This window comes from Pongo pygmaeus, chromosome X (genome assembly GCF_028885625.2).
Source record: "Pongo pygmaeus isolate AG05252 chromosome X, NHGRI_mPonPyg2-v2.0_pri, whole genome shotgun sequence".
NCBI lineage: Eukaryota > Metazoa > Chordata > Mammalia > Primates > Hominidae > Pongo > Pongo pygmaeus.
This window is the reverse complement of record NC_072396.2, coordinates 50,173,160-50,316,202: the sequence shown is the minus strand read 5'-3', so window position 1 is coordinate 50,316,202 and position 143,043 is coordinate 50,173,160. Positions and strand designations below refer to the sequence as shown.

The window sequence follows — 143,043 nt, the reverse complement described above, 5'->3', positions numbered from 1 at the left end:
ATTAGAAACTGGGCAAAAGGCATGAACATATATTTCACCAAAGAGAAGATGTGAATGGCAAATGAGCACATGAAAGGATGTTCAACATCAGTAGCCATTAGATAAATGTAAAATAAGAGCACGGGGAGATGTCATTATGCACCTATTAGAACAGTTAAAAAGTGATAATACCAAATGTTGATGAGGATGCACAGAAGGATGCATTGCTGATAGGAATGAAAAATGGTGTGGCGACTCTAGAAAAGAGTGGGGGAATGAATAAAAAGAGATAACATGAAGGGATTCTTGTGTGGTGATGAGCCAGTTCTATATCTTGATTGTGATAGTGGCACAGAACTACACCCACACACACACACACACACGAATGCAGTTTTCTTAAAATGGTAGAAATAGAACAGAATAGAGAACCCAGAAATAAATCCACACATCTTCGGTGAACTCATTTTCAACAAAGGTACCAAGAATATACATTGGGGAAAAGACAGTCTCTTCAACAAATAGTGCTGGGAAAACTGGATATCCATGTGCAAAGAATGAAACTAGGCCCCTATCTCTTGCCATTACAAAAATCAACTCAAGATGGATTAAAGACTTAAATCTAAGACCTCAAACTATGAAACTACTACTAGAAAACATTGGGAAAACTCTCCAGAACATTGGTGTGGACAAAGATTGCTTCAGTAATACTTCAAATGCACAAGCATCCAAATCAAGAAATGGATAAGTAGGATCACATCAAGTTCAAAAGCTTCTGCACAGCAAAGGAAACAATCAACAAAGTGAAGAGACAACCCACAGAATGGGAGAAAACATTTGCAAACTACCCATCTGACAAGTTGTTAATAACCAGAATATATAAGTAGCTCAAACAACTCAACAGGAAAAAGTCTAATAATCTGACCTTAAAATGGGCAAAAGATCTCAATAGACATTTCTGAAAAGACCTACAAATGACATACAGGTATATGAAAAGGTGCTCAACATCATTGATCATCAGAGAAATGCAAATCAAAACTAAAATGAGATATCATCTCTCCCCAGTTAAAATGGCTTTTATCCAAAAGACAGGCAATAATGAATGCTGGCAGGGATGTACAGAAAAGGCAACCCTCGTACACTGTTGATGGCAACGTGAATAAGTACAACCACTATGGAGAAAGGTTTGGGAGTTCCTCAAAAAATTAACAATAGAGCTACCATATGATCCAGCAATCCCACTGCTAGATATATACCCAAAAGAAAGGAAATCAGTATATCAAAGAGATATCTGCATTCTCATGTTTATTGCAGCACTATTCACAATAGCCAGGATTTGAAATCAACCTAAGTGTCCAGATGAATGGATAAAGAAAATATGGTAAATATACATAATGGAATATTATTCAATCATAAAAAAGAACGAAATCTTGTCATTTGCAATAGCATGGATAGAACTGAAGGTCATTATGTTAAGCACCATAAGCCAGGCACTGAAAGACAAATGTCACATGTTCTCACTCATACGTGGGAACTAAAAGCTAAAACAATTGAACTCAAGGAGATAGTAAAATGATTGTTGCCAGAGGCTGGGAAGGGTAGCAAGGATAGGGGAGCAAGTGGAGGGGGGATAACATGGGGATGAGGGTATAAGAATATAGTTAGAATGAATAAGATCTAGCATTTAATAGCACAACAGGGTGACTATAGTCAACAATAATTTATTTTATATTTTAAAATCGCTAAAAGAGTTGGATTAGAATGTTCCTAACACAAAGAGATGATAAATGCTTGAAGTGATGGATACTCCAATTACCTTGATGTGATTATTATACATAGTATGCCTTTATCAAAACATCACATGTACCCCATAAGTATATATACCTATTATGTGTGCATAAAAATTAAAAATTAGAAAAAAAATGTTTTAAAGGCTCATGAGGGTCCCCGCCCCATTCTTTCCTGTACTCAAGAAGCACATGCTAATGAAGCCTTCTGTACATGCCTGAATGGTGGCAATGTGAATCTCCCCACTCTGGGTCTCAGGCATATGACTGATGAAAGCAGACAGTGTTGACCCAGGCCCACTACCCTCTGACTTTTCAGAGCTGCCTTATGTGAGCGGAATTTGATGCCAAAGTACTGAGACTCAGGTATCTCGGCTGCTCCAAAGAGGCAAATCATGGTGGGACCCACTAGATTTTGTGCCCTGCTTATGAGGTAGCAGACCAGCAGGACTTGTTTTCTGGTCACAACCCTGCTGACCAAAACAGGATCTGGTCCAGATGGGATAAAGTGAAGAAACGAGCAGGAACCAGCAGAAGGCAAAAGTGATCTTTAGTTGCTCTCATTGCTCATTGGCGTAAGACACTCCCACTAGCACCATGGCAGTTTACAAATGCCACAGCAATGACCCAGAAGTCACTACCTCTTTCCGTAACAATGGCTTGGAAGTTACCACCCTTTTCTTAGAAAGGTCTGAATAACCTGCCCCTCAATTTGCATTGACTGACCCCTTAATTTGCATGTGATTGAAAGTGGATTTATGTGAGTATTAATGCAGTTGCCAAGAGCCCCTAAGTTGCTGACTCTGGACCACACTGCCTGTGAGTTAGCCCTGCTAGGCAAGGAGCAGTACCATTCAATAGAAGATTGCCATGTAACACCACCACTTGGCCCTTGAATTCCTTCCTGGGCAAATCCAAGAGCCCCCAGGGGCTAAGCCCCAATTTTAGCAGGGGGCTTCCCTGTCCTGCAACACTTAATGCAGGCACAAGGATGAAAAGAAAAATCATCACTATTAAATGAAATAAAGTCTGTGTCTACAACCCTTAACAGCATCTAGCTCCTTAGAGGAAAATAGCCTCACATTTGAGGCTATATTTTATTTAGATTATTTTTGCTATTAGAGATGGATAACATAGTAAAAATAACCATTAGAGGATGCCAAGCTTATGGGGCAAGAAGGATCAGACCATAAGAAAAAGGAAGCTTACAATGTTGAAATGTGGTATTGGCTTGATTAATGTGGGAAATCCACCAACACTTTGCCTGCTTCCTCTATCCCATACTGGCCTCTCTCACTTGCAAAAAAAAACAACCAAACCCAAACAATCAAAGCATCAGACCCAAATAGATAAAGCTCTGGCATTAGAGAAACCAACCAGATACCTAACCCAACATTATTTTCTCCTACATCTACTCAAGGCTGTTGGTAATCACATGTTCTTTCTCTGTATAATCAGCAGGAAATTTGTACAGCTCTGAGATATGGTTTCTATGATGTTTCAGCTTGTGTTCAAGATTTGCACAGCTTTCAGAAACCACATAATGGAGATGTATGGGTTTCGCTTTTTCCTGTCCTTGATAAATGACAATATATAGTGCAGCCTTTAAAATTGTGTTTTTATCCAATTTTGTAATGAGAGATAAATACAAAACACCAAAGCAACAGAAATTAACTTCTCTCCCTCCCATGTAATAAAACTGAATAATCTCTCCTTAGCTTTACTGTTGCTTGGGCTTCTTTTAAAAACAACAATAACAAACCTATAGTCAATATTTATAAAGTTGAGTTCAACTATTTTTCAGTTAGCATTACAGAAGTCCTCAAAAAATGTCATTTGTTTCAACATTATTTTATTATTACCTTGATCAGGGAAAAAATCCATTCCCAGCAGGTCTATTGTCTGTGTGGAGTTTGCAGGTTCTACCCATGTCTGTATGGGTTTTCTCCAGTTACTCCAGTTTTCTCCCATATCCCAAAGCTATGCACATTAGGTGAATGGGTGTGTCTACATGGTACCGGTCTAAGTGAGTGTGAGTGTCTGTGTAAGTGTGCCCTGCGATGGGATGGCATCTTGGCCAGGGTGGGTTCCTACCTTGCCCCTTGAGCTGCCAGGATAGGCTCTGGCCACCTGCCACCCTGAACTGGAATAAGCAGGTTGGAAAGCGAATGAATTCAAATTATTGTAAAATAAAATATTTTTAAGTAGACTATAAGCCTGCAGATGCATGACAATAAATGATGTAGTGCAAAAGCACTCAGCAAGCCCACAAAAAAAAATGACACATTCTGACACACTTGGTTTTCATAGCGTTAAAAAGCATAGCATTAAAAAGTATCCAAATTGCAAGCTGGGATGATTGGAGCAGTTTGGGATTTCTGAGAGATGTAGGGACTGAGATTTTGACAGAAAAGCAACTGAACTGGATATGGATGTCTCTAAATTCTTCAGCACTCAACAGGCTCCTTCTGCCAGTCTGGATTTTTGCTCCAAAGACACATAGCTTTAGGAGTCACCGAGAAACAGGTCCTGTGCCAAACAGAAGCACACAGCAAACATCACCCCATTTTTCTTGGGGGGTACATCTGAAATGCCCAACATCAAGGCAGGAGAAACCCCATTTGGAGACAGAGACTACTGTTACAACTGAATGCCAGGGGTCAGGGATGTCAGTCTAATTGCTGACACACCCAGTTACCTCATCTACTGGGGTCAAAAACCAAGCCACACAGAATTTGGGGAGGGGACAAGAGTTTGTCTATGAAGATCAACGATGTTGGGCTGATGAAAGGGAAACAGGAGCGTCATCATGAGTAGGAAGGATGTTCTGGTGAGCAATGTTTCTTACACTCAAGTTGCTCTTGAGTTTTATAGAACCTGGTCATGAGGAGATCCTATGCAGGAAACAAGACAAGAGTGCTTGTGAAATAAGGCAAAAAGCTCTGAAACAAAAGATATCAATGGTAGCCTGGACGGACGTACTTGCTTACAAGTGGATGGATGCTTAGGAGTGCTGGCCCCTTCCTTCAACACTAACAGCAAAGTCATTGGTCTTAAGAAAAGGACACAAGAGAGGCAATTATGGCAAACATAATATTCAAGGAGTAGAAAGGATACCATCAGTGTAAAACCCTGAAGTAACCATAGCCATAGTTCAGTGGAGCTAAGGACAGGTTGGCTCTTAGAAACTAGTGGAGATGAGGCTGCTGGTGGGAAAAGAAGAGAGCATTCAGTTTCTGGTTATGCAAGACTTATCTCCCAGAAACAGCTCAAATTTCCTGCCATGATTGAATTTAAGCCACAATACACAAACGTTTTAATGATAGTCCTTTCTAATGATACTACTGACTTGTAATGTATTTGTGTTGGTTTAGGGTTTAATTTCTGCCCTTAGATTGGCACATGGACGGTGCTTTTAGATAAAATGGCATCTCTTGTCAAAATGTGATTGTGAATTCTATTTGAATGTGTATGTGTCACTGTCCTTGGAGTGTGTCTATAGGGCGAAGGAGAGAAAGCCATCTTATCTGAAGAGAAAGAAGACTTCTGAGGAAGGAGCTGTGAACAGCTCCTGGGGTGAAAAGGTGCTCAGGGGAGAGGAAGGGAAGGGGAGGGGAAGGGAGAGGGGGGAGGGGAAGGGAGAGGAGGGGAGAGGAGGGGAGAGGAGGGGAGAGGAGGGGAGGGGAGGGGAGGGGAGGGGAGGGGAGGGGAGGGGAGGGGAGGGGAGGGGAGGGGAGGGATGGGAAAGGAGCCTCATCTTGAGCTCCAAGCTGCTCAAGATGAATGCCAGAACCTAGGGTCCATTTACATGCAGATATGCAAATCCTCAGGCTGGCTCTTGGCCCAGGACCATGCTATAGGATAGGCCAGGGATATCCACTGGTTCTTGGTACCCCTCTTTGTGCCTTTCTTTGTGCTTTTTTTTAGGACCCTCCCATTTTAGGCTTCCGGACTTGTTCTCCAAAGTGTTCTATGGCCTGGGTCAGTGGGAATAGAACATTTTGAACAAACCCTTTCACACTGAGTTAAGACTCAGCATGATTCCTTAGCCCCACTCCCGCCTTATATTTTAACAAGGGATACTGAAGTGAGCAATGGATAACCCAAAGTGAGGTCTAGGCAAATATGCAGTACAGCCCCTTTATCCCCCTGACCCTTAAAATAGACATCTGACTGTTTCCATCTCAGCATCTATTTGCTCTTCTCTGGTAAGAGAACCCCTTTATCCTGCAGAGAACCCAATATTCTTGTAGTTTGTTTAGAATGAAACTATTTGCCCCTCCTGACCATTGGGCTGGGCCTCCTGTGATTTAGGCTAGCCAAGCAGCATCGACCATCCTCTTAAGCAGAGTGTTTGGATGAAAGGAGGGCACATTACACAAATCAACCAATCAGAGTCCTCCCTGGGACCTTTTTTGCATACCAGGGAAGGCACCATGGGGGAGCACTGATGAAGCTATTTGAGCCCCTGGATCCAGCTGTACCCCCAAAGCATAGAACCCTTTTGTGTAAGCCAATAAATTCTTTTAAATTCATATTATACACCTTGGTGTATAATAGGAAGGATCCAAAAGAAGTAATCATAATTACTAACTATATTTTCTTCCTCATTGCTGTGTCCTTCTCTCCAAGTCGCTCTGAGTCTTTGAAAACAAGTAGAAATTGAGGCCCACCCATTGGAGAGATTGGATGGAAATAATGATGACACACATCATCATGTGGGAGACATATTTGGGAGCAGATACTTTCTGTGAATCCCTGGAATTACACCATAAAGGAATCTATCCACCCAGTGCAGATATATGGTCCCTCTATCAATGAAATTCATTTCTGCCTAGGACAAATGCAACATGCATTTAATACAAGAAGGCAGGTGAACTCTTCAAAAAGCAGCAGGGCTTCCTGGCCCATGCTTGATTCAGGAATAGAGATGCTGGAAAGATCATTTTGTCCAGTCTCCTTTGATTTATTGTCACGGAAAATCAGGCCCTGAGAGGTAAAGTAACCAGAAGAAATCATGAAGGGAGTTGCCTCTGGTTAAAACCTTTTTACCGAATCATCTTCTAACAGTGGGCCAGGGTGCGGAACTACAATATCAGAGAAACTCCAGGTTGGATAGAATCAGTCATTCCTTCAAACACTTCACTTGTTTTCCATTGTCCACTACATAAACTTCAATCCCTTCGGCAGGCTTTCAAAGCCTTCCATTCTCATTGGTCTATGTAACCATACTACTTTGTCTCATTACTCACCTGCTTTAATTATTTGACTCATAATTGCCAGAATATCATCTGTGTTTTCCTATTTCCATGACCTTGCTTATGCCACCCTTTCCACCAGATGCCCTAATACCACCTCTATGTAAAGAATTCCTGCCAGTTCTTCAGTGCCATCCCATTTACAAAGTCATCCCCAATCTCACATGAAGACGTCTCTAGCTATTTTTGTGCTTGTACCGTTCAAACGGCTGTTAGCATATACCATCTTCTAAGATGGGCATTCTATAACTGTCTTATCTGTCTGAATGAAAGACAGGAATTCCTCCCTGTATATCTGGAACTCCTGCACTTCCCAGCATAGTAAATCTCGGTTATCTTAAATATCTGATGAATGAATGAAGAAACTAAGTGAATCTGAATTTATGTTGACAGAAAGGAAGAGAACAAATCATAGCAATGCAGTTCTGAAGTTTAGCATGGCTGGGGCAGGCTGCATAGGCCAGAGAAAAAGAGATAAGAAGGAGACTGCAGGGGAACCCATGATAAACTGCACAGTTGTCATGGAGTGAGGAGATAAAAGTAAGATCCGCGCCAGGCATGGTGGCTCACGCCTATGATCCCAGCACTTCCGGAGGCTGAGGCGGGCGGACCACCTGAGGTCGGGAGTTCGAGACCAGACTGACCAACATGGAGAAACCCCGTCTCTACTAAAAATACAAAATTAGCTCAGAATCGCTGCCGCCATGGCTAGTCAGTCGCAGGGGATTCAGCAGCTGCTGCAGGCCGAGAAACGGGCAGCCGAGAAGGTGTCGGAGGCCCGCAAAAGAAAGAACCGGAGGCTGAAGCAGGCCAAAGAAGCAGCTCAGGCTGAAATTGAACATTACCGCCTCCAGAGGGAGAAAGAATTCAAGGCCAAGGAAGCTGCGGCACTGGGATCCCGTGGCAGTTGAGCACTGAAGTGGAGAAGGAGACCCAGAAGAAGATGACCATCCTCCAGACGTACTTCCGGCAGAACAGGGATGAAGTCTTGGATAACCTCTTGGCTTTTGTCTGTGACATTCGGCCAGAAATCCATGAAAACTACCGCATAAATGGATAGAAGAGAGAAGCACCTGTTCTGTGAAGTGGGATCTTAGATGTCCTCACGAATATGAAGCTTAGCACAGCTCTAGTTACATTCTTATGAAATGGCATTAAATTATTTCCATATATTATATAATAGGTCCTTCCACTTTTTGGAGAGTAGCAAATCTAGCTTTTTTGTACAGACTTAGAAATTATCTAAAGATTTCATCTTTTTACCTCATATTTCTTAGGAATTTAATGGTTATATGTTGTCTTTTTTTCCTATGCCTTTTGGCTCAAGCAACATGTATATCAGTGTTGACTTTTTCTTTCTTATATCTAGTTTAAAAAAAAAATACCACATAACAATTCTTTGAAGAAAGGAAGGGATTAAATAATTTTTTTCCCTAACACTTTCTTGAAGGTCAGGGGCTGTATCTATGAAAAAGTAGTAAATAGTTCTTTGTAACCTGTGTGAAGCAGCAGCCAGCCTTAAAGCAGTCCATTCTTGCTAATGGTTAGAACAGTGAATACTAGTGGAGTTGTTTGGGCTGCTTTTAGTTTCTCTTAATCAAAATTACTAGATGATAGAATTCAAGAACTTGTTACATGTATTACTTGGTGTATTGATAATCATTTAAAAGTAAAGACTCTGTTATGCAAAAATAAAAATAAAAAATAAAAAATAAAAATAAAAATAAAAATACAAAATTAGCCCGTCGTGGTGGCGCATGCCTGTAATCCCAGCTACTCGGGAGGCTGAGGCAGGAGAATCGCTTGAACCCGGGAGGCAGAGGTTGTAGTGAGCTGAGATCGCACCATTGCATTCCAGCCTGGGCAACAAGAGTGAAACTCGGTCTCAAAAAAAAAAAAAAAAAAAGGAAGATCCGGCCAGGCGCGGTGGCTCACGCCTGTAATCCCAGAACTTTCGGAGGCTGAGGTGAGTGGATCACGAGGTCAGGAGATTGAGACCATCCTGGCTAACATGGTGAAACCCTGTCTCTACTAAAAATACAAAAATTAGTTGGGCATGATGGCACATGTCTGTAGTCCCAGCTACTTGGGAGGCTGAGGCAGGAGAATCGCTTGAACCGGGGAGGTGGAGGTTGCAGTGAGCCAAGATAGCACCACTGCACTCCAGCCTGTGCAACAGAGTGAGACTTGGGAAAAAAAAAAAAAAGTAAGATCCAGACACTACTGTCCAGGAAGGGAAAGAGAAAACTGAAAAGGCATGTGAAGCCAAGATGTGAGACCTGAAGGAAATGAAGGATGAGATTTCAATGTTCGAGATTTAATACGGAGGTGTCCTAGACACAAAGAAGCAGACAGCAATTGCCAAACTGTTTTGTGTTTGTATCCTTTTTGATTAAAGTTCTGAGCTTTGTTGATAATCGTTCATTAAAAAGAAAAAATATTGTTTGGACCAGGCAAAGTGGCTCACACCTGTAATACCAGCACTTTGGGAGGCTGAGGCAGACCGAGTACTTGAGCCCAGGAGTTTGAGACCAGCCTGGGCAACATGGCAAAACCATCTCTACAAAAAAGTACAAAAATTAGCCGGGAATGGTGGCATGCACCTGTAGTCCCTGCTACTTGGGAGGCTGAGGTGGGAGGATCGCTTGAGCCTGGGAGGCGGAGGTTGCAGTGATCCGAGATCATGCCTCTGCACTCCAGCCTGGGTGACAGATCCAGATCCTGTCTCAAAAAAATTTTTTTTTGTTGGAAGGTGTTCTGTGGAGACATCTCAAGGCCACCAGGGCTGTCAAATGGCAGCCCAGGCAGGGCTCTGGAGCTCCAGCTAACCTCACTTCAAACACTCCACTGTGATGTATCTTGTATTTGGAGGTTTGCCATAAGACATATCTTGAAAAAAAGAACTTGCTGTTTAAAGTGTTTTATATGCCCCAGAAACGCCATTCCTTTCATTCAAGAGAAATGAAAATATGTCTGCACAAAAACTTGTATTTGAATGTTCATAGCAGTGTTACTCGTAATAGCCAAAAGATGGATACAACCCACATGTTCACCAACTGATGAATGGATAGACAAAACGTGGTTTATCCATGCAGTGGAATATTATTCAGTCATAAAAAGGAATAAAGTACTCATATGTGCTAAAAGTGAGTGAACCTTGAAAGCATTATGCTATGTGAGAGAAGCCAGTCACAAAAGACAACATATTGTATTATTTCATTTATATGAAATATCAAGAATAGACAAATCCACAGAGATAGAAGATAAATTAGTGGTTGCAGGAGTTGGGGGGATGAGGAGGGACTGTTAATGGGCACAGGATTTGTTTTAGGGAGGGCAAAAACATCCTAAAATTAGACTGTGGCAGTGGTTGCTCAACCATGTAAATACATTAGAAACCACTGAATTGCACACTTTAAAAGGGTGAATTGAATGGCATGTAAATTATATCTCAAGAAAGCTGGGGTTTTTTTGTAATACATGTATATCAGAATATTTTACTCTAAGGCAATGGTTCTCAAAGGGGAGCAGGGAAGAAATTTTGTCCCCCAGGGGAATTCAGCAATGTCTAGAGACTTTTCTTTTTTTTTTTATAGAGACAAAGTCTCACTATGTTGCCCAAGGTGGCCTCGAACTCCTGGGCTCAGGCAATCCTCCCTGGGCTCTAGCAATCCAAAGTGCTAGGTTTACAGGTGTGAGCCACTGCACCCGGCCATCTAGAGACTTTTTTTTTTTTTTTTTTTTGAGGCAGAGTTTTGCTCTTGTTGCCCAGGCTGGAGTGCAGTGGCATGATCTCAGCTCACTGCAACCTCCACCTCCTGGATTCAAGCAATTCTCCTGCCTCAGCCTCCCAAGTAGCTGGGAATACAGGGGTATGCCACCACGCCTGGCTAATTTTTATATTTTTACTAGAGTCAGGGTTTCTCCATGTTGGTCAGGCTGGTCTCGAACCCCTTGACTTCAAGTGATCCGCCCACCTCAGCCTCCCAAAGTGCTGGGATTGCAGGTGTGAGCCACCATGCCCAGCGTAGAGACATTTTTGGTTGTTACAACTGGGGAAAGGATTACTGGCTGTGGTAGGTAGAGGTCACGGATGCTGCTAAAACATCCTACAATACACAGGCAGTCCCCACAACAAAGGATCATCTGGCCCAAATGTCAATAGAGCTGAGGTTGAGAAACCCTGTTCCAGAGTATAACGCTTTAAAATAACGATGATTGTTCCCAATTTTTTCTTTTTACTTTATTTGTTCATTTTTAAGACAGGGTCTTTCTGTCATCCAGGCTGCAGTTCAGTGGCATGATCACAGTTTGCTGCATATTCGACCACCCAGGCTCAATCAATCCTTCCACCTTAACCTCCCAAGTAGCTGGGACCACAGGCGCACGCCACCATACCTTACACATTTTTTCTATTTTTTGTAGAGAAAGAGTCTCACTTTACCAGGCTGGTCTCAAACTCCTGGGCTCAAGCGATCCTTCTGCCTTGGCCTCCCAAAGTGCTGGGTTAACAGGCTTGAGCCACCACACCCAGCCTGTTCCTGATATTTTTATCAGGGTGGTTGTTGTTGCTCTTTTATGGCATTTGCTACCCACCCTCATCCCCTATACACCTGTAGAACTCTGGAGTTGTTTCATATCTTTCATAATTGGCTTCTCAAGGCTAAAGTGGCCACTAGGACGTGTGAATCCTGGTGTCCATGTGTTTGTAGCAGCAGTCAGCTCCTCCTCTCTCGCAGTCATTAGAAATCACTTCAGGATTACAGTCAGAGCTCTTAAAAATATGCAACAAACAATTAATTTTTCAAGGTACTTAATGGTTCTACATAACAGGCAGGGGCTATCTTAACATTCTAAATAAAGTGTCTTCTTTTAGAAAGTAGAGAAACATTTATCTTTTATATTCTATAATATTTAAATCTGTGCTTTAAAAAGAGACCTTACATGCAATGCATACACAAACCAGCAAGTCAACATATATTTACATAAAAGGTACATCATAAAGTTAGGGGATCCTTGAGTCCAGGCAAGTATTTACAGCCCAGATCCAAAGGAAGCTAAATGTTTATGAAGAGATTTTTGCGACAGGCAAGTTGAAGTTCACGGAGAAAAGCCCTGTAGAGGGCCAGCTCTCTACAACATTGGAAGTTCTGAAACATTTGTTTTCAGGAGTTAGAACCTCCCTTGGCTGCTTTATTGGTTTCTCTCAAGGACACCTGTCAGATGCTAGAAGCATTATTCTTTCTAACTTAGCCCTACCAGACTTCTAACAAAACCTATTCTCAGAAAAACAATTCTGACAAGATCTTCACCAGAAAGTGTACATGTCTGATCATGTCTACATTTTACCTTTCTCGAGAGGGCATGTATTATAAAAGCTATCAGAGACTTTAGCCAAAAGAATGAGAGTATAAAATTGGAAACTTCAGACTTACTAGATGGGGCTATAAAGTTAGCACATTAAAGAAACCTTGAAACTAGCCCAAGTTTCCCATAAAACTGAAGCTTTAGAAACTTACATTTGTCTTGTCTGAGTTCCTTTCTCAGGAGACTGACCAATAGGCCCCTAGATGGTGTCAGTGGGGCTGGGGCTTTAGAAATCAACACATCCAGACAGTATGATACACCTGCTGCCTATTGACCAACTCCTCTTCCTTAACCCTCTCTAATTCCTGTTTTCCTTTCCTGCTATATAAACCCCTAACTTTAGTCAGCTGAAGGGACAGATTTCAGACTTGTCTCCCATCTCTTGGTTGACATCACCTGCAATAAAGCCTTTTTTCCTGGACAACACTTGTCTCAGTAATTGGCTTTCTGTGTGATAAGCAACTGGACCTAGGCCGAACCTCTGGTGTTTGGCAACAACATCATGAATGAATCTCAAAATAATTACGCTGCATGAATGAAGCCAGATGAAAAAGAGTATATACTGTATGGTTCCATTTTTATAAAATTCTAGGCCATACAAACAGAAAGCAGTCAGTGGTTGCACGGGGATGGGAAGGTAGGAGGAAGGGATGGGATGGAGGGATGACAAAGGGACATGAGGAGACTTTTGGAGGTGATGCATATGTTCACTATCTTGATTCTTGTGATGGTTTCTTGGGTGCATGCATATGCCAAAACTCATCATATTGTCTACACTTTAAATATGTGTAGTCTACTGAATAACAACTATAACTCAATGAAGTCATAGAAAAAAATTAAGCTGACAAGATTAAATAAAAACTACTATGCAGGCCAGGCACAGTGGCTCACGCCTATAATCTCAGCACTTTGGGAGGCCAAGGCAGGTGGATCACTTGAGGTCAGGAGTTCAAGACCAGCCTGGCCAGCATGGTGAAGCCTCCTCTCTACTAAAAATGCAAAAATTAGCAGGGCGTGGTGGTAGGCGCCTGTAGTCCTAACTACTGGGGAGGCCAAGGCATGAGATTCGCTTGAGCCTGTGGAGACAGGGAAAAGGGTCAGTCGAGTCTCCCCACTAAGAGCAAGGACACCCACATCTGTGGCCAGTGCTGTGCCAAGTTCTTTGAATTATCACATCTTCTGCTCCACAAGAACTGTACTAAAAATCAATTAGTTTTATTCGTAAATGAAAATCCAGCCTCCCCACCCAAAACCTTCTACCCCAGGCTCCCTCCCAATAATCCTGATGAACAAATGAATGAAACAGTTAACAAAACAGATCAAGTGGACTGCAGCGACCTTTCAGAACACAACAGACTTGACAGGGAAGAGTCCATGGAGGTGGAGGCCCCGGTAGCTAACAAAAGTGGCAGCAGCACTTCCAGCCGCAGCCACAGCAGTATTGCCCCAAGTGGCAGCAGCAGCAGCTCCCTCACAGGTACCTCAGTGATCACAACCTCTCTACCTCAACTCAGGGACCTGACAACACTGGGTAACTTCTCCGTGATCAACAGCAACATCAACATCGAGAACCTCCAGAGCACCAAGGTTGTGGTGTCCCAGTTCTCCCAGGAAGTGAGGTGCAGCGGGGCTTCCCGGGGCAAGCTGGCCATCCCAGCCCTCATGGAACAGCTCCTAGGTATGCAGCAGCAGGTCCACTAGCTGCAACTGATCAAATAGATTTGTCACCAAATATTGCTTTTGGCTTCTCAGAATGCAGACTTGCCAACATCTTCTCATCCTTCTCAAGGTACTTTACAAACATCTGCCAACCCCTTGTCCATGCTAAATTCCCATTTATCTCAGCAGCTGGCAGCAGCAGCTGGATTGGCACAGAGCCTCGCCAGCCAATCTGCTAGCATTAGTGGCGTGAAACAGCTACCCCAATCCAGCTACTTCAAAGTAGTTCTGGCAACACCATCATTCCGTCCAACAGTGGCTTTTCTCCCAATATGAACATATTGGTGGTGTCAGTTACCACCCCGTCCTTGGAAAAAGTGGCTTCAAGTGCTGCGGCCTCCCATGTCAGCAACCCAGCTGTCTCATCATCATCCTCATCAGCTTTTGCAATAAGCAGTTTATTAAGTCCTGCATCTGATCCACTTCTACATCAGTTGGCGCCCGCTAACTCAGTTTTCCCCAGCCCTTTGCCCAACATCGGAACAACTACAGAGGATTTAGCCTCCTTGTCTGCCTTGGCCCAGCAAAGAAAAAGCAAGCCACTAAATGTCACTGCCTTTGAAGTGAAAAGTACTTCCAATGAGGCATTCTTCAAACACAAGTGCAGGTTCTGTACAAAGGTCTTTGAGAGTGACAGTGACTTGCAGATCCACTTGCATTCCCATACTGGAAAGAGGCCATTCAAGTACAACATCTGTGGGAACGGGTTCTCCACCAAGAAGAATCTGAAACTCCACTTTCAGTGCCACAAAGAGAAATACACCCATACCCAGATGAACCCTTATCCTGTTCCTGAGCATTTGGACAATATCCCCATGAGTACCGGCATCCCATACAGCATGTCCGTCACTCCAGAGAAGCCAGTCACCAGCTGGTTAGACACCAAACCAGTCCTGGCTACTCTGACCACTGCAGTCAGTCTGCCATTGCCCCCAACCCTCCCAAGCCTCATACTCTTCATCAAGACGGAAGAGCCAGCCCCCTTCCCCGTTAGCCATTCTGCCACCAGTCCCACAGGTTTAGTCAAAAGTGACTCCAGGACCGCCGAGCTGGCCACAAGAAACCTAGGTGGGCTCCCAGAGGAAGCTGAAGGGTCCACTCTGCCACCCTCCAGTGGCAAAAGCAAAGAGAGTGGTGTGGTCACCAACTCTGTCCTGACGGCGAGCAGTAGTGCCCTGAGCTCCCCAGCAGCAGACTGGGGCCCCCTGGGGAAGCACTACCACCTTCACCAACCCTTTGTTGCCTCTCATGTCCAAGCAGTTCAAGGCCAAGTTTCCTTTTGGGGGGCTCTTGGACTCAGCCCAGGCATCAGAGACATCCAAGCTTCAGCAACTGGTAGAAAACATTGACAAAAGGCCACTGGCCCCAGTGAGTGCATCATCTGCCACCCAGTCCTCAGCTGTCAGAGTGCCTTGTAAATGCACCATTGGACACACATTAGGGAGAGGCCTTTTAAGTGTAAGATCTGTGGCCAGGTTTTCATCACAGAAAGGAATCTTAAAACCCACTACAGTGTCCATCGTGCTGTGCCTCTGCTCAGAGCCCAGCATTCCTGCCCCATCTGCCAGAAGTTGACAGACGAATGCTGTCATCCTGCAGCAGCACACTTGAATGCATATGGGAGGCCAGGTCTCCAACACCCCAGTCCCCAGCAGTTACTCTGAGTCCATGGAGTCTGACACAGGCTCCTTCTATGAGAAAAATTTTGATGACCTAGACAACTTCCCCAATGAAAAAATGGAAGACTGTCCTGAGGGCAGCTTCCCTGATATGCCCAAGTCTGCAGACGACTCCCAAGACAGCTTATCTTCTTCGCCTTTGCCCCTAGAGATGTCGAGCATCACTGCTTTGGAAAATCAGATGAAGATGATGAATGCCGGCCTAGTGGAGCAGCTGCGGGCAAGCCTGAAGTCAGTGGAGAATGGGTCCTTCGAGGATGATGTCCTGATCAACGATTCATCCTCAGTGGGTGATGACATGGAGCGCTAAAGTGCTAGCAGCCCAGCCATCTCAGAGTCTGCGTCTTCCATGCAGGCTCTGTCCCCATCCAACAGCACCCAGGAGTTCCATAAGTCACCCAGAGAAGAGGAGAAACCACAGAGAGTGGTCCCAAGTGAGTTTGCCAACGGTTTATCTTTCATTCCAGTGAATGGCGGGGCTTTGGATCTGACATCTAGTCACATAGAGAAAATCGTTGTAGAAGATTCTTTGGGGACCCTCTTCCCTTTCAGAGACCAGGGTAAATTTAAAAACACTGCTTGCAACATTTGTGGCAAAACATTTGCTTGTCAGAGTGCCTTGGACATTCACTATAGAAATCATACCAAAGAGAGACCATTTATTTGCAGTTTGCAATTGTGGCTTTTCCACAAAGGGTAATTTGAAGCAGCACATGTTGACACATCAGATGCAAGATCTACCATCACAGCTCTTTGAGCCCAGTTCCAATCTTGGCCCCAATCAGAACTCTGTGGTGATTCCCGCCAACTCGTTTTCATCTCTCAGCAAAACGGAGATCAATGGCTTTGTGCATATTTCTCCTCAGGACAGTAAGGACACCCCCACCAGTCACATCCCTTCTGGGCCTCTGTCTTTCTCTGCCACATCCCCAGTTCTGCTCTTGGCTCTGCCCAGAATTCCCAAGCAGCACTACTGCAACACATGTGGCAAAACCTCCTCCTCGTTGAGTGTCTGGCAGAACTCACACTGGAGAGAAACCATTTGCTGCACTATTTGTGGAAGAGCTTTCACGACAAAAGGTACACATGGGCACTCACATGTGGAATAGCACCCCTGTGTGACAGGGTAGGCAGCTCTCTGGGGATGGGCCCATGACATTTCTAGGAGGCAATCCCATCAAGTTCCCAGAAATGTTCCATAAGGATTTGGTGGCAAGATCAGGAAGTGGGGATCCTTCCAGCTTCTGGAACCAGAATGCAACACCGCATTCCAACGGGTTGGCGATGAAGGGCAACAGGATCTCTGTCATTCAGAATGGTGGCATCCATCCAATTCCTGGAAGCCTGGACACTGGGAACAGCTCACCTGTTAGTGGGCTGACAGGAAATCTGGAGAAGCTCCAGAAATCAGAACCCACTGCTTCTCTGGCCGTCCTGGGGAAAATGGCAAGCAATTAGAAGAGAACCAACTTCCGCTTCACCCGCTTCATGTAGGACAGCAAAGAGATCGTCGCAAGTTAAAGCAGCTTGGGCTGGAAACATAGCATACATTCCTGTTCAGAATACGACCTGTGGTGGCCTCCTACCCCTTGCCCCCATACCCCTTCCTTCTGGTTTCCCAGATCTATGAATTACAACATCATGAAGATATTCTTTTGTACCCTGTTCAACTTTGGAGTTCTAAGAAAGCTTATTTATTAGCGATACAACCTCGCTTTGCAAACGGAATGAAAGTATTAACTTTGGTCTTAATGTATTTTGGACTAAATACTAATTAGCTAGAGTGCTGTAAATTTGCTGTGATATGTATGGCAATTGCAAGTTGCCCTGCTAGGCAGTTGTAATCTGGCGTTAACTTATTTTTTATATCCAGTTTAATACGAATCTGGTGTTGATGCAATGCCTCAGTGATGCATTAGATCTCTAATAAAGTCTGTACATAAATGTACACTTTGATTCTGCTGGAAATTTTTGTCATCGAACACATTGTCTAATCTTTCAAAACAGATTTAAGGAAAGGACTGAAAGTACAGACTGAACAATGTGGTTGTTTGACAGTTTTGTTTTTTTATTTTTATTCAAAAAGTCAAACTTTTTTTGTTTTGTAGATTTATCCATTTCCTTTTTGAATTGCTATTTGTATTGTGCTTTTTACATGAGTCATCTTCAATATTAATACATTTCTGTAGAGTAATAAGCATGCAGAATTCTTTAGAGAAAACAAACAAGTGTTGTTTTGGTAGTTGAACTGAGACGTAACATTTTGCTGTATAGGTATATACATGATAGAAAATGTGTGCTGGAATTTCACAAGGCTGCTAAGTATAGCATCTTGAACAACATTCAGTAGAGAAAATGTAAATGCTCTTGTATATAAATAAGAAGTATCACTTTCATTCAAATGTACATATGTTCCTTACAAGAGCAAATGCTTCTTGATCAAGAGAGAAGGAATAGTGTTTATTTTGTATTAGGTATGGAAGAAAAAAAATGGACTGTTACATGCACTTTCATGGAAAGTTGAAAGGAAAGGGGAGGAGCTCAATTTCATTTAATACTTATTAACAACAGAGATACTGTAATTTTACTCAAGTAATAAAATACATTTTTTTGCAACAGAAAAAAAAAAGCCCTGTGCAGTTTCCAAAGGGAAGTTAAACTTGCAGGTTATAGAGATATCAAAGTAAACCACAAAAATAATAAAATAAAATAAAAATAGGCCGGGCCCTGTGGCTCACGCCTGTAATCCCAGCACTTTGGGAGGCTGAGGCGGGTGGATCACCTAAGGTCAGGAGTTCTAGACCAGCCTGGCCAATATGGTGAAACCCAGTCTCTATTAAAAATACAAAAATTAGCTGAGCATGGTGGCGCGAGCCTGTAATCCCAGCTACTTGGGAGGCTGAGGCAGGAGAATCGCTTGAACCCGGGAAGCGGAGGTTGCAGTGAGCCGAGATTGCGCCACTGCACTCCAGCCTGGGCAACAGAGCAAGACTCCATCTCAAAATAAATAAATAAAAATAAAAATAAAAAATAGGGATGTCAAAGCAAAATTACATTCTAAAAATACACTGTTCTAAACTTCACCATAACTGGAAAAAAATGTAATCAGTATTTACACGGCAAGAGTGAAATGTAGTTCCGCATCTAGTAGGATTGGTTCAATAAAACTGAAGTAAACCTCGGGTGGAGGCTTGGGCCTGTTCCTTCCTTTGCTGGTTCACTGGGCTAACATTGGTCTCTTCTGAACCCGAAATCAGTGTGTTCCTTAAGTCTCTTCATTGATTCTCTGCTCTCTCCAAGATTCTTTATGCTCAGGCTGTGATTAGCCCAAGGACAGGACTACGTTTCTCTCCCAAACTCCCATCCTATATCACTACCTGGATGTTCCCATTCAGATGTCCTGAAATGACATTAAATGCAATATGTCCCCAAATCAGTTTCTTCTACAAAATTCCCCGGTTCCCAAGTTCTGCACACTCCAGTCTACTCTGTCCCCTGTTCCCAGGAGGCCATGATGAACTGGATGAAGATGGGGAGCTGTATAGGACAATGCCTATCATTGAGCAACTACAGTGTCCACAGCACACCTGGAAGGCCATCTGTCACTTATGCCACCTAGATGACAGCCCTGCTGTCTTAAAATCTACCTTCATGATTATCCTATAGATTTCATTCAGGAGGGTGGGAAACAGCAGGAAGAGAACACTGGTTTCAGATGGTAACAGTCTTGAGGCCACTGATGTTCTGGTCAATATACAGTTCTCAGCCCTGCTACAAACAGTTTCAAATGAAAGTAGGGAGTTTGGGGGCCTATTCTCATTTATGACCTGTATATTTGTGTGGTGCTTACCCAGGGCTCAGGGTGGGAGTACTGAGGCCTGAGGCACAGGGTCTCTCAGGCACCCCACTAACATGGGATCAGAAGGGATGACTGCTTTCCCTCGGCATCTGGACATGTACCCCTGTAAATCGCATGTTGGTGTGGGGTCCCTCAGTCTGGGGACAGAATTCCCCACACACAAACTTTTCATCAAGTGAAACAGGACCTTCAATGTCTGCAAAGCACCAGTGGGGCTGTACCAGTTCATCACACAGGCTCCTAGAGACATTTCTAACATTTTTTTCACAAGAGCTGGGGCGCTCCTGGCCTTACCAACAAGGAGCCTGGCCTCTGCAGGGCAGTGGCCCAGAACACAGAGTCTACCGCAGCCTGCAGTCCTGCAAGCATAGCCTTGGGGCTTCCAGGAGCTCTGTGAGTGTTAGGCTAATCCCTGAAGGGAGGGAAGAACAGAGGGAGGCCTCTCAGCCCACTGGTGAGGAGATTGGCCGGGGCAGCTGGCTTCATGGTGCATTTGGGTATACCCCAGCTGGGCCCACAGAAGGCACATTAGTTTATTGATGTATATGATGTATGCCCTATATTACCAAAGTAATTTATAGGTTGTAAAGCATACCATTTCATATATCGCTTCATCTTCACAAACACTAGTGAAGTTGGAATCATTACTGTGATTTTTCAAATGAGGAAACAGGCTCAGAGAAGTTCAATGGCTTGTCCCTATCACACAGCCTGATGGAGAGAAGTCACGAAAATACCTTTACCTTCTCACTGGCCGATATGCTGATGCTACATTTGGTTCCCATTTGCGAGTTAATTAAATAAGGATAGCATTTATAATTGCACTATCACAGGCAATGAAGAGAAGCTTTGGGGAGAAAGTTGCCTTTCTAGATCTCTCTTTCTTTCCTTCTCTTTCTCTCTTTGCCCCTCCCTCCTCTACTTCCCACTGAACTACATAGCACAATTCGTTTCCTGCCCCAAAGTGCAGGAAACGAATTGTGCTATGAAGTGTTCTTAAATGCAAAGCAGACCTGAAGAAAAGGTTTGTTGGGTAAGGAAAAGGTTTAGTATGCACACAATGATATAGCTTCATGTCTATAACCACAATGCCTGAATTTCCACCATCAGAAATTAAGGTCTTGGGATAAGAATTTTACACTGGCCCAATAATGTTATCTCCAGATTCAAAAATTGGTCTTAAAGGCCACATGTTTTCAGATATTATCAATCCCACATAGGTATGAAAGGGCTTATCTGTTTGTCAGCCTGAAAGTTAGTTGCAGAGAGAACTGGAAGGCCATGAGAGAAGGCTATAGCTGCCGGGAGGAAAAGAGAGTTCTAGACCTTGAATCCCAGCCCCAGGAGACCAGGCAGAACCACAGCAGTGGCAGGAGGCCATTGGATGCTGGCAGGCTCAGAGAGGAGAGACAGAGGAGGGATATAGGAAGACAGGTCTGTGTGGGGGCCACAGGCCAAGTGTTGTAGAGAACAGAGTCCACAACAGACCACCCTGAATTCAGGCTGAGGCTCAGTCACTTCTGCCTATGACACAGTCCTCCATCTCCACATCTGTTTCCATAAAGCTAAAATGAGGATAGTCAGTTAGATACTTATGAGGGTTATGGTATGGGTGAAATAAGATGCTATGTGTGGAAGTCATTTGAAAATTGTCAGATGGTCTGGGCACATTGGCTCACGCCTGTAATCTCAACACTTTGGGAGGCTGAGGCAGGCGGATCACCTGAGGTCAGGAGTTTGAGACCAGCCTGACCAACATGGTAAAAGCCCATCTGTACTAAAAATACAAAAATTAGCCAGGTGTGGTGGCACGCGCCTGTAATCCCAGCTACTCGGGAGGCTGAGGCAGGAGAATCACTTGAACCCGGGAGGCAGAGGTTGCGGTGAGCCGAGATAGCACCATTCTACTCCAACCTGGGTGACAAGAGCAAGACTCTGTCTCAAAAAAAAAAAAGAAAGAAAAAATGAAAATTTTCAGATGCTCTACAAACACACATAGAAATAGTTGAATGACCGGGGCTTGCCAGAAGCCCCTGATCCCTGGTTGTGCATGCGTGCATGTGTGCGTGCGTGTGTGTGTGTGTGTGTGTGTGTGTGTTAGAGAGAGCGAGAGAGAGAGAGAAAGAAAGAGAGAGAGAGAGAGAAACTTCCACAGGGACCTGCATGCCATTCATTCCACAAGGATATACAGAAGCTGACCCCTGACCTGCTGGCCCAAGATGTCTGATGCTACACAGTTCAGAGTGTAACTTTGCCTTCTGGTGTGAGACCACACAAACAGCACCGGGCCTTGCAGAAAATACCAACAGGCCCTTGGAGTCACAGTCTCAATAGTTTCAAACACTCGTGCAGTGTGTCCTATGTACTCCAGTTTTAAAAATAGAGCCTTAACCTCTAAATTGGCTATACTAGACCCAGATTAAAGTGAGTGTTGTTTAGAATAAATACTTCAATCCTATCAGGATTGATAATATCTAACAATAGCCGAGGTGCTATAGTTGCAGCACTCTGGGCCAAGGTGGGAGGACTGCTTGAGCCCAGGAGTTGGAGGTTACACTGAGCTATGATCTCACCACTGCACTCCAGCCTGGACAACAGAACAAGACCTTGTCTCTAATACACATACATACATATAAACAAGTGGGCCAGAGGCAGTGGCTCAGGTCTTAATCTCAACACTTTGGGAAGCTGAGGCAGGTGGATCACTTGAGGTCAGGATTTCAAGACCAGCCTGGACAACATGGCAAAACCCTGTCTCTACTAAAAATACAAAAATTTTAGCCACAGGAGTGATGGCACGTGCCTGTAATCCCAGCTACTCAGGAGGCTAAGGCCCAAGAATTGCTTAAACCCGGGAGGCAGAGGTTGCGGTAAACCAAGATCATGCCACTGCACTCCAGCCTGGGCGACAGAGCCAGACCCTGTCTCAAAAAAAAAAAAAAAAAAAAATGTGGTGTGTCAGAATGATGTTTAAATTTTGAGATAACATTATTGGAAGAGTGCAATAATGACATTTGCAAACAATTGTGAGATGAAGTAGCAGGTGGAAGAATCCATGTTTGCTCATTTCTGCTTGCCAGCATAATTCCATAAAGCCCCTGACTCTGTGAGGTTGTGCAGCTCGCCAGAAAGATGTTTTGAAGACAAAACAGGTTAGAGTACATGGCCCACCATGTCTCTTCCCTGAGTCACTATATTCCGTAAAAGATAAGTAACCTCAATCCTTGCCTTTCCCCACACATAAGGTAATGTCTGAAGGAGTTAGTGATTATGCTTCTGTAATCTGTAACCAGATGTACACTTACGCCCAAACCTAGAGGTGATTCTGCTTCAATGTAGCTTCTGAGCAAGTTTGATGTACTCATTAATACATAACCTACTGACATTGAAAAGAACACTGATTTGTTTCTAAATCACAAAGTTTTATGGATTGTCTTGTGCATAAAACATTTTAGTGGCCAGGTGCGGTGGCTCACACCTATAATCCTAGCACTTTGGGAAACCGAGGCGGGCGGATCACTTGAGGTCAGGAGTTCAAAAGCAGCCTGGCCAACATGGCGAAACCCTGTCTCTACAAAAAATACAAAACATTAGCAGGGTGTGGTGGCCCACACCTGTAATCCCAGCTACTCTGGGGGCTGAAGCAGGAGAATCGTTTGAACCCTGAAGGCAGAGGTTGCAGTGAACCGAGATCGCGCCACTGCACTCCAGCCTTGGTGACAGAGCGGGTCTCTGTCTCAAAAAATAATAAATTTTTTTAGCTTGTATGTTGTCATCTCTAGCCAATGATTGTAACCGCTGTATTGTAACCTCCAATGAAGAAGGACAACTCTAACTGAGAAATCCCCCTCCTTTCCCCTAAACTTTCTTATCAAAGCCTTCCAACTTGTAACAGACTGTTAACAACAACCTTTTGTTTGTGTGTCTTCCCAGGTCAGTCCTCACATTTGGCTTCCAATAAACCTCTGTGAAATTATTTCTGCCTCAACAGCCTTAATTTTGGTCAACACAATTATTATTAAACTGTCAAACAAAAAGAAGACTCCACTTTGTTACCAAAATCAAAATCAAGAGTTAAATTTGTGAGGGGGATGAGGGGAGGGGGGTAGCAGAGAGATCCAGCCACTCCTCTGAGATGCTGATGATGGTCACTGCTAGAGTCTGTACCTGCTGTACCTTTTGTACCCTCTGTACCAGGCGAAAACCAACCATGATATTCTGATATAATAGGAAATGCATATTTAGACTTCATCTCCAGTTCCTGGCACAGAGCTTCTAAAACCCTTTTAATTTCCTGAGTGATAAGAGTGGTAGAAGCGTCTTTTGCTATAATATTTGATCTTAGTCCCAGGTTCCTAACACAAGACTCTTGGAGTCTCTGGAGTGATGTGTCTTCTGTATGCTAATAATATGACTGGTGGCTGAGAGTGCTAGGTAGCTTCAGGATGGACTGGTCACCGGAAAACTATGGCAGGATTAGAGGGTTGGGACTTTCCTCCCCACCTACAACCTCTAAGGAGGAGAGAGGGGCTAGAGATTGAGTTGATCACCAATGGTCAACGGTTTAATCATAATGAAGCCTCCATAAGAACTCATAAAGCGTCACACTCCGGGGACTGTTGTGGGGTGGGGGGAGCGGGGAGGGATAGCATTAGGAGATATACCTAATGCTAAATGACCAGTTAATGGGTACAGCACACCAACATGGCACATGTATACACATGTAACAAACCTACACATTGTGCACATGTACCCTAAAACTTAAAGTATAATAATGAAATTTTTTTAAAAAAGTGCTGGGATTACAGGCATGAGCCAACATGTTTGCATTTATCTAGTTGAGGCTACAGGGAAGTAGGAGGGCCTAGTTGTCCTTGTTGTTTTGTTAGAGCAATAATTCTTGGATGCAAGGGCTAGACAATGGATTAATGTTATTAAGTATTGTTAAATATTAATAAGTTTATTAATCCATTAAGTATTGTTAAATATCAATAAATTATATTTATTAAATACTGTTAAAAAAAAAAAAAGAACTCATAAAGCACCGAAAGACTTCCAGGGTTTTAATCCGTTTCCCAACTATTTAACTTTGGGCAAGTTGCCTAAACTGTCTGTGCCTCAGTTTCACTCTCTGTAAAATGGGAAATAAAGGTACCTTCCTGACAGTGTTGCTGTGGAGATGAGATGATTTAGCACAGGTAAAGTGTCTGTAACAGAGCCCAGCTGCCCATTAAGAGTTAGCTCTTACTATTCACTAAGGCCCTCGGGACAATGGCTTCTGCCACAGATAGACAGGGTTTGAGCCTTCAATTCATTATCCACTAGTTGAGTGACCTGGAAGCAAGGTCACATATCATCTCTGTGCCCCAGTTTCTTTATCTGTAAAACAGAGGTCATAATGGGCCCAGCACCTCCTCAAAAGATATTGTGATAATTAAGTTAGAAAATTCCTGAAAAGCAGTTAGCACATCCCCAGCACTAAATACCTGAACAACACCAAGACTGTTCATAATTAATTAGCTAAACTGATGCTACCTGGTGAGCCCAGTATCTCTTCTTGGGTAAGTCAATGCTGTTCCACTTGCCTGGTGTCTTAGTGGTTTTGTGTTGCTATAACAGAATACTTGAGACCAGGTAATTTATAAAGAAAGGGAATTTATTTCTTACAGTCCTGGAGGCTAAGTTCAAGGTTGAGGGAGCACATCTGGTTAGGATGGTCTTGCTGGTGGGGACTCTCTGAGAGTCCTCAGGCAGTGCAGATAGGTATCACATGGCAAGGGGGCTAAGTGTGCTAGTTCAGGTTTCTTTTCCTCTTTTTATAGGGCCACCAGTCCCACTCCCATGGTAACCCGTTAATTCATTAACCCATTAATCCATTCATGACGGCAGAGCCTTCATGACCCAATCACCTTTCAAAGGTCTTACCTCTCCACACTACCAAATTGGGAATTAAACTTCAACATAAATTTTGGAGAGGACAAATACTCAAATCATAGCAGTGACCTTGGGGAATTCGCCTGTCCTCTCTGAGTCTCATTCAAATACCCACCTTGGAGGACATCTGTGCATCTTAGCGATGTTTGCAATGTGCCTGGCTCCCAGCCATTCTTCAACAAGAGTTTTCTGAGAATCTGCTATGTGCCTGAGTGCTGTTCTAGGTGCTAGGGATACAACAGAGAACAAAACCAACAAAGTCCCTGACTCACCCCAGAGGCTACAGTAAAACTCTGGGGCCCAGACCAAACGGGTAAAAGGTTAAGAATTCTTCCTGAACTCAGCATCCCAAATTTCCATGTGTAGACTATGGTCAAGACCAGGTGGTAAAAATTTCTCCTCTCCAAGTTTAGATTAACAGGAGAAAACATTTGTGTGAAGTTAGTTCTCTGGGTTTGTGTGACTCTGATCATTTCTTACTGATCCATCTCTCTCTCAAAGGGTAGCCACAATATTCTTTTGTCTCTGTCTTTTGTGTCATTTGTCATAAGAGGAAGAATCATAGGGTAAAATGCAGGCATATGTCCTATAAGCCTGTTGTTCAACCTCACAGATTGGTGAGTTTACAGTTCTCACCGGACCAGTTTCCATTTGAACCAACTTTGCTGTGGGTCACCAATTTTTTAAAAAGATGAGATTTTTCTTCCATCTTATCTTGTGTCTTGAGAGCTTGGCTTGGATCCATTGAGAGCACATTCCCGCCGGTTTTTCTGCTGGGGTTGCAGGTTGTTAGGCTTGCATCTGTAGGTGGTGAGCTATCAGGATGGGGACCCAAGATACTTTGCCTAGCAACTGTGCCAACTCTCAGAGCTGAGTCTGCGTCTTTTCTCTTTGCTGCCTTATATGTGCTAGGGAAATTCCTGTCCCAGTATTGCCTACCTGGTGTCACAGATTAGTGGGTTTGTGATTGAAGGTGTCTCACTTTTGTGGAAGACTGGAGTTTCCTTACCACTTGTGACAATGAATGTCTTCATATTCCATGTCTATCTTTGGGAGTGACCTATTTGGAATCACAGGGGCAACATCATCTGCACCCATTTCAGGGATGTCTCTTTTGGCCATGGTAAAAACTTACTCTCAGCCTGGAAATTTGCCTCTGGGTCTTTCCATCAAAAGGCTTTATGGTTTCTGCCACATTTGGAGTAGGTGTATCCTTCAGAGGTCCTATCCACTGATGGCCAGACACAGATCCTTTGGTTTGACATCTAAAATAATCTTTAGAGAGCTTTCATCCTAAATAAGTATCCTCTTGGTACCTATGGAAAGATCAGATGGAAAGAAGAAAAAAAGAAATGGGAGAGTGCATTTCTGGGAGCAAAAACCCCCTTAACAAGATTAGGAGGCAGAGATCAGACTTAGAATAAAAGTCAAGACTTACAAAAGACACTTGGGCAGGTGTAGGACTTATACAAACACTGATAGCCAGCAACTAGCTTTAACAAAGCCACCCAACCTCTGACCCCCAAAAATACACAGCAAGACTGTTTTACTGCCCCTTACTCTATAACCATCAGCTCCAGGCACTCCCATGCAATTCCCTTTGCGGATGCATTTTGGACCCCCACCACAAAGAAATCTGCACTTTAAAAAAACGTAAATAACAATTGCCCTGGGTTTCCAACAGTAAGCAAATGTGCCTTCTCAGAGAAAATTTACAACCTTTCTCTGTCCCTTGGAGTTGTAAATCTTACCATATTTTAAAAATGTAAACATCCAGGCCTGACGCGGTGGCTCACGTCTGAAATCAGCACTTTGAGAGGCCAAGGCAGATTGATCCCTTGAGCCCAGGAGTTCGAGACCAGCCTGGGCAACATAGCGAAAAGTCCATCTCTACAAAAAAATGCAAAATTAGCCAGGCATGGTGGGGTGCACCTGTGGTCCCAGCTACTTGGGGAGCTAAGGTGGGAGGATTGCTTCAGCCTGGAGCATAGAGGCTGTAGTGAGCCAAGATCGCACCACTGCACTCGAGCCTGGGCGACAGAGTGAGATCTTGTCTCAAAAAAAAAAAAAAAAAAAAAAAAGATAGATAGATAGATAGCATAAAACATCCAAAGAGATCATTCTTGGCTAAAGCCACCATCTGCAACCACCTGAGACTGAAGAGGGAGAAAGAGGCTTTTGAAAACAAATTGCTACCTGGCATTTCCAGAGAGTCCTTTAACCAAAACTTGGTCTATTGTCATCATAAAATTATTTATCATGGGCAAATGAAAGTCCCAAAAGTCTCTTCCACAAATAGTAAAATTAGCCCTCATTAAACAGGTAACCTTAATTTGCCTATCTGCCAAAAACACAACTTGGATCTGACTATTGTAAATAAACTAGTGAGTTTTTTATTACTATGTTTGCCTAATTCATAGCTAAAAATTTTAAATGAAAGCTATAAGATCTCTATTTGCATTTGCCTGTACATTTGTACATTTGTCTATGTATGTATGTATATATTTTATGTATATGTGGTATTTTCTACCTTGCAATAGTACTGTCAAAATTAACTCATAAAGTCCTGTAAAAGAGCTCTGCTTTAATTGGTCTAAAATAAATTAAGCACTTATGTAAATTAAGTATTCCTAGAACTCTTAGAAAACTAGAATCCAATACAATTTTTTTTTTTGAATTCACATGATCTGGGATAATCTTTGGTAAATAAAGTTAAGATTGCTGAGTTAAGATTTTTGGTTAGGCTGGGTGCAGTGGCTCGAACCTGTAATCCCAGTATTTTGGGAGGCTGAGAAGGGAGGATCACTTGAGCCCAGGAGTTTGAGACCAGCCTGGGCAACCTAGTAAAATCCCATCGATACAAAACATACAAAAATTAGCCAGGCGTGGTGGTGGGAGGCTAAGGTGAAAGGATCACCTGAGCCCGGGAAGGTCGAGACTGCAGTGAGCCATAATTGTTACGCTGTACTCCAGCCTGCACGACAGAGTGAGACGCTGCCTCAAAAACAAAACAAAATAAAACAAAACAAAACAAAACAAAAAGATTGTTGGTTAAATAAAAACAGCATGTCTTCAGAGTTGACAGCATTAAATATTATACAGACGTGATTTTATTCTCTTGGGTTTACAAGTTAAATAATGTTACATTATCTGTACTAGGTGTTTAAGATTTTAAAATTAAAAATTTAAGCTAAAAACCAAATGTACAATAAAAACAAATTGCTGGTGGGTGGGGCAGGAGGATCACTTGAGGCTAGAAGTTCAAGGCCAGCCTGGACAACATGGTGAAACCCCCTGTCTACAAAAAATACAAAAATTAGCCAGGCGTGGTGGCATGCACCTGTAGCCCTAGTTACTTGGGAGCCTGAGGTGGAAGGATCACTTGAGCCCGGGAGGTGGAGGTTGCAGTGAGCCATGATGGCACCATTGCACTCCAGCCTGAGCAACAGAGAGAGATCCTGTCTCAAAAATAAATAAATAAATAAATTGCTTGTGTGTATGAAGTACACCAGTAAAAACAAATTTGGGGAGCCATGTGTTTAATTTTTCAGGTGCTTTGTTCTGTAATGTTTGATGCTTGCCTAATACACATGTTTTATAAAATTGTTCAGCAAGAAAAATAACTTAAGATGATGGCTAGCTTTGTTTAATGTCTCATGAAATTTTCATGAACAATTCATGCATAATTGTTAATAACAAGTGAATTAAATGAATGTAAATGGGCTAAAAGTTTATAAATGAACTTTCCAACAATAACTATTACATGTTTTATTTATTTATTTATTTATTTTGAGACAGAGTCTCACTGTCACCCAGGCTGGAGTGCAGTGGCACAATCTCAGATCACTGCAACCTGCACCTCCCGGGTTCAAGCGATTCTCCTGCCTCAACCTCCTGAGTAGCTGGGACTACAGGCACCCGCCACCAAGTCCAGCTGACTTTTTTGTATTTTTAGTAGAGACGGGGTTTCACCATGTTGGCCAAGCTGGTCTTGAACTCCTGACCTCAGGTCATCTGCCTGACCCGGCCTCCCAAAGTCTTGGGATTACAGACATGAGCCACCGCACCCGGCCTATTACATGTTTTATAATATGTTTGCTTGAAAATGGATCCAAAATCTTTTTGGTAACTTGAAGCCCTAAAAGTATACTAAGTAACATTAAATGATAGATAGATAATCATTGAATATCTAGATCATTAACAAATAATATAAAATACTGCAACATCAATTGCTAAACATAAGTTTAAATTCATCTACTTTTGGCTTCTTAATTTTTACAGAGATACTAAAGATATTGGGACCTGTTACTAAAAATATCCTTTGCCACATCAAAAAATTATACTACAAGGAAGCATATATCTCTAGGAATTATGAAAGGGTGTATCCATAAATTTGCTAATCTACTACAAAATGTTGGTATGTGACAGTTTACACTTCCTTGCTTTCTAATTTTAACTGAGAATGAAGATTGCTAAGGCTTAAGAATTCTAATCAATATATTTAACTACTAGGAATAATAAGGACAAAGGAAAAAATTCTATATGCAAAGTGTGCAAGGAAAATAAGATGTGCTTTGGTAAGAAAAGGTCTGAAGTATGAAGGGTGCATTTTTGTTAAGGGAAAAGGAGAGTAATTTTGTTCTAGTTTAGGGGTTATTTAAATTTTGTTTCAAAATGAGAAAGGGGAAAATAAAGGACAAAAACTGAAATGGATATAAAATGTAAAGAAAGAGACAGAGAGACACAGAGAGAGGGAATCTTATCTCCTGTGGTTGAACAGGCCTTAACCTGTCATTTTAGCGACAATTAAATTGTCATCTATTTTAATTGAATGAGTTTATTATAAGAGTTTTTAAAATGAGATTTAATATCAATAATGTACCTATGCAAAACTATAATTTGAATTTCTTTCTCTGTTAAAATGAAAAAATTGGATTATTGTAAGGGGGTTTTCTTTACCTATTGAATAAGTAATAGAAAACAAAGATTCTGTGTCTTTTCAAATAATTTCAAACATACAATTAGATAAAAGGAACAAGTTTTAGTGTTTGAATACACAGTAGGGTGACTATAGTTAACAATTTATTGTATATTTCAAAAGCAGCTAGAAGTGGCCAGGCATGGTGGCTCATGCTTATAATCCCAGCACTTTAGAAGGCTGACGTGGGAGGATCGCTTGAGCCCAGGAGTTCAAGACCAGCCTGGGCAATATAGTGAGACCTCATCTCTACAGATAATTTTAAAAGTTAGCTAGGCATGGTGGCATATGCCTGTGGTCCCAACTACTCAGGAGGCTGAGATGGGAGGATCACTTGAGCCTGGGCAGCCGAAGCTGCAGTGAGCCGTGATGGCACCATTGCACTCCAGACCGGGCAACAGATCAAGACCCTGTGTTAAGAAAAAAAAAAAAGCTAGAAGATTTGAAATATTCCTAACACAAAGAAATGATAAATGTTTGACATGATAAATGTCCTAAGTACCCTGACTTGAACTAAGTATGCATGTATCAAAATATCACCTGTACCCCCTAAATATGTGCACTTATTATGTATCAATAAAAAATTTTAAAAATAATTTTCTGTGCTTCATATTGTCTTTATCAAGCCTTTGATTATTTAATGAAATGGAATTTTCTCAATATTGAAAGAGCTAAGCAATTTTTAATACATACGTTACTTTCTATATTTGCCTTTGAAATCTTTTATTGTCATTTTGGTTTAAATAGATAACTAAGTATTGTCTCATAGTGTTCTTGATGTTATATAATCAGGTGTTCAAACCTTTCAACATTTTTTTTACAAACTTCCCCAAATGAAATTCTAAATGAAATCCTTTTTTGCCTCAAACTGACTGAGATTTCCCAGAGGGCCCCTGTAAAATCTCAAAGGACTTGTTCTCTCTATCACCTTGTAAAAGAGAGATGCTAAACTAATTAGATGTATTTAATATGTTAAATTATATAGGAATCATTGTGACATGTGAACTGATGCTTAACCTTCTTTAGGTTATATTTGTAAATATCTATGTTATTAATATAAGTGTTTCAGGCCGGGCATTGTGGCCTGTAATTCCAACACTTTGGGAGGCCCAGACAAGAGGATCACTTGAGGCCAGGAGTTCGACCAGCCTGGGCAACATAGTAAGACCTACGTCTCTATGAAAAATTAAAACATATATATGTATAAGTGTTTCAGAAATTGTATAATATTCCTAAAAATTTGTCATTGTCTTTACTGTCTATCTGTTCTGGTGTGATATTAGTCATAATTCCAGATATTATGTTAAAATATCCTATGTCACAGAAATAACCAAATTCCATCATCAATTGCATTATAATTAGTTACATCTTTAACCACGGCTATTTTAAGTATTTTGTCATTCACAGACAATTATTATTTTGGTTTTTATCTTACAATAAATCTTACAGGTTTTATACAATCACCTGTAAGCAAAAAACAAAAGTGCTCCATCTTTAAAAGGATTCAAACAAAAGACTCTGACAAGTATTCCAAAGTGCGGGTTTCCAATATCCTTAAGATCATACCACTGAACTTGGCCAGGCACTGTAGCTCACACCTGTTATCCCAGCACTTTGGAAGGCCGAGACGGGCAGATCTCTTGAGGCCAGGAGTTCGAGACCAGGCTGGCCAACATGGTGAAACCCTGTCTCTACTAAAACTACAGAAATTATCCGGGCATGGTGGCGGGTGCCTGTAATCCCAGCTGCTCCGGAGGCTGAGGCAAGAGAATCGCTTGAACCCAGGAGGCGAGGTTGCAGTGAGCCAAGAATGTGCCACTCCACTCTAGCATAGGCGACAGAGCAAGACTCCATTTAAAAAAAAAAAAAAAAAAAAAGATCTGAGTAAAAATTCCCAGAACTCAGGTTTAAAAAAAACAAAATTCTCATGACTTTATAAAGCTGCTAACCCAAGATCAAGTGGGACAAAAATTAATTACATGGCCCTGAATAAACTGATGAAGATGATTATAATTTTTATGACTTTCTTTTTGAAACATTGTTGGTTCTTTAGTGTTTTATTTTCCAGATTTAAGAAAACCCTTTTTCTCTTTTCTCTTAAACTATTTATAACTTACAACAATTTGTTAGATTATACCTTTGTAAATGAAAATAAAATATTTATTTTTCTCCCTGTCTCATCCTTCCAGAATTCAGAAACTCTTATTAAATATTACTTTCATGGTAATATTGTTATTTGCATATCTTCAGTAAGGATCTTTTCTGTAACAGGATACATGGTAATATAGTTATTTGCATAAGTTCAATAAGAATCTGTTCTTAAAACAGGACAAAATTAGAAACGCTGGTTATATTACCAAGGATTTGAATGGAATGTCATATTTAAAAATAAGGAACATAGAATCAGATAAGACCAAACAGATATAAGGAACTAAGGTTGACTTTATGGAGCCAATGCTTACAAAGCCCTCTTGGAACATCGGCTTGGTACCTAACTTACGGGACCCCTCTTCTTACAGATGAATAAGCAAGGCCACTTCCTGACAGGTCCAAGAATCTTAAAATATATTGGAAAACTTGCCAATATATTGGCAAGTATATTGGTGGCTCATGCGTGTAATCCCAGCACTTTGAGAGGCCGAGGGGGGTGGATCACCTGAGGTCAGGTGTTTGAGACCAGCCTGGCCAACATGGTGAAACCCCATCTCTACTAAAAATACAAAATTAACCGGGCATGGTGGCACATGCCTGTAATCCCAGCTACTCGGGAGGCTGAGGCAGGAGGATTGCTTGAACCTGGGAGGCGGAGGTTGCAATGAGGTCAGATCGTGCCATTGCACTCCAACCTAGGCAACAAGAGTGAAAATCTGCCTGCAAATATATATATATATTTGGTGCCACACACCTGTAATCCCAGCACTTTGGGAAGCCAAGGCCGGCAGATTGCTTGAGCTCAAGAATTCAAGACCAGCCTGGGCAACATGACAAAACCCATCTGTACCAAAAATACAAAAATAAGCTGGGCATGGTGGCACGTGCCTGTGGTCCCAGCTACTTTGGAGGCTGAGATGGGAGAATCACTCGAGCCCAGGAGGCGGAGGTTGCAGTGAGCCAAGATTGCACCACTGCACTCCAGCCTGGGTGACGGAGTGAGACCTTTCCTCAATCAATCAATCAATCAATGAAAGACTAATTTGAGATTCCTTATTAAGAGATCCAGCAAAGCAGACTTAAAAGAGTCTATATGGTCAGTCACTATTCTTGCTGCACTTATGCACTTATCAGGCCAAGTTTAATGAGACAAGACTTACTTTGTAAGCAAATTAGTCTTCCTTTGATGATCTTTGATAGAAATGAGAGTGATTTTAGAGAGAAAAATTCTGTTCCTCTGAGAAACTACAGCACACCCTTGTGGGTTGTCAAATTCTAGCCATGTTCACTATCTTTGAACATTTTGTTTTGTTTTGTCTTTTTACCTCTTTGTAAACTGGATCCTGCTGTTCTGTGCTTTTTGTCAGTAATTAACATTTCTAATTATTCTCTCACCCCTTCTGACTTGATGCCACTGAAAACTAAGATCTGACTGCCCGGGTCCTTATTGGGACTATCTAAAAAGCCCTGCAAGCTGAAGCTGGATCCGTTCATGCTCTGCTCTGAGAAAAAACCATGACTGTGACACTGCAAATCAGGAAAATCAGTGGATTGCCACTGCCTACTCCCACTCTATCATCTAAAGATGCTTCCAGTCCAGCACCTAAAAGCCTTGAATGACTGCCCTCTGGACTAAAAATCTGGGTGTAAAGTTTTTCTAACCATTAACTTTTTTCTTTTGTTTCCACAGACATGCCACTTCATAAATGCCTATTTTTAGGCAGTTAGGGGGAAGTAAAGAGCTTTTCCTGTATCTGCTGGTTATCAATGGTCTTTAGCACAAAATAATGTATATACCAGAGGCATACTTTGGAGTGGCATATTCTGGTACCCTTCAAAACTTTAATAACTGTGCAGGGGGAAATCCCACAAGAAAGATTTCTCATGTTCTAGCAGTACTCATCCTCCAGTTTCTCTCCCACTTGTAACAGTATTTTCATTTCAGAGGCCAACTCTATTTGACTTTATTGGGCATTCAGATTAAAATCTGGTGGAAGATGAAGCTGTTTGAGAGAGAACCAGAATCCTTGGATGGCTCAGCCAGAAGCCATGGGGGCTCAGGCCAGAAACTCTGCAAATATCAGGGTACTGAGGCTTCCTGCTTTTGTTGCTGATGTTGGAAGATAAAACAAGGGGACTGAAGGCTGTCAGCTTTAAGATTTCCCTAGTCTAGATATCTCACTCAACAAATGAGGAAACTGAGGCACATATGATGTGTAAAGCTTGCTCAATGTCATATAACCAGTTCTGTGGCCAAACTGAGGTTCCAGAGCTATTTTCTTTCTTTCTTTCTTTCTTTCTTTCTTTCTTTCCTTCTTTCTTCTTTCTTTCTTCTCTCTTTCTTTTTCTTTTTCTTTTTCTTTTTTTTTTTTTTTTTGAGACAGTCTCACTATGTCACCCAGGCCGGAGTGCAGTGGTGCAATATCAGCTCACTGCAACCTCCTTCTCCCAGGCTCAAGCAATTCTCATCCCTCAGCCTTCCAAGTAGCTGGGATTACAGGTACACGCCACTGTGCTAGCTAATTTTTGTATTTTTAGTAGAGATGGGGTTTCACCATGTTGGCCAGGCTGGTCTCAAACTCCTGGCCTCAAGTGATCCGCCCACCTTGGCCTCCCAAAGTGCTGGGATTACAGGCGTGAGCCACCATGCTCAGCTCCAAGAACTATTTTCAAATAACCTTAAGGATTCTTTAAATCCTGTGCTCTTACAGCCCATGTCCCCAAAGAAGATGCAGGTGAGTGCCTGAAAGAAATTTGACATCTTTGAACACAAAGAAGTGATCATGCAGCCTCATATGAAATGTCTTGGGCTGATGGGCAGGAGAAAGAGAAGGAATCCTGGGTCTGGCTCCACTACCCACCACCACAGGGAAGAGAACCCACAAGCCCCTGTAATTTTCTCTGAGGGCAGCTTGCCCTAACTAGGATGTTCTCATGTGATTAAAGGTAATGTCTATAAATATTCATGAATAATTGGATGTGCTCTGAAACAGAAAGCTCAACTTGGACATTAATGGAATCAGGTCAAAAACATAAATGTTTACTATAGGAGGAAAGAACCAACCCTCACTTATACATCATATACCTATTGTGTCCCTAGGTTGGCAGTACACTGCACCAAGAGGGATGTAAGAAAAAGTAGGGACTTCAACACTATTTCCTGCTTTAAGGGAGCCCATACTCCAGCTGGCATAAGAAGATGAAGGAGCCTAGGATTTTAGGAAGCATAAGCAGGACTAGGTGGTTCTATTTACACTCCAGGTGCTAAGACTATCAGAGAGAGCCAGATGAACCAGAGCGACTATGATGGCAGCAGCAACCCATCTGGAGCAGCTGCTGCCAAGATGCTGGCTACAGCCAGGAGGCACAGGGCTGCAAGCTACAGGGAGCTGTGGGAGCCAGGGACAAGCAGGAACCGCACCCCTTCCAAGTTGGTGGGGAGGGAGCTGCTGCAGCTGCCCTGCCATGGCTCCAGACCCAGGCCTCCCTGTGCTCTTGGGAGCTGAGAGCAGGCGGGAGCCCCACCCTCCTGGGCATAGCTGCAACCACCCAAGCCACAGCTGCAGACCTGGGCATCTCTGCACTCTCAGGGTCCCGGGAAGACCCCCGTCCCCTCACAGGCTCAGAGGGGTCTGCTCCTTCTGCCTGGCTTCTCCACACTCCCAGTGCCCACTCCAATCTCAAAGTAAGGTTGGGGCCAAGCCCAGGTGCTATCACAGCCTGACCGTGTGTGCGCACACTCTAGGCAGTGCTGACATGCCAGCCCCCTGCCGCCTCAGCCCCCTCCAGACTTTGGGCACTGACCAGCACAGGAGGGAGGCCTAGGGGGTGCTGAGGGCAGCTCCACACTGGCCTACAGGCACTCCTTGGCACAAACAACTTGGGCACCATAGAAAGCCATAAGAGACAGGCTCTGGGGTAGAAAGCAGTGGGTCCCCAGTGAAGCCCTACCTTCAGGCTGGGGAAGGCCTGAAGCCTGGAAGCCAGGCCTCCAGTCCTGCTGACCGGAGGGGGAACTGGTGATGTTTTTCCTGGGCCCACCCATGGCTGCCCATGGACCAATCAGCACACACTTCCTCCCCTCTGAGGCCCATGAGAACCCTGGACTCAGCCAGACTCTGGGAGACATCACCATAACGTGCCTGCAGAGAAGAGCTACCCACTTCAGGGCTTCCTCTCTGCTGAGAGCTGAACACTCTCATCTGAAGGATGACCTGCCTTCAGAGAGGAGCTACCCACTCCAGGGTTTCCTTTGGGCTATTCGGTCAGTCAGTAAATCTCCTCTTCACCTTGCTCACCATCCACTTGTCCACATACCTCATTCTTCCTGGACACAAGACAAGAACTCGGGAGCTGCCAAACAGCAGAGCTGAAAGAGTTGTAACACAAACAGGGCTGAAACACACCTCTTGCTTGACACGTTGCAGGCAAAGAAGGAAAGAAGAGCTGCAGCCCTTCAGGGAACCCAGATGTGGGTGCTCCCTGAGCCAGGTCTGTGACTTCCTCTTTGGGGTCCTGTGGTTCCTAGAGTCTCCAAGCTTCCAGGCACCACTGTTCCCTAGTGCCAGCCATGGAAGCTGCTTGTGGTGTGCCTGGTCCAGCTGCAGCCTTGCAGTGAGCCAGCATATATGCTGGCACCTGGAGCTGCCTGTCCCACTGCAGCAGCCAACATGCTTGACTGTGTGCAGTGGCTGGACCCCATGCTCACTTGCTCACACACCCCTCACTGTTCCATGCCTGGCTTGCCCTTGGCAGGTGTGGGGTCCAGGGCAATAGCATGAGCCAAGCACAGCCTGCCAGGCTGAGTGGGTGGAACCAGCCCAGCGGGCCTGAGCAAAACTTGGGCAAAGGCGCCACTGGCCGCAGAGGTTTCCAGCCAGAAAAGCAACACCCCAGGAATCCTGTGACAGCTACAGAACTAATCCACTGACAAGTTAACAGAAGTGGTTGTGGAGCCCCTTCTTTGGAGTGATTCAGAGATGAGATGGGTGTTGTTGATGAAAAGAGTCAAACTCTGTAAAGTATTTGAAAATAAATATTCAGAGCCAAATATGTGACCAATTGTCTGACACAGCCCTCAGGAGATCCTGAGAACATGTGCCCACGGTAGTTGGGGTACAGTTTGATTATATACATTTTAGGGAGACATAAGACATCAATCAGCACATGTAAGATGTACATTGGTTCGGTCAGAAAAGACGGGACAACTCCAAGTGTGGGGGTCCTTCCATGTTACAGGTAGATTCAAAGATTTTCTGATTGGCAATTGGTTGAAAGAGTTAAGTTATTGTCTGAAGACCTAGAATCAATACAAGGGAATGTCTGGGTTAAGATAAGGGGTTGTGAACACTGGGGCTTCCATTATGCGGACAGAATCAATAGAAAGGAATGTCTGGGTAAAGGAGGAGTTGTGGAGACCAAGGTTCCCATTATGCCAATGAAGCCCAGGTAGCAGGCTTCAGAGAGAATAGATTGTAAATGTTTCTTACCAGAGTTGGATCTCTCCTGGATCAGGGAAAAGGCCTGGAAAAGGAAGGGGATTCTCTTCAGAGTGTAGATTTTCCCCATAAGAGACAGCTTTGCAGGACTATTTCAAGATATGGCAAATAAACATGATTTCGGGTAAAATATTTTGATTTATTTCAGGGCATGCTATCTGTCGTGTGATGCTATACTAGAGTCAGGCTGGAATTTGATATCTTCTTATTACAAAGACTCTGCTTTGTCAGCCTTAAGGTCTGTTTTAATGTTAATACTGGTCAGCTGTGCCAGAATTCTAAAAGGGAGGAGGGCATAATGGGGCATGCCCTACTCCTCCTTCCCATCATGACCTAAACTAGTTTTTCAGGTTAACTTTGGAATACCCTTAGCTAAGAGAAGGGGTCCATTCAGATGGGTGGGGGGCTTAGAATTTTAGTTTTGGTTTACAGAGTTGACAAAGAATTACCAGATGGAACAGCATAAATGGTCAATATTAGGAATGACAGAGGTAACATCACTACTGATTCTATTAAAAGGATAACTAGGAGTATATTATGATATTAAAATTATATTCAAAGGTGATTCAAGGGAATATTGTAAACTTTACACCAATAAATTTGAAAACAGCCAACACAGCTTTGAAAAAGAGGAAAAAGGTGGGCTAACACTACCTGATTTCAAGACATGATAAAGCATATTAATTTGTATTCGTGCCATAACAAATTACCATAGACCTTTAAAACAACACAAATTTATTAAGTCACAGTTCCTGTAAGTCAGTAGTTCAGTTGGGTAATCCACTTACAGGGTTATTCAGGATGTTGACGGAATTTAGTTCCTCGCAGTTACAGAAATGAGGTTCTTGTTGCCTTGCTGGCTGTCAGCTGGAAGCCACTCTTTGCTCCTAGAGTCCTCTTTGGTCCTTTCTGTGGACTCCTCCATCGCAGAGACAGCAACAGTGTGTGGAATCTTTCTTACTCTTGGGATCTCTCTGATTTCTCGCATCTGTCTGCTGCATCTCTCCTACCTGACTCTATCGCCTTACCTTTCTGACTTCAGCTGCAGAAAGCTATATGCTTTAAGGGTTCATGTGATTATATTAGGCACACCCAAATAATCCAAGATAATTTCCCTATTTTAAAGTCTGTAACTTTATTTACATCTGCAAAGTCCTCCTTGCCAGCAAGGTGCAGTGGCTCAGGCCTGTAATCCCAGCACTTTGGGAAGCTGAAGTGGGAGGATCGCCTGAGCCCAGGAGTTTGAGACCAACCTGGGAAACATAGCAAGACTCCATCTGTACAAAAAAACAAAAAAAGTAGCCAGGGGTGGTGGCACGTGCCTGTAGTCCCAGCTACTCGAGAGGCTGAGATGGGAGGATCACTTCAGCCTAGAAGGTCGAGCCTGCAGTGAGCCAAGATTGTGCCACTGCCCTCCAGCTTGGGCAACAGAATGAGACTCTGTCTCAAAAAATAAATAAATAAAATAAATAAATTTTTTAAAAAGTCATTTTTGCCAATGTAACACAACAAATTCACAGGTTTCAGAGATTACAGCATGGATATCTTTGGGGAGCCATTCCACCCATAACATAAAGTTATAGTAATTAAAAGAGTGTAGTTTTGACATCAAGGTAGACAAATAGACCAACAAAACAGAATACAGTCAAGAAATAAACCTACACATATATAGATCACTGATATTTCACAAAGGTAGAAAAGAAACACAGTAGAGAAAGGATAATCTCAACAAATAAATGGTAATAAAACAATTGGATATCCATATGTGAAAAAGAGAACAAAGAACCTCAAGCCATACTTTCTACCATGTGCAAAATTACCTCAAATGGATCATTGACCTAAACATAAAACCTCAAACTATAAAACTTGTAGAACAAAACCTTTGTGATGTTGGATTAGGCAAAGTTTTCTTAGACATGACAGCAAAAGAACAAGTCGAAAAGAACAAATTAATAAATTTGACTTAATCAAAACTAAAACGTTTCTGCTTTTCGAAAGACAGGAGAATAAACTGACGAGCCGCAGACAAGGAGAAAATATTTGCAAAGCATGTATCTGATAAAGGACTTTTATCTAGAATTTATAAAGAATGCTTAAAACTGAAAAATGAGAAAACAAGCAACCAAAAAAAAATAGGCAAAGAATTTGAACAGACACTTCACCAAAGGAGACACTCAACTGGCAAAGAAGCACATAAAAAGATGCTCAACATTATTAGTCATCAGGGAAACGCAAAATAAAACCACAATGAGGTACCATTCTACAGGCACACACCTATTAGAATGGCTAAAATTTTTTAAAAGCTGACCATACTATGTGCTGATGAGGATGTGAAGAAACTGGAACCCTTATACACCACTGGTAAGAATGTAAGATACAACCACTTTGGAAAATTATTTGGCAGCTTCTTACAAAGTTAAACATATACATATAATCCAGCCATTCCACTCCTAGGTATTTACCCCAAAGAAATGATAGTATAAGTCCACACAAAGACTTGTACACAAATGTTCAGAGCAGCTTCATTTGTAATAGCCCACAGCTGGAAACAACCCAAATGTTCATCAATAGTTAAATAGATAAATTGTGTTATATTTACACAATAAAATACTACTCAGCAATGAAAATAAATGACCTATTGAAACATGCAACAATTTGGATGAATCTTACAGTAATATGAGTAAAAAAAGACAAAAAAGAATGCATACTATATGATTCCATTTATATAAATTATAGAAAATGCAAAATACCTATACTGACAGATAGCAGATCTCTGATTTTCTGAGGAGGTGGTGGCAGGGAGGGCCCAGAAGGAGGGATGACAAAAGGGCATGAGGACACTTTCAGGGGTGATGAATATGTTCACTATATTGATTGTGGTGATGGTTTCATAGTGTAAACATATGTCAAAACTCACCAAATTGTACAGTTTAAATGTGTGCCATGTATTGTATGTCAATAAATGTACCTCAATAAAGCTATAAAAAAAATTGTAAAGGACACAATTACTACCCTCAAAGAGCACACAGTGTCCTTGGGGAAATGTTACTCATGGAGGAGATGAAACTGAAACTTGATGGATGAGGAGCATTTGCACGGATACGGAGAATGGGTGTAGGGGATAAAGTGGTAAGAAAATATTGATAGGAAGAAACATAAAAAACTTAGAAGATGACAAATGCAAAAGGTGTTCAGGCCAGGCGCCGTGGCTCACACCAGTAATCCCAAAATTTCGGGAGGCTGAGGTGGGTAGATCACCTGAGGTCAGGAGTTCAACACCAGCCTGGCCAACATGGTGAAACCCCATCTCTACAAAAAATACAAAAATTAGCCAGACATGGTGGCATGCGCCTGTAATCCCAGCTACTCGGGAGGCTGAGGCACGAGAATTGCTTGAAGCAGGAGGTGGAGGTTGCAGTGAGCCGAGATTGCGCCACTGCACTCCAGCCTGGGTGACAGAGTTAGACTCCGTCTAGTTTGAAAAAAAAAAAAAAAAAAAAAAAAAAAAACAAAAAAACGGAGTTTGGAGAATTAGACGTACCATAAGTAAGGATTCACGAAGGGCTGTTCTATGGGCAAGACTACAGATACGACTTTTGAGAGGATAAAGGACGATAAAGGAGCTATACAAGAAATTTCTTCAGATTTCCAAAAAGATTACTTTCTGACTAAGGAGAAGTAGGGGTCCATCTGAGGGTCTACCTTAGCCACCATTTTTGCCTTGGAAAATAGAAGTTTTCTGATAAAAATAGTAAGTTGCAATCACTAGAAAGGAGGCTTAGCTTCAAGGTGATTGCTAAATTTTAAGAAAAGGAGACAAGGAAACCATGGGCAGCAATTGTATTCAACTCTTCAAAGCTCCTGGAAGTCAGTAACCAGTTCCTGACAAAACGAAGATCCAATTCCAAGGACAAATGTAAAAGGTGAGGGGGAAGAGGCTGGTTGTTCAGCACCAGAGGGGGGACGCTCTGCCTTAGAGATAAGAAAATTTATCCAAAAACTTGGAAATAGAGCAAGTGGAGATCAGTGTGTCTTCTTTATTTATTTATTTAGAGATGGAGTCTCGTGCTGTTGTCCAGGCTGGAGGGCAATTGTATGATCATAGCTCACTATAACCTCAAACTCCTGGGCTCAAGCAACAGCATGTCTTTTTAATGTCATATTGGAGCACTGTTTAACAGGCTCGCCCAGGAACTACTGAATTCTGTAGGTAGAATGTGCCTTTCTTTGATACACTGTCTACTATTGATCAAAAGCCTAGACTCTGTGAAGTTTTCTATTAACTTGCAGATGTTTCTCCAGTAGAGAAACAAATGATTTTTGTTCTGTCAGAAAGATAACTCCAAAGGATATGGTTTCATTGCCCTGTGACACATTAATCAGTTTTGTACCTAACCTAACAGTATTAATCTAATATTCTTTTTTATAAAGGATTATATAAATCCAGGTCCTCAAATGCCCTCGGAACCAGCATTACTATACTGCTGTTTCCTCAATAATAAGTTTAATAAAATATTTGACGCTTTGAGGTAAACATAGAGATGCACCACCTAGACCACCTTTCAAGGAAACACTCACTGTGCAGCTGCAGGGAGTGCAGTGGGCAGGCAGCCTCCAGTTGTCAGCTCCATCAGGGTTCGCTCCAGCTGCAAAAAGCTACCTCTCGAAGGTCGTGCCTTTTCCCCAAAACAGGGGACGCTCTACTGCGCTGTCCCTGCTCCAGAGCTCCCCACTGGGTTGGCCAAGGCTTTGTGTGGCCTGCATCCCACTCAGCTCTCCCTCTGCCTGATGCTGTTTACTCACCCCTTCCTTTCATATCAATTGATCCCCAATCTTGTACCCAAAACTCCATCTTAGCAACTGCCTCAGGAAAACCCATCCTGTGATAGATAATACTGGGAGGAGCCTAAGAAAGTAAGAGATGGCCGGGCACAGTGGCTCACGTCTGTAATCTCAGCAGCTTGGGAGGCCAAGGTGGGCAGATCACGAGGTAAGGAGATCGAGACCATCCTGGCTAACATGGTGAAACCCCGTTTTACTAAAAATACAAAAAATTAGCCAGGTGTGGTGGCACGTGCCTATAGTCCCAGCTACTTGGGAGGCTGAGGCAGGAGAATCGCTTGAACCTGGGAGGTGGAGGTAGCAGTGAGCCGAGATTGCACCACTGCACTCCAGCCTGGGTGACAGAGCGAGACTCCAAACGAGAGAGAGAGAGAGAAAGAGGAAGGAAGGAAGGAAGGAAGGAAGGAAGGAAGGAAGGAAGGAAGGAAGGAAGGAAGGAAGGAAGGAAGAGTAAGAGATAAGATGGGCATTTGGAGCTGGATCATTCACCATCAGCTGGCAATGAGGACCCCATCCTTGACAGCAGATGGAGCACAGACAGCCCCTGGTACAAAATAGGGGTTTGGCTGTTAAAGCTTTCACTGCTTGTGAGTTGGGAGGCTATACAGGTGGGAAAGAATGCATGACTGGACAAGATGTATCAGGCGTTAGAGATATATGGGGGAAACAGTAGATGAAAGGATCTAAGGATAAAAGCATTGGATGGCTATTACAAGTACCACTGATGCTTTACAAAAAGATGTTATTCAGACAACTGGACTGTGACAAATGACTGAAAGCCAGATGTGAACACCAGAGGGCCTCCTTATTGCATTCAGAATCACAGCTCATGACCGGCAGCTCCAGATGCATGATGTCTCAGTGCTCCATGGCCAAGCATTCCATCTCTACCACAGCCCAGTAACACATCAGGGCCTTTATATATATATATATATATATATATATATATATATATATATATACACACACACACACATATGTATACATACATATATATGTGTGTATGTATATATATATATGAAACAATGCTCACCATTTTTATTTGTAAGATTCTGAATCTCTTCTTTGTTACCAACTTAACCATTTCCAAGTGTATGGTCCAGTGGTGTTAACTCGATTCACATTGTTGTGAAACAGATCTCCAGAACCTTTTCATCTTGCATAACTGAAATTCTTTTCTTTTCTTTTCTTTTCTTTTCTTTTTTGAGATGGGATCTCGCTCTGTTGCCCAGGCTGGAGTGCAGTGGTACGATCTCGGCTCACTGCAACCTCCGCCTGCCTCCCAAACTTAAGTGATCCTCCTACCTCAGCCTCCCAAGTAGCTGGGACCACAGGACTGCGCCACCACACCCAGCTATTTTTTTGTATTTTTGATAGAGACAAGGTTTCGACATATTGCCCAGATTGGTCTTGAACTCCCATGCTCAAGCAATCCACTCACTTCGGCCTCCCAAAGTACTGGGATTACAGGCGTGAGCCACTGCACCAGCTGCATAACTGAAATTCTGTACTCATTAAACAACTCCCCATTCCCCACTCCCCTCAGCCCCTGGCATCCCCCATTCGGCTTTGTCTCTGTGGTTTTGACTACTCTAGGTACCTCATTAATATGTGGAATTATATAGTATCTGTTCTTTTGTGACTGGCTTATTTCACTTAGCATAATGTCCTCCACGTTCATCCATGTTGTAGCCTGTGTCAGGATTTGCCTGGGCCTTTTTTAAAAAAAACAATTCACACATTGTCTAGCTATGTTGCCCAGGCTAGAGTGCAGTGGAGTGATCATGGCTCACTGCAACCTCGGCCTCCCAAAGTACTGGTATTACACGCGTGAGCCACCATGCCCTTCCCAGGGCCAATTTTTTAAAAATGTATAATTCTCCACTGTACACGTCATGGGCCTGCTCCAGAACCTCAGAAGTCTGAGCTTGGATATGCCCACTGGGGCTTACTACAAATTCTATACCATCTTTTCCCACCACTGATACTTCCAACACTCTAGTGGTTGCCAGGTCACATGGCCCAAGCAGCAGAGCTGTTTGAACTGCATCCTGAACCTGCTATGAGGCCCTCTCCTGCTCTGGGTTCCATTCAAAGCTGGTAGCCTTCTATGTCATGTGGTATATGGGCCAAAGCAATATTCCCAGGTGTCAAATATGCTGCCTGCAGAATCTGATGAAGCCGACCAGGAATTGTCCCTCCTTCATGGTGGGAGATGCAAGATGCAATCATCTGTCCTTTACTTTGTGGATTTTTTTGTTTTTTTGGTTTTCGTTTTGAGACAGAGTCTCACTCTGTCGTCCAGGCTGGAGTGCAGTGGCGCAATCTCAGCTCACTGCAACCTCCGCTTCCTGAGTTCAAGCAATTCTCCTCCCACAGCCTCTCAAGTAGCTGGGATTACAGGCGTGCACCACCATGCTCGGCTATGGGATTTCACCATGTTGGCCAGTCTGGTCTTGATCTCCTGACCTCAAGCAATCTGTCTCCTTTGGCCTTCCAAACTGCCAGGATTACAGGCATGAGTTACCGTGCCTGGTTTGTCCTTTACTTTGGAGGGAACGTTCTAGGACTGAAATCCAGACCACTGAACTCCTAACATTTGTAGGCACGTGGCAGTTTCCTGAATTTTCAGTGTTCATCTCCCACCCTCTGGAGCCCATGTGTCTTACCAAGTCCTTCATTGTGCTGGCCCCCTCTTACATAATGTAATCGATATCATGACTTGATGTGATGTTCTGTGGGGTATCCAGACTGTCCAGATTCCCTTTTACTAATTATGACAGAAGGCAGGAGAGTTAAAATACCTTTGGGACAAAACTATAAATGAATATTGTCTCCCATTCTGTGTGATTGTAAACTGTTTTTGATCTTATTTTCTGATAGGGATAGAAAAGCATGCATTCGACAAATTGAGGGCCACATACCATGGACCTGAGGCCAGGTTAAGCTTCCCTAGAAATGATACAACATCTGGCTGCCACTGGGGCTGCTGTTATTTGGTTGAACTGTGGCAGTCCGCTGTCAACCTTCAGGATCCAGCCAGTTTCTGAAGGAGCCAGACTGACAAATTAGATGGAGACACGATGAGACTCACCATCCCTGCATCTTCTAGATTCTTAAGGGTGGTGCTAATCTCAGCCATACCCCCAGGATCCAAAATTGCTTTTGATCCTCTGCTGAGTGGTGGGTAGTGTTATGGGTTGAATAGTGTTCCTCCACCCCACTGCAATTCAGATGTTGGAGTCCTAACCCCCACTACTTCAGAAAGTAATCTTATATGGAAATAAAGGCATTACAGATGCAAATTAGTTAAGTTAGGATGAGATCATACTAAAGCAGGTAGGCCCCTAATCCAATATGACTGGTGTTCTTATAAGAAAGGGAAATTTGGACACAGACACACAGACACATAGACACACACACACACACACACACACACACACACACGCCACGTGAAAATGAAGGCAGAAATTGGAGTTATGCTTTTACAAGCCAAGGAAAGCCAAAGATTGGCAGCAAACCACCAGAAGCTAGGGAAGAGGCAAGGAACAGATTCTCCCTCGTAGCCCTCAGAAGGAATCAACCCTGACAACACCTTGATTTTAGACTTCTGACCTCCAGAACTGTAAGATGATGAACTTCTGTTATTTAAGCCACCCAGTTTTTAATACTTTGTTATGGCAGCCCCAGGAAACCAACACAGGCAGTTCCAGAGGCTTCCACTTAGCCTTCCCCACATCCCAGCTTTTACCCCACAGGCCAAGGAACCAATGTAGGAGTTACGCTAACTGCCAATTTGTCAATCCCAATTATGCATTCAAAGACCAGTAAAATGACAACCAGTTGGGGCCTTGGCCCCATTGCCCCACTGTAAGCACCATAAAGTCCCACTATAAGGTGGACTTGGGCCAGGACTCTACTTATTATCTGGCCTTTGTACACGCCACTCTAACAGAGGGGCCACAATGACACTTTGCGTCTCTAGATATCAATGTCAACTCAGACCCTGTGTCCAACAGTCCTTGAAAAGTCTGGATATTTTTCTTTTCCTAGTGCAGTTGTCTAAGACCAGCTCCAATGGCAAGGGTTATGATTCATCCCACTAATTGCCCTCATTAAGTTACCCTGAAAGAACAGCAGCCCACCAGAATTTTAGAGGAACAGCTCCCTGATTATATGTAGAGGAATAGACCATGCAAACATAAACCCATACCACCCAGGCCCCTTCAAGTTCTTTCAGGGCCTGCCTCAGCTTCAGAGAGCTGCCTGGGCTGAGGTCACATGCTTCCTAGGATGGCCCACAAGCAGTGACTCAGTGAGGCCATGGGGGAATAAAGGGCCGGCCATCTTGGCCCAACACAAGACACTCAGGTGAACAGTACTCACTGCAATGGACTGAATGTTTGTTCCCCTACACTCCCCACTCCACTGAAATTCACATGTGGAAACCCTAATCCCAATGTGACAGTGTTAGGAGGTGTGGCCTGTGAGAGGTCATGAGGTCATGAGGACTCTGCTAATGGGACTAGTGCCTGCTAATAGGATTAGAGCCAGAGAACTAGCTAGCATTCTTTCCACCATGCAGGGACACAACATGAAGTAGGCATGTCTGCAACCGGAAGAGGGCCCTCACCAGAACCCAGCCATACTGGCACCCTGATTTTGGACTTCCAGCCTCCAGAACAGGGAGAAATAAACACTTTGTGTTTGAGCCTCCCAGTCTATAGTTAATGTGTTCCAGTAGCCCAAGCTAAGACACTTACTCCAGAACTCCCGTCCAGATTAGCTGGCCAGGGCTTTGTTGGGCTCTCTATTGTAGTTCCGTTTGTTCCTCTGCCCAGTTATAATTCTGTCCCCTCCCTTTTACAGGGCTGATGCTTACTAAAGGTCTTGTCAGGCTCAGTGGCTCACACTTGTAATCCCAGAGCTTTGGGAGGCCAAGGTGGAAGGATCGCCTGAGGCCAGGAGTTCAAGACCAGCTTGGGCAACATAGAGAGACACTCATCTCTGCAAAAAAAAAAAAAAAAAAAATTAATTAGCCATCATGTCATTGCACTCCTGCCTGGATGACAGAGCAAGGCCCTGTCTCAAAAAAGAAAAAAAAAATTAGCCGGCCGTGGTGGTGCACACCTATAGTCCCAGCTACTTGGGGGCTGAGGCGGGGGGACCACTTGAGCCCAGGAGTTGGAGGCTGCAGTAAGCCAAGATTGTGCCACTGCACTCTGACCTGGGCAACATAGTGAGACCCTGTCTCTAAATAAATAAGCAAAGTCTTGCCAACAAACCTCATCTCAGCAACAGTTGCCAGAGAATGTACCTTGTGATACATGTTCACTCCATATTTGTATCACGACCACGCTTGTGACTTTTTGAAAAGTGCACTTCAACAGGTATCACAGGCAGCATAGAAATGTTACAAGGGCCCGCCGTAGCCGCCTCTGAGCCCGCCGCCACCGCCTCTGAGCAGAAGATGGCTGTGCCACCCACGTATGCCGATCTTGGCAAATCTGCCAGGGATGTCTTCACCAAGGACTATGGATTTGGCTTAATAAAGCTTGATTTGAAAACAAAATCTGAGAATGGATTGGAATTTACAAGCTCAGACTCAGCCAACACTGAGACCACCAAAGTGACGGGCAGTCTGGAAAACAAGTACAGATGGACGAGTACGGCCTGACGTTTACGGAGAAATGGAACACCGACAATACACTAGGCACCAAGATTACCGTGGAAGATCAGCTTGCATGTGGACTGAAGCTGACCTTTGATTCATCCTTCTCACCTAACACTGGAGGGGAAAAAATGCTAAAATCAAGACAGGGTACAAGCAAGAGCACATTAACCTGGACTGCGACATAGATTTTGACATTGCTGGGCCTTCCATCCGGGATGCTCTGGTGCTGGGTTACAAGGGCTGGCTGGCCGGCTACCAGATGAATTTTGAGACTGCAAAGTCCGGAGTGACCCAGAGCAACTTTGCGGTTGGCTACGAGACTGATGAATTCTGGCTTCACACTAATGTGAATGACGGGACAGAGTTTGGCGGCCTCATTTACCAGAAAGTGAACAAGAAGTTGGAGACCGCTGTCAATCTTGCCTGGACAGCAGGAAACAGTAACACGCGCTTCGGAATAGTAGCCAAGTATCAGATTGACCCTGATGCCTGCTTCTCGACTAAAGTGAACAACTCCAGCCTGATAGGTTTAGGATACACTCAGACTCTAAAGCCAGGTATCAAACTGACACTGTCAGCTCTTCTGGCTGGCAAGAACGTCAATGATGGTGGCCACAAGCTTGGTCTAGGACTGGAATTTCAAGCATAAATGAATACTGTACAATTGTTTAATTTTAAGCTGTTTTGCAGCATAGCTATCTTCAGAATTTAATGTATCTTTTACTGTTGTATGTCTGGGATGCAAGTATTGCTAAATATATTAGCCCTCCAGGTTAAAGTTGATTCAGCTTTAAGATGTTACCCTTCCGGAGGTACAGAAGAAACCCATTTCCAAAAAAGGTCCTTTCAGTGGTAGATTCGGGGGGAATTTGGTGGCCCCTTTGAGATGCCAGGTTTCTTTTTAATCTAGAAATGGCTGCAAGTGGGAGCTGATAATATGTAGGCACTTTGTAAATTCATATTGAGTAAATGAATGAAATTGTGATTTCCTCAGAATCGAACCTTGGTTTCCTAACCCTAATTGATGAGAGGCTCACTTCTTGATGTTGTGTACAAACTCACCTGAATGGGACTTTTTTAGACAGATCTTCATGACCTGTTCCCACCCCAGTTCATCATCACCTCTTTTACACCAAAAGGTCTGCAGGGTGGGGTCACTGTTTCTTTTGTGCCATTTTGGGGTGGAGAAGGTGGATGTGATGAAGCCAATAATTCAGGACTTATTCCTTCTTGTGTTGTGTTTTTTTTTTTTGTTTTTTTTTTTTTTTTTTTTTTTTTTTTGCCCTTGCACCAGAGTATGAAATAGATTCCAGGAGCTCCATCTATAAGCTTGGAAGTGTCTGTGTGATTGTAATCATATGGTGACAACACTCAGAATCTAAATTGGACTTCCGTTGTATTCTCACCACTCAATTTGTTTTTTAGCAGTTTAATGGGTACATTTTACAGTCTTCTATTTTGTGTGGAATTAGATCCTCCCCTTCAAATGCTGTAATTAACATCACTTAAAAAAAACTTGAATAAAATATTGAAACCTCAAAAAAAAAAGAAATGTTACAAGGGCAAGCGCCTGGATAGGACAGAGAATCAGTTATTTATTAAGAGCTGTGTGACATGGACGCAGGGAGGGGAACATCACACACTGGGGCCTGTCAGAGGGTGGGGGGCAAGGGGAGGGAGAGCATTAGGACAAATACCTAATGCATGCGGGGCTTAAAACCTAGATGACGGGTTGACAGGTGCAGCAAACCATCATGGCACATGTATACATATGTAACAAACCTGCACGTTCTGCACATGTATCCCAGAACTTAAAGTAAATAAAAAAAAAAACAAGACCTGTGTGAGGTTAATTGATATCTTTACTATTATCTCAACAAAACTGCTATGTTCTGGGTACCCTGCCTTGGGAACACGTTGAGGCTCTCTAACAGTGAAAGGGCAGTGCATACACTAAAAGATGTAAAGGAAAGGGAACGTTCTCAGTAACATTGTAAACAGGGTGTGTTTCTTCAGGGTTTTCCCTTTTTCCTTTTGGCATCCCCTTTGCACTCTCTTCCTTCTCCTCTATTATCCATGCCAATTGCACTGCACCCTGTGTCCCCAGAAAATCTCCAGGACCTTTTCCTCCATCCCCTTCCCCTCTCCACCAAAAGGGACCCATGCTTCATTACCCCTCTGGTAATGTCTCATTCCCTTAGACACTTGCTAAGTGACTCATTCATCTGGTCAATCAGGCTGTTAATAGCTGCTAATAGCACTGTGAACAGTCCCATTTCTATGCTTTTTCCAGGAGAGAAGTATAACATGGGGTTTTAGAGCCATATTAGGGCCAATAGGACAGACAGTTGCAAGTAGAAGCAGCCACAAATCATGACTTCTCAACAACCACGTTGATATGAAAAGACAGAGTTCAGAGTAGGATCTTAGGAAAGGGACAGTGACAAGCATGGCCTTCAGCAGCCAGAAACAAGTGGCCCGGACTACTCCAGGGACTGGAGAAGTGAAGGGACCAGGGAGAAGAGTGAGACTGCTCCAGCTACCTTCTTGTGAGTTCTGACTTGTATTCAGAGGCAATTCCCAACAAAGAACTGATTTAAAAACAGTCCGGGTTGTTTGCTAACAGTTTGCTGCCCTTGTCCTGGAGAAATTTGGCTTCAGGTAAATGTCAACATCCTGATTAAAAGAAACAGGAAGCATTCAGAACTCTTGACAAAAAGAAAATAAAATTGAATAATGAAGGCTGTGCACATGGAGCCCTTCCTCTGTGATAAGACTGACACAGCCAGGAAACTATATTCAAAGTTGTCTGGAAGAATACTTTACCCTGTGGGTTACGGTTTTGATTAAGAGTTAGGTTCATTTGCGTATGCTTGTATTCACTTTTGGGTGTTGCTTTTTTCCTCCCATTTACATTTACTTTTTTTTTTTCCCCACTAGATGGCTTTTTCTCATTTTCCTATGCATCACAAGAGGAAATCTTGGAAACATACACTGCGAACAGAAGAATTTTTAATTGCCTTTAGATAAAGATTTATGTTGTGTAGATTGCTGGGCCTGGCAAGGTGGCTCACGCCTGTAATCCCAGCACTTTGGGAGGCCGAGGTGGGTGGATCACCTGAGGTCAGGAGTTCAAGACCAGCCTGGCCAACATGGAGAAACTCCGTCTCTACTAAAAATACAAAAATTAGCCTGGCATGGTGGTGCATGCCTGTAATCCCAGCTACTCGGGAGGCTGAGGCAGGAGAATCGCTTGAACCTGGGAGGCAGAGGTTACAGTGAGCGGAGATTGTGCCACTGCACTCCAGCCTGGGCAACAGAGCAAGACTCTGTCTCAAAAAAAAAAAAATACTAGATTGCTGTACCATCTCAAGATATTAAACCTGGCTCCAGGTCCTTAATGTACTTCTGGAATTAACAGCAAAAAGAAAACCCAAGAAGAGCAAAGCTGGAGGCATCACCCTACCTGACTTCAAACTATACTACAAGGCTACAGTAACCAAAACAGTATGGTACTGGTACCAAAACAGATATGTAGACCAATGGAACAGAATGGAGGATTCAGAAATAACACCACACAGCTACAACCATCTGATCTTTGACAAACCTGACACACACAAGCAATGGGGAAAATATTCCCTATTTAATAAATGGTGTTCAGAAAACTGGCTAGCCATTTGCAGAGAACTGAAACTGGACTCTTTCCTTACACCTTTTACAAAACTGAGCTCAAGATGGATCAAAGACTTAAACATAAGACCTAGGACCATAAAAATCCTAGAAGAAAACCTGGTCAATACCATTTAGGACATAGGCATGGGCAAAGACTTCATGTCTAAAACACCAAAAGCAATGGCAACAAAATCCAAAATTGACAGATGGGATCTAAGTAAACTAAAGAGCTTCTGCACAGCAAAAGAAACTATCATCAGAGTGAACAAGCAACCTCCAGAATGGGAGAAAATTTTTGCAATCTGTCCATCTGACAAAGGGCTAATATCCAGAATCTACAAAGAACTTAAACAAATTTACAAGAAAAAAACAAAAAACCCCATCAAAAAATGGACAAAGGATATGAACAGACACTTCTCAAAAGAAGACACTTATGCAGCCAGCAGACATATGAAAAAATGCTCATCATCACTGGTCATTAGAGAAATGCAAATCAAAACCACAATGAGATCTCACGCCAGTTAGAATGGCAATCATTAAAAGTCAGGAAACAACAGATGCTGGAGAGGTTGTGGAAAAATAGGAATGCTTTTACACTGTTGGTGGGAGTGTAAATTAGTTCAACCATTGTCGAAGATAGTGTGGCAATTCCTCAAGGATCTAGAACTGGAAATACCATTTGACCCAGCAATCCCATTACTGGGCGTATACCCAAAGGATTATAAATCATTCCATTATAAAGTTACATGCACACGTATGGACACAGGAAGGGGAACATCACACACCAGGGACTGTTGTGGGGTGAAGGGAGGGGGGAGGGATAGCATTAGGAGATATACCTAATGCTAAATGACGAGTTAATGGGTGCAGCACACCGACATGGCACATGTATACATATGTAACAAACCTGCACGTTGTGCACATGTACCCTAAAACTTAAAGTATAATAATAATAAAATTTAAAAAAAAAGAATGGATAGGACCTGTGTGTGCCTGCGGGGCACAGGGGGCGAGGGAATGCCTTTTACAGGACAACACTGTAAGCAGGGTAAAGTGGATGGTTGTGTGTGTGTGTGTGTGTGTGTGTGTGTCTGTGTGTCCAATCCCAACAGGCTAGTGCCTCATCCCAACAGAAGGAGGGGAAGACAGAGCTTTGTTAACCTGAGGTCTGGCCCCGCACCACTCCATAGGCTGTGTCAGATGGGTGGACTTGGGGAGGGCTGACTCAGGAGCTTGGGAGATGGTAAGCCATCTCTTTTTGCTTCATTTGGTCACTCTTCATTCACTCACTGACAAATACCATGGGCTGACATTAACCTTTATGACTTGGATGAAGATACAATGAGGCTCATTCAGACTGACAATGAGAGGACAAGAATTCCTAGATCCTAACAGTGGGGAGGAGACAGACCTCCTCCAGGGAGCCCGGTGTAAAGTCCTGAAGCCCAGCTGGACTTCAGGCAAGGAAAGGGGGCTCCATATCAGTTCGGAAAGGGCCAACCAGTTCAGTTGGGAGCCACAGGGAAATCTCGGAGCCTGGAGCCGCAATAACAAAAGTGGCATCCAGAATGGAGGAGGGGGACAGGGCTTCTACTAAGGGATGGAGAGTTAATACTATGACTACATGTTCAGAAAGACGTAATGAAATAAGCACAGCAAACTTTGGAGGGTAGTGCTTTTAGCATCCCCACTTTACATTATGTTCTCTTCCCATGTCCCTTCTTGATCTTCCATGGGCTGCATTTCTTTTTTTTTTTTTTCAGACAGAGTCTCTTTCTGTTGCCCAGGCTGGTGTAGTGGCCTGATCTCAGCTCACTGCAACCTCTGACTCCCAGGTTCAAGTGATTCTCCTGCCTCTGCCTCCGGGGTAGCTGGGATTACAGGCGTGCACCATCACGTCCCACCAATTTTTGTATTTTTAGTAGAGACGGGGGTTTCACCATGTTGGCCAGGCTGGTCTCGAACTCCTGACCTCAGGTGATCTGCAAGCCTTGCCCTCCCAAAGTGCTGAGATTACAGGCATGAGCCACCGTGCCCAGCCTCATGGGCTGCACTTCTAATTCAATGCTTTAAAGTGTTTTCATTAGCAAGCACGTATTGAACATTTAATGTTATGTCAGGACCCATTCTAAGTTCTTCACAAATATTAACTCACCTAATAGTCCTCACAATAACTGAACGAAATAAATAATGTTGTTTCCTCCATTTTACAAATGAGGCACCTGAGAAACAGAGAAGTTAAGTAACCTGCCAGAGATCACACAGCTGGGAAATCATGGAACCAGGATTTGAACCTAGTCCATCTGGATCCAGAGTTCCATCCTCGTAACTACCTACTGCTATGCCTTTTCCTTTTCTTTTTATTTTTGTTGTGCTTGTGTGTGTCAGCCTCCCTCACCAGACTGTGAAACCTGAGGATTTGTGTGATGCTTGTGTGACTGCCAGGTTTCCAGCAGTCAGGATGCACCTGACATTGTGTGGGCATCCTTGGACAGATGCTGAATCAGTGGATTAACTTCTCTCCCTTCCATCCCAGCCTGGGCATCCATCCTCAAAGTGGGCACCATGGGGTGTGATTGTGTATCTGCCCCCAGGAAGGTCCTTCTGGGCAGTTGGGAGAGGCTGAGGGGCCAGGCGTGCCCTGAGGCGTGACTTCAGCAGTGGTTCCTGAACTCCAGTCACTCACTTCCCACCTGAGGGGACTGCCCTGTCACAATCCCATTCAGACTAGTAGAGCCATCTCAAAGTTTCCCTAAGGTCAAATCGCTTTTATTCTTAAACGAAATGTTTTGAAAAGGTTCTATCACTATACAAAATTAGAAACAATTGCCACAGAAGGTAACTGTAAAATTAAACAATGAAAAATGTCCTATTTTATCAATTCTAAAATGTACTTTAAAATATATTTTTATATTATACATAAATATATGTATTTTAAGACAGGCTCTCACTCTATCACCCAGGCTGGAGTGCAGTGCCATGATTATAGCTCGCTGCATGTCAAACTCCTGAGCTCAAATGATCCTCCCACCTCATCCTCCCAAGTAGCAAAGGCTACAGGCATGCACCACTATGCCTGGCTAGTTTTTTACTTTTTTGTAGATATGGGGTCTCTCTATGTTGCCCAGGCTGGTCTGGAACTCCTGGGCTCAAGTGATCATCCTGCCTTGGCCTCCCAAAGTGCTGCGTTTACCAGTGTGAGCCAGTGCACCCAGCCTTAAAATATTTTAATGTATCTGAAATCAGGAATGCATCGTACAGTCACTGAGTTGAGAAGCCAACAGGTCAGAGTTCAATTAGTAGCATTCTTTCTTTCTTAGGGTTACCTACAATAAGAGTGTGACACACAATCTATAGCATCTGAGATTTGATGAAATATAGTAAAAGTGTCATGAAGCTTTCAATCTTAAATTTATTTTTTAATTAATTTATTTATTTTTTCTGTGAGCCGTAACAAGAAAGTATCAGTCTTAAATTTAAAGAACACTTTGTTTTAGGTAATCACAGATCTGACTTGCAGTATCCTAAGCCCTTCTTATGTGCTATCTCATTTAATTCCCACTAGGACCCTTGGAAGAAAACCCTGTCACCTCTGTCGCAGATGAGGACACTGAGGCACTGAGAAGGCAGGTCCCTGGCTCAGGCCCTCCAGCTAGGGTGGGGCAGAGCTGGGGCCAGATGCCAATGCCAGGATGACCGCAGTTGGGGCACTCCCTATGCTCATGCTGCTCCTGTCCCTCCCAGGGTCCCTTCTCTGTCCTCACAGACCCAGCTCTGCAGTGTCCTCCCATCTCCTGAGGTGACACTCACCCCAGTGCCTCCTTCAGGAATACCCCCCCACCTCTTCCAGCCCTAGGCGAATTGCCCTGGACTCTCAGTCTGGATCTGGAGTTTCATCTGGATCTGGGAGACATTTCCAGTTCTGCCCTAACAGGGATGTTGTGACAGGCCCCAGTAGCCAGCAGGCATAGGGATTTGGGGAAAGATATAGTGAGGTGTCCCAGAAGTCCTGGTCCAGATACCTGCACCATTCACAGTCTGCTGCTCACCCATTCCCAAGATGCCCACAGGAAACTAACTCCCCCTAACTGCCTCCTGCTGACCTTCAACAACAGAGGCCACTTTAATGGGAGACAGGGCTGTGGGTGTTTCTACACTAGCTGCAGAGTTTTGTGTAAGGCAGGCCGCCATGTGTGTTGAGGGTCATGATTCCCACCCCACTCATAAGTAACCCTGAGTAATAGAGGTTAAACCATGAATATAAGACACCATGGTGGGTGGGTGTGTGTGTGTGTGTGTGTGTGTGTGTGTGTGTGTGTCAGAGAGAGAGAGAAGGAGGAAGGGGGAGAGAGACAGAGAGAGAGAAAGGTGGAGTCAAACAGCCTCTTTGCAGGTCCAGAAGTGTTAGCTATTTGGCCACTAGCAAATTCCTAAAATCCATCCTACAGTTCTAGCTCCGTAAATGATCCACTCTGAGGAGGCCTCCCCCCAACTCCTCAGGGGTAATGACTTGAGGTAGGGCTTGGGGCACAGGCTACAGAGAAAGTCTGAGCACTAACCCTGGCTCTTCTGCTGCCTGCCATCTGTGTGACACCAGGCACATCATAGAGCCTCCCTGGACCTCAGATTTCTCATTGTAGAATGGGGATGGTGGCACCTGTGATCCCTGCAAAGCGATGGCACATGCCAAGCCTGAGGTAAACGGTAGCTGTTATTATCAACATTGTCATTATTATTATTCCTAGTGGCTGTCAACCACTGCTGTATTTTTCTCCTTGCTATTCACAGAGCTAGGCCCTATCCGTGTCCACCTCTGTGGTCCAATGCGGGGACAGTGACAGTCACTACAAAGGCTTAGGGAGGGAAACGGGGTGTGGTATGAAGAATATGGCCCACAAAGATGCCCATGTCCTAATTTCCAGAATCTGTGAATATATTATCTTACACGGCAAAGGAACTTCGAAGATGTGATTAAGTTAAGCATCTTGACATGGGGAGATAATCTCGGATTATCTAGGTCATAACAAAAATCTAAACAAATTCAAAAGAACTGAAATAGTGCACAGGATGTTTTCTAACTATAATGAAACTAAACTAGAAATCAATGACAAAAATATCTAGAAAATCTCCAAATATTTGGAAATTGAACATACTTATAAATAACCTATTTATAACCAAATAATAAGTAGCAAAGCAGTCTAGAAAATAGTTTGAATTAAATTACACCAAAAACACAACACATCAAAATTTGTGACATAAAGCAGTGCTTAGAGGAAAAATTATAGCATGAAGTGCTTACGTTAGAAATGAAAGCTTGGGTTTGGACAATGGGAAGAAAAAATAGAAATAAAAGCCTCACATCTAAGCTTCCACCTTACAAAATGAGAAAAAGACAAATAAACCTAAAACAAGCTGATGGAAGAACATAATAAAGATAAGAGAAGAAATCAAGAAAATTGAAAATGAATAACAATAGAAAAAAAAATCAATGAAACCAAAAGCTAGTTCCCTGGAAAGATCAATAAAATTGATCTAACTAGCCAGACTGACCAAAAATACAAACAAACAAAAAACAAAGAGAAGACATAAAACCAATATCAGGAGTGAAAGAGGGAGAGAGAAGAGTAAATAGAGAGTTATGGTTTAATAGGTACAGTTTCAGTTTTGCAAGGTGAAAAAGTTCTTGAAAATGATAGATGATGTAAATGTGCTTAATGCTACCGAACTGTACACTTTAAAATGCCTAAAATGGGCTGAGCTTGATGACTTACACCTGTAATCTCAGGGATTTGGGAGACTGAGGCAGGAAGATTGCTTGAGGCCAGGAATTCAAGACCAGCCTGGGAAACATAGCAAGACCCCATCTCTAAAAAACAATTTTTAACTTACCTGGGCATGGCAGCTCATGCCTGTAGTCCCAGCTACTCAAGAGGCTGAGATGGGAGGATCACTTGAGCCTAGGAGTTTAAGGCTGCAGTGAGCTATGATTGTGCCACTATACTCCAGCCTGGGCAAAAGGGCAAGACACTCTCTCAAAAAAAAGGAAAAGAAGAAAAAGCAATGATGGTAAATTTTATGTTATATGTATTTTATTACAATTTTAAAATAAATAAACTTTTAAAACTAATCAATGGCTGTTACCAGTATATCAAAGCAGACAGTTTTGGTGAAGGAGGAGGAGGTGCCACAACTTCTGCAAACACTCATCCTGCGAGTTCTGGAATTTCAGATGCCTGTAGCCCTCATTGACCTGAGACTGTTGGCCTGAGCAGCCTGGTGGAGCTGGTACCTCTCTTCGGAATTCATCGTGGATGTCTCAGTGTCATGACACCCAACAGACAAGTCTGGGGGTGGGGCAGGGTTGTGGTCTTCCTGAGGCCTTCATTCCCTGTGACATAGACCAGTTTGTGTATAATAACTATGTACCTTACCTGGGACAATAATCCCAGTAGCCTAGGTTAATATGTCCTCTGCCAGGTGCCCTGGCTGATGGGGGCTAGAACCTGTCTTCTGCATGGCTTCTGATGCAGCCACACAGTTCCTGACAGAGGTCTGTGATCCAAAGCCTGAACAATAAGAAGACAATTCCAGACACCTTTAATGGGTAGACTGGAGTCTAAAGAAACCAAACCTTATGGGTCTATCTTTTTCTGTAAGAAAAAAAAAAAAAAATCTTCCCACCTTTCGTCATTGCCCACAATTTCCATCTTCCCTTCAAGTGCCTCCACACTCAAATTTCTGAATCAAAGACAATCATTGAGCAACAGGGAGAAAAACAGGCATCAGCCAGTTTCCCTGACTTTCAGTTTGCCCTAAACTGAGCTTAGCTCAGTGAAAGCACTCCCATGTTGATACAACTGAAAAATCCCTGTCTCCACGGGCCATCGTTTATCCTTTTCAAAAACAAAACAGAATAAAAACATTTAGGTTGTTGTCAAGGCTGAGGAATGTCAGGGCATGAAAGTCTATGGGCACCATACAACTCCAGGGCTATGTGAACCCTTCCACTGGGGGAGGGAAACAATGACTTTCCATTATTTTGTAGGAAGTTGCCATGATACTGGTATCAGAACTCAACAAGGAGAGTTTAATTGGGTAAGCTGTACGTCTATGTTTTAGGCATCCATTAAGTCAGAAAAAGTAGAATTATTTTTGCTTTTTATTTTATTTTTACTATTTAATATATTATATTATATATAATTATATATATTATATATATATAGAGAGAGAGAGAGAGAGTGAGTCAGACTCTCGCTCTGTCACCCAGGCTGGAGCACAGTGGGACCATCTCAACTCACTGCAGCCTCCACCTCCTGGGTTCAAAAGATTCTCTTGCCTCAGCCTCCCAAGTAGCTGGGATTACAGGTGCCCACCACCACACCTGGCTAATTTTTTTTTGTATTTTTAGTAGAGACAGGGTTTCGCCATGTTGACCAGGCTGGTCTCTAACTCCTGACCTCAAGTGATCTGCCCACCTCAGCCTCCCAAAGTGCTGGGATTACAGGCATGAGCCACTGTGCCCAGTCTTGCTTTTTACAAAGGTGAAACAAAAGTAGATTTCTAAAAATTTCCTGGAAATCAGGTAGTTAATAAAAAGCATTCAATGGGAAGACTTGAAAAAGCCAGGTGAGCAAACCTTCCAGAAAGTTGAATAAATAGGCAAAAGGAGTGAAACAATATAAAAATAAAGTCTTAATAAAAATGGTCTAGAATTAGATTAAGAAAATTTTCTGTAATCCCAGCACTTTGGAAGGCTGAGGCCAGCAGATCACATGAGGTTAGGAGTTCAAGACCAGCCTGGTCAACATGGCGAACCCCGTCTCTACTAAAAAAATACAAAAATTAGCCAGGCGTGGTGGTGCACACCTGTAATCCCAGGTACTCAGGAGGCTGAGGCAGGAGAATTGCTTGAACCTGGAGGCAGTGGTTGCGGTGAGCCAAGATGGTGCCACTGCACTCCAGCCTGGACAACACAATGAGACTCTGTCAGAAAAAAAAAAAAAAAAAAAAGAAGAAGAAGAAGAAGAAGAATAGAAAAGAAAATTCCCTGGCAAAGAAAATTCCCTGGCTGGGTGCGGTGGCTCATACCTGTAATCCCAACACTTTGGGAGGCCAAGGCTGGCAGATCTCTTGAGCTCAGGAGTCCTAGACCAGCCTGGCCAACACGGCAAAACCCTGTGTTTGCTAAAAATACAAAAATTAGCGGGGCATGGTGACACATGCCTGTGGTCCCAGCTACTTGGGAGGCTGAGGCAGGGAGAATCACTTGAGCCCAGAAGGCAGAGGTTGCAGTGAGCTGAGATCGTGCCGCTGCACTCCAGCCTGGGTAATAGAGCAAGACTCAAGGAAAGAAAGAAAAAGAAATGAAAAGAAACGAGAAAGAAGAGAGACAGAAAAAAGAGAGAGAGAAAAAAATAAAATATGTTCAACGTGTTGAAATGCAAATTAAAACTGCAAGGAGGTACGACTACACACCTATTAGAATGGCTAAAATGTAAAAAACTGGTAGTATCAAGTGTTCATGGAGATGTAGAGCAAATGCAGCCCTCATACACTGCTGGTAAGAGTGCAAAATGTCTCAGCCTCTGAAAAATATGTTGGCACTTTAGCAATAAAGCTGTAAAATAAAAAGGAGCTTTGGGGGCAAGCTGAGCAAGGAACTGTATTTATGGCGAATGTGAATTAAAACAGAAGACAATATTCAGAGCACAAAAAATGCTTATAATGAAAAGTACATGGGTGTTCCAAGAGTCCTAGGTTGAAAATTGGCTGCACCAGGGACTACTGACTTGACCATGAATGAGATACTTATCTTCTCTGATCTCGTTACCTCATCTATAACATGAGAATAATTGAGCAGTGAGATTTTTATTTTTTTAATGAAAAGGGGGATAATGAACAGAGATTAAAAGTTATTTACCGACCTGGCACAGTGGCTCATGCCTGTAATCCCAGCACTTTGGGAGGCTGAGGCGGGCGGATCACCTGAGGTCAGGAGTTCAAGACCAGCCTGGTCAACATGGCAAAACTCCATCTCTACTAAAAATACAAAAATTAGCCAGGCGTGGTGGCAGGTGCCTGTAATTCCAGCTACTCGGGAGGCTGAGGCAGGAAAATCCCTTGAACCCGGGAGACGGAGGTTGCAATGAGCCGAGATCACGCCTCTGCACTCCAGCCTGGGTGACAAGAGTGAGATTCTTGTCAAAAAATAAATAAAATAAAATAAAATAAAAGTTATTTACTGGCCGGGCGACGTGGCTCGCGTCTGTAATCCTAGCACTTTGGGAGGCCAAGGCAGGTCGATCGCTTGAGGTCAGAAGTTGGAGACCAGCCTGGCCAGCATGGTGAAACCCTATCTATTAAAAATACAAAAACTAGCCAGGCAAGGTGATGAGCACCTGTAATCCCAGCTACTCGGGAGGCTGAGGCAGAAGAAACGTTTGAACCTGGGAGATGGAGGTTTCAATGAGTCAAGATCGTGCCAGTGCACTCCAGCCTGGGTGACAGTAAAAATAAATTTATTTATTTATTAATAAATAATAAATAAATAATAAATAAAAAAAGTTATTTACAGTGAAGCAGTACCTAGAACACACATCATCCCCTGGAAGTAGACTCTGAGCTCTGTGATAACTCTTATCCTGCATGAATCATTCCTCGATCCTCAGAGTCTTTTTAGCCCAGAGCACAGAGCCTGATTCCCAGCAGCTGATTCTCAGACAAGTTTTTGTTGTTGGTTTTTGCATTGTTTCGTTGTTGCTGCTGTTGTTATTGTTGGGAGAGAGAGAGATGATGACATGCTCCTTGCTTTCTTAAGTGTAGCCATCATTAAACTAGTAATTTGCTTACTGGAAATAATACATTGCAGATGAGACATCACAGGAAATCTCTCTTTGCAAACTTCTGTTCTCTTAGAGGAGGTTGTGCAGGAAAGGATTAACTCAGCAGGACTGCCTGATAAGAGTGTTTTTTATGCCTGAGTCTTTGGGCCACACTGTTAACAGTGGGATCCAATAAGTTTGTTTAACAATGTGATTTATGGTGAATGTTTGTTTTTGCTCGGGAAGGCTAGAGTCTGAGTAGCTGAGGTCAGTTACACAAGCTTTGCATGCTTACATGACTCCCAATAAAAACCCTGAACACCAAAGTCAGGTGAGCTTCCCTGGTTGATAATACTTCACGTGTTGTCACACATCATTACTGGGACAGTATATAAACGTGTCCCTGTACCACTCTACCGGGAAAAAACACCTAAAATCTTGCCCCCAGTCTCTCCTGGATTTCACCCCATGCTTTTACCTTTGCTGATTCTAATCTGTATCCTTTCACTTTAATAGATTATAACTGTGAGTATAACAGCTTCTGAATCCTGTGCATCTGGAAGATCATCAAGCTGAAGGTTGTCTTGGGAATCTGTCACAGAGGGCTTGTGCCCTTCACCACACACTTTGCCCAGAAGCATCTAGTACCAATGTATTACCTTTTATACTTTTGTATTTATAGTGAATATATAATATTTTATAAATATTAAACACTTTTACATTTATAATGAATCTGGGACACTGCTACTTTCTTAGATCATTTCTCAGTTAGGGGCAACATTGGCTAATTTGCTGATGTCTTCTCATATATAAAGGAGCTGATAAAGAAACAGCCCTCAATAAATACTTTTTGAATAAGCACAATACTGCCATTCTGGTTATTTTAGTTTTCAAGTGTGAGGCACAGATGTCACTCAGCCTTCAAAAAATAAACAGGCCAGGCGTGGTGGCTCACGCCTGTAATCCGAGTACTTTGAGAGGCCAAGGCAGGCAGAACACTTGAGGTCAGGAGTTCGAGACCAGCCTGGCCAACATTGTGAAAACTCATCTCTACTAAAAATACAAAAATTAGTCAGGTGTGATGGTGTGCACCTGTAATCCCAGCTACCTGGGAGGCTGAGGTGGGAAAATCGCTTGAGCCCGGGGGACAAAGTTTGCAGTGAGCCAATATTGTGCCACTGCACTCCAGCCTGGGCAACAGAACGAGACTCTGTCTCAAAAAAAAAAAAAAACAGGGTCTCGCTCTATTGCCCAGGCTGGTCTTGAACTCCTGGGCTCAAGCAATCCTCCTGCTCAGGCTCCCAAATTGCTAAGATTACAGGTGTGAGCCTCCATGCCTGGCCGTCATTCAGCCTTATATCAACAGAATCAAGTAGATGAACCCAGCGATCAGTGGATATGAGAAGTCCAGTAGATCTCTTTCACTCTCACAAGGCTTTTCTCCTTGTTTTTCTCTTGCTTCTTAGCTACCCCGTTCACTGTTGGGGTGTGTGTGTGTGTGTGTGTGTGTGCACCCCAACTGCTCTTCTGTTTATGTGTCTGTCTGCCCGACCAGAACATATCCCTCATGGGAAACACCATATGTATTGGCATCTCATTCTTCATAGCAATCATTTAGTGTAAATATTTTAATTTGTGCTTTAGAAATGGGGAAACAGGCCCAAAGAATGTAAGAACCTTTACCACCATTTCACCATTGCAAAGTCAGTGTGTCAGAGCCAGGATGGAAACCCATGGCTATTTCATGCCATTGCCTATAAGGAGACAGTTTAAGTAGGACCCAAGTAATTTTGCCTAAGCAAATTTTCCTGGTTGCTTTCCCTTTTCTTCTATACAAGTTCTAATCCTTTCTGCCACCTCCACAACCAAGGGACCCCTCATGTATATGGGGTAAATTGAGATACCCTGCATTTAGCCTCTCTCTTTATTTGAACCATAGATTTTCAGTCCTCTTGGATCAGGAAATATTTTTAAGCGTCTGCAAGAGAGAGAAATCATCGTTGTTTATAATCCCTTGTCATTCCCTAAGCAGGGTAGATTCTGAATAGGATTTTTTTTTTTTGGCAGAACTGTTTTCTTGGGGTGGGGGGTGCTGTGAAGATGCAAACAAGACCTCAGAGGTGTAACCTTTGTGTATAGTAATAGCGGTAGAGGTCTGGAATCGGGCAGCAAGGGGGGCTTCTGAGTGAGATCTCTTGACTATCAAGCCAACAGAGGATTTTGTGGAAGAAAAAAAGAGATTTGTGGCTGCTCCCTCCCCACCTGTGAGTAACTTCGAAGGACAGGTGTGTTTGTAGGAGATGTTGTGGCATTTTGCCATGCGATTTGTGACACACGTTCTTAACTTTCTCCCCACAAACTGTTGCAAATGGCTTTAGTATTATATTTTCTGTAACATAATAAGCACATTATAATGAAAAAAGTTTTTAAATGTTTGTTTTTGTATTAATGATTTTATCCAGCCAAATCCGTGGCTGGAGCAGGAAGCAGAAGTAGGAGAGTTCCCACAAGGTAGTGCCCCAGACCGACTAGAGATTGGGCCTGTCAAGATTTCCAAGGAGCACTAAACATCAGTGTGATCAGTCCAAAGCATTTATTGGGAGAACTTACAGAGTAGGCTAAAGCATCTTTGCAACAGGCAACAAGGATGTCATGCCTAGGTATATCCGCAGTGAGGGGGTCAGGTTATGGAGTTTTATAGGAGAGTTTAAGGGATTTGGTTCAAGGCCAGAGCTAGTTTCTTTCCATATTTTTAGCAACAACTTAAACACCTTTATGTTCAAGGCTCCAGCTTGGGTTCAAGCATGCTGGGTAAACATGCAGCTGGCTGGGTCACAGCACAGTCAAAGCACTTTGTTTTTCAGTCAGAACAAGAGAAAAAGCAGGGGAAATGTGGGGTAGGAGGCCCTAGAGACACCATGTAAGGTCTGTGCACCACATTTTGGTAGGTGCTTCCTTTAAGGGAAGAGCAAAGCCTTTTAAGTAAAACACTTTTGTATATGTAAATTTTTTAAGAAAACAACAGATTACAACTAAAGTCATCATATACACCATCAGTTCGTGTACATTTAACACTTTCAAAAGCTTTACTTTGAGAAAAGTGCAAGGGCTTTGAGCTTAGAAATTGAAATCCCCCCAAATCTGCTTCTTACTGGAGTCAGTCCTCAATTTCATGAAAATTCTGCCTTATCTTGTGAGGATCTAAAGAGGTCATACATGTGCACAACCTAGCACGAAGAAGTAATTCATAGATAGTACACATCCAGTAAATAGGAATTTTATAATAATTCCTCTTATTATTTTAAAAATAAATGGAGCCATTGTCATAATTATACACAGATCTAGGGTCAGTCAGCCCATTCTCAGCCACATAGCACAGATCAAAATCTAGGGAAATTAATAACCAGTGACGTTTAACTTTCTGTGCACAGAGAGTTAATATCAGCAGAGAAACAGGAACAGATAGCTTTCAAATTGAAGAGGCATCTTCAGAGAACATGACCCTCAAAGTTTGAGGGGATAGGTACCTGGAGCTGCCCGTTTGGTCACTGGTGTTTAAGTAGGGTCCAAATCTGAGAGAAGCATTCTAGAAAAGCTCATTATGGGAAAGCCTAGCCCTGCATTACTCACAGCCTTGAGGAGACTTGAGTTCCAGTGAATGGAAAAAGAGGTTTTACATCCCAACCCGTTTTATGAAGCTAGAGGAACCTTGATAAAAACGTCCAACAAATGAGCATATGAAATAAAAGTACAGGTAATGTCACTCATGAGGATATACATAAAAATCCTTAAATAAATTATTAAGACATAGACTACCCATGGCCAAATTGTTGGTTTAAATGTACAAACTTGCCAGGCACAGTGACTCATTCCTGTAATCCCAGCACTTTGGGAGGCCAAGGCTAGCGGATGGCTTGAGATTAGGAGTATAAAACCAGCCTGGGCAACATGAAAAAATACCATCTCTAAAACAGAAAAATTAGCTTGGCATGGTGGCATGTACCTATAGTCCTAGCTACTCAGGAGGGTGAGGTGGGAGGATCGCTTGAGCCCAGGAGGTTGAGGTTGCAGTAAGCTGTGATCACACTACTGCAGTCAGCATGGGTGACAGAGTGAGAGCTGTCTCAATTGTTAAAATTTAAAAAGTACAGATTTATCAACGTAATTGACTACATAAACAGATTACTGGGGAAAAAAACCCTGTGGTAATCACAATAGATGATTTCAGTTTTCAACATACAGAATCAAACATGAAGCAAAATGTTTTTCATGCAACATGACAAAGGCAAACATGAAGCAGAGTGCCCGCTCACTTTCTTAGTAGCAATGAAATCTCAGTTCACTGTTTTAAGATGACTCAGGTCAGTGTTTGATGAAATTCAACATATATTCAAAATGAACACTCTCAACAAACTAAAACAGAATGGAATGACTTACTCTGAAAAAGTCCATCTACAAAAAAAGTACACTAAATATTGTCATGAAATGTTGAAATTTTTCCATTTCTCATCAGTAATAACACAAAAATTTCCACTATCACAATTGTATCCGGTGGATCTGCTCAATGCCATAAAATCAGAAAAGAAAATAAAAGTGTTTAAAATGGCAAAAACAGGACCAGCACGGTGGCCCATACCTGTAATCCCAACACTCTGAAAGGCCAAGGAAAGTGGATTACTTGCGCTCAGGAGTTCAAAACAAGCCTGGGCGACAGGCCAAAATCCCGCCTCTACGAAAAATGCAAAAGAAAAAACAAACAAAAAAGGCAGAAACAAAATTGTTCTTATTCAAAAATGATACGATTCTGTATGTTGAAAACTGAAAAAAATCTAGAAGTAAACTGTTAAAATTCATAAGCGTATTTAACAAGGTTGCTGGATAGAAAATCAATATATGAGAATTATGCCTCTACACACAGCTCAAGGAGTTAAAATACAAAATTTCAAAGAATGGTACATTTCACAGCATCAAATACCTAGAAATAAAATTGACAAAATATTCACAAGACTTCTTTGCAGAAGGCTGTAAAGCTTTATTGGGAGAACTTCAATGAAAAATTTTCCAACATAGGAGCAGTCGGCATCATTTCAGCATGTCTTCTTTTAACACTCTGATTGCCCTTCACCTGAAACAAAAACAAAACAGTTGGGAACATTACTGAGCAACAGATTATTATTATTCTTCTTAATATATTATTATTATTATTATTATTTTAGATGGAGTCTCACTCTGTCACCCAGGCTGGAGTGCAGTGGTGCAATCTGGCTCACTGCAAACTCCGCCTTCTGGGTTCAAGCGATTCTTCTGCCTCAGCCTCCTGAGTAGCTGGGACCACAGGCACGTGCCACCACACCTGGCTAATTTTTTGTATTTTTAGTAGAGACGGGGTTTCACCGTGTTAGCCAGGATGGTATCGAACTCCTTACCTCATGATCCACCTGCCTCGGCCTCCAAAGGGCTGGGATTACAGGAGTGAGCCACAGCACCGGGCTGAGCAACAGATTATTTAGATGACCCTAAAGGCATGCAAAGCACACTATAGTATGTGTTTTATTAAATGGACTAAAAACAGAACGCTAAGGTAATCCTCTGTCTTACATCCAGCTGAACCTCGTTATACACTTTGAAGGTAGCCCTCGAGAATTTACAGGCAATTTCTTCCCTAACAATTAAGTGCTTCCTTTCAATTCACAAGCACTCACAATTCACAGTCAGCAATCTGGAAAACACATGTGTGAAACATACTTCAGTTGATTACTCGGGAAGTACTAGAGTCGTGGTCTTTCAACTTTAAATCTTATCAATTCATGTCTCGAAAGCTGAAACTTACATGTAACATTTGATATGGTTAGAGATGATTATATCATATGTGTGTCTACAGTCTTATTAGAAATAGTGGCTCATGAAGACTGACAGTGGGGCAGGGAGCATGCATAGCACAGGCATCTTACTCACACCCATGCTGAGCATCACTGACCCACGTGCCACAGATGATAGGAACTAAACGGTCTCTCGCCATTTGATATTTCAGTCACTCAAGGTTTCCGTGGGGAAAGATTTAAGAAGCAATTGTTCATTAAAAGCCGGAGAATCCCAGCCTGGGCAACATAGTGAGACCCCATCTCCACAAAAATGAAAAAAAAAAAATGTAGTCAGGCACGGTGGCTTGTGCATGTAGTTCCAGCCACTCAGGAGGCTGAGGTGGGAGGACTGCTTTAGCCTGGGAGCCAGAGGTTGCGGTGAGCTGAAATTGCACCACTGCACTCCAGCCTGGGTGACAGACTGAGACTCTGTCTCAAACAAACAAACAAACCAAGAAGAGGGAGAATTCACAATTTCACAAGATCTTACGCTACATATTCAGCTCTCCACACGGAAAAACTAGGATGAAGCAGAGTGCCCGCTCACTTTCTTACTGACAATGAAATCTCAATTCAGAGATTTTCAGATGACTCAGGCCAGCGTTTCATGATTTGTCATCAACAAATCACGCGAAGCAGATGATCTGTGTATCCCATGCATTCTATGCAACAGGATCAGAGTATGAAAGAACCAGAATGGAAAATGGTTTTAAAATCTCTGACTTAAACTCACTACTTTCATAAGAACCAAAGATAGGTTTAGAAGTGAAAGGACTCACTCAGAATCTCGCCAAGGCTGTAAGAGCTGGTATTAGAACCCGCATGAGTGCTTCAGCATTTTTCACACCAAGTGATGGGTGTTACAAATGTGTTACGTATTGATGAAAAGCAGACCTTTACAAAAGCATCTGAAAATTATGAGCTACTGGTTTAAGGATTTATACTCAAAACTTTTAATTCAACATAGCTTTGACTCAGTTTGTTTCTATATCTGACAGTCGATCAGTCGGATGCTGGGGCCTGAACTACGTTTCAGATAACCTTCATCTAAGAACTCTGTTACTAAAGAGGCAGTACTGTTACCTCTCTGTTATTAAAAATATAATGCTGGGTCGGGCACAGTGGCTCTCGCCTGTAATCCCGGCAATTTCAATGGTCGAGGCAGGTGGATCACCTGAGGTCAGGAGTTCGGGAAGAACCTGTGCAACATAACGAAACCCTGTCTCTACTAAAAATACAAAAATTAGCTGGGTGCGGCGGAGCATGTCTGTAAGCCCGGCTCCGCCAGAGGCCCAGGCAGGAGAATCACTTGAACCCTGGAGACAGAATTTCCAGTGAGCCGAGATGCCACCACTGCACGCCAGCCTGGTCTTCAGAGCGAGACTCCGTCTCAAAAAAATAGTAGGAATTATAATATGATACTGTGGAAACAGACACCCTACAATGTGCATGCCTAATGGATTGCCTACCTTCTTCAGGCGTTTTCACCTCCTCTGGATTTGGCGGGCCCACCTCCGGCCCATCAGGACCATCTTCACACTCACACCCGGTCTTTGGGTGAACCTGTTCCTGGCTATCAGCTTCAGGCTCCGGCCCTTAAAAATAAAAAATACATATCAATTTAAGCAGTAAAACATAAAATATGAAGAAGAAAATAATATTCATGCTCTCGGTATTATTATATAAAAGCTTTAGCTAACGTAATAATAAATGTGTTGGTAAGAATCCCAGGAACATTATTTCAGGAGTCTGTTAGCAGAAAACAGGAAAACAAGGTGTTCCAAATATTACCCTCTTCCTTTCCGAAGACTGCCCCCAGACAACTTTGCTGCCTCCTTTGCACTTCTCTGTTATTCTACTTCTGATTGTCCTTCTCGTATTAAATGACTCAGGGCTGAAATCCCGTCTCTCACAGCACTTACACTCCTAGCGCTTAGACTCTTATATGGCATGAGTAGCCACCAATAAACGCTGAGTGAAAAAACTCTTTAAAAAATACATGAAAAAGCCCAAACTGCAGAATATTCTGCAAACCAACTGGTCTGTCCTCTTCAAAAATGTCCGTTAGCATGAATGACAAGAAAAATTAAGGAAACATTACAGATTAAAGGAAACTAAAAACACCTGAAAAGCACATGCAAGGCGAGATTCTGAACTGGACTCTGGATCAGAAAAACAAATCCTATCAATAAAATTATCTGGGCCGGGCGAGGGGTCTCACGCCTGCAATCCAAACATTTTGGGATGCCAAGGTGGGCAGAGCAGGTGAGGTCAGAAGTTCAAGACCGCAGTGGCCGGCGCCTGTAGTCCCAGCTACACGGGAGGCTGAGGCATGAGAATCCCTAGAACCTGCGAGGTGTAGGTTGCAGTGAGCCGAGATCGCACTACTGCACTCCAACCTGGCCCACAGAGAGCGACTCCGTCTCAACAAAGGAAAAAAAAAAAAAAGGAAAAAAGAAATTTTCTGGGGAACTGGCAAAATTTGAGTATGCACTGTGTATTAAATGACTCCATTTTCTCATTGTTAAATTTCCTGATCTTGATCTTTGTGCAGTGATGATCCAAGAAATGACTTTCTCCTTGTTCTGACGATATACACACCCTCAAGTGCATAGGGTAAAGGACCATCATACCTCAAACTTTATCGAAACAATTCAGCATTAATAACAGTAAACATATATCCGTATGTGTGTGTGTGTGAGTGTGTGGGCAGCAGGGTGAGAGAGGGAGGGAAGAGATATGAAACCTACGAAGCGAAAGCTATTAACAATTGGTGAATCCAGGTGAAAACTATATGAGTTCATTGTACTGTTCTTGCAAATTTTCTATAAATGTTATGTGTTGAAAATAGATACAGTAAAACTTTAAAAGAATATATGACAACTACACTGAACTTTAGGAAGAAAGGAATTTTTAATTGTGGTAAAAAATACACATATCCTAAAATTTACCATCTTAACTATTTTTAAGTGGTACAGTTCACTAAGGAGTTATGTTTGCAACATTACCAGCCACTAGGCACAAACTTTACATCTGTGTTTTCCTATACCATGAAACCTTTATTTGCTTATTTGTTTATTTATTTATTTGTTCATTTATTTATTTATTAGCGATGAGGTCTCGCTGTGTTTCCCAGGCTGGGCTTGAACTCCAGGGCTCAAGCAATCCTCTCACCTCAGCCTCCCAAGTAGCTGGGACTATGAGTGCATGGCATTCAGCCCAGCTTTAGACCTTTCTCCTAAATGACAAGCTAAGGATAAACCACGGGACATGTATAATGCTTATATTCAGCCATAGAGTACCAAGAGCAGTGTGCGTCAGCTGAGAGATCTGAAGTCTGCAACATGGATAGGATTTCAGTTACAATTACAATGTCAATTTCTGAAGGATTCATTAGCTGAATGGATTTGAGGACTATGGAAAACCTTACAGTCACGACACCCATTACCTATTGGGGTAAACAGAAACTTCACTTTGTTCAAATAAAGTTATATTTAGGTCCGAAGGTCTTAAATGTAATATTCCATAAATGAACCCCATGAAGAACAAAGCACCAAATATAACATTGTTTGTGAATCACAGAAAATATACTGTCCCGCACTGAGAATAAGGGAGTGGGCGGACAGCAATTAATGGGCATTGTTGTCAGTCAGATTCTAGAAACTTTTAACAGTGCATCCCCGGAATAATCCATGACCTCGGTTACATAAGTGTTTCCTTTCAAAACATTTTATCTCGGAGAAATTATTTCCATCTCACGTTAATCTCAGGATAATTCCTTTTTTGCTTTTCTAACCATAAGAGGATTTAATCAGCTCCTAAAAGCCACTTAGAAAAATCACTAAACCAGCTACCTGTATGGCAGTATCCTCATTTATCCAGCTTTTATCAAACGTACCATATAAAAACATCAATCAAAGGAAACGGGGGCCAACATTCAGCGACTCGGTTTTTGGAGCTGCTCCTGCTCCTCCGAACTGGGTCTATTCTTGGGTCAGTACTAAGCTACCTTACAGTAAAGCCTTTGAGTTTTAAGCATTTTCAGCAAAATCACTTCCTTCTTTACAGCAACATAGATGATAGGAAGACACAAACCTGGGAACACAGTACAAATTTTGTATTCACCAGTCAAGGGTTCTTGGATAACACACAATCCTGGCACCTCCATTCTCTCATTCATAAAGTCGAGAAATTTTATCATAGTGAGGGATTTGCCTAAGCTAAGCTGCAAACTACATAGCCTCCTCGCTTTTCCAGTCAATTTCAGGCATTCTTTCCATTGTTTTCTTTCCTCCTGTTCCTGCTACGTGACAATGCCTAACACACACACACACACACACACAGGCACGCACACACACACACACACACGCACACACACACACCAGCAGACGTTCTTCTTCCCTTTCCCTCACCTTGACCAGCAGATGCTCCCTCATCCTCTTCCTCCTGAGCAGCTGCAGGATCCTGATATTGAGTTGCTGGTTCCCCTTCTTCAGGTTGTGGTGGTTCCACTTCATCACTGAACTGCTCGGGCTGGGGAATATGTGTGGGTGTGCAAATAAAAAAATAAGTTTTGTTATTGATACAAAATTTTACATATATACACAGAATACATAGCTATTTCTGGTCATAACTAAGCCTAAAGACATTTCTCCAACTCTATGCTCTATGCCCAATAAGGTTACTCCACCCACAGGGAGGTTACTGTGAGAAAAGTGACGCACGAGGACTTTGGAAGCTATTATACTCCGTGTTGGAATACGTGTGTGCAATCTGTCATTAACAAACAAAGCATGAGAAAGAAGTCATGGGCAAAAGCTGAAGAACACGAGAGGAAAAAAACAAATCCTCCAGAATCGATGTTTCCTTCATGAGATGCCATCATCATTTTTCATGAGCAGGAAAGACCTTTATCAGCATTTCCACACTAATGCAACAACACTATCACAAAAATTAATTTCTGCTAATAGAAAACATCGCATTAACGTTTAAGCACTCACCCGCATAGGCCCAATCACTTCAGGAGGCTCTACATAGCGTCTTGGTCTAGGCCGATAGGTCGATCTTCCTCGCCAACTCATATTTCACACTGAAAACAGACAACCGTGATTGGGAACGTGCGCTCGAGAGGGCTGCTATATTCGATCACTTCCATGGATAAACATTAACTTGCCATTTTAATTTTGAAAATACTCTCAAAGTAAGTCCCAGAGTTAAGCATACGTGTGTACGCTGTCTGAGTGCCTACAAAGCCATTTATGCTGGCCAAGCTGGCAGAGCAACCATCTTAAGGCGTGCGGCAAAAGGCAGAGGACATTTTTTTCTCAGTTTCTTTTGGACACGCGGTCTCGCTGTGTTGCTCAGGCTGGAGTGCAGCGGCGTGATCACAGCTCACTGCAGCCTCGACCTCCCGCTCAAGGGATCCTCCCACCTCTGCGTCCCGAGTAACTGGGAATACAGGCGAGCGCCACTGCGCCCCGCAGACAGAGGTCATTTCTGATGAGGTTTAGCTTCACAAGTGGACTCCCCACGAAGACCCTAGTGAATCACAATTCTCGTGATTGCTGCTTTGGGCACACTCCCACTTCCTAGAGCCATTCACCCCCCTCACAACAAGTTTGGTTGGACCGCACTGCCTCGCCCACTCCTTCCCACTGTTTTCGGACCTTCCATGGCGGAGGTGAGACCTTGCAGTGCTTCTCACTCGGGCGCTCCCCACTCCACACCGCCGGGGGACGCTCACCAGGCCGCAGCCTTCCCAGGTGCCAGGCCCCTTCTTTACCGCCCGCCTCGACCCCGCCGGGGGCCCCATTCAGGGACTCTGCCCTGTGTCGTCGGGGGTTCTCGGCACCTCGGGACTTCCATCCCCCCAACAGCACTCACCCCATCTTCACCTGAGCCCCTGACCGCCTCCCCTCCGCGGCCCACCTTCCTCCCTGTCCAGGCCCCTTCACGACCACGAAGCCGCTGGTGGCCTCGCAGCCTGTGAAGGGAAGGAGGACGACCTCGTGGCCCTTCTCCCTCAGAGGCCACAGACCAGGAAGCGGGACCCGCCTGGGCCACCCAAGGCCCTCTTCACCCTCACTCACACTTCAGCCCCCGGGATGACTGGCCTGCAGACCTACCAGATGAATCTCAGTAGAGGAAAAAGAGTCCGGACGGCAGGAACCAGACGGCACTGCCTCACAGCTCCCTGGCGTTCTTCACGTGGGCGAAGGGGCGGGGCAGAAGGCGCCCAGTGAACATGCGCACTGAGGCGGGAGCCCAGGGAGCATGCGCGGCTGTGGGCTGGGGAGGGCTGCCGTTCCCAGCGCCACGCCCCAAACCCTCGATTCCCATCCTCACTGAGGATAGGGGAATCCCACCTCCCTCTGCTGGTTCCTTATGCCTCTGGGACTCAAGTGGTGCTCCCCTCAAAACTCACCCCATCTTCAACTGAACCCCACCCCCAACCCAGGGCCCTCTCTTGCCCTGGCCCCACCATGGGGACAAGGACCACTGTGACTGGCTGGGAAGACAGGTCAACCACCTGCGAAAACAGAAATAGCAACCTACCCCAAAAGGAAATTGTTCAATGTGAACAAGTCCGAGAAAGAGACTGAAGGAAAAATGAATACAATCGCTAGGACCCGTAAGAAAATACTAAAACGATATCTATCATTTGTAGCATCAGAATCGCAGAAGGAGAAGTGACAGTATTAGGGAAACAGGACAGCCAGAGTGACACCACGTGAAAATAAACTCCGTCTTGAAAATAGCAAGATACGTGGTCCTACCAGTCACAACCCATGGTCCTAAGATGTTTGGAGTTGAGAAAACAGATGAAAGGTACCTCCAAGGACGTGCTCCCACAGCAGCGGAAAGTGCAGGGTTCCCAACACCCATTAACAATATATGCTTTCAACAGAATTATGCTTTCATGGACTTACACACTGGTAAGTCAAGGATAGTTTTCTTTAAATCAATAGAATGATAAATGTCATCATGCTCTTAGCCTACCCACACAAAGGCACACATTAAGTTTAGTCTTTATATAGATAACACCCCTATAATAAGAAAAACCAGACCAGGCCAAGGCTCACGCCTGTAATCCTAGTATTTTGGGAGGCTGAGCTGGCCAGATCACCGGAGCTCAGGACTTCGAGGCCAGCCTAAGCAACATCAGAAAATCTCATCACTACAAAAAACAAACAAAAAGCCATCGAAAAATTCGCTGGGCATGGTGGCATGTACCTATAGTCACAGCTGCTCAGGAGGCTGAGGTGGGAGGAGCGCTTGAGCCCAGGAGGTCAAGGCTACAGCGAGCTCTGATAACACCACCGCACTCCAGCCTGGGTGACAGAGTGAGACCCTGTCTCAAGTTTTAATAATTGAACCTAAAAACGGACAAATTTATCAATCGAATTCACTATATTAACACATGAATGGGAAAAAAATGCTGTGGTAATCGAAATAGATGCACCGTTTGATGAAAATCAACATATATTCAAATCAATACTCTCAGCAAATTTAGAACAGAATGGAATGACTTACTCTGATAAAGTCCGTCTACAAAAAAAGGACAGTAAACAGGATGGTGAAATGTTGAAATTTTTCGGTTTCTCATCAGGGATAAGACAAGGATGTCCACTGTCACCATTGTAACAGGTGGGTCTGCGCAATGCCATAAAATCAGAAAAGGAAATGAAACTCTTTACAATGGCAACAACAGGCCCGGCACGGTGGCCCACGCCAGTAGTCCCAGCACTGTGGGAGGTGAGGCGGGTGCATCACTCGCACTCAAAAGTTCAAGAACAGCCCGGGAAACATGGCAAAACCCCGTCTCTACAAAAAATACAAAAGGAAAAAGAAAAAAAAATGGCAGAAACAAAATTGCTCTTATTCAAGGATGATATGTTTCTGTATGTTGAAGACTGAAAACGATCTATAAGTAAACTTTAGAATTCATAAGCATATTTCACAAGGCTGCTGGATAGAAAACCAATATATAAGAATTATGTTGTCTCCGCCGGGCGCGGTGGCTCACGCCTGTAATCCCAGCACTTTGGGAGGCCGAGGCAGGTGAATCATGAGGTCAGGAGTTCAAGAGCACCCTGGCCGAGATGGCGAAAGCCCATCTCTAGTAAAAACACAAAACTTAGCCAGGCGTGCTGGTGGGTGCCTATAATCCCAGCTACTCGGGAGGCTGAGGCAGACAATTGCTTGAATCCGGGAGGCGGGGTTGCAGTGAGCAGAGATCGCGCCACTGCACTCCAGCCTGGGCGACAGAGCAAGACTCCGTCTCAAAAGAGAACAAAGAAAGAAAGAAAAAAAGAAAAGAACGATGTCTCTACATACCAGCTCAAAGAGTTACAATACACGATTTCAAAGAATGATACAGATTTCACAGCTTCAAAAAGCTAGAAGTAAAATTCACAAAAGATGCGCAAGACTTCTTTGCAGAAGGCTGTAAAGCTTTATTGGGAGGATTTTAATGAACAAATTTCCAACATAGGAGCAGCCTGCATCATTTCAGCGTGTCTTCTTTTAACACTGTGATTGCTTTTCACCTGTAACAGAAACATAACAATTGGGAACATGACTTAGCAACAGATTATTCAGATGACCCTAAAGGCATACAAAGCACACTACAGTTTGGGTTTTATTAAATGGACTAAAAACAGAACCCTATGGGTGATCCTGTGTCTTACAGGCAATTGAACCTCTGCATAAACTTTGAGCGTAGACCTGCAGAATTTAAAAGTAATTTCCTCCCTGAACATCAAGTGCTTCCTTTCAATTCAGAAGCACTCACAATTCACAGTCAGCAATTTGGAAAACACATGTGTGAAACATACTTCAGTTGATTACTCGGGAAGTACTAGAGTCGTGGTCTTTCAACTTTAAATCTTATCAATTCATGTCTCGAAAGCTGAAACTTACATGTAACATTTGATATGGTTAGAGATGATTATATCATATGTGTGTCTACAGTCTTATTAGAAATAGTGGCTCATGAAGACTGACAGTGGGGCAGGGAGCATGCATAGCACAGGCATCTTACTCACACCCATGCTGAGCATCACTGACCTACATGCCACAGATGATAGGAACTAAACGGTCTCTCGCCATTTGATATTTCAGTCACTCAAGGTTTCCGTGGGGAAAGATTTAAGAAGCAATTGTTCATTAAAAGCCGGAGAATCCCAGCCTGGGCAACATAGTGAGACCCCATCTCCACAAAAATGAAAAAAAAAAATGTAGTCAGGCACGGTGGCTTGTGCATGTAGTTCCAGCCACTCAGGAGGCTGAGGTGGGAGGACTGCTTTAGCCTGGGAGCCAGAGGTTGCGGTGAGCTGAAATTGCACCACTGCACTCCAGCCTGGGTGACAGACTGAGACTCTGTCTCAAACAAACAAACAAACCAAGAAGAGGGAGAATTCACAATTTCACAAGATCTTACGCTACATATTCAGCTCTCCACACGGAAAAACTAGGATGAAGCAGAGTGCCCGCTCACTTTCTTACTGACAATGAAATCTCAATTCAGAGATTTTCAGATGACTCAGGCCAGCGTTTCATGATTTGTCATCAACAAATCACGCGAAGCAGATGATCTGTGTATCCCATGCATTCTATGCAACAGGATCAGAGTATGAAAGAACCAGAATGGAAAATGGTTTTAAAATCTCTGACTTAAACTCACTGCTTTCATAAGAACCAAAGATAGGTTTAGAAGTGAAAGGACTCACTCAGAATCTCGCCAAGGCTGTAAGAGCTGGTATTAGAACCCGCATGAGTGCTTCAGCATTTTTCACACCAAGTGATGGGTGTTACAAATGTGTTACGTATTGATGAAAAGCAGACCTTTACAAAAGCATCTGAAAATTATGAGCTACTGGTTTAAGGATTTATACTCAAAACTTTTAATTCAACATAGCTTTGACTCAGTTTGTTTCTATATCTGACAGTCGATCAGTCGGATGCTGGGGCCTGAACTACGTTTCAGATAACCTTCATCTAAGAACTCTGTTACTAAAGAGGCAGTACTGTTACCTCTCTGTTATTAAAAATATAATGCTGGGTCGGGCACAGTGGCTCTCGCCTGTAATCCCGGCAATTTCAATGGTCGAGGCAGGTGGATCACCTGAGGTCAGGAGTTCGGGAAGAACCTGTGCAACATAACGAAACCCTGTCTCTACTAAAAATACAAAAATTAGCTGGGTGCGGCGGAGCATGTCTGTAAGCCCGGCTCCGCCAGAGGCCCAGGCAGGAGAATCACTTGAACCCTGGAGACAGAATTTCCAGTGAGCCGAGATGCCACCACTGCACGCCAGCCTGGTCTTCAGAGCGAGACTCCGTCTCAAAAAAATAGTAGGAATTATAATATGATACTGTGGAAACAGACACCCTACAATGTGCATGCCTAATGGATTGCCTACCTTCTTCAGGCGTTTTCACCTCCTCTGGATTTGGCGGGCCCACCTCCGGCCCATCAGGACCATCTTCACACTCACACCCGGTCTTTGGGTGAACCTGTTCCTGGCTATCAGCTTCAGGCTCCGGCCCTTAAAAATAAAAAATACATATCAATTTAAGCAGTAAGACATAAAATATGAAGAAGAAAATAATATTCATGCTCTCGGTATTATTATATAAAAGCTTTAGCTAACGTAATAATAAATGTGTTGGTAAGAATCCCAGGAACATTATTTCAGGAGTCTGTTAGCAGAAAACAGGAAAACAAGGTGTTCCAAATATTACCCTCTTCCTTTCCGAAGACTGCCCCCAGACAACTTTGCTGCCTCCTTTGCACTTCTCTGTTATTCTACTTCTGATTGTCCTTCTCGTATTAAATGACTCAGGGCTGAAATCCCGTCTCTCACAGCACTTACACTCCTAGCGCTTAGACTCTTATATGGCATGAGTAGCCACCAATAAACGCTGAGTGAAAAAACTCTTTAAAAAATACATGAAAAAGCCCAAACTGCAGAATATTCTGCAAACCAACTGGTCTGTCCTCTTCAAAAATGTCCGTTAGCATGAATGACAAGAAAAATTAAGGAAACATTACAGATTAAAGGAAACTAAAAACACCTGAAAAGCACATGCAAGGCGAGATTCTGAACTGGACTCTGGATCAGAAAAACAAATCCTATCAATAAAATTATCTGGGCCGGGCGAGGGGTCTCACGCCTGCAATCCAAACATTTTGGGATGCCAAGGTGGGCAGAGCAGGTGAGGTCAGAAGTTCAAGACCGCAGTGGCCGGCGCCTGTAGTCCCAGCTACACGGGAGGCTGAGGCATGAGAATCCCTAGAACCTGCGAGGTGTAGGTTGCAGTGAGCCGAGATCACACTACTGCACTCCAACCTGGCCCACAGAGAGCGACTCCGTCTCAACAAAGGAAAAAAAAAAAAAAGGAAAAAAGAAATTTTCTGGGGAACTGGCAAAATTTGAGTATGCACTGTGTATTAAATGACTCCATTTTCTCATTGTTAAATTTCCTGATCTTGATCTTTGTGCAGTGATGATCCAAGAAATGACTTTCTCCTTGTTCTGACGATATACACACCCTCAAGTGCATAGGGTAAAGGACCATCATACCTCAAACTTTATCGAAACAATTCAGCATTAATAACAGTAAACATATATCCGTATGTGTGTGTGTGTGAGTGTGTGGGCAGCAGGGTGAGAGAGGGAGGGAAGAGATATGAAACCTACGAAGCGAAAGCTATTAACAATTGGTGAATCCAGGTGAAAACTATATGAGTTCATTGTACTGTTCTTGCAAATTTTCTATAAATGTTATGTGTTGAAAATAGATACAGTAAAACTTTAAAAGAATATATGACAACTACACTGAACTTTAGGAAGAAAGGAATTTTTAATTGTGGTAAAAAATACACATATCCTAAAATTTACCATCTTAACTATTTTTAAGTGGTACAGTTCACTAAGGAGTTATGTTTGCAACATTACCAGCCACTAGGCACAAACTTTACATCTGTGTTTTCCTATACCATGAAACCTTTATTTGCTTATTTGTTTATTTATTTATTTGTTCATTTATTTATTTATTAGCGATGAGGTCTCGCTGTGTTTCCCAGGCTGGGCTTGAACTCCAGGGCTCAAGCAATCCTCTCACCTCAGCCTCCCAAGTAGCTGGGACTATGAGTGCATGGCATTCAGCCCAGCTTTAGACCTTTCTCCTAAATGACAAGCTAAGGATAAACCACGGGACATGTATAATGCTTATATTCAGCCATAGAGTACCAAGAGCAGTGTGCGTCAGCTGAGAGATCTGAAGTCTGCAACATGGATAGGATTTCAGTTACAATTACAATGTCAATTTCTGAAGGATTCATTAGCTGAATGGATTTGAGGACTATGGAAAACCTTACAGTCACGACACCCATTACCTATTGGGGTAAACAGAAACCTCACTTTGTTCAAATAAAGTTATATTTAGGTCCGAAGGTCTTAAATGTAATATTCCATAAATGAACCCCATGAAGAACAAAGCACCAAATATAACATTGTTTGTGAATCACAGAAAATATACTGTCCCGCACTGAGAATAAGGGAGTGGGCGGACAGCAATTAATGGGCATTGTTGTCAGTCAGATTCTAGAAACTTTTAACAGTGCGTCCCCGGAATAATCCATGACCTCGGTTACATAAGTGTTTCCTTTCAAAACATTTTATCTCGGAGAAATTATTTCCATCTCACGTTAATCTCAGGATAATTCCTTTTTTGCTTTTCTAACCATAAGAGGATTTAATCACCTCCTAAAAGCCACTTAGAAAAATCACTAAACCAGCTACCTGTATGGCAGTATCCTCATTTATCCAGCTTTTATCAAACGTACCATATAAAAACATCAATCAAAGGAAACGGGGGCCAACATTCAGCGACTCGGTTTTTGGAGCTGCTCCTGCTCCTCCGAACTGGGTCTATTCTTGGGTCAGTACTAAGCTACCTTACAGTAAAGCCTTTGAGTTTTAAGCATTTTCAGCAAAATCACTTCCTTCTTTACAGCAACATAGATGATAGGAAGACACAAACCTGGGAACACAGTACAAATTTTGTATTCACCAGTCAAGGGTTCTTGGATAACACACAATCCTGGCACCTCCATTCTCTCATTCATAAAGTCGAGAAATTTTATCATAGTGAGGGATTTGCCTAAGCTAAGCTGCAAACTACATAGCCTCCTCGCTTTTCCAGTCAATTTCAGGCATTCTTTCCATTGTTTTCTTTCCTCCTGTTCCTGCTACGTGACAATGCCTAACACACACACACACACACACACACAGGCACGCACACACACACACACACACGCACACACACACACCAGCAGACGTTCTTCTTCCCTTTCCCTCACCTTGACCAGCAGATGCTCCCTCATCCTCTTCCTCCTGAGCAGCTGCAGGATCCTGATATTGAGTTGCTGGTTCCCCTTCTTCAGGTTGTGGTGGTTCCACTTCATCACTGAACTGCTCGGGCTGGGGAATATGTGTGGGTGTGCAAATAAAAAAATAAGTTTTGTTATTGATACAAAATTTTACATATATACACAGAATACATAGCTATTTCTGGTCATAACTAAGCCTAAAGACATTTCTCCAACTCTATGCTCTATGCCCAATAAGGTTACTCCACCCACAGGGAGGTTACTGTGAGAAAAGTGACGCACGAGGACTTTGGAAGCTATTATACTCCGTGTTGGAATACGTGTGTGCAATCTGTCATTAACAAACAAAGCATGAGAAAGAAGTCATGGGCAAAAGCTGAAGAACACGAGAGGAAAAAAACAAATCCTCCAGAATCGATGTTTCCTTCATGAGATGCCATCATCATTTTTCATGAGCAGGAAAGACCTTTATCAGCATTTCCACACTAATGCAACAACACTATCACAAAAATTAATTTCTGCTAATAGAAAACATCGCATTAACGTTTAAGCACTCACCCGCATAGGCCCAATCACTTCAGGAGGCTCTACATAGCGTCTTGGTCTAGGCCGATAGGTCGATCTTCCTCGCCAACTCATATTTCACACTGAAAACAGACAACCGTGATTGGGAACGTGCGCTCGAGAGGGCTGCTATATTCGATCACTTCCATGGATAAACATTAACTTGCCATTTTAATTTTGAAAATACTCTCAAAGTAAGTCCCAGAGTTAAGCATACGTGTGTACGCTGTCTGAGTGCCTACAAAGCCATTTATGCTGGCCAAGCTGGCAGAGCAACCATCTTAAGGCGTGCGGCAAAAGGCAGAGGACATTTTTTTCTCAGTTTCTTTTGGACACGCGGTCTCGCTGTGTTGCTCAGGCTGGAGTGCAGCGGCGTGATCACAGCTCACTGCAGCCTCGACCTCCCGCTCAAGGGATCCTCCCACCTCTGCGTCCCGAGTAACTGGGAATACAGGCGAGCGCCACTGCGCCCCGCAGACAGAGGTCATTTCTGATGAGGTTTAGCTTCACAAGTGGACTCCCCACGAAGACCCTAGTGAATCACAATTCTCGTGATTGCTGCTTTGGGCACACTCCCACTTCCTAGAGCCATTCACCCCCCTCACAACAAGTTTGGTTGGACCGCACTGCCTCGCCCACTCCTTCCCACTGTTTTCGGACCTTCCATGGCGGAGGTGAGACCTTGCAGTGCTTCTCACTCGGGCGCTCCCCACTCCACACCGCCGGGGGACGCTCACCAGGCCGCAGCCTTCCCAGGTGCCAGGCCCCTTCTTTACCGCCCGCCTCGACCCCGCCGGGGGCCCCATTCAGGGACTCTGCCCTGTGTCGTCGGGGGTTCTCGGCACCTCGGGACTTCCATCCCCCCAACAGCACTCACCCCATCTTCACCTGAGCCCCTGACCGCCTCCCCTCTGCGGCCCACCTTCCTCCCTGTCCAGGCCCCTTCACGACCACGAAGCCGCTGGTGGCCTCGCAGCCTGTGAAGGGAAGGAGGACGACCTCGTGGCCCTTCTCCCTCAGAGGCCACAGACCAGGAAGCGGGACCCGCCTGGGCCACCCAAGGCCCTCTTCACCCTCACTCACACTTCAGCCCCCGGGATGACTGGCCTGCAGACCTACCAGATGAATCTCAGTAGAGGAAAAAGAGTCCGGACGGCAGGAACCAGACGGCACTGCCTCACAGCTCCCTGGCGTTCTTCACGTGGGCGAAGGGGCGGGGCAGAAGGCGCCCAGTGAACATGCGCACTGAGGCGGGAGCCCAGGGAGCATGTGCGGCTGTGGGCTGGGGAGGGCTGCCGTTCCCAGCGCCACGCCCCAAACCCTCGATTCCCATCCTCACTGAGGATAGGGGAATCCCACCTCCCTCTGCTGGTTCCTTATGCCTCTGGGACTCAAGTGGTGCTCCCCTCAAAACTCACCCCATCTTCAACTGAACCCCACCCCCAACCCAGGGCCCTCTCTTGCCCTGGCCCCACCATGGGGACAAGGACCACTGTGACTGGCTGGGAAGACAGGTCAACCACCTGCGAAAACAGAAATAGCAACCTACCCCAAAAGGAAATTGTTCAATGTGAACAAGTCCGAGAAAGAGACTGAAGGAAAAATGAATACAATCGCTAGGACCCGTAAGAAAATACTAAAACGATATCTATCATTTGTAGCATCAGAATCGCAGAAGGAGAAGTGACAGTATTAGGGAAACAGGACAGCCAGAGTGACACCACGTGAAAATAAACTCCGTCTTGAAAATAGCAAGATACGTGGTCCTACCAGTCACAACCCATGGTCCTAAGATGTTTGGAGTTGAGAAAACAGATGAAAGGTACCTCCAAGGACGTGCTCCCACAGCAGCGGAAAGTGCAGGGTTCCCAACACCCATTAACAATATATGCTTTCAACAGAATTATGCTTTCATGGACTTACACACTGGTAAGTCAAGGATAGTTTTCTTTAAATCAATAGAATGATAAATGTCATCATGCTCTTAGCCTACCCACACAAAGGCACACATTAAGTTTAGTCTTTATATAGATAACACCCCTATAATAAGAAAAACCAGACCAGGCCAAGGCTCACGCCTGTAATCCTAGTATTTTGGGAGGCTGAGCTGGCCAGATCACCGGAGCTCAGGACTTCGAGGCCAGCCTAAGCAACATCAGAAAATCTCATCACTACAAAAAACAAACAAAAAGCCATCGAAAAATTCGCTGGGCATGGTGGCATGTACCTATAGTCACAGCTGCTCAGGAGGCTGAGGTGGGAGGAGCGCTTGAGCCCAGGAGGTCAAGGCTACAGCGAGCTCTGATAACACCACCGCACTCCAGCCTGGGTGACAGAGTGAGACCCTGTCTCAAGTTTTAATAATTGAACCTAAAAACGGACAAATTTATCAATCGAATTCACTATATTAACACATGAATGGGAAAAAAATGCTGTGGTAATCGAAATAGATGCACCGTTTGATGAAAATCAACATATATTCAAATCAATACTCTCAGCAAATTTAGAACAGAATGGAATGACTTACTCTGATAAAGTCCGTCTACAAAAAAAGGACAGTAAACAGGATGGTGAAATGTTGAAATTTTTCGGTTTCTCATCAGGGATAAGACAAGGATGTCCACTGTCACCATTGTAACAGGTGGGTCTGCGCAATGCCATAAAATCAGAAAAGGAAATGAAACTCTTTACAATGGCAACAACAGGCCCGGCACGGTGGCCCACGCCAGTAGTCCCAGCACTGTGGGAGGTGAGGCGGGTGCATCACTCGCACTCAAAAGTTCAAGAACAGCCCGGGAAACATGGCAAAACCCCGTCTCTACAAAAAATACAAAAGGAAAAAGAAAAAAAAATGGCAGAAACAAAATTGCTCTTATTCAAGGATGATATGTTTCTGTATGTTGAAGACTGAAAACGATCTATAAGTAAACTTTAGAATTCATAAGCATATTTCACAAGGCTGCTGGATAGAAAACCAATATATAAGAATTATGTTGTCTCCGCCGGGCGCGGTGGCTCACGCCTGTAATCCCAGCACTTTGGGAGGCCGAGGCAGGTGAATCATGAGGTCAGGAGTTCAAGAGCACCCTGGCCGAGATGGCGAAAGCCCATCTCTAGTAAAAACACAAAACTTAGCCAGGCGTGCTGGTGGGTGCCTATAATCCCAGCTACTCGGGAGGCTGAGGCAGACAATTGCTTGAATCCGGGAGGCGGGGTTGCAGTGAGCAGAGATCGCGCCACTGCACTCCAGCCTGGGCGACAGAGCAAGACTCCGTCTCAAAAGAGAACAAAGAAAGAAAGAAAAAAAGAAAAGAACGATGTCTCTACATACCAGCTCAAAGAGTTACAATACACGATTTCAAAGAATGATACAGATTTCACAGCTTCAAAAAGCTAGAAGTAAAATTCACAAAAGATGCGCAAGACTTCTTTGCAGAAGGCTGTAAAGCTTTATTGGGAGGATTTTAATGAACAAATTTCCAACATAGGAGCAGCCTGCATCATTTCAGCGTGTCTTCTTTTAACACTGTGATTGCTTTTCACCTGTAACAGAAACATAACAATTGGGAACATGACTTAGCAACAGATTATTCAGATGACCCTAAAGGCATACAAAGCACACTACAGTTTGGGTTTTATTAAATGGACTAAAAACAGAACCCTATGGGTGATCCTGTGTCTTACAGGCAATTGAACCTCTGCATAAACTTTGAGCGTAGACCTGCAGAATTTAAAAGTAATTTCCTCCCTGAACATCAAGTGCTTCCTTTCAATTCAGAAGCACTCACAATTCACAGTCAGCAATTTGGAAAACACATGTGTGAAACATACTTCAGTTGATTACTCGGGAAGTACTAGAGTCGTGGTCTTTCAACTTTAAATCTTATCAATTCATGTCTCGAAAGCTGAAACTTACATGTAACATTTGATATGGTTAGAGATGATTATATCATATGTGTGTCTACAGTCTTATTAGAAATAGTGGCTCATGAAGACTGACAGTGGGGCAGGGAGCATGCATAGCACAGGCATCTTACTCACACCCATGCTGAGCATCACTGACCTACATGCCACAGATGATAGGAACTAAACGGTCTCTCGCCATTTGATATTTCAGTCACTCAAGGTTTCCGTGGGGAAAGATTTAAGAAGCAATTGTTCATTAAAAGCCGGAGAATCCCAGCCTGGGCAACATAGTGAGACCCCATCTCCACAAAAATGAAAAAAAAAAATGTAGTCAGGCACGGTGGCTTGTGCATGTAGTTCCAGCCACTCAGGAGGCTGAGGTGGGAGGACTGCTTTAGCCTGGGAGCCAGAGGTTGCGGTGAGCTGAAATTGCACCACTGCACTCCAGCCTGGGTGACAGACTGAGACTCTGTCTCAAACAAACAAACAAACCAAGAAGAGGGAGAATTCACAATTTCACAAGATCTTACGCTACATATTCAGCTCTCCACACGGAAAAACTAGGATGAAGCAGAGTGCCCGCTCACTTTCTTACTGACAATGAAATCTCAATTCAGAGATTTTCAGATGACTCAGGCCAGCGTTTCATGATTTGTCATCAACAAATCACGCGAAGCAGATGATCTGTGTATCCCATGCATTCTATGCAACAGGATCAGAGTATGAAAGAACCAGAATGGAAAATGGTTTTAAAATCTCTGACTTAAACTCACTACTTTCATAAGAACCAAAGATAGGTTTAGAAGTGAAAGGACTCACTCAGAATCTCGCCAAGGCTGTAAGAGCTGGTATTAGAACCCGCATGAGTGCTTCAGCATTTTTCACACCAAGTGATGGGTGTTACAAATGTGTTACGTATTGATGAAAAGCAGACCTTTACAAAAGCATCTGAAAATTATGAGCTACTGGTTTAAGGATTTATACTCAAAACTTTTAATTCAACATAGCTTTGACTCAGTTTGTTTCTATATCTGACAGTCGATCAGTCGGATGCTGGGGCCTGAACTACGTTTCAGATAACCTTCATCTAAGAACTCTGTTACTAAAGAGGCAGTACTGTTACCTCTCTGTTATTAAAAATATAATGCTGGGTCGGGCACAGTGGCTCTCGCCTGTAATCCCGGCAATTTCAATGGTCGAGGCAGGTGGATCACCTGAGGTCAGGAGTTCGGGAAGAACCTGTGCAACATAACGAAACCCTGTCTCTACTAAAAATACAAAAATTAGCTGGGTGCGGCGGAGCATGTCTGTAAGCCCGGCTCCGCCAGAGGCCCAGGCAGGAGAATCACTTGAACCCTGGAGACAGAATTTCCAGTGAGCCGAGATGCCACCACTGCACGCCAGCCTGGTCTTCAGAGCGAGACTCCGTCTCAAAAAAATAGTAGGAATTATAATATGATACTGTGGAAACAGACACCCTACAATGTGCATGCCTAATGGATTGCCTACCTTCTTCAGGCGTTTTCACCTCCTCTGGATTTGGCGGGCCCACCTCCGGCCCATCAGGACCATCTTCACACTCACACCCGGTCTTTGGGTGAACCTGTTCCTGGCTATCAGCTTCAGGCTCCGGCCCTTAAAAATAAAAAATACATATCAATTTAAGCAGTAAAACATAAAATATGAAGAAGAAAATAATATTCATGCTCTCGGTATTATTATATAAAAGCTTTAGCTAACGTAATAATAAATGTGTTGGTAAGAATCCCAGGAACATTATTTCAGGAGTCTGTTAGCAGAAAACAGGAAAACAAGGTGTTCCAAATATTACCCTCTTCCTTTCCGAAGACTGCCCCCAGACAACTTTGCTGCCTCCTTTGCACTTCTCTGTTATTCTACTTCTGATTGTCCTTCTCGTATTAAATGACTCAGGGCTGAAATCCCGTCTCTCACAGCACTTACACTCCTAGCGCTTAGACTCTTATATGGCATGAGTAGCCACCAATAAACGCTGAGTGAAAAAACTCTTTAAAAAATACATGAAAAAGCCCAAACTGCAGAATATTCTGCAAACCAACTGGTCTGTCCTCTTCAAAAATGTCCGTTAGCATGAATGACAAGAAAAATTAAGGAAACATTACAGATTAAAGGAAACTAAAAACACCTGAAAAGCACATGCAAGGCGAGATTCTGAACTGGACTCTGGATCAGAAAAACAAATCCTATCAATAAAATTATCTGGGCCGGGCGAGGGGTCTCACGCCTGCAATCCAAACATTTTGGGATGCCAAGGTGGGCAGAGCAGGTGAGGTCAGAAGTTCAAGACCGCAGTGGCCGGCGCCTGTAGTCCCAGCTACACGGGAGGCTGAGGCATGAGAATCCCTAGAACCTGCGAGGTGTAGGTTGCAGTGAGCCGAGATCGCACTACTGCACTCCAACCTGGCCCACAGAGAGCGACTCCGTCTCAACAAAGGAAAAAAAAAAAAAAGGAAAAAAGAAATTTTCTGGGGAACTGGCAAAATTTGAGTATGCACTGTGTATTAAATGACTCCATTTTCTCATTGTTAAATTTCCTGATCTTGATCTTTGTGCAGTGATGATCCAAGAAATGACTTTCTCCTTGTTCTGACGATATACACACCCTCAAGTGCATAGGGTAAAGGACCATCATACCTCAAACTTTATCGAAACAATTCAGCATTAATAACAGTAAACATATATCCGTATGTGTGTGTGTGTGAGTGTGTGGGCAGCAGGGTGAGAGAGGGAGGGAAGAGATATGAAACCTACGAAGCGAAAGCTATTAACAATTGGTGAATCCAGGTGAAAACTATATGAGTTCATTGTACTGTTCTTGCAAATTTTCTATAAATGTTATGTGTTGAAAATAGATACAGTAAAACTTTAAAAGAATATATGACAACTACACTGAACTTTAGGAAGAAAGGAATTTTTAATTGTGGTAAAAAATACACATATCCTAAAATTTACCATCTTAACTATTTTTAAGTGGTACAGTTCACTAAGGAGTTATGTTTGCAACATTACCAGCCACTAGGCACAAACTTTACATCTGTGTTTTCCTATACCATGAAACCTTTATTTGCTTATTTGTTTATTTATTTATTTGTTCATTTATTTATTTATTAGCGATGAGGTCTCGCTGTGTTTCCCAGGCTGGGCTTGAACTCCAGGGCTCAAGCAATCCTCTCACCTCAGCCTCCCAAGTAGCTGGGACTATGAGTGCATGGCATTCAGCCCAGCTTTAGACCTTTCTCCTAAATGACAAGCTAAGGATAAACCACGGGACATGTATAATGCTTATATTCAGCCATAGAGTACCAAGAGCAGTGTGCGTCAGCTGAGAGATCTGAAGTCTGCAACATGGATAGGATTTCAGTTACAATTACAATGTCAATTTCTGAAGGATTCATTAGCTGAATGGATTTGAGGACTATGGAAAACCTTACAGTCACGACACCCATTACCTATTGGGGTAAACAGAAACCTCACTTTGTTCAAATAAAGTTATATTTAGGTCCGAAGGTCTTAAATGTAATATTCCATAAATGAACCCCATGAAGAACAAAGCACCAAATATAACATTGTTTGTGAATCACAGAAAATATACTGTCCCGCACTGAGAATAAGGGAGTGGGCGGACAGCAATTAATGGGCATTGTTGTCAGTCAGATTCTAGAAACTTTTAACAGTGCATCCCCGGAATAATCCATGACCTCGGTTACATAAGTGTTTCCTTTCAAAACATTTTATCTCGGAGAAATTATTTCCATCTCACGTTAATCTCAGGATAATTCCTTTTTTGCTTTTCTAACCATAAGAGGATTTAATCACCTCCTAAAAGCCACTTAGAAAAATCACTAAACCAGCTACCTGTATGGCAGTATCCTCATTTATCCAGCTTTTATCAAACGTACCATATAAAAACATCAATCAAAGGAAACGGGGGCCAACATTCAGCGACTCGGTTTTTGGAGCTGCTCCTGCTCCTCCGAACTGGGTCTATTCTTGGGTCAGTACTAAGCTACCTTACAGTAAAGCCTTTGAGTTTTAAGCATTTTCAGCAAAATCACTTCCTTCTTTACAGCAACATAGATGATAGGAAGACACAAACCTGGGAACACAGTACAAATTTTGTATTCACCAGTCAAGGGTTCTTGGATAACACACAATCCTGGCACCTCCATTCTCTCATTCATAAAGTCGAGAAATTTTATCATAGTGAGGGATTTGCCTAAGCTAAGCTGCAAACTACATAGCCTCCTCGCTTTTCCAGTCAATTTCAGGCATTCTTTCCATTGTTTTCTTTCCTCCTGTTCCTGCTACGTGACAATGCCTAACACACACACACACACACACACACAGGCACGCACACACACACACACACACGCACACACACACACCAGCAGACGTTCTTCTTCCCTTTCCCTCACCTTGACCAGCAGATGCTCCCTCATCCTCTTCCTCCTGAGCAGCTGCAGGATCCTGATATTGAGTTGCTGGTTCCCCTTCTTCAGGTTGTGGTGGTTCCACTTCATCACTGAACTGCTCGGGCTGGGGAATATGTGTGGGTGTGCAAATAAAAAAATAAGTTTTGTTATTGATACAAAATTTTACATATATACACAGAATACATAGCTATTTCTGGTCATAACTAAGCCTAAAGACATTTCTCCAACTCTATGCTCTATGCCCAATAAGGTTACTCCACCCACAGGGAGGTTACTGTGAGAAAAGTGACGCACGAGGACTTTGGAAGCTATTATACTCCGTGTTGGAATACGTGTGTGCAATCTGTCATTAACAAACAAAGCATGAGAAAGAAGTCATGGGCAAAAGCTGAAGAACACGAGAGGAAAAAAACAAATCCTCCAGAATCGATGTTTCCTTCATGAGATGCCATCATCATTTTTCATGAGCAGGAAAGACCTTTATCAGCATTTCCACACTAATGCAACAACACTATCACAAAAATTAATTTCTGCTAATAGAAAACATCGCATTAACGTTTAAGCACTCACCCGCATAGGCCCAATCACTTCAGGAGGCTCTACATAGCGTCTTGGTCTAGGCCGATAGGTCGATCTTCCTCGCCAACTCATATTTCACACTGAAAACAGACAACCGTGATTGGGAACGTGCGCTCGAGAGGGCTGCTATATTCGATCACTTCCATGGATAAACGTTAACTTGCCATTTTAATTTTGAAAATACTCTCAAAGTAAGTCCCAGAGTTAAGCATACGTGTGTACGCTGTCTGAGTGCCTACAAAGCCATTTATGCTGGCCAAGCTGGCAGAGCAACCATCTTAAGGCGTGCGGCAAAAGGCAGAGGACATTTTTTTCTCAGTTTCTTTTGGACACGCGGTCTCGCTGTGTTGCTCAGGCTGGAGTGCAGCGGCGTGATCACAGCTCACTGCAGCCTCGACCTCCCGCTCAAGGGATCCTCCCACCTCTGCGTCCCGAGTAACTGGGAATACAGGCGAGCGCCACTGCGCCCCGCAGACAGAGGTCATTTCTGATGAGGTTTAGCTTCACAAGTGGACTCCCCACGAAGACCCTAGTGAATCACAATTCTCGTGATTGCTGCTTTGGGCACACTCCCACTTCCTAGAGCCATTCACCCCCCTCACAACAAGTTTGGTTGGACCGCACTGCCTCGCCCACTCCTTCCCACTGTTTTCGGACCTTCCATGGCGGAGGTGAGACCTTGCAGTGCTTCTCACTCGGGCGCTCCCCACTCCACACCGCCGGGGGACGCTCACCAGGCCGCAGCCTTCCCAGGTGCCAGGCCCCTTCTTTACCGCCCGCCTCGACCCCGCCGGGGGCCCCATTCAGGGACTCTGCCCTGTGTCGTCGGGGGTTCTCGGCACCTCGGGACTTCCATCCCCCCAACAGCACTCACCCCATCTTCACCTGAGCCCCTGACCGCCTCCCCTCCGCGGCCCACCTTCCTCCCTGTCCAGGCCCCTTCACGACCACGAAGCCGCTGGTGGCCTCGCAGCCTGTGAAGGGAAGGAGGACGACCTCGTGGCCCTTCTCCCTCAGAGGCCACAGACCAGGAAGCGGGACCCGCCTGGGCCACCCAAGGCCCTCTTCACCCTCACTCACACTTCAGCCCCCGGGATGACTGGCCTGCAGACCTACCAGATGAATCTCAGTAGAGGAAAAAGAGTCCGGACGGCAGGAACCAGACGGCACTGCCTCACAGCTCCCTGGCGTTCTTCACGTGGGCGAAGGGGCGGGGCAGAAGGCGCCCAGTGAACATGCGCACTGAGGCGGGAGCCCAGGGAGCATGCGCGGCTGTGGGCTGGGGAGGGCTGCCGTTCCCAGCGCCACGCCCCAAACCCTCGATTCCCATCCTCACTGAGGATAGGGGAATCCCACCTCCCTCTGCTGGTTCCTTATGCCTCTGGGACTCAAGTGGTGCTCCCCTCAAAACTCACCCCATCTTCAACTGAACCCCACCCCCAACCCAGGGCCCTCTCTTGCCCTGGCCCCACCATGGGGACAAGGACCACTGTGACTGGCTGGGAAGACAGGTCAACCACCTGCGAAAACAGAAATAGCAACCTACCCCAAAAGGAAATTGTTCAATGTGAACAAGTCCGAGAAAGAGATTGAAGGAAAAATGAATACAATCGCTAGGACCCGTAAGAAAATACTAAAACGATATCTATCATTTGTAGCATCAGAATCGCAGAAGGAGAAGTGACAGTATTAGGGAAACAGGACAGCCAGAGTGACACCACGTGAAAATAAACTCCGTCTTGAAAATAGCAAGATACGTGGTCCTACCAGTCACAACCCATGGTCCTAAGATGTTTGGAGTTGAGAAAACAGATGAAAGGTACCTCCAAGGACGTGCTCCCACAGCAGCGGAAAGTGCAGGGTTCCCAACACCCATTAACAATATATGCTTTCAACAGAATTATGCTTTCATGGACTTACACACTGGTAAGTCAAGGATAGTTTTCTTTAAATCAATAGAATGATAAATGTCATCATGCTCTTAGCCTACCCACACAAAGGCACACATTAAGTTTAGTCTTTATATAGATAACACCCCTATAATAAGAAAAACCAGACCAGGCCAAGGCTCACGCCTGTAATCCTAGTATTTTGGGAGGCTGAGCTGGCCAGATCACCGGAGCTCAGGACTTCGAGGCCAGCCTAAGCAACATCAGAAAATCTCATCACTACAAAAAACAAACAAAAAGCCATCGAAAAATTCGCTGGGCATGGTGGCATGTACCTATAGTCACAGCTGCTCAGGAGGCTGAGGTGGGAGGAGCGCTTGAGCCCAGGAGGTCAAGGCTACAGCGAGCTCTGATAACACCACCGCACTCCAGCCTGGGTGACAGAGTGAGACCCTGTCTCAAGTTTTAATAATTGAACCTAAAAACGGACAAATTTATCAATCGAATTCACTATATTAACACATGAATGGGAAAAAAATGCTGTGGTAATCGAAATAGATGCACCGTTTGATGAAAATCAACATATATTCAAATCAATACTCTCAGCAAATTTAGAACAGAATGGAATGACTTACTCTGATAAAGTCCGTCTACAAAAAAAGGACAGTAAACAGGATGGTGAAATGTTGAAATTTTTCGGTTTCTCATCAGGGATAAGACAAGGATGTCCACTGTCACCATTGTAACAGGTGGGTCTGCGCAATGCCATAAAATCAGAAAAGGAAATGAAACTCTTTACAATGGCAACAACAGGCCCGGCACGGTGGCCCACGCCAGTAGTCCCAGCACTGTGGGAGGTGAGGCGGGTGCATCACTCGCACTCAAAAGTTCAAGAACAGCCCGGGAAACATGGCAAAACCCCGTCTCTACAAAAAATACAAAAGGAAAAAGAAAAAAAAATGGCAGAAACAAAATTGCTCTTATTCAAGGATGATATGTTTCTGTATGTTGAAGACTGAAAACGATCTATAAGTAAACTTTAGAATTCATAAGCATATTTCACAAGGCTGCTGGATAGAAAACCAATATATAAGAATTATGTTGTCTCCGCCGGGCGCGGTGGCTCACGCCTGTAATCCCAGCACTTTGGGAGGCCGAGGCAGGTGAATCATGAGGTCAGGAGTTCAAGAGCACCCTGGCCGAGATGGCAAAAGCCCATCTCTAGTAAAAACACAAAACTTAGCCAGGCGTGCTGGTGGGTGCCTATAATCCCAGCTACTCGGGAGGCTGAGGCAGACAATTGCTTGAATCCGGGAGGCGGGGTTGCAGTGAGCAGAGATCGCGCCACTGCACTCCAGCCTGGGCGACAGAGCAAGACTCCGTCTCAAAAGAGAACAAAGAAAGAAAGAAAAAAAGAAAAGAACGATGTCTCTACATACCAGCTCAAAGAGTTACAATACACGATTTCAAAGAATGATACAGATTTCACAGCTTCAAAAAGCTAGAAGTAAAATTCACAAAAGATGCGCAAGACTTCTTTGCAGAAGGCTGTAAAGCTTTATTGGGAGGATTTTAATGAACAAATTTCCAACATAGGAGCAGCCTGCATCATTTCAGCGTGTCTTCTTTTAACACTGTGATTGCTTTTCACCTGTAACAGAAACATAACAATTGGGAACATGACTTAGCAACAGATTATTCAGATGACCCTAAAGGCATACAAAGCACACTACAGTTTGGGTTTTATTAAATGGACTAAAAACAGAACCCTATGGGTGATCCTGTGTCTTACAGGCAATTGAACCTCTGCATAAACTTTGAGCGTAGACCTGCAGAATTTAAAAGTAATTTCCTCCCTGAACATCAAGTGCTTCCTTTCAATTCAGAAGCACTCACAATTCACAGTCAGCAATTTGGAAAACACATGTGTGAAACATACTTCAGTTGATTACTCGGGAAGTACTAGAGTCGTGGTCTTTCAACTTTAAATCTTATCAATTCATGTCTCGAAAGCTGAAACTTACATGTAACATTTGATATGGTTAGAGATGATTATATCATATGTGTGTCTACAGTCTTATTAGAAATAGTGGCTCATGAAGACTGACAGTGGGGCAGGGAGCATGCATAGCACAGGCATCTTACTCACACCCATGCTGAGCATCACTGACCTACATGCCACAGATGATAGGAACTAAACGGTCTCTCGCCATTTGATATTTCAGTCACTCAAGGTTTCCGTGGGGAAAGATTTAAGAAGCAATTGTTCATTAAAAGCCGGAGAATCCCAGCCTGGGCAACATAGTGAGACCCCATCTCCACAAAAATGAAAAAAAAAATGTAGTCAGGCACGGTGGCTTGTGCATGTAGTTCCAGCCACTCAGGAGGCTGAGGTGGGAGGACTGCTTTAGCCTGGGAGCCAGAGGTTGCGGTGAGCTGAAATTGCACCACTGCACTCCAGCCTGGGTGACAGACTGAGACTCTGTCTCAAACAAACAAACAAACCAAGAAGAGGGAGAATTCACAATTTCACAAGATCTTACGCTACATATTCAGCTCTCCACACGGAAAAACTAGGATGAAGCAGAGTGCCCGCTCACTTTCTTACTGACAATGAAATCTCAATTCAGAGATTTTCAGATGACTCAGGCCAGCGTTTCATGATTTGTCATCAACAAATCACGCGAAGCAGATGATCTGTGTATCCCATGCATTCTATGCAACAGGATCAGAGTATGAAAGAACCAGAATGGAAAATGGTTTTAAAATCTCTGACTTAAACTCACTACTTTCATAAGAACCAAAGATAGGTTTAGAAGTGAAAGGACTCACTCAGAATCTCGCCAAGGCTGTAAGAGCTGGTATTAGAACCCGCATGAGTGCTTCAGCATTTTTCACACCAAGTGATGGGTGTTACAAATGTGTTACGTATTGATGAAAAGCAGACCTTTACAAAAGCATCTGAAAATTATGAGCTACTGGTTTAAGGATTTATACTCAAAACTTTTAATTCAACATAGCTTTGACTCAGTTTGTTTCTATATCTGACAGTCGATCAGTCAGGTGCTGGGGCCTGAACTACGTTTCAGATAACCTTCATCTAAGAACTCTGTTACTAAAGAGGCAGTACTGTTACCTCTCTGTTATTAAAAATATAATGCTGGGTCGGGCACAGTGGCTCTCGCCTGTAATCCCGGCAATTTCAATGGTCGAGGCAGGTGGATCACCTGAGGTCAGGAGTTCGGGAAGAACCTGTGCAACATAACGAAACCCTGTCTCTACTAAAAATACAAAAATTAGCTGGGTGCGGCGGAGCATGTCTGTAAGCCCGGCTCCGCCAGAGGCCCAGGCAGGAGAATCACTTGAACCCTGGAGACAGAATTTCCAGTGAGCCGAGATGCCACCACTGCACGCCAGCCTGGTCTTCAGAGCGAGACTCCGTCTCAAAAAAATAGTAGGAATTATAATATGATACTGTGGAAACAGACACCCTACAATGTGCATGCCTAATGGATTGCCTACCTTCTTCAGGCGTTTTCACCTCCTCTGGATTTGGCAGGCCCACCTCCGGCCCATCAGGACCATCTTCACACTCACACCCGGTCTTTGGGTGAACCTGTTCCTGGCTATCAGCTTCAGGCTCCGGCCCTTAAAAATAAAAAATACATATCAATTTAAGCAGTAAGACATAAAATATGAAGAAGAAAATAATATTCATGCTCTCGGTATTATTATATAAAAGCTTTAGCTAACGTAATAATAAATGTGTTGGTAAGAATCCCAGGAACATTATTTCAGGAGTCTGTTAGCAGAAAACAGGAAAACAAGGTGTTCCAAATATTACCCTCTTCCTTTCCGAAGACTGCCCCCAGACAACTTTGCTGCCTCCTTTGCACTTCTCTGTTATTCTACTTCTGATTGTCCTTCTCGTATTAAATGACTCAGGGCTGAAATCCCGTCTCTCACAGCACTTACACTCCTAGCGCTTAGACTCTTATATGGCATGAGTAGCCACCAATAAACGCTGAGTGAAAAAACTCTTTAAAAAATACATGAAAAAGCCCAAACTGCAGAATATTCTGCAAACCAACTGGTCTATCCTCTTCAAAAATGTCCGTTAGCATGAATGACAAGAAAAATTAAGGAAACATTACAGATTAAAGGAAACTAAAAACACCTGAAAAGCACATGCAAGGCGAGATTCTGAACTGGACTCTGGATCAGAAAAACAAATCCTATCAATAAAATTATCTGGGCCGGGCGAGGGGTCTCACGCCTGCAATCCAAACATTTTGGGATGCCAAGGTGGGCAGAGCAGGTGAGGTCAGAAGTTCAAGACCGCAGTGGCCGGCGCCTGTAGTCCCAGCTACACGGGAGGCTGAGGCATGAGAATCCCTAGAACCTGCGAGGTGTAGGTTGCAGTGAGCCGAGATCGCACTACTGCACTCCAACCTGGCCCACAGAGAGCGACTCCGTCTCAACAAAGGAAAAAAAAAAAAAGGAAAAAAGAAATTTTCTGGGGAACTGGCAAAATTTGAGTATGCACTGTGTATTAAATGACTCCATTTTCTCATTGTTAAATTTCCTGATCTTGATCTTTGTGCAGTGATGATCCAAGAAATGACTTTCTCCTTGTTCTGACGATATACACACCCTCAAGTGCATAGGGTAAAGGACCATCATACCTCAAACTTTATCGAAACAATTCAGCATTAATAACAGTAAACATATATCCGTATGTGTGTGTGTGTGAGTGTGTGGGCAGCAGGGTGAGAGAGGGAGGGAAGAGATATGAAACCTACGAAGCGAAAGCTATTAACAATTGGTGAATCCAGGTGAAAACTATATGAGTTCATTGTACTGTTCTTGCAAATTTTCTATAAATGTTATGTGTTGAAAATAGATACAGTAAAACTTTAAAAGAATATATGACAACTACACTGAACTTTAGGAAGAAAGGAATTTTTAATTGTGGTAAAAAATACACATATCCTAAAATTTACCATCTTAACTATTTTTAAGTGGTACAGTTCACTAAGGAGTTATGTTTGCAACATTACCAGCCACTAGGCACAAACTTTACATCTGTGTTTTCCTATACCATGAAACCTTTATTTGCTTATTTGTTTATTTATTTATTTGTTCATTTATTTATTTATTAGCGATGAGGTCTCGCTGTGTTTCCCAGGCTGGGCTTGAACTCCAGGGCTCAAGCAATCCTCTCACCTCAGCCTCCCAAGTAGCTGGGACTATGAGTGCATGGCATTCAGCCCAGCTTTAGACCTTTCTCCTAAATGACAAGCTAAGGATAAACCACGGGACATGTATAATGCTTATATTCAGCCATAGAGTACCAAGAGCAGTGTGCGTCAGCTGAGAGATCTGAAGTCTGCAACATGGATAGGATTTCAGTTACAATTACAATGTCAATTTCTGAAGGATTCATTAGCTGAATGGATTTGAGGACTATGGAAAACCTTACAGTCACGACACCCATTACCTATTGGGGTAAACAGAAACCTCACTTTGTTCAAATAAAGTTATATTTAGGTCCGAAGGTCTTAAATGTAATATTCCATAAATGAACCCCATGAAGAACAAAGCACCAAATATAACATTGTTTGTGAATCACAGAAAATATACTGTCCCGCACTGAGAATAAGGGAGTGGGCGGACAGCAATTAATGGGCATTGTTGTCAGTCAGATTCTAGAAACTTTTAACAGTGCATCCCCGGAATAATCCATGACCTCGGTTACATAAGTGTTTCCTTTCAAAACATTTTATCTCGGAGAAATTATTTCCATCTCACGTTAATCTCAGGATAATTCCTTTTTTGCTTTTCTAACCATAAGAGGATTTAATCACCTCCTAAAAGCCACTTAGAAAAATCACTAAACCAGCTACCTGTATGGCAGTATCCTCATTTATCCAGCTTTTATCAAACGTACCATATAAAAACATCAATCAAAGGAAACGGGGGCCAACATTCAGCGACTCGGTTTTTGGAGCTGCTCCTGCTCCTCCGAACTGGGTCTATTCTTGGGTCAGTACTAAGCTACCTTACAGTAAAGCCTTTGAGTTTTAAGCATTTTCAGCAAAATCACTTCCTTCTTTACAGCAACATAGATGATAGGAAGACACAAACCTGGGAACACAGTACAAATTTTGTATTCACCAGTCAAGGGTTCTTGGATAACACACAATCCTGGCACCTCCATTCTCTCATTCATAAAGTCGAGAAATTTTATCATAGTGAGGGATTTGCCTAAGCTAAGCTGCAAACTACATAGCCTCCTCGCTTTTCCAGTCAATTTCAGGCATTCTTTCCATTGTTTTCTTTCCTCCTGTTCCTGCTACGTGACAATGCCTAACACACACACACACACACACACACAGGCACGCACACACACACACACACACGCACACACACACACCAGCAGACGTTCTTCTTCCCTTTCCCTCACCTTGACCAGCAGATGCTCCCTCATCCTCTTCCTCCTGAGCAGCTGCAGGATCCTGATATTGAGTTGCTGGTTCCCCTTCTTCAGGTTGTGGTGGTTCCACTTCATCACTGAACTGCTCGGGCTGGGGAATATGTGTGGGTGTGCAAATAAAAAAATAAGTTTTGTTATTGATACAAAATTTTACATATATACACAGAATACATAGCTATTTCTGGTCATAACTAAGCCTAAAGACATTTCTCCAACTCTATGCTCTATGCCCAATAAGGTTACTCCACCCACAGGGAGGTTACTGTGAGAAAAGTGACGCACGAGGACTTTGGAAGCTATTATACTCCGTGTTGGAATACGTGTGTGCAATCTGTCATTAACAAACAAAGCATGAGAAAGAAGTCATGGGCAAAAGCTGAAGAACACGAGAGGAAAAAAACAAATCCTCCAGAATCGATGTTTCCTTCATGAGATGCCATCATCATTTTTCATGAGCAGGAAAGACCTTTATCAGCATTTCCACACTAATGCAACAACACTATCACAAAAATTAATTTCTGCTAATAGAAAACATCGCATTAACGTTTAAGCACTCACCCGCATAGGCCCAATCACTTCAGGAGGCTCTACATAGCGTCTTGGTCTAGGCCGATAGGTCGATCTTCCTCGCCAACTCATATTTCACACTGAAAACAGACAACCGTGATTGGGAACGTGCGCTCGAGAGGGCTGCTATATTCGATCACTTCCATGGATAAACGTTAACTTGCCATTTTAATTTTGAAAATACTCTCAAAGTAAGTCCCAGAGTTAAGCATACGTGTGTACGCTGTCTGAGTGCCTACAAAGCCATTTATGCTGGCCAAGCTGGCAGAGCAACCATCTTAAGGCGTGCGGCAAAAGGCAGAGGACATTTTTTTCTCAGTTTCTTTTGGACACGCGGTCTCGCTGTGTTGCTCAGGCTGGAGTGCAGCGGCGTGATCACAGCTCACTGCAGCCTCGACCTCCCGCTCAAGGGATCCTCCCACCTCTGCGTCCCGAGTAACTGGGAATACAGGCGAGCGCCACTGCGCCCCGCAGACAGAGGTCATTTCTGATGAGGTTTAGCTTCACAAGTGGACTCCCCACGAAGACCCTAGTGAATCACAATTCTCGTGATTGCTGCTTTGGGCACACTCCCACTTCCTAGAGCCATTCACCCCCCTCACAACAAGTTTGGTTGGACCGCACTGCCTCGCCCACTCCTTCCCACTGTTTTCGGACCTTCCATGGCGGAGGTGAGACCTTGCAGTGCTTCTCACTCGGGCGCTCCCCACTCCACACCGCCGGGGGACGCTCACCAGGCCGCAGCCTTCCCAGGTGCCAGGCCCCTTCTTTACCGCCCGCCTCGACCCCGCCGGGGGCCCCATTCAGGGACTCTGCCCTGTGTCGTCGGGGGTTCTCGGCACCTCGGGACTTCCATCCCCCCAACAGCACTCACCCCATCTTCACCTGAGCCCCTGACCGCCTCCCCTCCGCGGCCCACCTTCCTCCCTGTCCAGGCCCCTTCACGACCACGAAGCCGCTGGTGGCCTCGCAGCCTGTGAAGGGAAGGAGGACGACCTCGTGGCCCTTCTCCCTCAGAGGCCACAGACCAGGAAGCGGGACCCGCCTGGGCCACCCAAGGCCCTCTTCACCCTCACTCACACTTCAGCCCCCGGGATGACTGGCCTGCAGACCTACCAGATGAATCTCAGTAGAGGAAAAAGAGTCCGGACGGCAGGAACCAGACGGCACTGCCTCACAGCTCCCTGGCGTTCTTCACGTGGGCGAAGGGGCGGGGCAGAAGGCGCCCAGTGAACATGCGCACTGAGGCGGGAGCCCAGGGAGCATGCGCGGCTGTGGGCTGGGGAGGGCTGCCGTTCCCAGCGCCACGCCCCAAACCCTCGATTCCCATCCTCACTGAGGATAGGGGAATCCCACCTCCCTCTGCTGGTTCCTTATGCCTCTGGGACTCAAGTGGTGCTCCCCTCAAAACTCACCCCATCTTCAACTGAACCCCACCCCCAACCCAGGGCCCTCTCTTGCCCTGGCCCCACCATGGGGACAAGGACCACTGTGACTGGCTGGGAAGACAGGTCAACCACCTGCGAAAACAGAAATAGCAACCTACCCCAAAAGGAAATTGTTCAATGTGAACAAGTCCGAGAAAGAGATTGAAGGAAAAATGAATACAATCGCTAGGACCCGTAAGAAAATACTAAAACGATATCTATCATTTGTAGCATCAGAATCGCAGAAGGAGAAGTGACAGTATTAGGGAAACAGGACAGCCAGAGTGACACCACATGAAAATAAACTCCGTCTTGAAAATAGCAAGATACGTGGTCCTACCAGTCACAACCCATGGTCCTAAGATGTTTGGAGTTGAGAAAACAGATGAAAGGTACCTCCAAGGACGTGCTCCCACAGCAGCGGAAAGTGCAGGGTTCCCAACACCCATTAACAATATATGCTTTCAACAGAATTATGCTTTCATGGACTTACACACTGGTAAGTCAAGGATAGTTTTCTTTAAATCAATAGAATGATAAATGTCATCATGCTCTTAGCCTACCCACACAAAGGCACACATTAAGTTTAGTCTTTATATAGATAACACCCCTATAATAAGAAAAACCAGACCAGGCCAAGGCTCACGCCTGTAATCCTAGTATTTTGGGAGGCTGAGCTGGCCAGATCACCGGAGCTCAGGACTTCGAGGCCAGCCTAAGCAACATCAGAAAATCTCATCACTACAAAAAACAAACAAAAAGCCATCGAAAAATTCGCTGGGCATGGTGGCATGTACCTATAGTCACAGCTGCTCAGGAGGCTGAGGTGGGAGGAGCGCTTGAGCCCAGGAGGTCAAGGCTACAGCGAGCTCTGATAACACCACCGCACTCCAGCCTGGGTGACAGAGTGAGACCCTGTCTCAAGTTTTAATAATTGAACCTAAAAACGGACAAATTTATCAATCGAATTCACTATATTAACACATGAATGGGAAAAAAATGCTGTGGTAATCGAAATAGATGCACCGTTTGATGAAAATCAACATATATTCAAATCAATACTCTCAGCAAATTTAGAACAGAATGGAATGACTTACTCTGATAAAGTCCGTCTACAAAAAAAGGACAGTAAACAGGATGGTGAAATGTTGAAATTTTTCGGTTTCTCATCAGGGATAAGACAAGGATGTCCACTGTCACCATTGTAACAGGTGGGTCTGCGCAATGCCATAAAATCAGAAAAGGAAATGAAACTCTTTACAATGGCAACAACAGGCCCGGCACGGTGGCCCACGCCAGTAGTCCCAGCACTGTGGGAGGTGAGGCGGGTGCATCACTCGCACTCAAAAGTTCAAGAACAGCCCGGGAAACATGGCAAAACCCCGTCTCTACAAAAAATACAAAAGGAAAAAGAAAAAAAAATGGCAGAAACAAAATTGCTCTTATTCAAGGATGATATGTTTCTGTATGTTGAAGACTGAAAACGATCTATAAGTAAACTTTAGAATTCATAAGCATATTTCACAAGGCTGCTGGATAGAAAACCAATATATAAGAATTATGTTGTCTCCGCCGGGCGCGGTGGCTCACGCCTGTAATCCCAGCACTTTGGGAGGCCGAGGCAGGTGAATCATGAGGTCAGGAGTTCAAGAGCACCCTGGCCGAGATGGCGAAAGCCCATCTCTAGTAAAAACACAAAACTTAGCCAGGCGTGCTGGTGGGTGCCTATAATCCCAGCTACTCGGGAGGCTGAGGCAGACAATTGCTTGAATCCGGGAGGCGGGGTTGCAGTGAGCAGAGATCGCGCCACTGCACTCCAGCCTGGGCGACAGAGCAAGACTCCGTCTCAAAAGAGAACAAAGAAAGAAAGAAAAAAAGAAAAGAACGATGTCTCTACATACCAGCTCAAAGAGTTACAATACACGATTTCAAAGAATGATACAGATTTCACAGCTTCAAAAAGCTAGAAGTAAAATTCACAAAAGATGCGCAAGACTTCTTTGCAGAAGGCTGTAAAGCTTTATTGGGAGGATTTTAATGAACAAATTTCCAACATAGGAGCAGCCTGCATCATTTCAGCGTGTCTTCTTTTAACACTGTGATTGCTTTTCACCTGTAACAGAAACATAACAATTGGGAACATGACTTAGCAACAGATTATTCAGATGACCCTAAAGGCATACAAAGCACACTACAGTTTGGGTTTTATTAAATGGACTAAAAACAGAACCCTATGGGTGATCCTGTGTCTTACAGGCAATTGAACCTCTGCATAAACTTTGAGCGTAGACCTGCAGAATTTAAAAGTAATTTTCTCCCTGAACATCAAGTGCTTCCTTTCAATTCAGAAGCACTCACAATTCACAGTCAGCAATTTGGAAAACACATGTGTGAAACATACTTCAGTTGATTACTCGGGAAGTATTAGAGTAGTGGTCTTTCAACTTTAAATCTTATCAATTCATATCTCGAAAGCTGAAACTTACATGTAACATTTGATATGGTTAGAGATGATTATATCATATGTGTGTCTACAGTCTTATTAGAAATAGTGGCTCATGAAGACTGACAGTGGGGCAGGGAGCATGCATAGCACAGGCATCTTACTCACACCCATGCTGAGCATCACTGACCCACGTGCCACAGATGATAGGAACTAAACGGTCTCTCGCCATTTGATATTTCAGTCACTCAAGGTTTCCGTGGGGAAAGATTTAAGAAGCAATTGTTCATTAAAAGCCGGAGAATCCCAGCCTGGGCAACATAGTGAGACCCCATCTCCACAAAAATGAAAAAAAAAATGTAGTCAGGCACGGTGGCTTGTGCATGTAGTTCCAGCCACTCAGGAGGCTGAGGTGGGAGGACTGCTTTAGCCTGGGAGCCAGAGGTTGCGGTGAGCTGAAATTGCACCACTGCACTCCAGCCTGGGTGACAGACTGAGACTCTGTCTCAAACAAACAAACAAACCAAGAAGAGGGAGAATTCACAATTTCACAAGATCTTACGCTACATATTCAGCTCTCCACACGGAAAAACTAGGATGAAGCAGAGTGCCCGCTCACTTTCTTACTGACAATGAAATCTCAATTCAGAGATTTTCAGATGACTCAGGCCAGCGTTTCATGATTTGTCATCAACAAATCACGCGAAGCAGATGATCTGTGTATCCCATGCATTCTATGCAACAGGATCAGAGTATGAAAGAACCAGAATGGAAAATGGTTTTAAAATCTCTGACTTAAACTCACTACTTTCATAAGAACCAAAGATAGGTTTAGAAGTGAAAGGACTCACTCAGAATCTCGCCAAGGCTGTAAGAGCTGGTATTAGAACCCGCATGAGTGCTTCAGCATTTTTCACACCAAGTGATGGGTGTTACAAATGTGTTACGTATTGATGAAAAGCAGACCTTTACAAAAGCATCTGAAAATTATGAGCTACTGGTTTAAGGATTTATACTCAAAACTTTTAATTCAACATAGCTTTGACTCAGTTTGTTTCTATATCTGACAGTCGATCAGTCAGGTGCTGGGGCCTGAACTACGTTTCAGATAACCTTCATCTAAGAACTCTGTTACTAAAGAGGCAGTACTGTTACCTCTCTGTTATTAAAAATATAATGCTGGGTCGGGCACAGTGGCTCTCGCCTGTAATCCCGGCAATTTCAATGGTCGAGGCAGGTGGATCACCTGAGGTCAGGAGTTCGGGAAGAACCTGTGCAACATAACGAAACCCTGTCTCTACTAAAAATACAAAAATTAGCTGGGTGCGGCGGAGCATGTCTGTAAGCCCGGCTCCGCCAGAGGCCCAGGCAGGAGAATCACTTGAACCCTGGAGACAGAATTTCCAGTGAGCCGAGATGCCACCACTGCACGCCAGCCTGGTCTTCAGAGCGAGACTCCGTCTCAAAAAAATAGTAGGAATTATAATATGATACTGTGGAAACAGACACCCTACAATGTGCATGCCTAATGGATTGCCTACCTTCTTCAGGCGTTTTCACCTCCTCTGGATTTGGCGGGCCCACCTCCGGCCCATCAGGACCATCTTCACACTCACACCCGGTCTTTGGGTGAACCTGTTCCTGGCTATCAGCTTCAGGCTCCGGCCCTTAAAAATAAAAAATACATATCAATTTAAGCAGTAAAACATAAAATATGAAGAAGAAAATAATATTCATGCTCTCGGTATTATTATATAAAAGCTTTAGCTAACGTAATAATAAATGTGTTGGTAAGAATCCCAGGAACATTATTTCAGGAGTCTGTTAGCAGAAAACAGGAAAACAAGGTGTTCCAAATATTACCCTCTTCCTTTCCGAAGACTGCCCCCAGACAACTTTGCTGCCTCCTTTGCACTTCTCTGTTATTCTACTTCTGATTGTCCTTCTCGTATTAAATGACTCAGGGCTGAAATCCCGTCTCTCACAGCACTTACACTCCTAGCGCTTAGACTCTTATATGGCATGAGTAGCCACCAATAAACGCTGAGTGAAAAAACTCTTTAAAAAATACATGAAAAAGCCCAAACTGCAGAATATTCTGCAAACCAACTGGTCTATCCTCTTCAAAAATGTCCGTTAGCATGAATGACAAGAAAAATTAAGGAAACATTACAGATTAAAGGAAACTAAAAACACCTGAAAAGCACATGCAAGGCGAGATTCTGAACTGGACTCTGGATCAGAAAAACAAATCCTATCAATAAAATTATCTGGGCCGGGCGAGGGGTCTCACGCCTGCAATCCAAACATTTTGGGATGCCAAGGTGGGCAGAGCAGGTGAGGTCAGAAGTTCAAGACCGCAGTGGCCGGCGCCTGTAGTCCCAGCTACACGGGAGGCTGAGGCATGAGAATCCCTAGAACCTGCGAGGTGTAGGTTGCAGTGAGCCGAGATCGCACTACTGCACTCCAACCTGGCCCACAGAGAGCGACTCCGTCTCAACAAAGGAAAAAAAAAAAAAAGGAAAAAAGAAATTTTCTGGGGAACTGGCAAAATTTGAGTATGCACTGTGTATTAAATGACTCCATTTTCTCATTGTTAAATTTCCTGATCTTGATCTTTGTGCAGTGATGATCCAAGAAATGACTTTCTCCTTGTTCTGACGATATACACACCCTCAAGTGCATAGGGTAAAGGACCATCATACCTCAAACTTTATCGAAACAATTCAGCATTAATAACAGTAAACATATATCCGTATGTGTGTGTGTGTGAGTGTGTGGGCAGCAGGGTGAGAGAGGGAGGGAAGAGATATGAAACCTACGAAGCGAAAGCTATTAACAATTGGTGAATCCAGGTGAAAACTATATGAGTTCATTGTACTGTTCTTGCAAATTTTCTATAAATGTTATGTGTTGAAAATAGATACAGTAAAACTTTAAAAGAATATATGACAACTACACTGAACTTTAGGAAGAAAGGAATTTTTAATTGTGGTAAAAAATACACATATCCTAAAATTTACCATCTTAACTATTTTTAAGTGGTACAGTTCACTAAGGAGTTATGTTTGCAACATTACCAGCCACTAGGCACAAACTTTACATCTGTGTTTTCCTATACCATGAAACCTTTATTTGCTTATTTGTTTATTTATTTATTTGTTCATTTATTTATTTATTAGCGATGAGGTCTCGCTGTGTTTCCCAGGCTGGGCTTGAACTCCAGGGCTCAAGCAATCCTCTCACCTCAGCCTCCCAAGTAGCTGGGACTATGAGTGCATGGCATTCAGCCCAGCTTTAGACCTTTCTCCTAAATGACAAGCTAAGGATAAACCACGGGACATGTATAATGCTTATATTCAGCCATAGAGTACCAAGAGCAGTGTGCGTCAGCTGAGAGATCTGAAGTCTGCAACATGGATAGGATTTCAGTTACAATTACAATGTCAATTTCTGAAGGATTCATTAGCTGAATGGATTTGAGGACTATGGAAAACCTTACAGTCACGACACCCATTACCTATTGGGGTAAACAGAAACTTCACTTTGTTCAAATAAAGTTATATTTAGGTCCGAAGGTCTTAAATGTAATATTCCATAAATGAACCCCATGAAGAACAAAGCACCAAATATAACATTGTTTGTGAATCACAGAAAATATACTGTCCCGCACTGAGAATAAGGGAGTGGGCGGACAGCAATTAATGGGCATTGTTGTCAGTCAGATTCTAGAAACTTTTAACAGTGCATCCCCGGAATAATCCATGACCTCGGTTACATAAGTGTTTCCTTTCAAAACATTTTATCTCGGAGAAATTATTTCCATCTCACGTTAATCTCAGGATAATTCCTTTTTTGCTTTTCTAACCATAAGAGGATTTAATCACCTCCTAAAAGCCACTTAGAAAAATCACTAAACCAGCTACCTGTATGGCAGTATCCTCATTTATCCAGCTTTTATCAAACGTACCATATAAAAACATCAATCAAAGGAAACGGGGGCCAACATTCAGCGACTCGGTTTTTGGAGCTGCTCCTGCTCCTCCGAACTGGGTCTATTCTTGGGTCAGTACTAAGCTACCTTACAGTAAAGCCTTTGAGTTTTAAGCATTTTCAGCAAAATCACTTCCTTCTTTACAGCAACATAGATGATAGGAAGACACAAACCTGGGAACACAGTACAAATTTTGTATTCACCAGTCAAGGGTTCTTGGATAACACACAATCCTGGCACCTCCATTCTCTCATTCATAAAGTCGAGAAATTTTATCATAGTGAGGGATTTGCCTAAGCTAAGCTGCAAACTACATAGCCTCCTCGCTTTTCCAGTCAATTTCAGGCATTCTTTCCATTGTTTTCTTTCCTCCTGTTCCTGCTACGTGACAATGCCTAACACACACACACACACACACACAGGCACGCACTCACACACAGACGAACACACACACACGCACACACACACACCAGCAGACGTTCTTCTTCCCTTTCCCTCACCTTGACCAGCAGATGCTCCCTCATCCTCTTCCTCCTGAGCAGCTGCAGGATCCTGATATTGAGTTGCTGGTTCCCCTTCTTCAGGTTGTGGTGGTTCCACTTCATCACTGAACTGCTCGGGCTGGGGAATATGTGTGGGTGTGCAAATAAAAAAATAAGTTTTGTTATTGATACAAAATTTTACATATATACACAGAATACATAGCTATTTCTGGTCATAACTAAGCCTAAAGACATTTCTCCAACTCTATGCTCTATGCCCAATAAGGTTACTCCACCCACAGGGAGGTTACTGTGAGAAAAGTGACGCACGAGGACTTTGGAAGCTATTATACTCCGTGTTGGAATACGTGTGTGCAATCTGTCATTAACAAACAAAGCATGAGAAAGAAGTCATGGGCAAAAGCTGAAGAACACGAGAGGAAAAAAACAAATCCTCCAGAATCGATGTTTCCTTCATGAGATGCCATCATCATTTTTCATGAGCAGGAAAGACCTTTATCAGCATTTCCACACTAATGCAACAACACTATCACAAAAATTAATTTCTGCTAATAGAAAACATCGCATTAACGTTTAAGCACTCACCCGCATAGGCCCAATCACTTCAGGAGGCTCTACATAGCGTCTTGGTCTAGGCCGATAGGTCGATCTTCCTCGCCAACTCATATTTCACACTGAAAACAGACAACCGTGATTGGGAACGTGCGCTCGAGAGGGCTGCTATATTCGATCACTTCCATGGATAAACGTTAACTTGCCATTTTAATTTTGAAAATACTCTCAAAGTAAGTCCCAGAGTTAAGCATACGTGTGTACGCTGTCTGAGTGCCTACAAAGCCATTTATGCTGGCCAAGCTGGCAGAGCAACCATCTTAAGGCGTGCGGCAAAAGGCAGAGGACATTTTTTTCTCAGTTTCTTTTGGACACGCGGTCTCGCTGTGTTGCTCAGGCTGGAGTGCAGCGGCGTGATCACAGCTCACTGCAGCCTCGACCTCCCGCTCAAGGGATCCTCCCACCTCTGCGTCCCGAGTAACTGGGAATACAGGCGAGCGCCACTGCGCCCCGCAGACAGAGGTCATTTCTGATGAGGTTTAGCTTCACAAGTGGACTCCCCACGAAGACCCTAGTGAATCACAATTCTCGTGATTGCTGCTTTGGGCACACTCCCACTTCCTAGAGCCATTCACCCCCCTCACAACAAGTTTGGTTGGGCCGCACTGCCTCGCCCACTCCTTCCCACTGTTTTCGGACCTTCCATGGCGGAGGTGAGACCTTGCAGTGCTTCTCACTCGGGCGCTCCCCACTCCACACCGCCGGGGGACGCTCACCAGGCCGCAGCCTTCCCAGGTGCCAGGCCCCTTCTTTACCGCCCGCCTCGACCCCGCCGGGGGCCCCATTCAGGGACTCTGCCCTGTGTCGTCGGGGGTTCTCGGCACCTCGGGACTTCCATCCCCCCAACAGCACTCACCCCATCTTCACCTGAGCCCCTGACCGCCTCCCCTCCGCGGCCCACCTTCCTCCCTGTCCAGGCCCCTTCACGACCACGAAGCCGCTGGTGGCCTCGCAGCCTGTGAAGGGAAGGAGGACGACCTCGTGGCCTTTCTCCCTCAGAGGCCACAGACCAGGAAGCGGGACCCGCCTGGGCCACCCAAGGCCCTCTTCACCCTCACTCACACTTCAGCCCCCGGGATGACTGGCCTGCAGACCTACCAGATGAATCTCAGTAGAGGAAAAAGAGTCCGGACGGCAGGAACCAGACGGCACTGCCTCACAGCTCCCTGGCGTTCTTCACGTGGGCGAAGGGGCGGGGCAGAAGGCGCCCAGTGAACATGCGCACTGAGGCGGGAGCCCAGGGAGCATGCGCGGCTGTGGGCTGGGGAGGGCTGCCGTTCCCAGCGCCACGCCCCAAACCCTCGATTCCCATCCTCACTGAGGATAGGGGAATCCCACCTCCCTCTGCTGGTTCCTTATGCCTCTGGGACTCAAGTGGTGCTCCCCTCAAAACTCACCCCATCTTCAACTGAACCCCACCCCCAACCCAGGGCCCTCTCTTGCCCTGGCCCCACCATGGGGACAAGGACCACTGTGACTGGCTGGGAAGACAGGTCAACCACCTGCGAAAACAGAAATAGCAACCTACCCCAAAAGGAAATTGTTCAATGTGAACAAGTCCGAGAAAGAGATTGAAGGAAAAATGAATACAATCGCTAGGACCCGTAAGAAAATACTAAAACGATATCTATCATTTGTAGCATCAGAATCGCAGAAGGAGAAGTGACAGTATTAGGGAAACAGGACAGCCAGAGTGACACCACGTGAAAATAAACTCCGTCTTGAAAATAGCAAGATACGTGGTCCTACCAGTCACAACCCATGGTCCTAAGATGTTTGGAGTTGAGAAAACAGATGAAAGGTACCTCCAAGGACGTGCTCCCACAGCAGCGGAAAGTGCAGGGTTCCCAACACCCATTAACAATATATGCTTTCAACAGAATTATGCTTTCATGGACTTACACACTGGTAAGTCAAGGATAGTTTTCTTTAAATCAATAGAATGATAAATGTCATCATGCTCTTAGCCCACCCACACAAAGGCACACATTAAGTTTAGTCTTTATATAGATAACACCCCTATAATAAGAAAAACCAGACCAGGCCAAGGCTCACGCCTGTAATCCTAGTATTTTGGGAGGCTGAGCTGGCCAGATCACCGGAGCTCAGGACTTCGAGGCCAGCCTAAGCAACATCAGAAAATCTCATCACTACAAAAAACAAACAAAAAGCCATCGAAAAATTCGCTGGGCATGGTGGCATGTACCTATAGTCACAGCTACTCAGGAGGCTGAGGTGGGAGGAGCGCTTGAGCCCAGGAGGTCAAGGCTACAGCGAGCTCTGATAACACCACCGCACTCCAGCCTGGGTGACAGAGTGAGACCCTGTCTCAAGTTTTAATAATTGAACCTAAAAACGGACAAATTTATCAATCGAATTCACTATATTAACACATGAATGGGAAAAAATGCTGTGGTAATCGAAATAGATGCACCGTTTGATGAAAATCAACATATATTCAAATCAACACTCTCAGCAAATTTAGAACAGAATGGAATGACTTACTCTGATAAAGTCCGTCTACAAAAAAAGGACAGTAAACAGGATGGTGAAATGTTGAAATTTTTCGGTTTCTCATCAGGGATAAGACAAGGATGTCCACTGTCACCATTGTAACAGGTGGGTCTGCGCAATGCCATAAAATCAGAAAAGGAAATGAAACTCTTTACAATGGCAACAACAGGCCCGGCACGGTGGCCCACGCCAGTAGTCCCAGCACTGTGGGAGGTGAGGCGGGTGCATCACTCGCACTCAAAAATTCAAGAACAGCCCGGGAAACATGGCAAAACCCTGTCTCTACAAAAAATACAAAAGGAAAAAGAAAAAAAAATGGCAGAAACAAAATTGCTCTTATTCAAGGATGATATGTTTCTGTATGTTGAAGACTGAAAACGATCTATAAGTAAACTTTAGAATTCATAAGCATATTTCACAAGGCTGCTGGATAGAAAACCAATATATAAGAATTATGTTGTCTCCGCCGGGCGCGGTGGCTCACGCCTGTAATCCCAGCACTTTGGGAGGCCGAGGCAGGTGAATCATGAGGTCAGGAGTTCAAGAGCACCCTGGCCGAGATGGCGAAAGCCCATCTCTAGTAAAAACACAAAACTTAGCCAGGCGTGCTGGTGGGTGCCTATAATCCCAGCTACTCGGGAGGCTGAGGCAGACAATTGCTTGAATCCGGGAGGCGGGGTTGCAGTGAGCAGAGATCGCGCCACTGCACTCCAGCCTGGGCGACAGAGCAAGACTCCGTCTCAAAAGAGAACAAAGAAAGAAAGAAAAAAAGAAAAGAACGATGTCTCTACATACCAGCTCAAAGAGTTACAATACACGATTTCAAAGAATGATACAGATTTCACAGCTTCAAAAAGCTAGAAGTAAAATTCACAAAAGATGCGCAAGACTTCTTTGCAGAAGGCTGTAAAGCTTTATTGGGAGGATTTTAATGAACAAATTTCCAACATAGGAGCAGCCTGCATCATTTCAGCGTGTCTTCTTTTAACACTGTGATTGCTTTTCACCTGTAACAGAAACATAACAATTGGGAACATGACTTAGCAACAGATTATTCAGATGACCCTAAAGGCATACAAAGCACACTACAGTTTGGGTTTTATTAAATGGACTAAAAACAGAACCCTATGGGTGATCCTGTGTCTTACAGGCAATTGAACCTCTGCATAAACTTTGAGCGTAGACCTGCAGAATTTAAAAGTAATTTCCTCCCTGAACATCAAGTGCTTCCTTTCAATTCAGAAGCACTCACAATTCACAGTCAGCAATTTGGAAAACACATGTGTGAAACATACTTCAGTTGATTACTCGGGAAGTATTAGAGTAGTGGTCTTTCAACTTTAAATCTTATCAATTCATGTCTCGAAAGCTGAAACTTACATGTAACATTTGATATGGTTAGAGATGATTATATCATATGTGTGTCTACAGTCTTATTAGAAATAGTGGCTCATGAAGACTGACAGTGGGGCAGGGAGCATGCATAGCACAGGCATCTTACTCACACCCATGCTGAGCATCACTGACCCACGTGCCACAGATGATAGGAACTAAACGGTCTCTCGCCATTTGATATTTCAGTCACTCAAGGTTTCCGTGGGGAAAGATTTAAGAAGCAATTGTTCATTAAAAGCCGGAGAATCCCAGCCTGGGCAACATAGTGAGACCTCATCTCCACAAAAATGAAAAAAAAAAATGTAGTCAGGCACGGTGGCTTGTGCATGTAGTTCCAGCCACTCAGGAGGCTGAGGTGGGAGGACTGCTTTAGCCTGGGAGCCAGAGGTTTCGGTGAGCTGAAATTGCACCACTGCACTCCAGCCTGGGTGACAGACTGAGACTCTGTCTCAAACAAGCAAACAAACAAACAAACCAAGAAGAGGGAGAATTCACAATTTCACAAGATCTTACGCTACATATTCAGCTCTCCACACGGAAAAACTAGGATGAAGCAGAGTGCCCGCTCACTTTCTTACTGACAATGAAATCTCAATTCAGAGATTTTCAGATGACTCAGGCCAGCGTTTCATGATTTGTCATTAACAAATCACGCGAAGCAGATGATCTGTGTATCCCATGCATTCTATGCAGCAGGATCAGAGTATGAAAGAACCAGAATGGAAAATGGTTTTAAAATCTCTGACTTAAACTCACTACTTTCATAAGAACCAAAGATAGGTTTAGAAGTGAAAGGACTCACTCAGAATCTCGCCAAGGCTGTAAGAGCTGGTATTAGAACCCACATGAGTGCTTCAGCATTTTTCACACCAAGTGATGGGTGTTATAAATGTGTTATGTATTGATGAAAAGCAGACCTTTACAAAAGCATCTGAAAATTATGCGCTATTGGTTTAAGGATTTATACTCAAACTTCTAATTCAACATAGCTTTGACTCAGTTTGTTTCTGTATCTGACAGTCGATCAGTCGGGTGCTGGGGCCTGAACTACGTTTCAAATAACCTTTATATAAGAACTCTCTTACTAAAGAGGCAGTATTGTTACCTGTGTTATTAAAAATATAATGCTGGGTCGGGCATTGTGGCTCTCTGGTGTAATCCTGGCAATTTCAAAGGTTAAGGTAGGTGGATCACCTGAGGTCAGGAGTTCGGGAACAACCTGTGCAACATAATGAAACCCTGTCTCTACTATAAATACAAAAATTAGCTGGGCACGGTGGTGTATGTCTGTAAGCCCCGCTCCGCAAGAGGCTCAGACAGGAGAATCACTCTACCCAGAAGGGAGAATTTCCAATGAGCCAAGATGGCACCACTGCAGTCCAGCCTGGTGGACAGAGTGAGACTTCGTCTCAAAAATGTAATAATAATTATAATACGATACTGTGGAAACAGACACCCTACAATTTGCATGCCTAATGGATTGCCTACCTTCTTCAGGCATTTTCATCTCCTCTGGATTTGGCAGGCCTGTCTCCTTCCCATCAGGACCATCTCCACACTCACACTCAGTCTTTGGGTGAACCGGTTCCTGGCTATCAGCTTCAGGCTCCAGCCCTTAAAAATAAAAAATACATATCCATTTACACAGTAAAACATGAAATATGAATACGAAAATAATATTCATGCTCTTGGTGTTATTATATAAAAGCTTTAGCTAGTATAATAATAAATATGTTGATAAGAATCCCAGGAACATTATTTCAGGAGTCTGTTAGCAGAAAACAGGAAAATAAGGTATTCCAAATATTACCCTCTTCCTTTCCGAAGACTGCCCTCAGACAACTTTGTTGTCTCCTTTGCACTTCTCTGTTATTCTACCTCTGATTGTCCTTCTCGTATTAAATGACTCAAGGCTGAAATCCTGTCTCTCACAGCACTTACACTCCTAGCACTTAGACTCTTATATGGCGTGAGTAGCCACCAATAAATGCTGAGTTGAAAAAAGGTCTTTAAAAAATACATGAAAAAGCCCAAACTGCAGAACATTCTGCCAAACAACTGGTCTATCCTCTTCAAAAATGTCCGTATCATGAATGACAAAGACAAATTATGGAAACATTCCAGATTAAAGGAAACTAAAAACACCTGAAAAGCACATGCAAGATGTGATCCTGAACTGGACTCTGGATCAGAAAAACAAATTCTATCAATAAAATTATCTGGGTTGGGTGTGGGGTCTCACTTCTGTGGGATAATTAAGGAATCAGAGAGACCGAGGAGTTGAGGAGGAAGTATTTAATTATTTAGGTGCACCGACCCAGTCGGATTAACATCCAAAGGACTGAGCCCCAAACAAAGAGTGACGCTACCTTTTAAGCATTTCGTGGGGTGGGGGGAGATCTGTGCAGGGGGAAGCGTATTACAGAAGCAAGAACCAAAGACAGTTATTCAATTAAGACATACATTACATCATTTCTTACCTTTCAAGGAACAACATGTTTTACGACTTGAGATTATCTGTCTAGTGACCTTACTGCTGCACAGCTAGAGAAACAGTCTTCACAATGCCTGGGAAAGGGAGAGATAAGGCTCACTAGCCACAGAAGGAAAAACAGGCAGTTAATTTTAAAGGACTCCAGCTCTTTCTCTTCCTCGGGGGAGTTGGGTTTTCTTACAAACAACTGAGTTTTTGCTTACACATTCTTTAATTTCTTCTAATTCCTGTTTCATTTCCCCCCTTTGGTGCTTTTTATAACAAAGGTGTTCATAGAAAGCACCACTATTTCCACCTCTTCGCAGAGCTGAGCTGCTTCTTCTACTGGCAGCAGCTGATGTTTGGTTAATGCCATCAACTGTGCGGTAATGTGTCGGGTTACTATTGCCTTTATAGTTGACTGAATACTCCTAATAAACAGGGGTAAAATAAAAGGTAGGATGAGGCAGATGCCAAGAGTAAATAAAAACCCACCAATGAGAGTTTTGGATCCTCCAAAGGTTGAGAACCATCCTCCAAACAACGAATCCGAGGACCATCCAGACCAAGTCTGAACTGGAACATGGGCCAACTTGTGCATTCTAGCTGTGATTTCCATGAGAGCTCAGCCATTATCATCGATTTCTAGGCAACAGTTGGTTAAATTAAATTTTCCACATACTCCTCCTTCTGAGGCTAAGAGGTAATCTAAAGCCAATCTATTTTGATGTATAGCATTTCTCATTTGTGTTGCTTGTATTGCCAATAAATCTAGTGCCCTTGACGCTTCATTGGTTATAATTTCAAGGACTGCCTGCAACCTTATGATGCAGCTGAGCATATAGATTGAGGTGCGATATCCCCATGACCCATCTTGTGCCCAGGTAGCTGGCCCATAATATTTAGTGATTCCTTCACGAGGCCATTCATTATCCTTCCAGTCTCCTATGTCTACATCCTTTTTGATATTTGTGTCTATTTTTGTGATTACGTTTCTTCTAGTTCTTCTTTTATTTTCATCATAAACTGGATACCCTAAGAGTTCCCTTTGCTTTAGAGGAATTAGAAAGAAGGATGGCTTGATTGTTCCTAACACACACGCCCCTGTCCATTTAGCCAGCAGTTGCCGATATGCCCACGCTCCACAGATCCAATATAGGCCAGAGGGTGCTTTCCAAACATTTGGAGCCTCTAGAGATGCCAAGAGTGGCTTAGAGTAGAGAACCGAGAGAAAGGGTTTGGATCTGGTAAGTAGGAGTCGTTCTGGGCGTTTCTCCATAGAGTTTTGTTTTTAGTCTTATCATAATACTGTTGCCCTAGGCAAGTTGTTTCTCCTACTCCCTCTGTGAAAGCCTTTCCCCAATGGGCAATACAGTATTTTCCAATTATGGAGGTTTTTAACAACCAAACATTGGCTGAGGCTGTTGGTTCACTGGCAAGGTTAGGCTAAGTGAAGTTATCTTGTGGCATTAATTCCTTTGCCTCCCATGGCCACTGGTCCCCCATATTATTTCTTCCACATACATAACATGAGGAAATTCCTAAGCTGCCAGCTATGTTTGCAGCTGGTTGGACAAATAAGTTTTTGGTTGATGGGGGAAGCTCAGGCACTGACTGATCAAAATGCTTATAGAATGACTTACGGACCCGAAATTGTGGGGTTGGACGCATTTGAGTCCTTCTAGTCTTTTTGACAATTAGTAGTGGAACTCCAAGGCCTGCTTCTTGTCTGTTTACCTGTAATAGTGCTGTCTGTCCTGTAGACCAGAAAGGTAGCTCTGGCTTTAAGATAGTAAAATTTAAAGGATTGCATGTCCTTGTCTTACAATTTGGTTTGGTTGACATACTCCTTAGCAGAGCAGTCCTTCCTGAATGTAAGTGTTGGAGCTGTGTTAGTGTAGACCACTGAATGTCACAGTCAGGGCATCTGATTTGTGGTTCTCCGTACAGATGTTTAGGGCTGCTCCTGCTAAGCCTCTCTTGTGTTAAACCATTGCAGACTGTTTCTGGTTGTATGTGTAGGTTCTTAACTTGGTTCTTGTACATTTATAGTAGGTATGGTACAGTAGAATTTTAACTATGGTATTTTTTACCCAGGTAGTGTGTACACAATGTGGGCATCCTTCTCAAGATTTCTCCCCTTTTAGTATAGGCAGAAATGGTAACAACATCAGTGTATGTAATAGAAACATGCTTACACTACACATGGGCATGGCAAACCTTCTTCTACACATGGGCATGGCAAACCTTCTTCTGAGCATAGACATTTGCAGCATTTGCAGTAATAACAACAGAACAATCAGTATTGACAGAATTATAACTAGGCTTATAAATTGTATTTACATTTAATTATCCAGAGATGGTCCTCTTAGCTTTGGCTGTGCATAGACTAGTCAGCTTCCAGGATGTGACTAGAGCAGAGCTTGTAGGATCCTCAAGCTTCAGCCGTGTGTAGACTGATCAGCCTCTGGTGTGGTCAGAGCAGAGCAGTCGTCCTTCTTACTGGTGGTTGGGTTTCACCGTAGGATCATTCGGGTGGGGCAATCTGGGTCTTGTTGGCTAATCCACTGGTCATCGTCAGGAGTCACTGCTGCCACTGGTTTCAGCCGGCTATGGTGAATCCAAGGTGTGACACCTGCAACTTTAACAGCAGTGGAAGTAGACATGATCACAATATGGGGCCCATCCCATAAGGGCCCCAAGGTTGTTGGATTCCACCTTTTAACCCAGACAGAGTCCCCTGGCTTATGTGGATGCACTGGGTCTGTTAGACTTATAGGTATCCTTTCCCTTACCCAGCTTTGCACCTCCTACATTGCCACTCCTAAAGCCTGCATCTGTCTCTAAAGGGTTAACTCTCCTAACTCCTTTAAATCCCCTCTAATTTGATTAATGATTGGGGGTGGCCTTCTGAACAATATTTCATAGGGCGAATACCCAGTTTGTTTTGTAGGTGTACACCTGAACTGGAGGAGGACCATGGGCAAGACCTGATCCCATCGTGAGTTTCCTGGCTAAACTTTTTTAGTAGCTGTTTGAGTGTCCAGTTCATCCATTCCACCTTCCCTGAACTCTGTGGTCAGTAGGCTGTGTGCAGTTTCCATTTGATCTTTAAAAGTTGAGTCAGCTGTTGTACTACTTCTGCCACAAGTGCAGGACCACTGTCTGATCCTAGGGTTAAAGGCAACCCAAATCTTGGTATGATGTCTTTTAGTAGCACCTTTGTCACCTCTCATGCCTTTTCAGTTCTGGTGGGGAAGACCTCAGCCTACCCTGAGAAGGTGTAAACAAACACTAGCATATACCGGTAACCTCCTGCTCGAGGTAACTCAGTAAAGTCTACAAGCAGGTTCTCACAAGGAACAGTTCCTGCTTCCTGAATTCCGGGAGGTCGAGTAGGTCCTTGTTTTGGATTATTCCGGGCACAGGATAGACATTGTTCAAAAACAGCACGGGTGATGGCAGAGAGCCGTGGCACATAGAAATGCCAACCTATCAGAGTTTCTAGTCGTCCTTCCAATGTGTGTTCCTTGATGGATCTGCTTCACAAACCTTGGGGCTTTTGTTTCTGGGACAGCTAGCCTCCCGTCAGAGAATAGCCACTATCCATTTTTAATATATTTTCCTGTTTCCTGACCAAACCAAGCTTTTTCCCTTGAAGAGTAATTGGTTACCTCCAGTAAAGGGGGCTCTATAAGGAGAGGCATTGCTAGAATTCTTTCTTCAGGTAAAGCCTTGCTCATTGCTGCCTGTCTAGCCTCTTGGTCTGCCTTTCTGTTGCTCCGTGCCTCATAGCTTTTCCCGATTTGGTGTCCTTTGTAATGAATAACAGCCACCTTCTCTGGAGCCCATATGGCTTCTAATAATTGCAAAATTTCCTCTTTATTTTTTATTTCTTTTCCTTCAGTAGCCAATAGTCCTCTCTCTTTGTATACTGCCCCATAGGCATGCAGGGTTGCAAAAGCATATCTTGAATCATTATATATCTTTACTTTCTTCCCCTTGGCCAATAACAGTGCTCTGGTTAATGCTATTAATTCAGGCTTCTGAGCAGAAGTCCCAGAAGGTAAGGCTTGAGCCTCAACCACCGAGTATTGGATCACTACTGCATACCCTGCATATCACACCTCATCTGTTATGAAACTGCTACCATCAGTGAAGTATTCAACATCTGGGCTCTCCAAGGGGGTATCTCTGAGATCTTCCCGGCTCGTTCACCGTATTTATGCAACAGTGGGGAAGGTCCTGCCAGCAGTGAGGTAACCCACCATCCTTCCAATCGGGTTCCTCCACAGGCAGTATTTACAGTTTCCAGTGTTATCTGGGGATTTTCACACAGAAGCCCTTGATACTTTAGCATTCTAGAGTTGGACAGCCAACGATGTCCTCTTTGCTCCATTAAGGTGACTACAGCATGTGGCACCCGGACTATTATCTTCTGACCTAGGGCTAGCTTGTTGGCATCTTCTATAAGGATTGCAGTAGCTGCCAGCGCCCTGAGGCAGTGGGGCCAACCTAAGGACACCAAGTCCACTCTCTTGGATAAGTATGCTACCGGCCGATGTCAAGAGCCCCACAACTGAGTGAAGACTCCAACTGACATTCCCTTCCGTTCATCCACATACAAAAAGAAGGGTTTTTTTACATCTGGCAACCCTAGCGCCGGGGCTTGGATGAGAGCTTCCTTTATATCTTTGAAGGCCTTTTGCTGTTCCTTTTCCTATACAAGGGGCTCTCTTTCTTTTCCTTTGGTAGCCTCATATAAGGGCCTTGCTGTAAGGGAGAAGTTTGGAATCCAGATTCGGCAGAATCCCGCTGCACCCAGAAATTTCTTGACCTGCTGCCTTGAAACTGGGGTGGGCAATGCACATACAGCCTCCTTGCATGCACTTCCAAGCCTGCGCTGGCCTTGGGATACCATGAATCCTAGATATCCAACCTCCCGAAAACAGACTTTTGCCTTGTCCCTGGGCACTTCGTAAACTGGCCTGTATTCACCATTTGGCTTGCGCACAGGCAGCAGAGGAGTATTCCAGGAGGACTTGCATTTCACTATAATCCTATGTTCATAGAGCCGATTTAAATGTTTTGTTATGCCATCAATTCCCTCTCTGGGTAGGGGTATTGATGGACTCGTACTGGGGCAGCATGAGGGTTAAGCTCTACTACCACCAGGGGTCTGTTTGCAGCAAGTCCAGGGGGGTTGTCCTCAGCCTATACACCTGGTTCCTTGAAAAGCATTCCCCACTTAATTGTGTAGGTCCGGCTCCGGTAGCCTTCTGGCACACAGTTCATAGAGCCGCCATTCCTCAGCCTTTGTGACAGTTAGAGGCAACACCATTGCCTTAGACTTTCCAAACTCCAGTGTCATATTCCCTTTAGGTGTAAAGGAAATTTGTGCCTGCAGTTTCTGGAGTAAGTCTCTTCCTAACAAGGGCACTCGACAATTTGGCATATATAGAAACTCATGCTGCACTTCTTGTCCCCTAATAACACATCTCCTGGATTTGCAAAAAGGTCTCTTTTCTTTGGCCCCTGTACCCCCTACGATAGTAGCACAGTTCTTTGTGGGGGCGCTAATTGGGTGGGTTACCACAGAGAAATCGGCACCAATATCGACAAAAAAAAATCCATTAATCGGCCCCCTACTTCCATAGAGACCATAGGCTCCCCGGGGCCTAAAAGGATGCAGCCCGGTCTGTCTCAGTCTGCTAAATTCTCGGCCCCCGCTAAGCCGATCAGATCAGGATCTGCCTTGGAAGCACCACAACTAGCAACCGAATGCCGCTCTTGGGTGTTAGACCATTGACCATTCTCTTTATTCTTTTGGCATTTATCCTTCTAGTGTCCTTTCCTTTTGCACCATGCACATTAATCTCTCTCTAGCCTCGGCCGGCTTTCAAACTCCTGTCCAGGCTAGCCTTTTCCATGACTGCGTTCACGCCCGCGTCCATGTCTCCTTGCAAAGAGCCAGCTTCTCTTCCTGTAAGGGCTGCTGCTAGTAAATGAGCCTTTCTTAAGCCTCCGATCAGCTTTCTTCTTTGCCTCTTGATCTCAGTTAATGTACAGCTTGGTAGCCACTTTAATAAGCTGAGTAGCATTCACACCTACAGAGCTTCTAACTTCTGCAATTTATGCCTAATATCTCCTTGGCCCTGACTTACAAATGTTGTATTCACCATGGGCTGATTTTCAGCAGCCTTGGGGTTAAACAGAGTGTACACCCAAAATGCCTCACAAAGTCTTTCTTAAAACTGGCTGGTGCTTTTATCTGCGCCCTGGAGCACCTCTGAGATTTTTTACATTGGTTGTCTTTTTCTTTTACCATCCTTTAGCCTTTGCAGAAGTGTTTCTCAGCACCTTCGTAGGTGTTGAAGCCAGATTGCGTCATCTGGGTCCAAATGGGGGTCCTTTTGTCCTCGTAAGAGGCATAAGCATAACTTCGGCACGGCCAGACCTGAGACGGCCTGCCTGACTTTTCTAGCTTTTCACTTTAACTTCCTGGAGCTCTGATTTCTCCTTCTCCTGTGAGACTGGGAGCCTGTATCTCTTTGAACTTAACTCCTTAGGGGCAGTTAGCCTTGGTAAAGGTGGGTAGATTGGAATGTAGGGAGGAGGGGTCTCTATTCCCTCCTGTGGTTCTTGCAAAACTGGTTTTCTCCTTCCTCAGACTTTTCTTTTGTTTCCATAGCTGCCAGGGCAGCTGATTTTTACTTTCACTTTTGGCTTTTACTTTTCACTTTTTACTTCTGGAGTTACAAGCCTCTGTGACTTTCCCTTTAACTCTCTAGCCGCCAGAGCAGCTGGTTTCTCTCAGCGTGAGCTGCGAGCATTCTACAATAAACTGCTAGGCAGGGCTGCATTCATTTAGTCATCAATCAATGTAAAGACGAGGTCTCAATGCCCTGGCTGTCCTCTGACCCTAGTCACCACCTTAAAACACATGGCCAATTTCTCTGTAGTGCCTTCGGCCAGCCATCCAAAACTAAAAGAGGGCTATTCTAATTCACAGTATGTCTTTAACTTTTGAGCATCCAGTTTCATCCCATAATCACCTCTAAATCCTTTTTTAAATTTTTTCATCATGCACTCCAAAGGAGTTGGTTTCAACACTTTTCCTGCCATTTCCTCCCTTGTGGCGCACTTTCGCTCTCGGGTCCACCAGACTGGGTCCTATTATGGGAGTTTCAGAGGCTGCTTAGCCAGGAACGTGCCTTCCCCTCTCATAGCCTGCTGTGGCCGTGGAGCTGGTCCTATCAGCTGTACACAACGTCCTAGGTCTGATTTCCCCCGCACTTGCCTCAGAGCACGCAGCCTGCGCTAAGGGATCTGTGCTTCCCCACGTCACTCCCCGCATTGGCCTCTCCCAAGACCGTCTCTTTCACACATTTTCACACATGTCCCCTGACCCAGGACTCCTCATCGGGCGAAACGGGCCTCTCCCGTGTCCTGGGTGAGCCTAGTTAGGCTCCCACATTCACACACATACACACCACTCCTACCCCAGGACTCCTCATCAGACGAAACAAGCCTCTCTCGTGTCCTGGGTAGGTCCACACACACACCCACACACTCCCAGTTGGGGTGGCAAGCCACTCTTGCACCCTGCCAGCAAGCTCTTCCTTGCTGCACTTGCTACTCTATCGGCCCATTTTCTCCACCACTGAACCACTTTCACTTTATTAGGGGGACACGAAGTTCATCCAAATTGGCACGCCACTCCTGCTGCCCCCAGCCACTCTGGGTTGAATTAGAGGTCGGTCCCCGAGAGGTGATCAAGCTCCCCTTCGTCCCTATGGGACAGGCTTTCCTGCCTTGGGCCCTTTCTCCTTACTGTGGTTCCTGAAGTGCTGGTATCATGCTGCAGCCCCGTCTCCAGTTCCGTTGTGCAGCCAGCTAGGCCACTGGGATGCGGGGAGAGCCAGTCTCCATCCAGGTGAAGCTCCCCTACAGCACGCCTTGGATACGAGGTCTCCCCCGGCCCTGGGGCTCTAGTCCCACAGGCAAAGGAGACAGTAAATCTGTCATCTCCAATCCCCGTCCGGGTCACCAGAAATGCTGCAGGATAATTAAGGAATCAGAGAGACCGAGGGGTTGAGGAGGAATTATTTAATTATTTAATGCACCGACCTAGTCGGATTAACATCCAAAGGACTGAGCCCCAAACAAAGAGTCAAGCTATCTTCTAAGCATTTCGTGGGGCAAGGGGAGATCTGTGCAGGGGAAGTGTATTACAGAAGTGAGAAACAAATACAGTTACTCAATTGAAACATGCATTACATTATTTCTTACTTTTCAAGGAACAACATGTTTTACGACTTGAGATTATCTGTCTAGTGACCTTGCAGCCGCACAACTAGAGAAACAGGGTCTTCACAATGCCTGGGAAAGGGAGAGATAAGACTCACTAGCCACAGAAGGAAAAACAGGCAGTTAATTTTAAAGGACTCCAGCTCTTTCTCTTCCTCAGGGGAAATTGGGTTTTCTTACATACAACTGAGTTTTTGCTTACACATTCTTTAATTTCTTTTAATTCCTGTTCTATCACACCTGTAATCCAAACATTTTCAGATGCCAAGGTGGGCAGATCAGGTGAGGTCAGAAGTTCAAGACCAGCCTGGACAACAGGGCGAACCCTATCTCTACTAAAAATACAAACAAAAAAAAAAAGGAAACATTACGCAGGCACGGTGGCCGGGCCCTGTAGTCCCAGCTACATGGGAGGCTGAGGCATGAGAAACCCTTCAACCTGGGAGGTGTAGGTTGCAGTGAGCCAAGATTGCACTACTGCACTCCAACCTGGGCAACAGAGAGAGACACCGTCTCAACAAAGGAAAAAAGAAATTGTCTGCAGAACTGGCAAAATTTGAGTATACACTGTGTAATAAATGACTGCATTTTCTCATTGTTAAATTTCCTGATTTTGATTTTTCTGCAGTAGTGATCCAAGGAATTACTTATTCTTTGCTCTGATGATATACACACCCTCAAGTACTTGGTGTAAAGGGTCATAATACCTGAAACTTTATCGAAACAATTCAGCATTAATAACAGTAAACATATATCCGTATGTGTGTGTGTGTGAGTGTGTGGGCAGCAGGGTGAGAGAGGGAGGGAAGAGATATGAAACCTACGAAGCGAAAGCTATTAACAATTGGTGAATCCAGGTGAAAACTATATGAGTTCATTGTACTATTCTTGCAAATTTTCCATAATGTTATGCCTTGAAAACAGATACAGTAAAAATTTAAAAGAATATATGACAATTACACTGAACTTTAGGAGGACAGGAGGTTTTTTTAAATTATGGTAAAAAATACACATATCCTAAAATTTACCATCTTAACTATTTTTAAGTGATACAGTTCACTAAGGAGTTATGTTTGCAACATTACAAGCAACTAGGCACAAACTTTGCATCTGTGTTTTCCTATACCATGAAACCTTTAGTTATCTGTTTGTTTGTTTGTTTATTTATTAGTGATGAGGTCTTGCTATGTTTCCCAGGCTGGGCTTGAACTCCAGGGCTCAAACAATCCTCTCACCTCAGCCTCCCAAGTAGCTGGGACTATGCATGCACAGCATTCAGCCCAGCTTGAGACTTTTCTCCTAAATGACAATCTAAGGATAAACCACAGGACATGTATAATGCTTATATTCAGCCATAGAGTACCAAGAGCAGTGTACATCAGCTAAGAAATCTGAAGTCTACAACATGGATAGGATTTCAGTTACAATTACAATGTAAATTTCTGAAGGATTGATTAGCTGAATGGATTTGAGGACTATGGAAAATCTTACAGTCATGACACCCATTACATACTGAGGTAAATAGAAACTTCATTTTGTTCAAATAAAGTTATATTTAGGTCCAAAGGTCCTAAATGTAATATTCCATAAATGAATCCCATGAAGAACAAAGCACCAAATATAACATTGTTTGTGAATCACAGAAAATATACTGTCCCACACTGAGAATAAGGGAGTGGGTGGACAGCAATTAATGGGCATTGCTGTCAGTCAGATTCTAGAAACTTTTAACAGTGCATCCCTGGAAAAATCCATGACCTCAGTTACATAAATATTTTGTTCGAAAATATTTTATCTAGGAGAAATTATTTCTATCTCAATGTTAATCTCAGGATAATTCCTTTTTTGCTTTTTCTAACCATAAAAGGATTTAATCACCTCCTAAAAGCCACTTACAAAATAACTAAACCAGCTATCTGTATGGCAGTATCCTCATTTATCCAGCTTTTATCAAATGTATCATATAAAAATATCAATCAAAGGAAACGGGGGCCGACATTCAGCGACTCGGTTTTTGGAGCTGCTCCTGCTCCTCTGAACTGGGTCTATTCTTAGGTCAGTACTAAGCTACCTTACAGTAAAGCCTTTGAGTTTTAAGCATTTTCAGCAAAATCATTTCCTTTTTTACAGCAACATAGATGGTAGGAAGACACAAACCTTGGAACAAAATACAAATTTTGTATTCACCAGTCAAGGGTTCTTGGATAAAACACAATCCCCGCGCCTCCATTCTCTCATTCATAAAGATGAGAAATTTTATCATAGTGAGGGATTTGCCTAAGCTAAGCTGCAAACTACATAGCCTCCTCGCTTTTCCAGTCAATTTCAGGCATTCTTTCCATTGTTTTCTTTCCTCCTGTTCCTGCTGTGTAACAATGCATAACACACACACACACACACACATGCACACCAGCAGACATTCTTCTTCCCTTTCCCTCACCTTGACCTGCAGATGCTCCTTCATCCTCTCCCTGCTGAGCAGGTGCAGGATCCTGACTTTGAGTTGCTGGTTCCCCTTCTTCAGGTTGTGGTGGTTCCACTTCTTCTTCACTGAACTGCTCGGGCTGGGGAATATGTGTGGGTGTGCACATAAAAAAAGTTTTGTTACTAATACATGATTATATATGTATATATACATATATATATGCATATATATATGCACAGAATACATAGCTATTTCTGATCATAACTAAGCCTAAAGACATTTCTCCAACTCTATGCTCTATGCCCAATAAGGTTACTCGACCCACAGGAAGGTTACTATGAGAAAAGTGACGCACGAGGACTTTGGAAGCTATTATACTCCGTGTTGGAATAGATGTGCACAATCTGTCATTAACAAACAAAGCATGAGAAAGAAGTCATGGGCAAAAGCTGAAGAACACGAGAGGAAAAAAAATCCTCCAGAATCGATGTTTCCTTCATGAGATGCCATCATCATTTTTTATGAGCAGGAAAGACCTTTATCAGCATTTCCACACTAATGCAACAACACTATCACAAAAATTAATTTCTGCTAATAGAAAACATCGAATTAACGTTTAAGCACTCACTCGCATAGGCCCAATCATTTCAGGAGGCTCTACATAGCGTCTTGGTCTAGACCGATAGGTTGATCTTCCTCGCCAACTCACATTTCACACTGAAAACAGACAACCGTGATTGGGAACATGCCCTCGAAAGGGCTGCTATGTTAGATCACCTCCATGGATAAATGTTAACTTGTCTTTTTAATTTTGAAAATACTTTCAAAATAAGTCCCAGAGTTAAGCATACGTGTGTACGTTTTCTGAGTGCCTACAAAGCGACTTATGCTGGCCAAGCTGGCAGAGCAATCATCTTAAGGCGTGTGACAAAACGCAGAGGACATTTTTTTTCTAAATTTCTTTTGATCCCGCAGCCTCCCTGTGTTGCTCTGGCAGAGTGCAGCGGCGCGATCACAGCTCACTGCAGCCTCGACCTCCCGCTCAAGGGATCCTCCCACCTCAGCGTCTCGAGTAACTGGGACTACAGGCGCCCACGGCGCCCCGCTGACAGAGGTCATTTCTGATGAGGTTTAGTTTCACAAGTGGACTCCACATGAAAACATTAGCGAATCATAATTCTCGTGATTGCTACTTTGGGCACGCTCCCACTTACTAGAGGCATTCACCCCTCTCAAATCAAGTTTGATTGGACCACACAGCCTCTCCCAGTCCTTCCCACTGTTTCCGGACCTTCCATGGCGGAGGTGAGATCTTGCGATGCTTCTCACTCGGGGCTCCCCACTCCACAAAGCTCAGGGGCACTCACCAGCCCGCAGTCTTCCCAGGTGCCAGGTCCCTTCTTTACCACCTTCCTCGCACCTGTCCGGGACCTCATTCAGGGATCTCCCGTGTCGGGTATTCCTGGCACCTCCGGACTTCCATCCCTCTGACAGCACACCCAGCAATCGCCCCTTCTTCACCTGAGCCCCTGACCGCCTCCCCTCCGTGGCCCACCTTCCTCCTTGTCCTGGCCCCTTCACGACCACAAAGCGGATGGTGGCCTCACAGCCTTTGAGAGAAGGAGGACGACCTCAAGGCCCTTCTCTTTCAGAGGCCAGGAGCCCCTTCCCTTTCAGAAGCCTCGAGGCCCTTCTCCCTCAGAGGCCACAGACCACGAAGCAGGACCCGACGGACCCACCTGAAGCACACTGCCTGCTCTTCACCCTCACTCACACTTCAGACCCCGGGAGGACTGGCCTGCAGACCTATCAGATGAATCTCAGTAGAGGAAAAAGATTCCAGACGACAGGAACAAGACCACACACCCTCACAGCTCCCTTACTTTACCACACACCCTCACAGCTCACTTTACCACGTGGGTAAAGTGGCTGAGCAGAAGACGCCCAGTGAACATGCGCACTGAGGCGGGAGCCAAGGAGCATGCGCAGCTGCAGGCTGGGGAGGGCTGCCGTTCCCAGCCCCACGCCCCAAACCCTCGATTCATATCCCCACTGAGGATAATGGAATCCGACCTCCCTCTGCGGTTTCCTATGCCTCTGGGACTCAAATACCTCAAATAGTGCTCCCCTCAAAACTCACCCCATCTTCAACTAAACCCCCCTCCCCTCCAGGGCCCTCTCTTGCCCTGGCCCCACCATGGGGACAAGGACCACAGTGACTGCCTGGGAAGACAGGTAAACCACCTGCGAAAACAGAAATAGCAACCTACCCCAAAAAGAAATTGTTCAATGTGAACAAGTCAGAGAAAGAGACTGAAAGAAAAATGAATACAATCTCTAGGACTCGTAAGAAAATACTAAAACGATATCTATCATTTGTAGCATCAGAATCACAGAAAGAGAAGTGCCAGTATTAGAGAAACAGGAAAGCCAGAGTGACACCATGTGAAAATCAACTCCATCTTGAAACTCGCAAGACACATTCCTTACCAGTCACAACCCATGGTCCTGAGATGTTTGGAGTTGAGAAAACAAACGAAAGGTACCTCCAAGGACACGCTCCCACAGCAGCAGAAAGTGCAGGGTTCCCAACACCCATAACAATATATGCTTTCAACAGAATTATGCTTCCATGGACTTACACACTGGAAAGTCAAGGATAGTTTTCTTTAAATCAATAGAATGATAAATTTCATCATGCTCTTAGCCCACCCTCACAAAGGTACAGATAAGTTTAGTCTTTACATAGAGAAGACCCTTGTATAAGAAAAACCGGCCAGGCCAAGACTCATGCCTGTAGTACTAGTATTTTTGGAGGCTGAGCTGGGCAGATCGCCTGAGCTCAGGTGTTCGAGACCAGCCTAAGCAACATGAGAAAATCTCATCACTACAAAAAAAAAAAAGAAAAGAAAAGAAAAATTAGCTGGGAATGGTTACATGTACCTATAGTCACAGCTACTTAGAAGCCTCAGGTGGGAGGATCGCTTGAGCCGAGAAGGTCAAGGATGCAGTGAGCTCTGATAACACCACTGCACTCCAGCCTGGGTGATAGAATGAGACCCTGTCTCAATTTTTAAAAATAGAAGAGAAAAATGTACAAAGTTATCAAATCTAATTCACTACATTAACAGATGAATGGGAAAAAAATGCTGTTATAAACAAAATAGATGCACTGATGAAACTTAACATATATTGAAATGAATACTCTCAGCAAATTTAGAATAGAATGGAATGACTTACTCTGATAAAGTCCATCCACAAAAAAAGGACAGTAAATAGAATGGTGAAATGTTGAAATTTTTCGGTTTCTCATCAGGGATAAGACAAGGATGTCCACTGTCACCATTGTAACAGGTGGGTCTGCACAATGCCATAAAATCAGAAAAGGAAATGAAACTATTTACAATGGCAACAACAGGCCCAGCACAGTGGCCCAGACCAGTAATCCCAGCACTGTGGGAGGTGAGGCAGGTGCATCACTTGCACTCAGAAGTTCAAGAACAGCCCGGGAAACATGGCAAAACCCCGTCTCTACAAAAAATACAAAAGGAAAAAGAAAAAAAAATGGCAGAAACAAAATTGTTCTTATTCAACGATGGTATGATTCTGTATGTTGAAGACTGAAAACCGTCTAGAAGTAAACTTTTAGAATTCATAAGCATATTTCACAAGGCTGCTGGATAGAAAACCAATATATAAGAATTATGTCTCCGCCGGGCGCGGTGGCTGACGCCTGTAATCCCAACACTTTGAGAGGCCGAGGTGGGTGGATCACAAGGTCAGGAGTTCAAGAGCACCCTGGCCAAGATGGTGAAACCCCGTCTCTACTAAAAATACAAAACTTAGCTGGGTGGGTGGTGGGCTCCTATAATCCCAGCTACTCGGGAGGCTGAGGCAGAAATTGCTTGCATCCAGGAGGCGGGGGTTGCAGTGAGCAGAGATCACGCCACTGCACTCTAGCCTAAGCAACAGAGTGAGACTCCGTCTCAAAAGAGAAAAAAAGAAAGAAAGAAAAAAAAAGAATGATGTCTCTACATACCAGCTCAAACAGTTAGAATATAAAATTTCAAAGAATGATACATATTTCACAGCTTCAAAAAGCTAGAAATAAAACTCACAAAAGATGCGCAAGACTTCTTTGCAGAAGGCTGTAAAGCTTTATTGGGAGAATTTTAATGAACAAATTTCCAGCGTAGGAGCAGCCTGCATCATTTCAGCTTGTCTTCTTTTAACTCTGTGATAGCTTTTCACCTGTAACAGAAACAATAACAGCTGGGAACATTACTTAACAGCAGTTTATTTATATGATTCTAAAGGCACGTAAAGCATACTACAGTTTGGGTTTTATTAAATAGACAAAAAACAGAACCCTAAGGGTGATCCTGTGTCTTACATCCAATTAAACCTCTGTATACACTTTGAGGGTAGACCTCCAGAATTTAAAGGTAATTTCTTATCTATACATCAAGTACCTCCTTTAAATTCAGAAGCACTTATAATGAATGGTCAGCAATTTGGAAAACACATATGTAAAACATATTTCAGTTGATTACTCAGGAAGTACTAAAGTCATGATCTTTGAACTTCAAATCTTATCAACTCATGTCTCAAAATCTGAAACTTACATGTAACATTTGATATGGTTAGAGGTGATTATATCACTCCATCCACAGTCTTATTAGAAATAGTGGCTCATGCAGACTGACTGTGGGGCAGGGAGCATGCTTAGCACAAGCATCTTACTCACACCCATCCTGAGCTTCACTGACCTTCATGCCACAGAAAATAGAAACTAAACAATCTATCACCTTTTGATTATTCACTCACTCAAGGTTTCCTTTGTGAAAGATTTAAAAAGCAATTATTTATTAAGAGCCAGAGAATCCCAGCCTGGGCAACATAGTGAGACCTCATCTCTACAAAACTTATATTAAAAAAACAAACTTAATCAGGCACGGTGGCTTGTGCCTGTAGTTCCCGCTACACAAGAGGCTGAGGTGGGATAATCACTTGAGCCTGGGAGTCAGAGGTTGCAGTGAGCTGAAGTTGCACCACTGCACTCCTGCCTGGGTGACAGAGTGAGACTCTGTCTAAAAAAAAAAAACAGAAAAAAAACAAAACAAAACAAAAAAAACGACAGCAATATGGCCAAATAGTAATACTTCTGGTCTGCAGCTCCCAGCGAGATCAAGGCAGAAGGCGGGTGATTGCTGCATTTCCAGCTGAGGTACCCGGCTCATCTCACTGGGACTCGTTAGACAGTGGGTGCAGCCCATGGAAGGCAAGCCAAAGTAGGGTGGGGCACTGCCTTACTGGGGAAGCACTAGGGGTCGGGGAACTCCTTCCCCTAGCCAAGGGAAGTCATGAGGAACTGTGCTGTGAGGAATGGTGCATCCAGGCCCAGACACTATGCTTTTCCCATGGTCTTCTCAACCCACAGACCAGGAGATTTCCTCCTGTGCCTACGCCACCAGGGCCCTAGGTTTCAAGCACAAAACTGGGCGACCATTTGGGCAGATATGGAGCTTGCTGCAGGAGTTGTTTTTCATACCCCAGTGGTGCCTGGAATGCCAGCAAGACAGAACCGTTCACTCCCCTGGAAAGGGGGCTGAAGCCACGGAGCCATGTGGTCTAGCTGAGCAGGTCCCACCACCACGGAGCCCAGCAAACTAAGATCCACTGGCTTGAAATTCTTACTGCCAGCAAAGCAGTCTGAAGTTGACCTAGGATGCTCAAGCTTGGTGTGGGGAGGGGCGTCTGCTATTACTGAGGCTTGAGTAGGCAGTTTTCCCCTCACATTATGAACAAAGCCTCCGGGAAGTTCAAACTGGGCAGAGCCCACGGCCGCTTGGCAAACCCGCTGTAGCCAGACTGCCTCTCTAGATTCCTCCTCTCTGGGCAGGGCATCTCTGAAAGAAAGGCAGCAGCCCCACGCAGGGGCTTATAGATAAAACTCCCATCTCCCTGGGACAGAGCACCTGGGGGAAGGGGCGGCTGTGGGTACAGCTTCAGCAGACTTAAATGTTCCTGCCTGCAGGCTCTCAAGAGAGCAACGGATCTCCCAGCACAGCACTCAAGCTCTGCTAAGGGACAGACTGCCTCAAGTGGGTCCCTGACCCCCATGCCTCCTGACTGGGAGACACCTCCAAGCAGGGGTTGACACATACCTCATGTACGAGAGCTCCGGCTGGCATCTGACAGGTGCCCCTCTGAGACGAAGCTTCCCAGAGGAAGGAACAGGCAGCAATCTTTGCTGTTCTGCAGGCCTCTGCTGGTGATACCCAGGCAAACAGGGTCAGGAGTGGACCTCCAACAAACTCCAGCAGACCTGCAGCAGAGGGGCCTGACTGTTAGAAGGAAAACTAACAAACAGAAAGGAATAGTATGAACATCAACAAAAAGGACGTCTACATAAAATCCCCATCTGAAGGTCACCAACATCAAAGACCAAAGGTAGATAAATCCACAAAGATGAGGAAAACCCAGCACGAAAAGGCTGAAAATTCCAAAACCCAGAACGCATCTTCTCCTCCAAAGGATCACAACTCCTTGCCAGCAAGGAAATAAAACTGGACGGAGAATGAGTTTGACGAATTGTCAGAAGTAGGCTTCAGAAGGTGGGTAATAACAAACTCCTCCGAGCTAAAGAAGCATGCTCTTACCCAATGCAAGGAAACTAAGAGCCTTGAAAAAAGGTTAGAGAAATTGCTAACTAGAATAACTAATTTAGAGAAGAACATAAATGACCAGATAGAGCTGAAAAACACAGCACGAGAACTTCATGAAGTATACACAAGTATCAATAGCCAAATCGATCAAGCGGAAGAAAGGATATCAGAGACTGAAGATCAACTTAATGAAATAAAGCATGAAAACAAGATTAGAATAAAAAGGAACGAACAAAGCCTCCAAGAAATATGGGACTATGTGAAAAGACCAAACCTATATTTGACTGGTGTACCTGAAAGTGACGGGGAGAATGGAACCAAGTTGGATAACACCCTTCAGGATATTATCCAGGAGAACTTCCCCAACCTAGCAAGACAGGCCAAGATTCAAATTCAGGAAATACAGAGAACAGCACAAAGATACTTCTTGAGAAGAGCAACCCCAAGACACATAATCATCAGATTCACCAAGGTTGAAATGAAAGAAAAAATGTTAAGGGCAGCCAGAGAGAAAGGTCGGGTTACCCTCAAAGGGAAGCCCATCAGACTAACAGCTGATCTCTCCACAGAAACTCTACAAGCCAGAAGAGAGTGGGGGCCAATATTCAACATTCTTAAAGAAAAGAATTTTCAACCCAGAATTTCATATCCAGCCAAACTAAGCTTCATAAGTGAAGGAGAAATAAAATCCTTTACAGACAAGCAAATGCTGAGAGATTTTCTCGCCACCAGGCCTGCCTTACAAGAGCTCCTGAAGGAAGCACTAAATATGGAAAGGAGAAACCAGTACCAGCCACTGCAAAAACATACCAAATTGTAAAGACCATTGACACTATGAAGAAACTGCATGAACGAACGGGCAAAATAACCAGCTAGCATCATAATGACAGGATCAAATTCACACATAACAATATTAACCTTAAATGTAAATGGGCTAAATGCCCCAATTAAAAGACATAGACTGGCAAATTGGATAGAGTCAAGACCCATCGGTGGGCTATATTCAGGAGATCCATCTCACATGCAAAGACACACATAGGCTCAAAAATAAAGGGATGAAGGAATACTTACCAAGCAAATGGAAAGCAAAAAAAAAAAAAAAAAAAAAAAAAAAAAAAGCAGGGGTTGCAATCCTAGTCTCTGATAAAACAGACTTTAAACCAACATAGATCAAAAGAGACAAAGAAGGGCATTACATAATGGTAAAGGGATCAATGCAACAAGAAGAGGTAACTATCCTAAATATATATGCACCCAATACAGGAGCACCCAGATTCATAAAGCAAGTTCTTGGCCAGGCACGTTGGTTCACACCTGTAATCCCAGCACTTTGGGAGGCCGAGGCGGGCAGATCACAAGGTCAGGAGATCAAAACCATCCTGGCTAACACCGTGAAACCCTGCCTCTACTAAAAAATACAAAAAATTGGCCAGGTGCGGTGGCTCACGCCTGCAATCCCCGCACTTTGGGAGGCCGAGGCGGGCGGCCTCATGAGGTCCGGAGATCGAGACTGTCCTGGCTAACACGGTGAAACCCCATCTCTACTAAAAATACAAAAAAATTAGCCAGGCGTAGTGGCAGGTGCCTGTAGTCCCAGCTACTCAGGAGGCTGAGGCAGGAGAATGGCGTGAACCCGGGAGGCGGAGCTTGCAGTGAGCCAAGATCGCGCCACTGCACTCCAGCCTGGGTGACAGAGCAAGACTCTGTCTCAATAAATTAAATAAATAAATAAATAGAAATAAAGCAAGTTCTTAGAGACCTACAAAGAGACTTAGACTCCCACACAATAATAGTGGGAGACTTTAACACCTCACTGTCAATATTAGACAGATCAATGAGACAGAAAATTAACAAGGATATCCAGGACTTGAACTCAGCTCTGGACCAAGCAGGCCTAATAGACATCTACAGAACTCTCCACCCCACATCAACAGAATATACATTCTTCTCAGCGCCACATCTCACTTATTCTAAAATTGACCACATAATTTGAAGTAAAACACTCCTCAGCAAATGCGAAAGAACAGAAATCATAACAAACAGTCTCTCAGACAACAGTGCAATCAAATTAGAACTCAGAATTAAGAAACTCACTCAAAACCACACAACTACATGGAAACTGAACAACCTACTCCTGAATGACTACTAGGTAAATAATAAAATTAAGGCAGAAATAAAGTTATTTGAAACCAATGAGAACAAAGACACAATGTACCAGAATCTTTGGGACACAGCTAAAGCAGTGTTTAGAAGGAAATTTATAGCACTAAATGCCCACAGGAGAAAGCGGGAAAGATCTAAAATCAACACCCTAATATCACAATTAAAAGAACTAGGGAAGCAAGAGCAAACAAATTCAAAAGCTAGCAGAAGACAAGAAATAACTAAGATCAGAGCAGAACTAAAGGAGATAGAGAGGCGAAAAACCCTTCAAAAAATCAATGAATCCAGGAGCTGGTTTTTTTAAAAGATTAACAAAACAGATAGACTGCTAGCCAGATTAATAAAGAAGAAAAGAGAGAAGAATCAAATAGACACAATAAAAAATGATAAAAGGGATATCAGCACTGATCCCACAGAAATACAAACTACCATCAAAGAATACTATACACACGTCTACACAAATAAACTAGAAAATCTAGAAGAAATGGATAAATTCCTGGATACATACACCCTCCCAAGACTAAAGCAGGAAGCATTCGAATCCCTGAATAGACCAATAACAAGTTGTGAAATTGAGGCAGTAATTAATAACCTACCAACCAAAAGAAGCCCAGGACCAGACGGATTCACAGCCACATTCTACCAGAGTTACAAAAAGAAGCTGGTACCATTGCTTCTGAAACTATTCCAAACAATAGAAAAAGTGGGACTCCTCCCTAACTAATTTTATGAGGCCAGCATCATCCTGATACCAAAACCTGGCAGAGACACAACATAAAAAGAAAATTTGAGGCCAATATCCCTGATGAACATTGATGCAACAATCCCCAATAAAATACTGGCAAACCGAATCCAGCAGCACATCAAAAAGCTTATCCACTACGATCAAGTCAGCTTCATCCCTGGGCTGCAAGGATGGTTCAACATACACAAATCAATAAATGTAATCCATCACATAAACAGAACCAATGACAAAAAACCACATGATTATCTCAATAGATGCAGAAAAGGCCTTCAATAAAATTCAACAACACTTCATGTGAAAAACTCTCAATAAACTAGGTATTGATGGAACGTATCATGCAGATGACATGATTGCAATCATGCAGATGACATTATTGTATATTTAGAAAACCCCATCGTCTCAACCCGAAATCTCCTTAAGCTGATAAGCAACTTCAGCAGTCTCAGGATACAAAAATCAATGTGCAAAAATCACAAGCATTCCTATACACCAATAATAGACAAACAGAGAGCCAAGTCGTGAGTGAACCATTTACAATTGCTACAAAGAGAATAAAATCCCTAGGAATACAACTTACAAAGGATGTGAAGGACCTCTTCAAAGAGAACTACAAACCTTTCCTTGAGCAGTGGCTCAAGGAAATAAGAGGGGACACAAATGGAAAAACATTCCATGCTCATGCATAGGAAGAATCAATATCATGAAAATGGCCATACTGACCAAAGTAATTTATAGATGCAATGCTATGCCCATCAAGCTACCATTGAGTTTCTTCACAGAATTAGAAAAAACTACTTTAAATTTCATATGGAACCAAAAAAGAGCCCATATAGCCAAGACAATCCTAAGCAAAAAGAACAAAGCTGGAGGCATCATGCTACCTGACTTCAAACTATACTACAAGGCTACAGTAACCAAAACATCATGGTACTGGTACCAAAACAGATATATAGACCAATAGAACAGAACAGAGGCTTCAGAAATAACACCACGCATCTAAAACCATCTGATCTTTGACAAATCTGACAAAAACAAGCAATGGAGAAAGATGCCCTATTTAATAAATGGTGTTGGGAGAACTGGCTAGCCATATACAGAAAACTGAAACTGGACCCCTTCATTACACCTTATACAAAAATTAACTCAAGATGGATTATAGACTTAAATATAAGACCTAAAACCATAAAAACCTTACAAGAAAACCTAGGCAATACCATTCAGAACATAGGCATGGGCAAAGACTTCATGATTAAAACACCAAAAGCAATGGCAACAAAAGCCAAAATTGACAAATGGGATCTAATTAAACTAAAGAGCTTCTACGCAGCAAAAGAAACTATCATCAGAGTGAACAGGCAACCTCCAGAATGGGAGAAAATTTTTGCAATCTATCCATCTGACAAAGGGCTAATATCTAGAAACCACAAGGAACTTAAACAAATTTACAAGGAAAAAACAACCACATGAAAAAGTGGGTGAGGAATATAAACAGACACTTCTCAAAAGAAGACATTTATGCAGACAACAAACATGAAAAAAAGCTCATTATCACTGATCATTAGAGAAATGCAAATCAAAACCACAATGAGATACCATCTCACGTCAGTTAGAATGGCAATCATTAAAAAGTCAGGAAACAACAGATGCTGGAGAGGATGTAGAGAAATAGGAATGTTTTTACACTGTTGGTGGGAGTGTAAATTAGTTCAACCATTGTGGAAGACAGTGTGGCAATTCCTCAAGGATCTAGAACCCGAAACACCATTTGACCCAGCAATCCCATTACTGGGTATATACCCAAAGGATTATAAATCATTCTACTATAAAGACACATGCACACATATGTTTATTGCAACACTATTCACAATAGCAAAGACTTGGAACCAACACAAATGCCCATCAATGATAGACTGGATAAAGAAAATGTGGCATATATATACCATGGAATACTATGCAGCCATAAAAAGGATGACTTCATGTCCTTTGCAGGGACATGGATGAAGCTGGAAACCATCATTCTCAGCTGGAAACCTCAACTAACAGAGGAACAAAAAATCAAACATCACATGTTCTCACTCATAACTGGGAGTTGAACAATGAGAACACATGGACACATGGAGGGGACCATCACACACTAGGGCCTGTCGGGGGTAGGGGGCTAGGGGAGGGATAGCATTAGGAGAAATATCTAATGTAGATGACGAGTTGATGGGTACAGCAAACCACCATGACACTCATATACCTATGTAACAAACCTGCACGTTCTGCACATGTATCCCAGAACTTAAAATATAATTTTAAAAAAAAGCAAGAGAATTCAGAATTTGATAGAATCTAAGAATAGACATTCAGGTCTCTATGCAGAAAAACAAACATGAAACAGGGTGCCCATTCACTTTCTTAGTAGGAAAGAAAGCTCAATTCAGATGTTTTAAGATGACTCAGGCCAGGGTTTAGTGATTTATGATAAACAAACCATGCAAAGCAGAATCCTATGCATTCTATCCAACAGGATCAGAGTATGAAAAAAAAACAGAATGGAAAATGATTTTTAAAATCTGACTTAAACTCACTTTTTTTTTTTTTTTTTTTAGACGGAGTTCTGCTCTTGTTGCCCAGGCCAGAGTGCAATGGCGCAATCTCAACTCACGGCAACCTCTGCCTCCCAGGTTCAAGCGATTCTCCTGCCTCAGCCGCCTGAGTAGCTGAGAATACAGGCACATCCCACCACGCCCAGCTAATTTTTTGTATTTTTAGTAGAGACGGGGTTTCACCGTGTTAGCCAGGAAGGTCTCAATCTCCTGACCTCGTGATCCGCCCGCCTCGGCCTCTCCAAGTGCTGGGATTACAAGCGTGAGCCACCATGCCTGGCCTCTTTTCTGGTTTTTCTAGCCATAAAAGGATTTAATCACCTCTTAAAAGACACTTTAAAAATCATACTAAACCAGCTACCTGTATGGCAGTATCCTGATTTTTCCAGCTTTTATCAAACTTACCATATAAAAATATCAATCAAAGGAAATGATGGCCAACATTCAGTGACTCGGCTTTTGGAGTTGCTCCTACCCCTCTGTAATGGGTCTATTCTTGGGCCACTACTAGGCTACCTTACAGTAAAGTATTTGAGTTTTAAGCATTTTCAGCAAAATCAGTTACTTTTTTTACAGGAACATATGTGGTAGGAAGTCACAAACTTTGGAACAAAATATAAATTTTGTATTCACCAGTCAAGTGTTCTTGGATAAAACACAATCTCCGAGCCTCCATTCTCTCATTCATAAAGTGGAGAAATTTTATCATAGTGAGGGATTTCCCTAAGGTAAGCTGCAAACTATACCCTCTTCACTTTTCCAGTCAATTTTCAGGCATTCTTTCCATTGTTTTCTTTCCTCCTGTTCCTGGTATATGACAATGCATCACACACACACACACACACACACCCCAACAGACATTCTTCTTCCCTTTTCCTTCACCTTGAGCTGCAGATGCTCCCTCGTCCTCTCCCTCCTGAGCAGGTGCAGGATCCGGACTTTGATTTGCTGGTTCTCCTTCTTCAGGTTTTGGTGGTTCCCCTTCTTCATCACTGAACTGCTCGGACTAGGGAATATGTACGTATGTGCAAATTTAAAAAAAAAAGTTTTGTTAATACATATCAATTATATATACACAGAATACATAGATGTTTCTGATAATAACTAAGCCTAAAGACATTTCTCCAACTCTATTCTCTATGCTCAATAAGGTTACCCTACCCACAGAAAGGTTACTCTGAGTAAAGTTATCCACAAAGACTTTGGAAGCTATTACACTCTATGTTGGAATAGATGTGTACAATCTGTCATTAACAAGCATGAGAAGGAAGTCATGGGCAAAAGCTGGAGAACACAAGAGAAAAAAAATAATCCTGAATAAATGTTTCCTTCATGAGACACCATATTCATCTTTTATCAGCATGAAAGACCTTTATCAGTGTATCTATAGTAATGCAACAACACTATCAAAAAGATTAATTTCTGCTAATAGAAAACATCGAATGTTAAAGCACTCACCAGCATAGGCCCAATCACCTCAGGGGGTTCTGCATAGCTTCTTGGTCTAGACCGATAGGTTGATCTTCCTCGCCAACTCACATTTCACACTGAAAAAAGAAAACTGTGATTGCAAACATGCACTTGAGAGGATAGCTGTATTCGATCACTTCCATGGCTAAATGTTAACTTACCATTTTAATTTTGAAAATACTTTCAAAATAAGTCCCAGAGTTAAGCATATGTGTGTACGTTTCCTGAGTGCTTGCAAAGCCACTTATGGTGGCCACGCTGGCAGAGCAATCATCTTAAAGCGTGTGACAAAAGGCAGAGGACATTATTTTAAAATTTATTTTGGACAGGGGATCTCACTCTGTTGCTCGGGCTGCAGTGCAGCACCGTGATCACAGCTCACTGCAGCCTTGACCTCCCGCTCAAGCGATCCTCCCGCCTCAGCGTCCCGAGTAGCTGGAACTACAGGCACACGCCACTATGCCCCGCTGACAGAGGACATTTCTGATAAGGTTTAGTTTCACAAGTGGACTCCACATGAAAACACTAGTGAATCACAACTCCTGTGACTGCTGCTTTTGGCAACCTCCCACTTACTAGAGCCATTCACCCCCTTAAATCAAGTTTGGTTGAACCACACTGCCTCGCTCAGTCCTTCCCATTGTTTCTGGACCATCCATGGCGGAGGTGAGACCTTGCAATGCTTCTCACTCGGGCGCTCCTCACTCCACGCCACTAAGAGGTGCTCACCAGCCTGCAGCGTTCCCAGGTTCCAGGCCTCTTCTTTGCGGCCCACCTCGCCCCTGCCAGGGGCCCCATTCAGGACTCAGGAATGTGCCCTGTGTCAGGGGTTCCCGGCACCTCGGGACTTCCATCCCTCCAACAGCACCCCCAGTACTCACCCCATCTTCACCTGAGCCCCTGACAGCCCCCCCTCCACGGCCTACCTTACTCCCTGACCTGGCCCCTTCACGACCACGAAGCTGATGGTCTGCTCGCAGCCTATAAGGAGGAGGATGACCTTGAGGCCCTTCTCCCTCAGAGGCCACCAGGCCCTTCTCCCTCAAAGGCCATGGACCATCATGCCGCGGGACCCACTGGACCTGCCTGAAGCCCACTGGCTCCTCCTCTCCCTCACTCACACTTCAACTCTTGGGAGGACTGGCCTGTGGACCTACCAGATGAATCTCAGTAGAGGAAAAAGTGTTCAGACGGCAGAAACGTGATGGCACATCCTCACAGCTCCCTGGCGTTCTCCACGTGGGCTAAGGGGCAGACGGAAAGACGCCCAGTGAACATGCGCACTGAGACAGGTGCCCAAGGAGCATGCGTGGCTATGGGGGCGAAGAGGGCAGCAGTTCCCAATCCCACATCCGAAACCCCCGATTCCCATCCCCATTGAGGTTAATGGAATCCGACCTCCCTCGGCTGTTACCTATGCCTCTGGGACTCAAATACCTCAGATAGTGCTCCCTTCAAAACTCACTCCATCTTCAACTGAACCCCCTTCCCCTCCAGGGCTCTTTCTTGCCCTGGCCCCACCATGGTGATAAGGACCATAGTGGCTGCCTGTGAAGAGAGGTAGACCACCTGCTAAAACAGAAATACGAACTTACCCCATAGCATTTACACAAGATCAAGAGTCTCATAACCTGATATTCAAAATGTCCAGCATGTAAATTGAAATTACTCAGAATATGAAAAACCAGGAAAATAGGGGAACTCAAATGGGGAAAGACAACACCGACACCAATGTTAAGATAGAAATGTTGGGATTATCTGGCAAAGCCTTTAAAGATGCTATTTTAAAAATGCTTAAACAAGCAATTATGAACACTTTTGAAACAAGTAAAAACAGAAAGTCCTGGCACAAAAAAAGAATATTTAAAGAAGAAACAAATGGAAATTTTAGAAGCGGAAAATATAATAACCAAGGAAATAAATTCTCACTGAATGGATTCAATAGCAGAATGGAGGCAAGAAAAGAGATTGTGAACTCAAAGAGATAAATAGAAATCGTTCTATCTGGCCAAGGGCAGTGACTTATACCAGTAATTCTAGTACTTTTGCAGGCTGAAGTAAGAAGATAGATGGCTTGAGGCTAGGCATTTGAGACCAGCCTGGGCAACACAGTGAGACTCGTCTCTACAAAAATAAAAAAATTAAAAAATAAACAACAGCCCAGGTCCAGTGGCTCACGGCTGTAATCCCAACACTTTGGGAGGCCAAGGCGGATATATCACCTGAGGTCAGGAGTTCGAAACCAGCCTGGCCAACATGGTGAAACCCTGTCTCAACAAAAATTACAAAAATTTAGCCAGGCATGGTGGTGGGCACCTGTAATCCCAGCTACTCGGGTGAATGAGGCAGGAGAATTGCTTGAACCCTGGAGGCGGAGGTTGCAGTGAGCTGAGATCATGCCGCTATACTCCAGCCTGGGCGAAAGGAGCAAGACTCTGTCAAAAAAAAAAAAAAAAAAAAACCCTTAAAAATAGCTGAATGTGATGATACATGCCTGTAGTCCTAGCTACTGTGAATGCTGAGAAGGGAGGATCCCTTGAGCCCAGGAGTTCAAGGCTGCAGCGAGCTATGATTACACCACTACACTCCAACGTGGGCAACAGAGTGAAACTCTGTCTCTAAAACAAAACAAAAAGAAATTGTTCAATATGAACAAGTCAGAGAAAGAGACTGACAGAAAAATGAATACAACCTCAAGGACCTGTAAGAAAATACTAAAACATCTATCATTTGTAGCATCAGAATCGCAGGAGAAGTGAAAGTGTTACGTAACCAGGAGCCTAGGACAGCCAGAGTGACACCATTTTAAAATCAACTCCACCATGAAACTAGCAAGGCACATTCCTGGCCAGTCACAACACATGGTCCTAAGATATTTGTAGTTGAGAAAACAGACAAAAGATACCTACAAAGACATACTCCCACAGCAGTGGAAAGTCCAGGGTTCCCAACATCCATAACAATATATGCTTTCAAAATAATTATAGTTATGCTTTGATGTACTTACACACTAGAAAGTCAAGGACAGTTTTCTTTAAATCAATAGAATGACAAACTCGTCATGCTGTTAGCCCACCACACAAAGGTACAGATAATTTTAGCCTTTACATAGACAAGACCCCTATATAAGAAACACACTAGGCCAAGGCTCACGCCTGTAATCCTAGCACTTTGGAAGGCTGAGGTGGGCAGATCGCCTGAGCTCAGGAGTTCGAGACCAGCCTGGGCAACATGACAAAATCTCATCTCTACAAAAAAAAATAGAAAAATTAGTGGGGCATGGTGGCATGCACCTATAGTCCCAGCTACTCAGGAGGCTGAGGTGGGGGGATCACTTGAGCCCAGGAGGTCAAGGCTGCAGTGAG

General features: G+C 43.8%; 6 protein-coding genes and 3 pseudogenes across 18 annotated transcripts; 3 read left to right on the top strand and 6 right to left on the bottom strand.

Moving 5' to 3' along the window:
* Positions 1-7,713: 7,713 nt before the first annotated feature.
* LOC129024886 (V-type proton ATPase subunit G 1-like) lies at positions 7,714-8,664 on the top strand (annotated as a pseudogene).
* Positions 8,665-13,474: 4,810 nt separating this feature from the next.
* Positions 13,475-17,307, top strand: LOC129025243 (sal-like protein 1; annotated as a pseudogene).
* Positions 17,308-48,486: 31,179 nt separating this feature from the next.
* LOC129024654 (voltage-dependent anion-selective channel protein 1-like) lies at positions 48,487-50,075 on the top strand (annotated as a pseudogene).
* Positions 50,076-67,213: 17,138 nt separating this feature from the next.
* Positions 67,214-74,307, bottom strand: LOC129025210 (G antigen 2D-like). Of its 2 annotated transcripts, none has more exons than XM_054472849.2 (5): positions 74,202-74,307; positions 73,077-73,165; positions 72,489-72,609; positions 69,546-69,671; positions 67,214-67,340 (listed from the first exon to the last, which is right to left on the bottom strand). In XM_054472849.2, the coding sequence occupies exons 2-5, from the start codon at positions 73,155-73,157 to the stop codon at positions 67,318-67,320; spliced, it is 351 nt and encodes a 116-aa protein (XP_054328824.1). In that variant the 5' UTR covers positions 73,158-73,165; positions 74,202-74,307; the 3' UTR covers positions 67,214-67,317. The 2 variants fall into 2 exon arrangements, with proteins under 2 accessions (XP_054328824.1, XP_054328823.1); XM_054472848.2 differs by having other exon boundaries at positions 74,166-74,278.
* A 2,201-nt stretch (positions 74,308-76,508) lies between these two features.
* LOC129025209 (G antigen 2D) lies at positions 76,509-83,272 on the bottom strand. Of its 2 annotated transcripts, none has more exons than XM_054472845.2 (5): positions 83,156-83,272; positions 82,031-82,119; positions 81,443-81,563; positions 78,498-78,623; positions 76,509-76,625 (listed from the first exon to the last, which is right to left on the bottom strand). In XM_054472845.2, exons 2-5 carry the CDS (start codon positions 82,109-82,111, stop codon positions 76,603-76,605), a joined length of 351 nt encoding a protein of 116 aa, XP_054328820.1. In that variant the 5' UTR covers positions 82,112-82,119; positions 83,156-83,272; the 3' UTR covers positions 76,509-76,602. The 2 variants fall into 2 exon arrangements, with proteins under 2 accessions (XP_054328820.1, XP_054328821.1); XM_054472846.2 differs by having other exon boundaries at positions 83,120-83,228.
* A 2,190-nt stretch (positions 83,273-85,462) lies between these two features.
* Positions 85,463-92,226, bottom strand: LOC129025254 (G antigen 2D). Of its 2 annotated transcripts, none has more exons than XM_054472943.2 (5): positions 92,110-92,226; positions 90,985-91,073; positions 90,397-90,517; positions 87,452-87,577; positions 85,463-85,579 (listed from the first exon to the last, which is right to left on the bottom strand). In XM_054472943.2, exons 2-5 carry the CDS (start codon positions 91,063-91,065, stop codon positions 85,557-85,559), a joined length of 351 nt encoding a protein of 116 aa, XP_054328918.1. In that variant the 5' UTR covers positions 91,066-91,073; positions 92,110-92,226; the 3' UTR covers positions 85,463-85,556. The 2 variants fall into 2 exon arrangements, with proteins under 2 accessions (XP_054328918.1, XP_054328919.1); XM_054472944.2 differs by having other exon boundaries at positions 92,074-92,182.
* A 2,199-nt stretch (positions 92,227-94,425) lies between these two features.
* Positions 94,426-101,167, bottom strand: LOC129025253 (G antigen 10-like). Of its 3 annotated transcripts, XM_054472942.1 has the most exons (6): positions 101,062-101,167; positions 99,937-100,025; positions 99,349-99,469; positions 96,405-96,530; positions 96,019-96,020; positions 95,101-95,198 (listed from the first exon to the last, which is right to left on the bottom strand). In XM_054472942.1, the coding sequence occupies exons 2-6, from the start codon at positions 100,015-100,017 to the stop codon at positions 95,112-95,114; spliced, it is 417 nt and encodes a 138-aa protein (XP_054328917.1). In that variant the 5' UTR covers positions 100,018-100,025; positions 101,062-101,167; the 3' UTR covers positions 95,101-95,111. The 3 variants fall into 3 exon arrangements, with proteins under 3 accessions (XP_054328915.1, XP_054328916.1, XP_054328917.1); XM_054472940.1 differs by having other exon boundaries at positions 94,426-96,530; XM_054472941.1 differs by having other exon boundaries at positions 94,426-96,530; positions 101,026-101,133.
* Positions 101,168-103,368: 2,201 nt separating this feature from the next.
* On the bottom strand, positions 103,369-110,139 carry LOC129023848 (G antigen 2D). Of its 2 annotated transcripts, none has more exons than XM_054470700.1 (5): positions 110,023-110,139; positions 108,898-108,986; positions 108,310-108,430; positions 105,357-105,482; positions 103,369-103,485 (listed from the first exon to the last, which is right to left on the bottom strand). In XM_054470700.1, the coding sequence occupies exons 2-5, from the start codon at positions 108,976-108,978 to the stop codon at positions 103,463-103,465; spliced, it is 351 nt and encodes a 116-aa protein (XP_054326675.1). In that variant the 5' UTR covers positions 108,979-108,986; positions 110,023-110,139; the 3' UTR covers positions 103,369-103,462. The 2 variants fall into 2 exon arrangements, with proteins under 2 accessions (XP_054326675.1, XP_054326676.1); XM_054470701.1 differs by having other exon boundaries at positions 109,987-110,095.
* Positions 110,140-112,328: 2,189 nt separating this feature from the next.
* LOC129023849 (G antigen 10-like) lies at positions 112,329-142,619 on the bottom strand. 7 transcript variants are annotated; one of them, XR_010125419.1, is made up of 13 exons: positions 140,836-142,615; positions 139,667-139,755; positions 139,091-139,214; positions 132,209-132,369; positions 130,160-130,292; positions 126,670-126,758; positions 126,057-126,180; positions 123,599-123,688; positions 123,141-123,364; positions 117,650-117,941; positions 115,314-115,401; positions 114,322-114,447; positions 112,329-112,445 (listed from the first exon to the last, which is right to left on the bottom strand). XR_010125419.1 is itself a non-coding variant. In XM_054470702.2 (9 exons), exons 6-9 carry the CDS (start codon positions 126,685-126,687, stop codon positions 112,423-112,425), a joined length of 291 nt encoding a protein of 96 aa, XP_054326677.1. In that variant the 5' UTR covers positions 126,688-126,758; positions 130,160-130,292; positions 132,209-132,369; positions 139,091-139,214; positions 139,667-139,755; positions 140,836-142,619; the 3' UTR covers positions 112,329-112,422. The 7 variants fall into 7 exon arrangements, 1 of the variants encoding a protein (XP_054326677.1); XR_008496948.2 differs by having other exon boundaries at positions 117,650-117,947; positions 140,836-142,614; XR_010125418.1 differs by having other exon boundaries at positions 115,314-115,426; positions 117,650-117,947; positions 123,141-123,688.
* Between the last annotated feature and the right edge of the window lie 424 nt (positions 142,620-143,043).

Coding starts and splice junctions, on each gene's coding strand:
- LOC129025253 (XM_054472940.1), bottom strand. CDS start 100,017: ATGAGTTGGCGAGGAAGATCGACCTATCGGCCTAGACCAAGACGCTAT. Junction 99,470..99,936: donor AAGTGATTGGGCCTATGCGG/GTGAGTGCTTAA, acceptor CATATTCCCCAG/CCCGAGCAGTTCAGTGATGA. Junction 96,531..99,348: donor GGGAGCATCTGCTGGTCAAG/GTGAGGGAAAGG, acceptor TTTATTTTTAAG/GGCCGGAGCCTGAAGCTGAT.
- LOC129023848 (XM_054470700.1), bottom strand. CDS start 108,978: ATGAGTTGGCGAGGAAGATCGACCTATCGGCCTAGACCAAGACGCTAT. Junction 108,431..108,897: donor AAGTGATTGGGCCTATGCGG/GTGAGTGCTTAA, acceptor CATATTCCCCAG/CCCGAGCAGTTCAGTGATGA. Junction 105,483..108,309: donor GGGAGCATCTGCTGGTCAAG/GTGAGGGAAAGG, acceptor TTTATTTTTAAG/GGCCGGAGCCTGAAGCTGAT.
- LOC129025209 (XM_054472845.2), bottom strand. CDS start 82,111: ATGAGTTGGCGAGGAAGATCGACCTATCGGCCTAGACCAAGACGCTAT. Junction 81,564..82,030: donor AAGTGATTGGGCCTATGCGG/GTGAGTGCTTAA, acceptor CATATTCCCCAG/CCCGAGCAGTTCAGTGATGA. Junction 78,624..81,442: donor GGGAGCATCTGCTGGTCAAG/GTGAGGGAAAGG, acceptor TTTATTTTTAAG/GGCCGGAGCCTGAAGCTGAT.
- LOC129025210 (XM_054472849.2), bottom strand. CDS start 73,157: ATGAGTTGGCGAGGAAGATCGACCTATCGGCCTAGACCAAGACGCTAT. Junction 72,610..73,076: donor AAGTGATTGGGCCTATGCGG/GTGAGTGCTTAA, acceptor CATATTCCCCAG/CCCGAGCAGTTCAGTGATGA. Junction 69,672..72,488: donor GGGAGCATCTGCTGGTCAAG/GTGAGGGAAAGG, acceptor TTTATTTTTAAG/GGCCGGAGCCTGAAGCTGAT.
- LOC129023849 (XM_054470702.2), bottom strand. Junction 114,448..126,056: donor AGGAGCATCTGCAGGTCAAG/GTGAGGGAAAGG, acceptor TTTATTTTTAAG/GGCTGGAGCCTGAAGCTGAT. Junction 112,446..114,321: donor GATGAAAATGCCTGAAGAAG/GTAGGCAATCCA, acceptor TTTCTGTTACAG/GTGAAAAGCAATCACAGTGT.
- LOC129025254 (XM_054472943.2), bottom strand. CDS start 91,065: ATGAGTTGGCGAGGAAGATCGACCTATCGGCCTAGACCAAGACGCTAT. Junction 90,518..90,984: donor AAGTGATTGGGCCTATGCGG/GTGAGTGCTTAA, acceptor CATATTCCCCAG/CCCGAGCAGTTCAGTGATGA. Junction 85,580..87,451: donor GGTGAAAACGCCTGAAGAAG/GTAGGCAATCCA, acceptor TTTCTGTTACAG/GTGAAAAGCAATCACAGTGT.